The 129,713-nt window shown below is 38.6% G+C and overlaps 1 protein-coding gene across 2 annotated transcripts; it reads left to right on the forward strand.

Moving 5' to 3' along the window:
• The first annotated feature begins 5,313 nt into the window (after window positions 1-5,313).
• On the forward strand, window positions 5,314-119,206 carry PPP1R12A (protein phosphatase 1 regulatory subunit 12A). 2 transcript variants are annotated; one of them, XM_063154980.1, is made up of 25 exons: window positions 5,314-5,613; window positions 50,068-50,198; window positions 68,780-68,898; window positions 75,010-75,169; window positions 76,970-77,114; window positions 79,287-79,361; window positions 79,810-79,898; window positions 80,026-80,183; window positions 84,876-84,997; window positions 87,486-87,701; window positions 88,488-88,582; window positions 89,557-89,679; window positions 91,060-91,221; window positions 91,663-91,839; window positions 95,464-95,554; window positions 96,987-97,184; window positions 97,361-97,529; window positions 99,509-99,627; window positions 100,284-100,349; window positions 103,528-103,544; window positions 104,305-104,446; window positions 105,104-105,208; window positions 106,098-106,145; window positions 110,569-110,619; window positions 117,070-119,206. In XM_063154980.1, the coding sequence occupies exons 1-25, from the start codon at window positions 5,377-5,379 to the stop codon at window positions 117,154-117,156; spliced, it is 3,102 nt and encodes a 1,033-aa protein (XP_063011050.1). In that variant the 5' UTR covers window positions 5,314-5,376; the 3' UTR covers window positions 117,157-119,206. The 2 variants fall into 2 exon arrangements, with proteins under 2 accessions (XP_063011050.1, XP_063011049.1); XM_063154979.1 differs by lacking the exons at window positions 91,663-91,839; window positions 103,528-103,544; window positions 104,305-104,446; ... (2 more) ...; window positions 110,569-110,619; window positions 117,070-119,206 and having other exon boundaries at window positions 100,284-100,427.
• Window positions 119,207-129,713: the final 10,507 nt, after the last annotated feature.

Genomic DNA, 129,713 nt, shown 5'->3' on the forward strand with positions numbered 1-129,713 from the left:
TACCTTCTGGTAGCAGAAAGGCAGAAATGTCTAGGATGTCACTAACCCTTGAGTGCATGTACATTTGCACTGCGAGTGAGAAGCTAGAATAGGATGTCTTTCATTTCTATTTGTCCAAAACATTCTCCTGCAGTCCTGGAAGTATGTTTCCCAGCTGTGATATGTTCAGAATGCAGTTCACAGGGAACAACTTGAATGCATTTCAGAGGGATAGGTCATTCCATTCCCCCTCAGTATTTGAATTGTATGTTTCAGCTGCATGCTCCTTGACTCAAGCCACACACAAGTGGGAAAGAAACACTTCACCTTCAGAAAGGTGAACAGGGGTTCATAAAAGCTACTATAAGGTTATGTGGCCTTTAAGACAGCAAAATAAATCAAAGATAATTGTTTTCAATATCAAGAGGACAAAATGGACAACAGTCACAGCAGTGTCAAACACTGTGTCTGCATCCATACATTTGTATAGATTGGATAGAAACAGAGCATCTATATTTCTGTTACACAATGTATGGCTCAGTTCTTTTTTTTTCATGATATGACTAGACAAAACTTAAATTTAATTGAAAGTAAGAATGATTTTATAAAATCAAACTTATAAATAAGTATATTTTCCTATTTTTAAAGGATATGGTGTTACTTTTTACTAGCCAAGAGAACTATTTTTAGCTTAATCCATGCACTGTTGAGATTGTCCATAGAACAAATGCTAGTTTAACAGATGGGCACAGATAAAAATATGTGAAAGCATCTCTATGTGAATCAAGTTTAAATGTCAGCTTGCATTGCCATTCAGGAATACAGAGACACCAATCTGTGTAAAGCTCATGGAAGATGCTGGGAGAATAAACCCCTGCAAACCCAATTCAGAACTGCATAGTTTATAAATCTATGCTCTGGTTGCTATGGTAGTTTTAGTTTTGGTTTTGGTGACTCAGGATTATGCAGCAACAAAAAGTAACCCACCTTGAAATGTGAGGTTTCTGTATAAGAATCTTACTCAGAACTGACTAAGACCAAGAAGTCTAATTCTTATGTAGTTTACTTGAAAATTTTGATAGCAATTTGTGCATAGTCCTCTTACCTCTTTTTTTCTGGATGAGGATTGTACCAGAGATTTCACTGTTATGTGTGTAGGTGTGTCACACAATTAGGGTAGAGAATGCACCAGATTTAAAGACAGAAATTACTATGACTATCAAGTAAAGCAATGAAAGAAATGCCTTATTCTTATGATAGGTATGTCTGTCATGGTGTTTTCATGTGAAAAGATATTTTTATATTTTGTTATCCCTTCTCTCATTTTACCATCCAGAATTCTTTATAATAATCTCTTAAATTTATTAGAAAATTTTGTGTCAATATATATATGCAATATTTGTCACTCTCCTTCAAACTACCCTTTTTTCCCAGAGCTGGAATTAATGGCATTAACTTTGATATATTCGTTTTCCTTCAATGGGGAGACAAAAATGTTAAGACAAAATTTTTAGAAGCCACACTGTGTGTAATGCTGTTCAAAATGAGAGACAAATCAGCAATTAACCAGTTGGAGGTCAGAACAAAATTCTACATCCCAAAAGACGATGATTTTGGGTAGTGCAAAAGCTTCATCTGAGAACATCTGTTGTCTAGGATGAAATAGCTTTGAATAATGGTTGTTATGCTTTTAAGAAAAGATAGAAAACCAGAAAGCACACTGATAGCAATCTCATTGCTAAATCATTGTATTGATCACTTGAAGCCTGTTGTTAAATTAACTGGAAATATGTACACACATAGATGCTATCTCTGTAAAATGTTTACATCATTACCTCTACAGAAAAGTAGCCCTACTGAATTCAGTGCTAATATTTGTATGTGGAAAATTACATACTTAATCACCTTTAGTGTTGTGTATATACATGCAAACAAGGGATTTAACACTACACCTAGTGTGTTGGGCAGTCTGGTAGGAATACATCAAAAAAGCCTGATAAAACTAAGTCTAACTTAGTATGTTCTTAAGTTGCACATATAACGTAGCTCACATGGTTAAGTGTCTCTTGCTAGCATGCTGTGATCATTGTAAACACACATGCACACTTATGCAGTTATCTGATTCACTCTTGTGACTCTTGCAGTACTGACTCTTTCAGAATTAATTTGATACTCACTTTTAATATGGTCTTCAAAGACAGCTTTAATACATGTTTGCTCTAACCCTCTGCACAAATGAATTTAACACTCCATGCTTAGATAATGGGAAAACAATTTCATATTTCTACCAAAATTATTATTGGTATTTACAGATGTTTATCTCAATTAGTATGGAATTAGAAGCTGTAGCCTGTCTCACCTTCTCTCAGCTACACTGAATTTACAATGAAATGGAATGACGTTAGACACGGGGTAGAATGGCATAACAATGGGGTAAAGAATATGGCCCAACATGCCTTTGCTAATGAAATTACAAACATTTATGGGAGATTTGAGATAGGAGAAAATTAGAAATTAAAAATATTATTAGAAGTAGTATTATTATTCCTGTCTTGAAGAGTGAACACTTGCAGAGATTAACTAGTTTACATGAATGACAGCTCTACTTTTTGCTTAAGGAAGACCATATGCTTTCCTAGATTTAAGTGCTATGTATAATTTCCAGCAGAGCACACAACTACCTCCGAAAGACATTTATATTCAATGTATATGGAATATGTGAGTTTCAGCTGACTGTACAAATGAATTATATCTTGCCTGTAGTGTCTGCAAAACCCCTCAAACATAACATAACTCTTAACCATGAGGTGCAATCCAAAAAATTAAAAAGTCAAGGAAAATAATGTCAAGAATGTGGAACATACAAATAGCTGCAGTGCATGGAAAAATATTTGCTGAAGTTCTCTGAAAAGCTGGAGCTGAATCAGGGCAAAAACTTTCCTGGAAAGAAGAATAAAAGGAAAGTATGAGATCTGGTTTTTAAAACCAAACTAACTGCATGATATTTTAGAACAAAACTGAGCTGTAGAACCTCTGCATTTCACTAACAAGCCAAGAGGAGCAAGTTGGAGTTAAAAGAGGATCTGTGACCAGAAAGAAAAAGCTGAGCTGGAAAATGGAAATCAAGCAGAGGGGACTGGAACTAATGAAAACTTAGAAACCTGCTCCATGACATTGAAATTCCTGAGAGAGTGCATTTTGAACATGTGCCTATCAATTTGCCTAGAATTACTTTGTTGCTAATAAAGCACTCTATTTACATATTGTGTGCTGAAATCAAGCATTCTTCGGATATGAGGTTTCTTGAAGACTCAAATTTTCAGACAGCCAGCTGAGAGAGCAGCAGCATGATGGGGAGTGACTTGTAAAATATCTGAGACATTTGGGGCAGGGGAATGCAGCTTTTATCTTGCATTACCTTTTTCCAGGTAATAGTTTCCAAGTTCTTAGGAAATGTCTCTGGGTTGAGTCTGTCCCCAGGGACTTTGCCCACAAGGACAAGACGACAGCAGGAGGCTGGAACCTGCACAAATTCCCTCCTTAGACATGAGTCGGGTGCTGCAGCCAAGCTGCCAGCCATGCTGTCCATGCCATGCTGATGGTACCAGTGCAATGCCAAAGCACAGCTAAACCACTCGTGGCAGTAATAAACAAAGACTGGCTTTGAGCTGTGCTTTGCAGCCAGCCACATTTTCAAACCCAGGAATCGAACATGTACCCCTGGATAGTCACACAGGCTGCCAACGGGAAGGTATAAGTTAGGTGCCAGGTAATCTTTCATCCACCTACTTAGACTGCAAATCTTTCTCTGGCAAATCTTTCATCTTGACTACCAGATGTTGTCTTTTGTTCTCAATCACATTACGCCTGCAAACTGTCAGTGCATGTATCCCATGGACTGCTGTATGAGTAAGTCTGATGGATATTATGCAAATATCTCCAGATGAAAATCTGTTCTGAAAGACATTAAGAACAGCACGTTGCTGCAGATACCTTGCAACTACTACTTCTTGTGAAATGTCAGACATCTTTATCAATATCAATGGAAATAAGAGCCTGAGCTGGCTGCACGATTGCCCACCATAAGAAGGAGAGATTGAGAGATTGCAATTAGAAAAGCACAAATCATGCAAAATTTGAAGTGTATGAGGTTTGGTGACCCTCTCAAACTATACTTTGTTCCCTATAATTAGTTGAAAATAAAACTTATTTTCCAGTAGTTCAAAACCACATTTTATCCCCAGAGATTATTCCATTTAAAGCAAAATACATATTGCTTTTAGCTAAAGAAAACAGGCTGTGCATAGAAAAAACTTTATTATCTGTTATAGCTTGGTTACTAGAAGTTGCAACTCTGAACAAAAACATTTTAGTCTTCGTATCTTCAAATGCTGCGTGGTTTGTAACTATTTGTTTTCTCCCAAGAGAAAGGATGGCTGTGCTACCCCCCGGGTTTTGACATCATGGAATCGAACTGTAAGTGAAACGGACAATAAGCACAGGGCTTTGTCCATTGCCATGTAGAATGACAGAATCATGGAATGTTATGGAGTTGGAATGGATCTTAAAAATCATCTAATCCCAATCCCCTGCCATGGGCAGTGACACTTCCCTCTAGACCAGGTTGGTCAAGGCCTTACCCCAACTGGCTTTGATCACTGCCAGGGCTGGGGCATCCACAACCTCCCTGGGCAGCCTGTTTCAGTGTCTCATCACAATAAAGAATTTTTTGCAAAAATATCTAGTGTAATTTGTACCCATTACTCCTTGTTCAATCACTACAGTTCCTGACAAGGAGTCCCTCTCCAGCTTCCCGGGGGCCTCCTGAAGTGTGGAAGCAAATGGTAGTTGGTGACTGCGTACATCAAGCTGGTCTGAGGTGGTCCTGTCTAACCTCCCAAAACAAAGGACCCTCAAGCAGGTTGCTCCATTTATTTCCTTTTTTCCAGTCAAGTGGCTGCATGTTGGCGAGCGCAGGCGGAAACACCGACCTCGCCGCAGGTGACAGAAGTCGCAGGTGGGAACGGGCAGCGCGTTCGGCGAAGGGGACAGGAGGCGGGGCTGCACTCCCACTCCCACTGCCCCCTCACAACTCCCATTCCCCCCTCACAACGCCCCCTCTCACATCCCAACTCCCACTCTCTCCTCACAACTCCCATTCCCAACTCCCACTCCCCTGTCCGCCCGGCCCGGCCGGGCCCCGCCCCGCTGCCCGCCCCCCGGCAATCTCGCGGGATTATGCTAATGAGCCGCCACCGCCCCGCCTCTCCGCTCCCCGCCCGCCCCGCGCCCTCCCTGGGCGGTGAGCGCGCGCGGCCGCGGTGCGCTGTGGGATAGTGGCGGTATAAAGTGTACGCTCGGCGCGGCCGTGGCTGAGGGGGCCGGCGCGAGCGGGGTATGAAGATGGCGGACGCCAAGCAGAAGCGGAACGAGCAGCTGAAGCGTTGGATCGGCTCCGAGACCGACCTGGAGCCGCCCGTGGTCAAGCGCAAGAAGACCAAGGTGAAGTTCGACGACGGTGCCGTCTTCTTGGCCGCCTGTTCCAGCGGAGACACCGAGGAGGTGCTGCGATTGCTGGAGCGGGGCGCCGACATCAACTACGCCAATGTGGACGGGCTCACCGCTCTCCACCAGGTCGGTGCTGGGCCGATCGAGGGACCCCTAGCCGGACTGGGGCGGAGGGGGGAGGGCGAGGCCGCCCGAGTGCCCCCCCCCAGAGGAGGAGGTGGAGGAGGAAGGGGCCGGAGGCGGCTGCGCTCCCTCCGCTGGGGGGTGTCGGGGCGGGGAGGCGGCGGCAGGGTCAGCCTGGGACCGGCCGGGGGCCGCGGGCCGAGCCCCGGGCCGGCGGGGCTGCAGGGGCGGGGGGCTGCACCCCCTCCCCGCGGGCAGGGCGTCGGAAGGGGCGGATGGGCCTCTCCTGCGGCGGGAAGGAGGTGCCGCTGACCCTCTTTCGCTTTCCCCTTTTGGCAGCGCTTCCCTCGGAGGGCTGGGGGGAGCGGGCGCTGCCCCGTGTGGGCTGGGGGGGCCGGAGGCAGGTGCCCCCGGCGTGGGAGGGTGACCGCAGGTGAGGAGAGCGGGCCGCCCTCGGGGGGCGCTTCTGCCGCTGCCCCTTGCCCGGGATCCCGGTAGTAGTTCCCTGCTTCCTCGGATCCCCGGTTCCGCAGTAGTTTAGCCGATTAAAGCCCGCTCCTGTGTGCGGGCGGCCGTGTTGAGAGAGTGATCATCTATTTCTCTCCGGTTTCTAGGGGAAACCAGTGTTTTCTTCAGTATATAGAAACGCGTATCAGGAAGGGGCTACTTGTTTTCGTTACCGATGGCTCCCGCCGCAGTATGAAAGCTTAACTTCAAGGGGAGCGGGGATCTTATTTTTTTTTTTCGTGCGTTGTAAAGTAGTGAAAAACCCAATCCATATTGCTTTGTTCTGGTGTGGGTATGTGGGAGGGGAGTTGGTGCCGAGGGAGGTAACTTTCACTTGGGCCGGGGGGGGGGGGGAATGGACGGGAAACTGGCTGTGAAGTTTCCTCAAAATGGATGCTTTGTGCATGTTGAACTTCATAGCAGTCTGATTGGAATCTCAAAACGTTAGCCAAATAAGGAAAGGCTGTGGCAATCCGGAGATAATGCGAGTTTGCCTGAATGGTTTTTTTCTCTAGAAGGCCAAAAGCTTCCACACAATATTGGATTCACTGAATATCTGGAAAACAAAAAAATATCTCTGACAGGCTAACTTCTTGCTCTTAAGTTTAGAAGTTGTTCAGTAGTTTAAAAAAATATCTTAATGGTTTTGTGTTGTAGGTTGATCAAGTAGAAATCTTCCCAAAATGGTTATGTGAGGTGGTTTCTTACATTAAAAAAATGAGGTGGTGAATTTGTTTTCTTCATCCTGTATAGGTTTTTCAAGGATGTGAGGCTTTAGAAATTCATAAACTGTCTTGCAGAGCTGGATAGAATCCCCTTTTGAGCATGGGGTATAAAATTTTATGACTGTTAGCTCTGTTTGCTGTGTCTGAGTTGTCACTTGCTCCCCTGTATAGGGTGTTGGTTTACTTTCAGTTGTGAACCGAGCTGGAAGAATGAGTGTGTGTTGTGGTTGAGCCTGTCAGCGTGTCACTGCAGCACGGTTACCTGGCTGCAGGCTAGCCTGTCACTTCGCTGCAAGCTTTTCTGTATTCATCCCCCTCTGCTGAAGTTATGGTCGGGTCGCGCTGCCAGGGAGCTCGGTGTGAGGAGCCATACCTTAACTGGTTAGATCCTTGGCTCTGCAAGTGCTGCGCTCCAGCCATTGGTAGGGCAGGATGACGTTTAGTTGAACTCTATTGTTAGAATGAGAGGTGGCGTTCTTGCCTTCTGATGTCCAGAAGGCATTTTCAAAATGTCTCTGATACTGTACACCAGAAAGCTCTCATCAGGGTAATTCTGAGCATATTCTCCCCCTTTTTGTACATGTGGTCAGCTTTCAGTTTGGAAGGGCAAAGTCTAAAGGAACAGAGGTAAAGATTTACATCACTGCTAAAATTCTTGCTCACACTCCTCCTTCCCCCTCTCCTCCTTTAGTGATACCAAATGACCTTTTCTGATTTTATGATACTGGAAGTAAATAAGATCATTTGTGAAGTTATAATCCTCTTGAGGCTGTAAAGTAAGTGGAGGTTACCTGTTGCTATTAAAAAAGCCATAAAGCAGATCCATGCCTGTGATGACTCTGAAGGGTTTCACTTCATTATTAACACAAACTCATATTTTCTTCTAATATGCCATATAAAAAGTGCAAATCACACATGATGCAGTCTGTAGCATGAATTAATTTCATCAATTTTGGCTGCAGCATGAAAAAAGCTGTATCTGTTCTCAAAGGAAGTTCTTCAAAAACTTGTCATTCTTCCTGACACTTTTGACTGACTGATGGTAGTTGTGTTCAATATTATTGTGTTTGAGATTGCCATGGAGTGCTGTTGCTGTGTGCTTCTTTGGTTTGATGGGGTTTGTTCTGTTTTGTGTTGTCTGTCAGATCCCACTGCTCTTCAGAGAAATAAATTTATCTCAATTTACCTTAAACCAAGGTAAAATTACTGTAGGTTTTTGGGTTGTATCTTTTTTGTCCTCCATCAGTTTATTTTTTCCAGTTACTGACCAAATGCGTATGTCTGAAATAGCGATAGAATTAAATATTTAATGTAATATTTAGCCTTTTTTCTGCTACATGTGGCAGTTATAGGGAGAGACTTCAGCTTTGTTTTATTTTTCGCAGCACAGGTAGTTGGAAATGCTGAGGGGAAGTGCCATCAATTCTGAAATTCTGGTGAACTTCAGATCTGGTCTCTAATGGAGCATCAAGCTTTGTTGCTGAGGCCATTAGCTGAGCTTTTTCTCTGAGTGGGGTAGAGTGCCATCCCCATCAGAGAGCTGCCTGTAGAATTGTTTCTGTTCATGCATACGGGAAGGAAAACAATTACTTGACCTGGTAGCTGAGGGGAGGAAAGCAGGGAGGATATATATATAGGTACTTGCTGCAGCCCTTGACAGTGCCAGTGAGCGGATTTTGTTTTATATCTGCACGTGCACGAGTGAGTGGACTTGGGTGCATCATATCTGAGGACAGATAAATTAAATTCTTTGGTATCTTACAGAAGAGGAAAAATTGTCATTAGGTTATGGTTATTATTCCTCTATGGAATTTTGAGTTCAAAGCTTGTTTTAAGAACTTTTTCTACACAAGTCCTCAGGTTAGGCCTTCAGCACAAAGGACAAAAGTGTTATGTACTGTTTTCCTATCTGAGATATATGTGCAGTGTAGGATATTGCAACAGGATACTGTGTTGTGCTGCATGATATGCATTATATACATATTGTGTGTGTGTATCTGTAAGACCAGAAAACTTCTAAATGAGAACTTTAAATTTACAATCAGATGTCAATGCCATTACTCCAGTGGAGGTGGGAGTTTTGAATGTTGCAGTCTCAGACAGCTGTTATGCAGGATGAGCTCTAATTTGAAGTGCAGCTTTTTAATCTGCCTTAACAATGGAATGTAAGGGGAACTTGAGAAAAGAAAGAAGCTCAAAGGTGAGCTGTGACCTTGCAGATTATTTGGGTCTCTAGAGTGGGGGGGTAGAAGTGACATATTCCAAAATAATCTTGAGAAGAGGCTATATAATATTTTCAATAGAACCTGATCTCATCTTAGGCAGACATACTTCTTCAGAGTGGGATTCAGTTCTCTCGTCCCGAAAGCTTAACGCCTGTCATTCCTCAGAGTTTGGACTCTCTTCTGCTTTCCTTGGCTTTCATGGAAGAGAATTTAGTTCACTAGCTCTGACTGGAATTTATTGCTTAAATGGCTGAAAGTAGTTTGTCTAGAAGTTCCATAGAGCTTTGTACAGGAGAGGGAAGCCCCCCCTTTCTGGACAGCACTACAGAAAGGCTGCATGCAGTGGGGAGGGAGCCTGATGTGGCCGGTTTCCTGGAAGGCTGCATTTCCTGTGCACGTTGCTCCCCTGGGAATATCAGATGTGCAGTGTGCAGTACCTGCACACACCTCAGCACTGGCTGAGATTAGGCTGTGGTTAGGTGTCACAGTTTGTGCAGCCTGCTTTTTGGCTGCCCTTTTTCTCTGAGGCTGCTCAGACTAGGGGATGGCAACCTGGTTTTTGGCCTCGTTCTCTCTGGGTGAGGAAGGTGAGTGCTGTAGCCCAATTCCACCACACAGCATGGCAAGAGCATGTCCTGCTGTGCTGCTCTTACCTGTTCTGGGGAGGGCACTGCTTTTGAGGTAAGATAAGGGGAATTGTCTTGGCTCTTTGTGCCTGGGGATCATCGTGTAACCACAGGGGATGTTGTTGGTGAAGGGCCCAGCTCCTGTTGAAGGATTCATGTTGTCTTTTTTGGTTTTTGTCTGTGACAACTACACTTTAGTCAAACAAAGTTCCTCAAAGGCTATCTCTCTGTTTCAAATTGTGGCTTTTTGCAATTATTTAGGTGCTCATTTGAATGTGAAGCTGAGACTGTTTTACCAACATTATAGTTACATACTAGTTTGCAGATAGAGCAGTATGCGGTAATAAATAGAAATTTTGATTTGCTGCCACTGTTGTAGGACTATGCTGTGTTTATCCCTGAATACTAATTAAGATTGTGTGTTTCACAGAATGTTTGCTTACCCTTTCTGAGTAAGGACAGTTATTGCTGTCATTGCCCATGGGTTCTATGAGATTTCTTAGATAAGAAGTACCTTCCTTTGCAGGGGTTTTTGCAACTGTTTATGTGAAAAATTCTGTCAGGGCTTCGGGTGGCATATTCTCAGTACCTGATATGGTAACAAGTGTGGATACCTTTGGCACCAGCTGTGTTCTTGTTACAACACCCTTTGAAACTGCAGCCAGTGATGCAAAAGGAACATAAAATCTCCCAGCACTGGTCCCTTTGCCTTAGAATTTGATAGAGGGCGTTAGGGCTGCCCTGCCTGTGTTCCCTCTGGTGAGTGGTAGCCCAGGTCATGTGCTTGAGCTGCGGCTGCAGCGCATCAAGCTGTAAGAGCAAAGACCAGGGTGGCAGTCCTAAATATCTAGAGTGTTTGTATCATAGCAGCAGCACCCAACATCCAAGGGTAAGGGAGGTATGGAAATAGCTCAAAGCTGTCCTAGTAACCTCCTGGCTATGACTTCTGCCGTTACTATTTCAGAGAATGAAAATACTGGTGCATATGGTAAACTTGTTAACTTTTCAAAACTGTTGAGTAGGAGGAGTTCATTTCGTACTGAAAGGTTGGTGCTCAGTTACAAAACTGATGTTCAAGTCTCACTGTTTGGATAGGAACCAAGCTGCTAATCACCAAACCTCCTAATGCTCTCATGGGGGATGTTCTACCACTGAGAATTTTGGGGTAATTTGTTCAGCTTCTTTTATTACTCTTTTATCGTGGCTTTTTTTTAATCTATGTTTTAAGATAAACAGAGAAAATGAGTCCAGAAATAAATGTAATGTTGACTTCACTCAATGATCAGACTACAGAGGCATATTTGTTTAAATTCTCTTTTGTGATTGGTTCTTGTGTGGGCCACAGATCTTTCTGTAGTTACAGTAGCTAGGTTCAGATGGTACAGTAAGTACTTGTTAACTTTCTACTGATGTTGTCATCCAAGATTTTAATTTTTTTTTTTACTCTTTGAAAGGGAGGCAAGAAGAGGGGAAAAAAGGTGTGATTTTCCATAACATACTGTGAGTGTAATAGTGGATATTTAAATACTGTATTCAAAAAATTGTGTTCTCTTTGGTGTTTTATGAAAGAAATGAGTAACAATCTCTTTACCTTTTTAGGTTTATTGTTTCTGTCAAATATGAACCTGGGATTTCTATGTATTTCCATTGCTGTGGATATTTCTTGTGCACAAACAGAATAACCCAAGTGAATTCTAGCATATAGAAATTACTTAAAGTATTTAAAGCTAGTTTTCATGTTAGTGTAACTGACAGGTTGCTTAAACTTGCTAGTCATGGAGGAAGAGTTCTGCATTCCAATGTAAGGATGAATTCTTCAGGTAGGAGTTTAGTATTTACTGAAGCTAATGTTCAGGGACAATTTCTGTTGGTCTCTAAATATGAATTTCACTGTAGCATTAATGCTGCTTTTACAGTACAGCTTTGTCTGTGGTTTTCTGTGTGTTCTAGTATGTTTTTGGTATTATTAGAACACTTTCTCACGATAGGTCATCAAAAAGCACCTTGTAAAAGTAGATGAGGTGTGCTTTTATATGTATGAATAAAATGGATATGAACACACTTGATTTAAGGTCTTTTTGATTTTGACATTGTAGTAGCAAGAATGCTGTTTTACTAAATTATTGAATTTCAGTTGTTAGCTATATCTGAGGCTAGGAGACAGAAGCAGTCGGTATAAATCACTAGTAGATTTACCCCTCTGGAGGGATCTGTATTCCAGGCTTAGCAATATATGCTGTGTTGTAGTTGGAACAGATGGTTTGACAGGCTCTTGTGCAGTTCTTTACTTGTTTATCCCTTTGCTCATGCTCTCAGTTGCTCCCTTTCTCAAAGTTATTACTTAGGCTAGTAAGACACTTAGTGCAATCCTCTCAAAAACTGAGAGCCCAGCAAATTGGTTCTCTGTCAGTGTAATTGTGTTTCCTGAGGCTGCACTCCCAGCATGTGGAATTGAGGAACATGGCCTGTCCTAGCACATACTGGTATTTTATCCAAGGATACGTCCAGATGGGTTAGACTTAGATGAACTAATATGCTCTGAACGCAGTGTGGAGGTAGTTTTGAAACGGTGGCATGAGTACACCTTTCTGGGATTCTTGCAGCCAAGAATCTGTAAATTACATCTAAATACTGCTGTATAGTAGTGTAAATCTAGATCATACCAGGTGAGAGATGCAGCATGCGAGGGCATTTGCCTAACAAGTGCTTTGTCAATGCCCAAGAGTATATTTTTCTTCATTGATCTTGACAAGTGTAAAATGCAAACTGGAATGCAGCTGTAAGGCAGGGGAGCCGTCCCTAAGCTGGTCAGCCTCTGATGCTGCTGCCTGGGTGGAGACATTCCGAGCTCCTTTACTTTCCTATATGCATTCCTGAAATGACAGTCCATGGAAAGCACGGCGTAAGAGTAGCAGCATTCCTCAGCTGTTTCCTTTCCAGTCATTGCAAGTCTGTGAGACAGAATACAAAAAGGCAAAAGACGATCGCAGTACTTGGTGGGGGGAAGCATTGTTGAATTTTTTTTTTTCCAATGTATTGTTTTGACAAGACCTGGTACCCAGCTCTTGTTTCAGTTATTGAGCACTCAATCAGCCGCTGTGCTTATCCTGGAAACCGAATCTTTGCTGGCTCATTAACAAAACCAAAATTAGAGCAATATGATGAAGTCCTTGAACGAGACTGTTTCCCATTTATGCCTGAGTGGTGTTAGCACTTACCCCATTAACAATATATTTGTCAGGCTAATGGCTTCTAAAGGTCTGTTAAACGGAGACAAGGGTGGAGTTGGCTTTAAGAAGAGGGTGAACCCTCTGAGAATCAAATGTAGCCGCATTTTGGGCCTACACAGAGAAGTGGGTTTATCTTCAAGATCGCAAATAAATAGTTCCTATACTACTGTAGTTTCTGAATGCTTAAGTTTGGTCTATAACTGGCACATGACCATTGATTCTGATACTAAATTATCTGTAAGCTATTGTTAGAAATGGTTGTAGCCCTAAAACATTCAAAAGGGCCATGTCTCTCACTGATTTTTTTTTTTAAATTATTTTTAGTTCAGTCTGAAATATGCTTTGATTGATTTTCTCATGTTATGATTGTAGTTCAGAGTCTTGAGTTGGGACTGACACCTTGCTTTGGTGTGATCAGTTAGCCAGCCAGTGGTGATTATTAGACAGGTTTTAGTTCTGGGGTGATTATTTAGTTTTGGAATTTGTTTTACTGCCCTGATTGTGAAGCAAGAAGAGTAATGGGAGTCATCTATATTGATCACTTCTTGAGTATTTGAGGTTTCTTGTACATCAGAGAATTACTTGCAAGTGTTAGCTTTGTGTTGTGGATCTGATAGATATATCTATATAGATAGATAGATGTACCTCTTGTTTTTTCAGTTTCCTAGGGTTTTCTTTTTTTTTGTTCTTTCACTGAAGGACTGAGGTGAATGTTAACAGGAAACCTGTTTGTTAGTAATTCTAACAAATCTCCAATCTTATAGGATGAACTTACCTTACTAGTTTTTCTTAAAATTCACACTTGAAGCAAGTATTTATATTGAGCAAAATAATACCTTCATCTGGTAACCAAGGTGAACAATCTGACAGGCATGTACCCTGTATGTGTGTGGTCAGTGCTGCCTTCTGGAGCAGTTCACTTGGATGAAGCTTGCACCGAGGAGCTGCATTCCTCTGCCAAAGCTGGGATCCTTGTGGGCCCCTTTGGAAACTGGAATACCATCTCAGGCTTTGAAACTTTCAGTTTACAAATGTCCTAAAATTTGCTGTAGTGCTCTTGACTGAAAACCTACACTTTTCTTACTGAAGTGGAAAAGTTGTTATTTTAAGGCTGCAAAGCATGTTGTCCCAAGTTTTAACAAAAGTGTTGTTGCTTACAGTGTGTTTGCAAATAGATGCAATTGTGCTTGAATAAGTAAGCTTAATTAAGTGAATAGATTATTTTGATAAAATTATTTTCTAAAAGGGTATCTCCTCACCCCAGAGATGAAACAATGTGAAACTACTTGTGTTATTTCCTCAATCAGTGTGAATTATAGCTACTTGTCCTGTATTCTAGAAAATGTAAGTAACCCTGCTTATTGTTGTTGCAGCATTAAGTTATTTTTTATTTTTATTTGTATTTTTATGAAAAGTCAATGCTCTTTTACTTGTTTTTCTAGTCTGTTACTTGGAGATGTTTTTAAACATGGTGCTTGAACCTTCTGAAACTTTGGGCAAAATGAATTACCTTAGGTTTTATCCAAAATGAAGACTGAAAATTGGGGTGCAAACGTTGTGTCTGCAGGCCAAATGTGGACTCCTGATAAGTAGTAATCTCATTTTTATCCACTCATATAAAACAATGTCTCCAGAAAGCTTGCCAAACTTCACAATTTCCCACCACTTTTTATTCAGCTACTGTAGCAAATTGAATTAAGTCCTGTGTTTTTGAGGAGCCTGCACTTGATCTCCTCAGTAGAAAATAAGTTTAGTGCTTACCTCTGAAAGAAGAATTTGTGTAATGTCAGTTTCTTGGTTTCTGAGTGTAACAGAGCAGAGGGGGCGAGCTGTGCTAGCACTGGCACTGTCAGTGGGTTTTTGTTCATGAACCTCCCTGGACGTGGCTTTTGGTCACTCGTTGTCTGCTTCCCTGCTGGCACCTGCCTGCTTGGCTCTCTGGGCCTGTGTGTGTGCGTGTTTAATAGCCATAGTGAGTGCTAATGCTGGATGCCACGGTGCTTATCAGGTTTTTGTGCACTTGGGAAGAGAAACGCTTTCCTGCATCCCTGCAGAGGAGTAACTTAACAGGTCTGGTGTCTCTTGTGCTTAGCACTTCTAATAGACTTATTCAGTATTGAAGGTGGACTGCGGCCGGATCTGTCAAATGTGACTCCTAAGAAAGCTCATGAAGTTACTGTAGAAACCAGTCTTATCTATAGCTCTAGGTAAATACAGCACTGGTGATTCAAAGGCTACCAGTTTTAAGGAAAATGGGCAACAACTTGATGTGAATTATATATTATAAAGTGTTTTATTGCTTACTCATGTGGGATCTGGGGGTGGGAGAGCTCTTTCTCAGTTGTTTTCTCAGCAATTGAGGAGGTTGCTGTACTCTGTAATATTGAGGAGGTTGCTGTACTCTGTAATAGTAAAAAACATGTCAATTGTATTATATTAAATAGCATTTTTAAGCTCAAGTAGCTGTTAAGATGTGACTGCTGGAGATGAGCACTATTAGAATTTTTTCTGCAAGAAGCCTAATTTTGTGAGAATCGCTGTAACTTTCTGGAGCCTAATCGTTAGTAGGTTCTATGGACGAGGAGCAGGGAGACAAGAATTTTTCTGGATGTGTATGGAGCAGTTTCCAAGGGAAGATAACAGCTTCAGTTTGAATTACAAAGACTTTGCAAGAACTAGGAAAGCCTACTTGTGATTATTAAGATGTCGGGTTTCAAAAGCTGTTGCTGCAGTTATGGTTAGGCATCCAATTTTAGGCTAAGCCACCTGCTGTGTTAGGTGCATATCCTGAATAAAAACATAAAACCAAGAAAGCTCTGGCATAGAGAAGCTTGCATTATAGCAGTCCTATTAAAAATACTTTTCCTTCAAGTTTGTTTTTAAGATTTTTGTTACGGCATCTTGTGTGTGTTGTGGATTTTTTTTTTTTTCCAAAATACAATATATAAATAAAAGCACCACTGAAAGTTGAAGGCAGGCAAACTGTGGAGATTCAAATAAAAGACCAAATAGGACTTAAAAGTAACTTTCTGTTAAGAAACCTTGGCATCAGAGCCATGTCTTCTTCAGTGACATCATTTATCATCAACTACACAGAGATATGACTGCAGTGTTTGCTTTAAGAGCTGATATGTAATTTCTCCCTTTTGGGAGATCCTCCAAGGGCTTTGTATCTCAATAGTTTCTAACCTGCACATATTTTAACCAGTACTTTGTCTTTTCAGGACAAGCTCTCATGACAACATTTGAAAGACGTTGTTCTTTCATTTCTTGTAAGAGTTTGGGCCCTTTTGATTTTTTTCTCTGTAATTATCTAATTTTATTTTATATTGCCAAGTTAAATGACTTAAATATGGGAGAATTTTTGTGGTGCTTTTTTCTCCTGTTCATTTTGCCTTGTCATTTTTTGCTGCTGATAATGTATTTGATAACATTCTTTGAATTCTGTTATTACTTGAAGGGTGCTTATGCAGAATTTAAACAATTGCCAGCTTAAGTCAACTGATTGGACTGCTTCATTGCAGCTTAGCTGCAAATATTACTTGGGTTTTAAACTTAAGTCAGAATCCTCACTTTTTAAAACAAAAATGGCTTCAGCTGTTCTGCTGATGAACTCATAGTAGGCTGTAAAGCTGAGGAGTGTCCCTTAACTAGGAGTGACATCACTAACTGTTTATCAATACACTTCTGTACTTATCTTTTTGTAGCTGTGATTCATGAGACCCATATTACTCCATGCAATTGCATAAGTTTCTCTTTTTAAGAAGTTCTGTGACCTAGTTCGAAATGGGCATTGGGAAACTCAGGGTAAAAAACAAAACAATCTTCTGATCCTAAGATAGAACAGTGATGGAGATAGGAATTTTTTAAATCCAGGTAAATTGCCCCTCTTTCTCTTTTTATGTCCTCCTGTCTCCTTGGTCTACTCATGTTACAGAACCTGGATTTTTGACAATCAAATCCATCTGCCTTGTAGCTTTTATTAAATAAGAAGCGTTGGTTGGTTATTGGTGCTTTTAGATTTATAAAAGCAGTCTCCAAATTCAGGTCTTACTCTGTAGAGACCTTAACAAGGTGCTGGTGTTTACAGAAATCCAGTCTGGGCCCTGCTTTGATTTCTTTCTCCAAGAAAGGTCTGATGATGGTTGGTTCCTTTAGTGCTATCAGCAACCACTGAGACACATGATGTGTACATGTCTGCTTTTTCTCTTCCTTGTGAGGTTACCTAAGATGACTCTCCATACACCCAGACCCATGAGTGCACTATACATTTCTCTCTCTGGAATGTTTTAACTTTGCTTAATTGCAGAATACATGGAATTGTTCCTGTAAAGCCAAATGTGTAAATCAAGGGTTTCCATATACTTTGGCTTTTTGGCCTCAGAGTGTAGATTGTGAAATGCTTCTGGCACTTCTGATGAGTCTTGATTGACTGAGAATATTATGACTCTGTTAAGGTATTTATCTCCTTAATCCCAATTATTTTTCGTATAATCATAGAGTATTAAGGGTTGGAAAGGACCTTAAAGGTTATCTAATCCCAGCCAAACCTGTGCCATGGGCAGTGACACCTCCTGCTAGATCAGGTTGGTCAAAGCCTTACTAGAACTGGCTTTGAACACAGTCAGGGCTGGGTCATCCACAACCTCCCTGGGTAGCCTGTTCCAGTGTCTCACTGCACTCACAGTAAAAAAAATTCTTTAAACATCTAGTCTAAATTGCCCATCTTTCTATTTGTACCATTACTCCTATTTCTAGCACTACAGTTCCTGACACAAAGTCCTTTTCCAGCTTCCCAGTAAGCCCACTTCAGGTACTGGCAGGTTGCTGTCGGGTCTCCATGCAGCCTTTCCTTCTCTGGGCTTAACAGCCCTGGTTCTTGCAGCCTGGTCTGCCAGGGACGTGCTCCAGACCTCTTACCAACTTTGTGGTTCTCCTCTGGGCTTGCTCCAACACTTCCATGTCCTTGCTTTGAGAGCATCAAAACTGTACACACCACTCCAGGTGGGGTCTCACAAGAGCAGAGGAGAGGGGGAGAATCTCCTCCCTTGACCTGCTGACCACACTCCTTTTGACACAGCCCAGGGTATGGTTTGCCTTCTGGGCTGTGATCTCGTGCTGACAACTCATGCTGAGTTTTTCATCAAACATCACCCCAATTCCATTTCCACAGAGCTGCTCTCAATCATCTCTCTGCCCAACCTGTAGGTGTGTCAGGGTGAAGTCCAGTTTTAGTAATGCTCTGGCTTTAGAAGTGGCATATGAGAATCTTTCTTAAAGTCTTAGGTTGAGATGCAGATAGTACATGGAGTTTAAGCACAGTGAGGTGGTGGGGGGTTCTGCAGTCTTCTTGCTTTCTGCATGTAGGACTTCAAGTTCTAGACAGTGCAGTGGTTTGAATTTTATCAATTGGTGTGTGGGAACTCAGCACATCATTCCTGATGTGCAGAGTCACCGAGACAACCCTTGGGGGGGCTCGGATGTCCTGGAACGTTGCCTGAAGTGTGTGGTGGCTGGACTTTGATCCTGCACAGGACACTACACCTGTATGAGGATGGGAGGATCACACGGGGATAAATGGTGAAGGGATAGATTAATTATAGAGTGAAACACAGGTTTTGGAATCTCGGTACAGGGAGGTTCTAGGAGACAAGATGAAGGAATTAGGGCATGTCCTGTCCTTCTTCTTCTTGTCATCCATCTTCGGTGGTGATGGTGGCACTTTGGTTCTTACTGAATGAATGTGCACTTGTCAATAAGGGTGAAAGGTATTGGGGAGAAAAGGTAAATATCTTACACGTAGTTTTTGGTATAAAAATAAGCGGCTGCCCCAAGGGAGTCAGAGTGTGCTCATGGCTGGCTTGCTGTGTGGGCCTCTGTCGGGCCGGGAGAAAATATTGTAGATAAGAATTAATAAACAACGCTGAAGAATTGAAAAACCTGAAGACTCCTTTCATCCTTTAGGGCGCGGGCTGCCTCGAGGCCATCCAGAGCCTTACCAGGCCATTAGAACAGCCGAGACGGGACACTGGTGGAACCTGACTCTATGATAACAAATGCTTGGGAAGAAGTTATTAGTCATTGTAGTCAATATTGCAGGAAGTTGTCAATTTCTTAGAGGATAAATATGATTCTCTCCTTGCCCAAAACACTGTATGCATACAAATGCAATAGTGTTGCCAGTTTAGCAGAGAATGAGGAGTGAAGTTCTTCCTAATATATGATCACAACTAGGTTGGAATCAACTTGGTTGGAAAAGACCTTTGAGGTCCAGTCCATCCTATGACCTTAAGCCACCTTGTCAGCTAGACCATGGCACAGAATGCCACATCCAGTTGTTTCTTAAACACCTCCAGAGACTGTGACTCCACCACCTCCCTGGGCAGCCCATTCCAATGCCCAGTGACCCTTTCTGTGAGCAATTTCTTCTTAGTGTCCAACCTGAACCTCAGCTGGTGCAGCTTGAGTCTGTGTGCTCTTGCCCTGTAGCTCCTGTCTGGGAGAAGAGACCGACCCCCACCTGGCTACAGCCTCCTTTCAGGGGATGCAGAGTGGCTGGGTCTCCCCCGAGCCTTTTCTCCAGGCTGAACATCCCCAGCTCCTGCAGCTGCTCCTCCCTGGGCTGGTGCTCCTCACCCTTCACCAGCCTCACTGCCCTTCTCTGGACTCGCTCCAGCATCTCAACATCCCTCCTGAGATGAGGAATCCAGCCCTGGGCACGGCACTCGAGGTGCAGCCTCACCGTGCAGAGCACCAGGGACAGTCACTGCCCTGGTCCTGCTGGCCACACTGTCCCTGACACAGGCCAGGGTGCCATGGCCACCTGGGCACGCTGCTGGCTGCTGCTCAGCTGCTGTTGATCAGCACCCCCAGGTCCCCTCCTGCCTGGGCACTGTCCAGCCACCCTGTCCCCAGCCTGCAGTGCCACCTGGGATTGTTGTGGCCAAAGTACAGGACACGGCACTTGGTCTTGCTGAACCTCGAATCATTGGATTCATTCCATGGATCCAGCCTGTCTGGGGCTTCTGCAGAGCCCTCCTACCCTCCAGCAGATCAACACACACCCCCAGCTTGGTGTTGTCTGTGAATTTCCTAATGGCAGACTCAGTTCTCATCAGTAAAGATGCCAAACAGGGCTGTGCCCAAAGCTGCTCATGGGGGATGCCACCAGGGACCATCCAGCAGCTGGGTGCAGCCCCATTCACCACCACTCGCTGGGCCCAGCCATCCAGCCAGCTCTGACCCCAGTAAAGGGTGCACTGGCCAAGCCATGGGCTGCCAGCTTTTCCAGGAGTGTGCTGTGGGAGATGGTGTAGCAGACAAGTAGCAGAGTGATGGGGTCTTCTGGAATAACTAGGGAAAGGTAATGTGTCTGCCCCGATCTCTGCAAGGGGGATGGAGGGAATGAAGGCAGCCTTTAATTTGCAAATTACACTGGGCACAGTGTCTAAACTGAAAAATACAGCAGGGCTGTAATGTACTGGCTGAGTGGACTGGTCTCTCTTGATAAGAGACTCTTCCCTTTAGCCAGCAAGGGGTGAATTTTACAATTGAGTCAGTGGTGTGGCTGCTTTGCTGTGTTGGATTTGAATGTGTACTCTGAGGCTTGTTTAATGTGAGACTTTTGACTTGCCTTCAAGTGTACCCCTTTGTCTCTGGTAATGTCCAGAAAAGCAAGAATCAAGGGGAAGTGCTGCATCTCATCAAAACAGTGCAAAAGATCCAATTGAACTGGTTATAGTAAAGGCTGTAGGACTTGCAGTATTGAGGAAAGCTTCCTGGAAACCTCTTGCTGGCGATGCTAGTTACAAGCAGCTGTGGTCAAAAAAGCTGCATTTTTGCTACAGGAATAGCTGTTATTTATGGGCAAGTATCAGAAGGTTATAGATTAGAGCAATCTCATAAGGGCTTTGTTTGTCTACTTAGCTTTGGAAGTATTGAGATCTCAGACTTTTGTATCTGTTTCACTTAAACAGGTTTTCATTTCTACCCCAAGGAGTGGTAGCCTGTTTTTAAACCAGGCTGCTGTGATGGCTGCTGTCTAACTCTATATACTTTTCTCCCCTGCCATTTCAAGTGTAATTTATATTTTATGGTTAATAATTCTTAACATTGAGTGGCTTTTCTTTGCAGCTATTAAGAGATGTCTTCATGTCACATAGTTTCTGTTGATTGTTTTGATGTCCCCTGTGTTCAGGATTGAATAGACAGGTGTGCTCTAGAACCTTCATATGTATAGAAGTGGTGCACTTAATCTGCAATATCACCATGTCTTCATACTGTTTTTAGAGTTACTACAGTTGCTTAGCTGATTGACACTGCTCTTCAGCCATAAAACAACAAGCTACAATTTTGGCTTTAAATCTCTGAATCCTTGATGCAATGAACTTTTACAGCATTCTTTTTGAGCTTGGGAATTGAAGCCAATGTCAGTAACTTTTTTTCTTTGCTTTTCGAAGAATGTTCAAATTGACAAGCTTTAACTTTCGAGTGTCTACTTTAGTCTTAGTGTTGGGTTTGACCTGTGATTTCAGTGTAAGTGTCACATACAATTAAATAATTCTGGATTTTCTGTATTGCCATAATCCTTTCCTATATTTTGCCAGTAGTTGTAACTACTTGTACTTCCACTAAGCACCATAAATCACTGATCCTTTCTTTCCCCTGATTTCCTGCAAAGGACTCTGGGGAAGGAGAAGAATGGATGTTGTGCGTTTGCTAATTGGTAAATGTACGAGTTGTTTGTGCCGCTGAATTAGGAGATAGAGAAATCTTTGAATGCATGAAGCCAAAATCCTGGCTCTCCATCACTGTGGTATGTGCTTATTTAGTTTGTAATTTCATCCAGCATTTGAGCGAAAACTGCTAGTAGATATTAAATTCTCCACCAGCATTTGAATCTCAGGAGTAAAGTTCAGGGCAACTTTTGCCTCAGTTGATGAAGTTCTAGTAACCTTGCTTTGATGAACTTAGATTTTATTTTGTGCATGTACTGGCACAGGCGGCTCCTTCAGCTTGTAACCAACTGTGATGTGTAATCAAGTATAGCCAGATTGCTCTGACCTCCTGCAAGCTGGTCTCCTAAAATGGAAATTATCCATTTTGCAGATGGAAATTGGAGCCAAGCAGCTGTGAATTCCAGTAGACAAACACTGAAGCAAACTCATAACTTTGGTCTTCTGTTCAAAAACCAAGTGACAGTTGAGCCTTGCATTTGCCACTTGCTTTCAGTCTTTTCCCAGGAAGTTGGGGAGTATTTGTATGAAGGCACTGCTTAATAGACAAAGTTTTTTGTTTCTTTTTTCACATAAGTCTTTTCTTTATAATACTTACTTTCCCTCACTTCCTCTCCTAAAACAACAAACTCTTGCTATTCCCCAACCTTTACTTCCATGACTGCTGTTTTAGGGAGTTGGTGATTATTTGCACTGAATCAGCTTTTACCGATTGAATGGCTGGAAACCAGGCTAGGTTGACAAATTTGTACATTTTCATGCAGCAGTGCTGCTGATCACCCGCAGTTGTAGAGGTTGGTGTGGAATTGCTTAGCTATAAAGCCTACTGAATGTAGAAATGACAAATTATATGGTTATAAGGACACTTCCATGAATCTGTGGCTCAGAATAAAATGTACTGCCTAGATGAAAGATCTACCGTTTCATCCTTAGTTTAGCTTTGGAAATTGAAGACAAAAACTGGGTGAAATTGTAATAATTGCTAGTGTTCTGTGCTGTTCCCAGGGGGCTACTTATTTAAACCTATAAAACCATCATTTAACTGTTGTAGAAATTTTTAGTCTGTGTGAAAGCTTGCTGCATATTTTAGGTTTTTGTGGAGGCTTGCAACTAGCACTACTACAGGTTCAGTTTTTGACAAAAATCTGACTTGTAGGCAGAAGCAAAGCTGGCATTTAATATATGCAGGCAAACCACAAACAGTTCTGCTAACATGTTCCCAAGGGTCCTACATAAACTGGAAGAAAAATTATGCAGCCTCCTTAATCTGTGTTCCTGGTAGCCATACTGAAGCTTTGTCTTTAAAGAAGAAAGGCTTTTGTGGTTATGCCCTAAGGGTGCAAAGAACCCAACTAATGCATTGAAAGGTGCAAAATCATAAGGATCTTTCCCAATAGCCAGATCACAGTAAGAATTTTTTTTGTGGTAAGTGCATTTTGGGTGATCATTAAGAAGGTGAAAGACAAAGTAGAGCGGTGGTTTGTTAAAAATGATGTAAAAGAGAAAGAAACACAAAACACAACCAAAAAACTTCTGCTGGTCCTTGAAGACAAAAAACTGCTGTTGCAGTTTTACAGCCTTTCTGATTTAGCTCTCAAGTGGTAGATGCAGTGGGCATGGTACTGCTTTCTGTTGTGAGGTGGGCTGTATTTAAAGTATATAAAGTGTCTTTAGATGCTGGTTGTTGAGTGTCTGGTGGAAGGGGTAGATACTTCTGCCACTGAAGTATCTGGGGGACATTTGCTTAGCCTTTGCTTACTTTTAGGTGAAATAAAAATGAGGGATTTTCTTCTACTTTAAAGACTCTTTAATCTGAGTTATGAGGTTTTGATTTTTATGGTCTAAGGAATTCTGACTTCCTCAAATCCTTGGCCGTTGAAATCAGGTACATAACTAGAGATTGTTCAGTAGATAACTACAGTAAGCATCCTATCTTCTGTTTCTTGCTGTATTCTCATGCCTTACTTTTTTTCTGTTCCCAAGGTTACCAGAAGGAGTAAAATTATTTTTGCTTTACACATCTTTTTCCTATGTGCACTTAGCCAGCAGTTTCAGAATGCTGTTTGATAGCATGTAGTGTGGTCTTTCCTGGTTTAGTCAGTCCAAGCAAGGAGTTTCTCTCCAGTCTAAATGCAAGCATACAGGCTTGAGTCTGCTGAACAGGGATGTCTTTGCTCAATCTATTCCTGGATCTCAGAGCTTACTTTTTTTGGCAAGTAGGTAGGCATGTGTTGTAATCTTTCCACCTACTGCAAAGTTAGTCTGGACAGAAGTGTGGTCTTAATTCCTGAAAAGCATGGCATAGGAAGCAGAGAAATGAGTGGAAAAGAGAAATTGTTGCAGCATACCAAGCAGAAAAGGTTTGTTGCAAAAAGAGAGTAACAAGTTCTTTTAATTGCAGGATGTTCTTTGTTCCACAAAGCAGAAATGTTTGTTGTTATGCAGTTGTTAACTTTAGTGCTGTGTAAGCAAGCAAATGTTTATTTAATACATGGGTTATCTTAGATTCCTAGAGTTTGCCTTATGTTGTCTTTTGACCTTTTTTTTTTAATGACATGTGAAGAGGTGACTGAGAGGTGCCAGAGTGTACTGGCTTGATGAGAAATAAGTTTCAACAGAAGGTATTTTGGGGTGTGGCTTTGTTTGTTTGTTTGTTTAAATGAAAATATGATTTAGATTGTCTGCTTTGAATAATGATTCTCTTAATTGGATACAGAAACATAGATGCCCAATATAGTTCTTCGGGAGTATTGTCTGGGGAGATCAGGACTTTTGTTAGTGTCCTAACTAGTGCTTGTCTGTCTGGTTTTCTTGTTTTGGGATTTCTTTTTTCCCCTTTTTGGAGACACTGCTGGCTTTTTCTACACTCCAGTAGCTTTTTGGCTACTGAAGCAGAAATCTCTTGCAGAAAACCTGAATTACTCCACAGATGTGGATGTAGATCTTTCTCGAGATCCTGGTCTGATTAGAGCTCTTAGTTGCTACAGAAATGAGAATTTATGTGGCAGCTGCTGTATTCCATGGCTTTTCTCTCATGATGGGCCTGACCCAGAGCCACAGCAGAAGTTCCTCGTGAAGCAGTGGCTTCACTCGTGCTGGGCCCTGCGTGGGCTTCTGAAGACATCTTTGCTGCTCTGCAGTGCATCAGAAGGGAAGATGTGTGTGAAGTTTGGGGAGGAAGAGCACCATCAAATACACAAAATATGCTTGCTTGCATTTTAATATTTGATTCTTTTTGAAGAAAATTTTTAACTTACTACACCATTCTGTCAAACATAGATTGTACTATATTTGTATCTGTAACTGATCAATCAGTAATTGAGGGGCCCTATAGTAGAACTGGGGGGATTCTTGACATTTCCTGGGCTGTTTGGTGTTTGCTTTGTGGTGTTTTGGGTTTTTTTTCAAACTTACCTTATTTAGTTGGGTAGACATAATTTTTCAGTTTCCTTAGGGTAACCTTACTTCAACTTGTAAACATTTTGGCATTTTTTGGAAACAGGAATGCTGTCATGTGAAAATATCTGATCTTGCAAATTGTGTTTTTTTTTTTTTGTAATAGTGTCTTCACACATGTAATGTAATAGCTATTAAATAAAAGAAATGCTGTCTTGCTGTTCAGACACCTTATTTCTAACATGACAGAGAGGATCTTTCAACAGTCTCTGATTTTTATTAAGTTTTCATTTATAGAAAGCAGAGATCCTAAAGTAATAATTTAAAACTGCACAATTGGGTACCTTTTGCATATGAGACGGTATAAGTTTAGATCTCTACTGGTAAAAAGATCTAAAGGTTGGGTCTCTAAAATCAATCCAAGAGGTGATAAAACTGTTGCTATGTACTTGAGGGCAAAGAAGGAATGGGTTAAATTTTGTATACTGATATTAAAGTAGTTGAAAGATTTTTTTTTTAAATAAATGTGCTGTAACTCTTGCTTCAAGCTCATTTGAATTGTTAATTTCAGCAAATTTTATCTTGCTTTAACTGTAGTTCTGTAGTTGTGATGTTCTGAACATGCTTAGACTTAAAGCATCCAACAAAAACAAAGTAGTTTGCTTGCAGTAATGGAAAAAATGACTCAGTCCAAGTTGAGAACAGAAATTAGCTAAAAGGCAAACAGTAATTCTTGAAACAGAAGCTAAGTTTAAGCACTTCATAAACGACGTTTGGGATCATCCTGTACTTCTGGTTTTCCAGTTACACGAGTGCTTCAGCCATCGTGTTCATGTGCCACTTTTACTAAAATTTCCTGGTTTTGCCAAATAGATTTCATACTTTGGTGTGCTAGTATGCTGCTAGCTTAGCTCAAGAACCATGGGACAACACGGTACAGTCATCTGAGATTAAGGTACTGTTTAACTGAGGAAACTCATGCTGCTCTCTTATACATGACACCTGAAGAATAAGGGTGGTATCAGTTTGCTTGAATTCTGCCAATAGCTGTTGGCTTCTTGGGAGTCATGAGGAGGTTGCTGGTGACACAAGGGCCATCAGCTGTTCAGCTTCTCTGGTACTGGTGTGCATGCCAGAGTTCTGAGATGTAGATCCATTCACAAATGAAAGAAATAAGCCATTTCCTTATGAGCAAGACAAATAATGTATTGCAGTTCCACATTTAACCTTCATTTAGACCTCATATCTTCAGTTCAAGACCTTAAGTACAGGGTAATTTTGAATATTAAGCTTTAATAGAGAAGATTGCTGTAATTAGGGAGTCGTTACTTCATAGTTGAATGAGGCTAGCTCAGAGATGTCTCATATAAAGAATGATATTAATCAAAGCAACAGAAAGGTCCTTCTTTCCTTGGATTCTTGTGTAGTTCAAGCTCTTCTAGCTATACATTTGCCCAGGCTAGAACTAGTGAATAGAATATTCTTTCTAAACTGCATAGCCATATTCTGCAGTGTGATATTCTTGCTAGGCCTGTAGTTAGACATGTACCTACTGAAGCAGTACTTGGGACTTGTGTTGTAATGCACATTGCAATTGGGTAGACATTTATTTTAGAGATACTTCTTTTGTTACCTCAGTGCTTTCTGAATAAGTGTATAAATAACATGGCAGGAATTAACTCCTGATTTTATGACTTCCAACTTAGCTCCAAATTACAGAAAACTGGCTTTGTTGTCAGGTTTCTCAGGGGGAAGTGAAAATTAAACACAGAATCACTTCTTTTTCAAGGTGATAATTCTGAGTTTTCCTTTATTTACCTTCCCACATCCAGTCTTTGCTGCTGGCTCTTGCATGAATGCTGTCCCCAGTATGCAGATGGCTTAAGACATGAGCCTGCTGTAAACTTCTTCCCTAGATAGCATTAGCTTCCCAAATAAGAATGGGAAAGTTCTGGAGCAAAGGCTTTGGTGTACCTTTATAGGCACTTACCACATTTCAGTCCAACAGTTTTCTGATCTCGTTAGACTCCACAGACACCTGAACACAGCAGTTTAAAGCATAAGGAAAATTACCACCATGGGCTCCTTTTTTGTTGTTTGTGATATCATCAAGTCACATTACACTTGAGAACTTTTTTGCCAACTATTGTTGATCACTTTTAAGAACATTATGAATCAATGCCTGACACCTTAATCTGAAAACCTCAATTTTCAATGCTTGTGTAAGAAACAATAATTAATTTCTTTATAAGTCTTTATACAGCTCTACTATAGAAGTAGTGAGAAACAGACTCAATAATTGGATCTTGCTTCTATTCCTGGAAACACTTAAGCTTCTGTAGATATCATAACTTCAGCAGAATTATCTGTAAGACTTTCAGATTTGTGGCCAGACTCTACAGCCCTTGGTATACTTGGAGCATCCTTTTTTAGTGCTGAAGTTGAAAATGCTATCTTCTAGGTTCTCCAGAACTATAGCTATAACTGTAACTCATCCTCCTAGATTTTCCCTTCTCTGTAAAAATAAACAACTCTTATCCAAGCACAGGGTTTGCATCTGTTTTAGCTAAATGAGTTACTTAGTAAAAGGAACTATCTATGCTAATACCCAAACCTGTTTTACAGCAGTACTTATCAAAGTACTTTTTCTGGTCTGTTAGATAATTATATGCTCTGCTTTTGGAATAGTGTGGTTAGATGCAAACCCTAGAGCAGCAAGATGGTGTAAGTGTATTTTGTGTCACCATTGTTTTTGCTTGCCATCTTCATGTGGGACAGCTCAGCTCAATTTTATTCAGCTTGGTTAATGACCTTATCCATTCATAAATGTGTGGGTGTCCTGTTGTTTTCATTAAGGCTGTGGGAATAGATTCTCATAACAATCTTAAACCTTTTTCTTCTGAAACTCGATATGTACGTTGATTTTAGTGCAAATATATACATATTTTATTGATGAGTGTATTAATAAAATAATGTTGTACGAAGATACAGAGAACAGCTGCAAAGTTACTGGAAGTTTCTTGACTAGAAAGTGACTTTATTTGGATTCAGGTAGTCTGGATCTGAACTTCTTCACTTTGAATTCAAAAAGTGAGTGTTGCATTCTGCCACATATCTTCTTTCACAACTGTCCTCTGCAGTTGAGATGCAATTTTGTGACTAAAATGAGGGTGAGCATTGCCCCAACATGTGTTCAAGGTCAGCTGTTTGTAGGTTTTCAAAGAATGCTTTACCTTTGTGATCTTACTAGGCTTAAAACTTCAAAATCACGTATTAAAACTTCTGATTTTCCCTGACCTGAATTTCCATTCTTTTCCTAAATGGTTGCGATGACTGGTGGCTGAATTTTGTTGCTCATCAGTTACCACCTCTTCTCACTATTCCTGGGCAGCAGGAGTGGAATGGGGAAATGGGAAGATAGGAACTGATTCTAAAATTTTTAGGTAATGACTGCTAGTGACTGGATGAGAGCCCAGAGCAACTGTGCAGCATCAACTCCTGTTTGTGTAGAGCCCCACATCTTGTGCACTGCAGCTTAAGATGTTTAATTGCAAATTAGGTGACCCTTTTAGCAACTTGTTCTGTCTCAGACATGAGTGATTTCCATGGGAAGAAAGCAAACTATAGCCAAGACTGACATGGAAAGGCAGAAACTCACCCTGTCATTTCCTTCTCCCTCTTGCTCCCTAGCGTGTTACAGAGGAGTGCTTGTGACACTCATGTCTGCAGCATGCTGTAGTTGTGTTGTCTGTTGCCTAACCTAATTCAATCTAATGAGTAAGTCCTCAGCAGAGCAGTAGTAGTAGGCATTTTCTGTGCCATTCCTAAAGCCAGGAGTGTTAATGCTGTATTTATTTATTGCTTCAGTTTTACTCGGTGCTTTATATTGAGTGCAGGACTGATAAGGAGTGAATTTGAATTTAGAAGTGTATCAATACAGTCCTTTCAAACAAAACCTCAGCATCCCAGCTGAGGCATCCCACAGAGGCAGTCTCTGCCCTCAAACATTTCTTCTAAGGAGAGCCCATATATGTGGCTTTTTGAGTCTAAGATCTTGTAAAATGTGCTTTTAGCAAATTGATGCCCTGCAGAGCAAAAGTATACTGGTAGCTACTCTGAAGTTGTCTGAAGTAGCTGGGTATAATGGCACATATTTCTGAACTAAGAATGCATTTACTTTAGATAGGGGTATAGATATTGTGAACTACATGCTGTTGTTATTATAGACTAAATGCCTACTTAGGCACAAGTAGGCAGCTCCTGTGCATTCCCATATCCTGTTGACAGCTCCTGTACATTCCCATACCCACTGACTCTTGTGTAGGGAAGTTCAATTTGTTGACTTGGCAAGTCAGTGTGGTAGATGAGCTTGCAGTTGGACAGCAGTAACTTCTAAAATACTGATACAAGAACCAGTTGAGCAGTCCATTAAATGCTGCTTAGGTCCACCCAGTGGCATGATTGAGAGAACTAGTCTTAGCTCTCCTCTGTGGATAAAATTACATAAATCTACAGCTTCTTATGGAATGTTTTTAATTTGGGGGAATGTTAGCCAAATGAATTCCAAACTTAAGTAGAGATGGCTCCTGATTCACAGTCTGGCGTATAGGCTTCAAATGTCTTTAGCCTCAGGGTCAAATTTAAGATCAGACTAAAGTTTCATCTTTTACACAAAGGTAGTGGTAATTTTTTTTTATTTTTACCATGGTGACATATGTACTCAGTTTCTATAATAAAACTGATTCTGGGTCTTGTTTGGCTACACACTGCTTAGTTTTTCTGCTTTGTTTTTTGTTAGTGTCTTCATTAGACAGAGTGTATTTGCTGAGGTGCAAAAAGGCAGCTAGATCTGGCAGCAGCTAACATTTACTGGAAGGAATAGTTCTGTTCAGATTATATTAATCTAGAAGCACATTTTTTTGTCCTTAGGAGTCAATAGGCTATTGAAGAATTACATTCTAGTCCTACCTAAAGTAGGCACAAAATGTTCTACTTAATTCAACAGATCTGGTAGTCTGGTTTTACTGTGAGGTTTGGATATCTGTTTGAAGAGGAAAACCAGTATTAACTAAACTATGCATTTTATTAGCAAAATTGACCTTTCATAAAGATCAATTGTGAAATTCTTATCTAAAAATATTAATGCAAATATTAAGGGGAGGTAGTATATAAAGAGTATGGCAGAGTTCTCTAGAAATTTTGATCCTGTGTTAGAAGTGTTGCTTCCCAATGTTTAAGTGCTTGATTCCTTCTGAAAAACAAACCTTAGAGCTAAGAAGATAACTGTTGTCATGCTGGCACGTACCTCTAACTGCAGCTTTTTGTATTCTTGTATTTTTATGTCTAATCCTGAAGTTCATACTTGCTTCTTTCAAGCCCCATCTTCTAGGCTGACGTTTCCCTCCGTTGTCTTGAAAAGTCCCTTGCCCTTCTCAAGTGGAAGCCCTGCAGTCCTTTCTATTTTACATCCCTATCTGTTCAAGAATGTTGCTTTCTTCAGTTCTCTCTGTTCTTTCTCTGTAGACTGTGTATTACCATCTCCTTATAAGCACTTGCTCGTTAGAGTTATTCTTGTTGGAATCTAGGCTACAAATAATCTTTCCATGCAGCGAGTTTCTGCCTCTGATAAATGCAGGCTGCAGCCAGTGGCTGACAGTGAGATTCATTTGCTGTCAGACCCCTGAATTAGGCTGTTCTGGTACTTTTCCTTTGCACCAAAATCAAGGATGTTGTGTTTATGAATGCTCCCTGCAGTTTTGAAATTGATCTGTTCTTAATATTATGTAAAGAAGTGCATTCAGTTGAATGTTAAGCTGTAGATTCTTTTGGAAGGCTATTTGCATGAGCTCAGTTAAGGCAAAGTTATGCTATATGTGTAAGATTTAATTCTAAAGTGTCTTAAAAATATACTGCAAATGTTCATCTTAACTGTGATATATAAACTAAATAGACTTCATGGATAGATTTGTGTAAGCATTTTCCATGGGAATCCCAGTGCCTTATATGGTCAACTTGCTTTGTAGTGTTCCAGTGAAATGAAGGCAGCCATCCAAAAACAGGGGGAAAAAAACCAGCCCAGCTGTCTTTAGCTTTGTCTGTAATACCCTCTTTCTTGGCCTCCTTCAGTAGCACAGTAGCTAATTATTAAAACTGAAAATGTGGCAAGAGCCTGTGTAGCTGGTAGAAGAAATTTCTTTTGTGGCAATGACTTTATACGAACGACTAAATTAATTTAATGAAGGGTAGTAGCATATTGATAATACTGCTTTATTGCATAATGCACTTTTGCTGTCATGTAAGCTGTTGTGCCTCTACCCAAGCTTGCTGTAAACTGGTTATCATTCCAGTAGCTGTTACAGCCAGAGCAGGGTAGAGGGGGAGAATCACCCTCCTTGGCCTGCTGGCCATGCTTGTTTTGGCTTTCTGGGCTGTGAACACACACCGATGGCTCATGTTGAGTCTTCATCAACCGTCAGCCCAAGTCCTTCTCCACAGGGCTGCCCTCAATCACTTTTTTGCCCAGCCCTGTGGCTGTTTCTGGGGTTGCTGTGACCCAGATGTAGGACCCAGCAGTTTGCTTTGTTGAACTCCATGAGGTTTGCATTGGCCCATCTCTCCAGCGTGTCCAGGTCCCCTGGATGGCATTGCATCACACGGCGTGCCTGTGAACGTGCTGAGCGTGTGCTTGGTGCCATTGCCAGTGCTGCTGGCAAAGATGTTGAGCAGTGTCTGCCCCAACTGCTGAGGGATTCCACTTGGCACTGGTCTCCATGTGGACAACAGGCATTGACCACAACTCTTACATGCAGCCATTCAGTCATTTCTTTATCCACCAGGTGATACATTCATCAAATCCATTCATCAGATCTTTCCAGCTTACAGGGAAGGATGTCATGTGGGACACTGTAAACCATTTGCATGAGTCCAGGTGGATGGTGTCAGTTGCTCTGCCCCATTGTATGCTGAGAGTTTAAATAAGTGCCTTTTGAGGCTTGCATATTAAGGGATTGCTTCAGAGGGATCTGGTTCAGGTTCCTCTGGAAAGAGCATCTGGGTATAGTAGCACCAGTGAGGTGAGCTACCCTGTAGTTACTCTCAAGTGGTAGGATGCACAGAAGCTTTACTGTAATTCTCTGTGTGGTAATTTATATACCTATACTTTAAAAACCCCTCCTGAATGAGAGGCTACATTGTTAAACTTAGTCATATCTCTTTATTCAGATACACAGAATCTTGCTGAATGCGAGAACAGCATTACCTTTACTTGTAGTCCTAATAAAAAAACCATAATGTATTTTCTATTGCAGAAAAGAGAAAAAAACAAAGCCCTTCATCACTTTCCCATTCTGAGAAGTATCAGCAAAAATGCTGCAGTATTAATTTAAATTGTAGTTAAGAGGGTTTTTTCCTCTATAAGGGTCTGAGGCCTTTATTAGCATTCTTTCAGTTAATCGTACAGTTCCAGTGTCTGATTTGTGTGCAAAGGAGAGGCCAGGCTACTGAGACCAGTTAGAAGTCATCTTTGCTTCTGCTGATACGTAGCATTCCAATCAACTCTCAGAAGAGTAGCTTTTGTTTCTTCATGTCTTTTGGTTGCAGATTCTACTGGCTTCATGTAATGACTTGAAGTCATTGTTTTAGCAGAAATGGCGAACAGATTTCTCTTATTACTGATTTTTAGTCTTGTGACATGGTTGTCAGTGTCATTTTGTTCTAGGCCAAAGATTTCTGCCTATTGAGTTATTTTTCTGAGAGATAGTCCATCCCTTTGACCAGGACTCTGAATCTCTACAATGTTCGTTCTCTTACTGTTTTCAGCTATGAAGCTTTAAAAGAGGATGGATTTTTTTAAATACTGAATTAGATTGCTAGAAGTGAAATCTCCTTGGATGGATCTATGTTTTAATATTCTAGCATTTTGCAGTGAGATAGGATTTTTCAGATGAAAACATTTTTTGAAATATTTTCAGGTTTACCAGAAGAGTGCTTCAGGGAAAAGCTGATATCCAACAGAATATACCAAGACCTAAAAAAACCTACAGTACCATACAGTGATAGATGTATGTTAATTTTGAGTATGATAATTCAGAACACAGCAGCTGTACAGATGTCAGGGTGCTGTGGACTTGTAAAATTCATCTAGACTTGGGCTGGTTCTATCTGTGCTGTGACCTCTTTGCCTCCATTAGCACAGAGGAGGAAGCTGTAAGATTCAAAAATAGAGTAGGGGCGTAGGAGTGAGTCAGAAGAGTGGAGGCAAGAGCAAGCTGTCAGATGTGGGCTGGCTGTCAGGGTGAAACTGAGAATTAGGAAAATTAAGTGATAGTGTGGAAAAGAAAGACTGATATTGGGAGTACTGAAATAAAGGAACTTGGTTGTTGGTATATTATATATGAGGTAATTAACATGAAATCTGTACTTGGACTTAACATGCATTAACCTTTTAATACTGTATTACATCATCATACCTAGATTATGGGGCCTCATAGAGGATTTGCTCTTGGGAAAGCTCAGGACATGTGATAAAAGATGCTGTTGCTCATCGAACTTTTGCTTTATCAGTGAGGGGGGAAAAGAGGAGAATGGTGGATGAGGTAGGAGGGAAATCTGCGGGAAAATCTGTATGCGCTTGTAAGTGTAATCAAAGGAAGCTTTCCTTTAGCCCTGTGAAGTAGTGCATATCCTAAAACCTCAGTTCCATGGCATTTCCAATTGTTGGTTAAGTCGGGGGACACGGCTTATGATGACCTTTTTGTTGGTTTGTTTGTTTTATGATCTCTAAAGCAGTAACTTTGGGATGGAGGTTTTATGAATCCTGCTTATCTACCTAAATGGTTGTCAAGTGGCAAGTAAGAGCACATGAGAGAGTGAGCTCTATTTGGAACAAGATTTAAATAGTACAGGCTGAACACTCAGAGGTAAAGAAAAATCCATAATTTTGAATAGCCACACATTACAAAAGTACTGATCATCTCACAGATTGAATGAAACAAATTCATTTAGCCACAGGGAAGTAGAAATCATGTAGGACTCTACGCAGGTCAGAGGTTTGTTGGGAAAATTGCTTTGGCTTAGGCAGTGTTACTTAAAGCATTTCCTAGGCCTGGAATATTTGGCTGTTCAGCCTTAGTATTGCTTATATATAGGTGCATAAATGAATATTTAATGTCAAAGTAGAGTCCTTAGGAGAAGCATAAAGCTCTAGCACTTTTTTTGCCTAATTTAATAGTGAAAATTATGCTGGCAGAACAGCTTTCCCCTCCAGAAGTTTTTTTGTACAGGTGTGTAGAGTAGGAAGAGCAAGCTCAAGACATCAAAGGTCATCTTCTGGAATGTCAGGAAGTGGGTTTCTCTCTTCTGTACAACATGGAGTCTGTTTCTCCCCAAGTACTCTGAGGCATGTGGAGTATGGTCCCTAGCCTGATGGATAGAGCTTTTGTGAAAATTAATTGAGCACCAGTTTTCAAAACAGTTTGCATTGCAGGAGCTTTTTGTTTACAGCATGAACAGTGGATGATTGAGTAGTAGAGAAAGTCACACAGGCCTTTGTTCATTTGTCTTAAATGTGAAAACTTGGAAGTCTTCCCTGTCAAACCATACCCCTGTCCTTGCTATTGCTCCTCCCCTTCCAGGGACACTGAGTGGGTACCCACCAAAACTCTGCAGTGCTTACACTTCCCCCCTGCTCAGGCAGTGTGTGCTTTTTCCATAATGTTAAAGCAATTTCATTTTTTGTGGGGTTTTTTTTCCCTTGTTTAGCATTTGTTTGTAGGTATTTGTGGGGAAAGGCAGTCAGTAAAGCCAGTGTGCATTTGTATGGCTGACCTTGAAGCCAATGTGCTTTTCTGCCAGGCTTTCATTCTTGTGCTCTTTAATAATAATCACCTTTAACTAGTAATCAGATATACAAGAAGCAAACTTCAGAACATTTGTGATTGATTTTGTGATGACATGCCTACTGGTAAGGTCAGGTAAACAACAGACTTCTGGGCTTTTGTTATTTCTTTCAAGCTGACAGTCCTGGTAAAGAGAAACTTCAGTGTATTTTGTGTCCTGTTGTAATTCAGATATGTCAGCAGCCTCTCAGAAGTTAGAAGTCAATATAAACGAGTTACTGCATAATTAGCAATTTAGGCTTTTGTCCTTTTCTCTAGAATCCCTTTTAGACTGAAACTGAAGTGGCTGCAGCTCCTGCGGGTGCAACTGAGGCAGTACCCTACTTTGCTGCCTTGAGAGGGTGTGCTCTTCCTCCCACCATGCTGTTTTCTTTCCCTCCTCTTTTGTTTGTTTCAGTGGGTGGGGAGGAAGAAAAGGTTGTTTCTGCCGTGCTGGTTAGTGAATTGGCTAATGGAGAGTCTAACAAATGCTTTTGGGAGTGTGCAGTTGAGAATGAGGAGGGAGAGTGGGACCTCCCTGTTTGTCAACAGTGAACTCATGTAGAATCATGCCCTGAGTGATTATGATTAGTGTATGTTAGCTCAAAGGAATTAGGGTTTTCTGGTTTTATAACACTACCTCCTGCAGGGAACAGATTATTGCTTAAAAGTCATCTTGAAACATAGACATATTATTGGATAGGGATGGTGTTTATAAGTACTTTGAAATGTTTTCGTTGTCTGAATGTCATAGAATCTAAAGCAAAATATTCAGATGGGGATCTGTCAACTGGGATATGGTTTTTGTGTAACTGCCTAAAATCAAGTGTAGCAGGAAAAGAAGATCATAAAAGCTCAGTTTAAATGCTTTCTTAAAGTGTCTGTTTTCATCAGCATTCAAGAACTTTTACCAAAGGTATATTCTCCATTATCTCTTAAAAGTGGTACTGTGTGCAGCTACAGTGAAAAAAATACATCACTAGCAAGTTTCTTTAGTGCGTTTTCTCCTTGGAACTCATTTCTGAGCTTCCAAAATTTGGCATGCAGGACTGAGAGGCTGGAGGTGAACTGCTGCAGCAGGTGTATGAAAGTCTGAATTCCTTGTTCTGTGACAGAAGTGCAGAGGACACCATGATTTTGCCACACTGATTTTGGCATGTATGCTGTGGGTGACGGTTGCTCATCTAGTTACAGTATTTTACTCTGGCTTACTTGCATGGATGAAATTGCTCTTAAGAAGGTTAGCAAGAACTACAAAATTCAGCATTGACTAGTTTACAGGTTTGCCTCTACACACAGAGATAACTTGATTTGTGAGGATCAAAGGCTCTGTAGAGGATGGGGAATATACAGGTGTCTCCTTGCCCTGTCTGTAAACTCTTCCCTAGAATTTGTAGACACTTAGGAGATAGCAGGCATGAGGCACTGCAGGTTCTGCCACACAAAATAGGCATGACCAGAGCTGTGACTTGGAGAGTCATTAAGTCCTGCCGTGTGAAATGCTGCAGATCCCCTGTCTTACGTGTTTGATGGCAGTGGTGAAGGTGGTACAGCCTGCATCAGAGCATGCAAACAAATCCAGAGTGAGGCTTGAGATGGTGCTGGTGCTGGAGCGCACACAGCAGTTTGAAGAAAAAGAAGCTGCTTTTTTTGTAAGATACTGACAAAAAGTATAACATTTTTAGTATAACAATGCTTCTAATACAGTGAGGAAAAGTCAACATATATCATTCTTGACCTCTGTATCAGAGTAAGTATCAGAGACTGTGTCAGAGTCTGGTTTGCTTTGTAATGCCATGAAGAGAACAGCAGTAACACTGGTTGCAGATGCAGTGTAGAGAACCGCTTCTCAAAAATGCTCAGTTTGTGCTGGGTTTTCATGCACTGTGTGCTGAAACAGCACACATCAGAGTTAATCTGATACTTCATATGGTGAGGGTATACTGTGACAGAAAAAGAGAAATCTGTTGTAACTCAGGTTTGGGGAGACATACTTCAAGGTGTCCTCTCCTGAGGAAGCCTCTTCAGGCTCTGCACTGAAGGTGTCTCTGCTGGTAAGCTTTCATGAGCATCTATGAACAGTTGTTCTGAGGAGGGTGAGCTTTCATCTGGCAGGGCTGCAAGCTTAAAGAGCCTCGTTGGACCCATGCTGATTCAGAACTGTTTGCTCGTGCCCCAGATCACAGGAGTGAGTGTCAGCTGCATTCTGGGCCCATCAGGTCATCAGGCTCCGTGGTGCAGAAAAAGCAGTGCTGCTGGTGGTGAAGCTAAGCAAAGCTTTTGGGACAGTATAACTGTGTTGATATGGTATAGCCTTCTAGCTGATAAACCTAATGAACCTCGGTTATCTTAGAATCTTTCACGTGGATTATTTTTTGTTTTTTAGTTAATTTTTTATTTATTTTATCCAGTATGGCTGACAAGCTAACACATTCAGGCATTCCTGTTGCTGCTTTGCGGTGCCGGTACGGTGTTATCAGTCCTTTGCTGTTTTCCATGTATTTCACAATCTGTTTAGAAGACAAACGTTGGCAACCTTAAAGCTACATTAGTTCTTGAATAGTGCCTAGGGAGCTACCCAAGCACACTTGTGACCAAGATCTACTAAGTTAAAATAGTGATCCATGGGGTTTTAATATTCTTCCTTATTACTAGTAGAATAGAATGTATATCAGCCTCATTATGCAAGATAAAACTTTCTGATTCTTTCAAAACACAAAATAGAAGTATTTGTTGACCAATTTTCTATATTTATTTATTTATGCCCTATATACTGTTTGTGGGGTTTCTTCCACTCTTAACATATCTAAAACATGCTTTAGTATTCCTGCCCATGACAGCTGTGTTTTTCATTGATGTTTCTAACTTTTCCTTCCAAATCTCTGCTCTGTTACTGAAAGTTTATACTATCCATACCCATTTTTACTTCAGATTTTATCTTGATTGTCTCAGTTTTATTTGTTAAAAATTATTTTTAATTGCTACCATAATTTTGCTTTATTTCCTTACTACTGTAGCTTCCTAATAAAATTGCCTTTTAGAAAATGGCTTCTGGTCCATGTGACACCCATTCAGAGGATTAAAAAAAAGACTTGAAAATTGGCTCTTTTAAAATGCCATGTATCGTGTATATATAGTGATGCATACTGTTGTGGGTGGGTCTAAGTAAGCTCAGATTATTTTACTTGTTGGCTGTTGTCTTCCTGACCATTTTTCACTGTAATTGGGATGTAAGTAGTTTCTTAGGAACTTGTGATTACTTGCAGTTTCGTTAATCTGTCATAATGAGTTTCTAATAGGACAACTGTACCAAAGAATTTCCTGTTTATATAGACCAGAGGGAATCTGATGTCACAGCTGGTACTTCTGTCCTGCTCTTTTGGGAGAGAGAGAGAGGGTTCCAAAGTGGATGTTGTTAATTTTGTAGCTCAAGAGAAATCCTGGATGGCCTTCCCTGTTAGGAAGTACTCAGGGCTGTTTTCTCGTGCTAGTGAAAAATTTGGATAGAATCCAAGGCCGGTTGTTGAGGTGGGGCTGGGGTTGCTGCTGGGGCAGAGGAAGCGCCCACACGGGAGCGCGCCCATCTTCCTGCACCCAGGGAGGAAGCTCAGCGAGCTCGCAGCGTGGCCAGCCTATTGAGGACAGTGTTAAGTTACACTGTGGCAAAAACGCCTTTTTTAGAAGTTGCAAACTCTGCGTGCGCAGTTGAACAGCTGCATAGCTGGCCTTTGAGAGAGAGGGAGTTTGGTCTTGAATATTTCTTTTTATTCTTTATAATTGACAGAGGCTTGTGGTGTGTTTGATTATTATCTCTTTATTTGTTTGAACAAGCAATTTTGTTAAATATTCTGAAGCGCATACAAATTATTTTAGAGGATTGCTTAGCAATGGGACACCATGAAAACACTTTTTTTTAACTTCCAAAGGTTTCTTTAAGTTACTTGTCTGACTTGAATTTTGGCTTTAGGTATATCCTGATGTCATTCATCTTATAATTGCAGAGAATTTGAGTCTTGGTGACCCTTGTCTGTTGTAAGTACCTTAACTTTTGGAGACCACAGGGACATTTTTTTGTGCAGATTAAATGAGAAAAAAGGCTTTGGACAGGCTCTTCCAAATGATGCTCTGTGTGTTCCTACAATGTGGAATATGAAAATGTATATGGAAATTACCTGACACCAAAGTTTTTAGCATTGTCTATACCTTATGCACTCCCCTGAGTAATTCCTTCAAACTTTCAACAGAACAGAAAGCAAAGCAGGTCCCAGTTTCTTCTGGTTTTGTTCTGCATGTATTTCTGAAAGCAGAAATTAAATGAGTGATTGTAAAATGAAGTTATGTATATATGTGTGTTCCACAGCCATTGCAGAAAATTGGAGAGCTGCTTCTTGGGGTTTTTAGAGGTTTTCTTTTTTTTGTTGAAAAATTAAGTTAAAATGCATAGACACCACTGTTATGTGTAAAACACACCGTACTACAAAGATTGTTCTGGAGGTTTCTCAACACTTCTGTGTTGGCCTGCCTCAGAGCAAGGCCTGTCCTGAGGAGCATTGAGGTGTTACTGCTAAAACACCTGGCACAGGTGTTGTCTGACACCTGCAGAGTTGCAGGGACTGGAAGCTGCAGGTTTCTCACCTTATTACCATCTGAATAGAAAAAAATCTACATTAAAAATACAGTTTTGAGAAAAAGAAGCTGTTTGATATTTACTGTAACAAGTTTGGCTGATTTGCTTTTGGATAATTTCACCTAAACTCTGTTTAATTGGTTTTTTCAGAAAAACCCTGGTTTTCTGCTTACATTTGGGTGAGCCTGTCAGAATACTTTACCTTCATCCTGAACCTGCTGATTTGCAACCTAAGTCATCTCCAAGACAGTAGCATTTTTGAAAAGCTGAAAATGATTTCCAATTTATCTAGTCAATTCAGTGAATCATAAATTTGATCGCAAATTGAAGAATTTTCTGGGATTTACATGAGAGAAGAATAGCTTTTCTTTTCCCAGTATAGGAACAGAAAGTAGCAGGGGCAAGATATTCTTTCTTTAGAAATGGAAAATTGAGAAACTATTAATTTCCATGTGTATATGTAGTCCTACTTTTTTAAAGTGGCTTTGTGCACAGAATGCAGTTTTGATAAACAAATATATTTATCATATCTAACATTATCTGATTAATGTTTAAGCAATTTGAAATGCCAGTGTTGGTTCTCATTTTATTTTTGGTTCCATCCGTGTATGAGTTTTTTCATTCAATTGGATGATATTCACTTTTTACAGGTAAAATGCATAAAAATCTAACTGATTTATTATTCATCCTTCACACGTACTTTTTATTCTATGTTAAATTGAGTTATACAAATGAGTCATTTATTTGCATAGATTCCCTTGCTTAGGGATTAAAAGAGACCTGACTGATACCACCCCTATCAGCTTACTAGATCTGCTTTTACTACTCATATACTCTATAATGCTAAGGAGAAAACTGCACATGGCAAGTGCTAATTGAATGAGTGTCTTACTGCCTTTTTGTACCTGTAATCTTGGGGTTTTTTCTGTTAAAGGCCCTTTTTATTGTCAGCAATAAGGTGCAGTAGGATTACAGCACAGAAAGTCTGTCTTGATTACTCTGGGATGCTCAATCAGCATGTAAATTATCCCCCCTTGATGGTGTGAAGGGTTATTATTGTTTTTCTTAAATTCAATGTTATTTCTTTTATTCTGGTCAGTTCTGCCACTTCACTTAGCTAAAATTAGAAAGCAGGGAACACTTCCCCTAGATCCTGCTAATACAGAAGATTAAACGTCAGCTGATGACTGGAGTACAAACAGCCTATGAGTTCAGAGGAAGGCTGATAGATGTGGTTAGGTTTGCTTTCTTCCAAGGCACTGCACTCTTCCACTCTGAAGAACTCAGAACTGTATAGAGGTGATAGTCAGAAGCAGAGGGAAAAAAAGAAAACTTGGCACTTGTTGTTTAAATTTAATAGAAGGAACATAGAAATGAAAAAAAAACCTATTTTTTTATGTAAAGAGGTTCCCCTGCAAAGTTTTCTTGATGCTTTTTTGTTTTGCTAGATTATATTGGTTAAGAAAGTGCATTAGGGGATATCAGGAGGTTAAGTATTTTAAACTGAAAAGCTGTTTTGGCTCAAGAACTTGATTAGACACCCATATGCTAAAAGCAGGTTATGTTTACTCATGGAAAAAAAAACCCTATTTGAAATGCAATTGGCTACTCTTTAATTTGACTGGGACAAAAATACATGTTATTGCACAAAAATATATGACATTGCTTTCTCCTTCTGAAATGTAATATCTACACATTGTGTGACCATGAAAACTAATTGCTATCTGCCAAAGTTGTAGCAATAAATGCTTAGTGAAAGCATTACTGTATAATGGCACTATATTTTTACAGTATGCCAGTTTTGTTTACTCGTGAACCTTGTTTCTTTTCCATACTTGTCAGGAGGTAGATGTGGAGGGTTGTATTGTCTTTGCCCCGCTGAGCGCGGTGCATCAAGCACAGGGCCTGTTCAGCCTTGAGGAAAGGTGAGTGAGAGGGTGCCTGGTCCCTGTCTGTCCGTATCTGAAGGGAGTGTGTCAGAGGAGGTTTCCAGACTCTGCTCAGTGGTGCCAAGCAATAGGACAAGAGGCAATGGGCACAAACTGATGCGCAGGAAGTTCCACCTGAGTATGAGGAGGAACTTCTTTACTGTGCCCTGGAACAGATTTTCCAGAGAGGCTGTGGAGTCTCCCTCACTGGAGATACTTGAGAACCGTCTCAAGCACCTGTGCCATGTGCTCTGAGGATGACCCTGCTTGAGCAGGAGGCTTAGGCTGGATGGCCCACTGTGGTCGCTTCCCACCTGACCCGTTCTGTGATTCTCTGATCTGTTGAAATTGCCTCAGCAGAGGCCAGAAAAAAGAGAAAGCCTTCTGTGGAACAACAGAGCTTGAAATTCAGTTCTGGATGCAACTCCCACATTCACTGATTTTTGGTATGTGCTAAAATGAGGATCTGTCATATGTAATTTATACATACTTACCTGCCTAAGCCTTCCGGGTTCAAGACATCTTGTGAATTTGCACATTGTACCAGCTATAATACCATGGTGTCAGTCAGATCTTCATTTCTCCATTTTGCCTGGTAAACTCCTGTTCTTTCACTTGGCATGTGGTTAAAAAGCTGCCTAAGAAACCTGAAAGTTCATTTTTAAGCTAATTCCACAAAAAGTACTAATGTTCTTTTTAAAGTGAAAGAAATCAGAAGAAAAAGCAGAAGTTGTTTCTCAGACACTTAATACCACAAGTTTAAGAAAAAGCCTCATTTGTGTGAACGTCAGACAGAGATTGCTTCGTAGAGTCCAGTCTCTTACCAACTTTGTCAATATGTTGAGCCAGGACAAAAAAGACCACTCAGGCAGATAGAGCTGCACCGGCATCAGTAACTTAGTCTTTCAATGCCATTTGGTTTGATCTCTTCCAAAATATTTTTTTTTCCATGACATCTCATTTTCCAAGGATTATTTTAGGGGTTTAGGCAGATGTTTTTGGCAGGTTGTCCTGAGATTTTCCTTTGCGTTGAAGTAGATGAATACCATTAAAATTTAATACTACATATTTAGTATGGTGGTTTTAATTAAGAGATAACTTCTGGTATGGGTATTTCAAGTGTTCCTGAAAATAGATTTTCACAGAGCTGAAAATGAAAACAAATATTTATTTGAAGCACATTTGCATGCAATACTAGGTAGCCTGGAATAGTGGGGATTATTTCAGCTAGAAGAGGAGCAGGCATTAGACTGGGTTATTTTGTCCATATAATGTCTGTCAGAATGAGTCTTGATCCATTGCTGGGATTGGTAACACTCAGGGTAGCATCTCTGGTTAGAGTAAATAACGTTGCAGCAGCCAACTCTCCTCCTTTTCTATCTTGGCAGGAGGTTAGAGGGCAAGAATAGTTCTATCTTTACTTGAAGCACTCTGAAACAACTCAAATGTTGCAGTCCTGATTAAGATCTATGGTTAAGCATTCATTAGGATTTAAATAGTGGAAAATCCCTCTGAGATCAGTTTTTTAACATGTAGATTATATCAGTATCAGCAGCGATAGATTTTAGAATTTTTCATTAATTGTGCCCACAATTAAACCTGCCACTTTAACTATAAGTTACAAACTAGCAAAACTTAAAGGCATGTAATTAAATTTGTAATTCAGTGTAGCAAAGAAAACATGACAGAATTGTAGGATGGAAATTACGTTGTGCTCTTACTGCGTATTTGAGCTAAACATTTACTGACTTCATGTAGCACCTGGTTTTATCTTGGAGCTGAAAGAAAATCTTAAGTGAACTTTTGTTGAGATATATTCATGTATATCTTAGAAAACTTTGACAAGCTGTTTACATGAAGTGGAAATAATAGCTAGAGAAGTTTGAGTTCTGGAATGATTTGTCTATTTTTGCCAGTGTTTGACAGTTCCGTGGTATTTCAATTAAGCAAGGATAGTTAATGGGTGCTCAGTTTCAATAGCCTCTGCATGCCTTCCCCATGAGACTTGAACGGACATGAAATGTTGTATTATCTTCAAGTAGTGGTTTTTCCTTAGGAGAAAGTCTCTTTCTTACCTGCTTTTGCAGATGTCTAAAATGATTCTCATTTTCTGCGCTTAAAAGGGAAGTGTTTCCAAGAGATTTCTCTGGAGAAGATTTTGCTGTTGCTTGCAGAAGCCATGAGATACTTTTGAAGTACTTTGGTGGTTTGAATTATCAGATAAAGTAATAATAATTTTAACTATTTCTTATGGGTCAGTTTTCCAGGATTTTAAATAGTAGGCCATTCTTACCAAAACATAACACACAAGTGTATCATAGGCACAATATTTACAGGCAAGCTAAAGAAAGGAACACTAGTCCAGCAAAAGAGTAATATTACTAGTTTAGCAAGGATATTTGCATTGTAGGCCATACCATTTTTGCTAGAAAGCATGCTTTAATAAAGTAAAATATTCAATCCTAAAACTAGATTTTTTCAGTAGGCAAGGTATCCAGTACCAGCTCAGTGAAAAATAGAGGCTGTGACTTGTGGGTTCGCTAAATGAACGCTTAATTTCATAATTGAGCAACATTTGTCATCTGTAATACTAGATTAAGACCTGAAGTTCTGTTACAACACCAAAACTCTTCTGTTTCTTAACATAAACATGCACATCAACAGCAGCCTCTTCACCCTGTATGTACTGTATTAAACAGAATGCTTGGCAAATGTAAAATACCTGCTTTTATAGTGATAGCTTGAATGGTAAATAGGTGTAGTAATCACTAATATTTCATAACCTCATTTGTTGGTCATTCTTATTACCTTTCATCCTGAGACTGTTCCAGAATATTCATTGAGTCTTAGGATGTAGTCATAACAAGTATTAGAACTTTAAGATGTTATACTTGGGATGAAAACATTAATAGCCAAGTAAGAAATTAAGGTGCAAAAAAATTCCTCCTTTGTTCCAGTGGCAGTTAACTCCCAGATTACTTTGACTCCGTAACTTGAAAGTTAGATAAGGCTCATGTTTCATTTCATACACCTTACTGCCACTTCATTTGTTGGTATTGCATTGTTAATTAATGTGCAGCATAAATATGTAAGTTATTGAAAAGTGGAAAGCGTTGCTTGGACCTGGTTTGGTTCTTTTGACCAAATTTCTTTTTAGACCTTCTCCATTAGTGGTTTATTGACAGAAGAAAACGTCTAAGAATTGCAATATGTGAACTTATTCTTTTTTTTCCCAGTGTCAGTGAAGATGAACAGATGTGATTAGTGAACTGCAGTGTCCTCTCTCCTAAGAAAACCTTCCCTCATGAGGGCAAAAATCATTGCAGAGTGAGACCAGCGTTCAAACTGTGGGGGTTATCTCATGGTGCTGTGCTCACTGGGAGGGCAGCACGAGGACTTGGGTGGGAGCAGGAATTGTTGAGTTCACACTGTGAACTGCTCTGTGGCGCCATCATTTCAGAGGATTCATGGTTAACCACCTTCTCATGACAGCTGGTGAATTTAGTTCTCTTCAACCTCTGTTCCTGTCTCAGTTTGAGGTGGAACTGCTGAGGAAGTGTAAGGAAGGGGGGAGGACAGTGAGATAGACAGTGAGTTACGTGATTTCTGTAGGAAGGCTGTCTAAGGCCAGGTTGGATGGGGCTCTCAGCAGCCTGACGTTCCTGCCCATGACAGGCATTTGGATATAGATGTGTCTCTTCCAACCCAAAATATTTTATTTTTCTGTGAAATACTTACAAACAAGAAACTAGGCTTAAATGTGTTGTAAATTCAAAAGTACAAGGGGTAAGAATCAGTTGCTAATTTAGAAATATGTCTTTCAAAAAGTGTCAGTTTGAAACAAGAAGCTTTAACACAGGCTTTATAATGGGTGAAAATTCAAAGTGCAACTAAATTTTGTTTCTTTGATAGTGGAATTAGAACATGAAAATGAATTTCAGAACAATGCTGCTTCTCTGAATACAAAACCCATTTTAATGTAATCCAAGCAAATAATTCTGCTTTAAACATATAAAGATAAGATTATTTTTCTTTCTTTTTCTTATTTATTTCATTTTAAATTCTAGTTGCCTTTCTGATCCAGTTTAGCACAATGTGTCAGCATAGCTGACATAGTAAGGAAGTGTGGTATGTGATGGCAGAGGAGCAAGCAAGGTAAAGCAAAGCAAGGTAAAGAGAACAGGAGCCACTTTTAACTAGCTCTGCTTCTTTAATTTGATTCTCAGGTGCATTAGCGCAGATGTTCATGTCCTGCTAAGTCCCGTTGGACCAACTGGAATTACTTCACTGGAAAAATTGAAAGAGGGGACAAACTATATTCCAGACCCACTGTGTGAGGTCTTCTTCGTGTTTCCAGTATTCACAAGGCAATTCAGAATGGCTGTTGGACTTGTTTTATCCCTTTAATATATTCTTCTGTGTTCATATTCTTGACTCTTTCCTGTAGCAAGAGTAAAAAAGGAAAAAATTAAATGTGATGGCAGAGGTGTCAAACAAAAAACATTTGCTTTCATAATAGATGCAAAATAGTTTATGGACTAGATCAGAATACTGATCTAATCAGTAAAAGGGTAGATTTTAATCTGTTTGTGGAGAATGGAGACAAATTTTACCAAAACTTACTAAAAGAAGTGTAATGTCTGAATGCCTAATTTAGATGGTGTTACCTGTTTAGATGTTAATGAAAATCAGTAAAAATTGTAGCCCCATGTAAGGTGCATGGTGTATGGCTCTGCTTCATGGAAATGGGACAGTGCTCTAACAGACTGATTGCTTCTTTCCCTACGAGATTTCTGATTTTTTCAAAATAGTTACAGGCTTGTTCTTCCTGTCTTTTGGGTGAGAGTGCTGTCTGCTGAATTCTTTGGGTGCTTACTCCCTGAAGAACCAAGCATTTCTGATGTTTCTTTTAAAATTGCTTCATTTTAAGGCTACTGACTAAGTTGTATTTCCCCGTCACCTGCGTTCTTAGCGCGTAGTATCAAGAGCCAGCAACATCACCTGCCACTTGCACTGAAATACAAAGTTGTGGCAGACAGTTTATAGTCTAGCATGTTCAGCAGGTATCTGGTTGTCTCCTTTTGGGTATTTATGGGAAAATGTTAAAATGTTGTTACCAGCACAAGCTAGACCTACCTAGGACTGGTCTGTGTGGGAGCCAGGTGCTGTTGATTTTTGCTGGTCTTTGTAGTCCCAAGTTTCAGGTTGTTGTACAAATGGAAAGTGGTTTTCTTTTCTGGACTTCAGTGTACTTCCTTTTTCTTATCAGAAAAGGTAACCAGACTTTGTATTCTCAACTTTGCTTTGACTTTATGACTGATTAGCCTAATTTCTAAATTGGTTCTCAAAGGAAACAAGGTTTATATGATTGCACTGGCAGCTGTCGTTCTGTTTGAGGCCCGTTTGCTAGGTCAAATCTGGCAGGGTAATGAGTGCTTCATGTGGAAATGCCTTTCTGCAGTTGGTGAGGGGTTGAGGGAGAGAAAGCAGTTCATGGGATGAAGGGTATCTTGTGTGTGAGCTCCCGTGTTCTGCTTGCCCTAGGAGCTGGCTGGTGTATGTGCTCTGCAGATGTGTTTTGCAAGCACTTGGAAAGAGCTTCAGGGTGACCTGTGGTTTCACTGAGTGGTGACCGGTGCTCTAGGTGGGAATGTGGGCCATGGAGGGAGAGACTGGGAATAAGGGCAGAGACTGCGAAGAACTGAGGTGAATCTTGGAAGGGCTGTAAGAGATGTGCAGAAGGAAGACCTGCAGCTGTCTGTGTCCTGTGTTCAGATTCTGCGACAGAAATAAAAGTGAGAATTTATCTTTCTGAGTTACTGCAGCATCAGTGGAATTCTAGTTATTTACATCTTGCATGTACATTCCTTTTTCCTTTGTAATAACCTGCAGGCTGAGATCTAGAAGGGCAGTCTGTTCAGTGACTACTGCTTTAAGTTTATCACGCTGCTCTGACAAGCTTTCCTTTTGTGGTTGAGATGTCAGTCTTTAACAACAGAGGCACTTCTGACACTTGATAAATATTCCTTTTAGAAGCGAACAGTGCAGTAGAAATGGAAAAACATTTAGATAAAATTTCTTTTATAACATTTGTTTCTTGGCTTTCTGTCTTAAGGTACCTGATGATAGTGAGAGTGCCTTGCCTACAGAAAGTGCTGAGAGTGATAGGATCCATCTAACACCTGCCTGTAGTTCTGTTAAGAACAAAAAGGGCACATGGAGACATAGGATGCAATCAATTAATGTTTTTCAGCAATAGAATCAATTGCAATTTGTTGTACTAGACTTAAGATAGGTATTATCTTTTTGGAGACAACAGCAAGTTTTTAATAAAATAGTTTTGGTTATGAATGTACAGTTTCTGATAATATCTGAAAAGTGTATTTGAGCTCTCCTGATTATTGCCATGTATGGCACAATAAACTGCCCAAATTTGGTCAAATATTTTTAGCCACTTAGTCATATGTCTTTTAATGTGCTGCATATGTAAGCTTTTGATTCACTTAGCAACAGCACTTTTATGACTATGTCTTGCCAGGTTTTCTCATGTGTATTTGAAAAATAGGCAAGGATTGTTGAGTTGTGTCACAATTAGATGGTTGGGTTTTTGTTTTGGGGGTTTTTGGTTTTTTGTTGGTTGGTTTTTGGGTTTTTTGGTTAATAGCAGTAATCAGTTTTAAGATAGCTTTTTTCACAGATAATGAAATTTTTTGAATTTTAAGATAAGCATGCATCATATTAAAATTCAGTATTCAAATACCTGTGTTGGAAAAAATGTTTCTGATATAAATTTATTTTTCCTTATACTTATATGGTGAATATTATTATAGATGTAGAATATCAGTGGTTGGACAAATTGAATATCCAGAAAAACTGGATATATGGCTATATATGGTTGATATTTCTGTTAAGTGTAGACATCTGAGTTTCTTGAATTTCTTTTCCTCCTAAACTGATTAACCATATCTTGTGTTTGGACTCTTTATCACTAAGTTACAAAATTAAGTCTTACAAAAAGAGGTGATTCTCTTCTTTCAGAGCTTGTTATAAGTGCATAATCATTGTACACTGTTGATAAGTGGGAGAAATTGAAGACAAATATGGTTGACAAGCTGGTAGTCTTTATTGTTGGAGTATGTTAAGAAATTATTTTATTAGGGATGGATATGACTAAAAAGTTTTCAAGTCAGTTTTCAAGAATACCTGAAAAGGAAGGGAAGATTTCATTTAAGAATAGGGTTTTGTTTTTAACTGAAAAACAAATAATGCAAGCAGTGTATTGCAGTCGAGTTGCAGTCTAGCTGTACCTAACTAAAGCAAATGGAGTTAAAGAAGGATGATTTGTGGCTGGTTTTCTTTGGCTCCTTACACTGGGCAGCAACATTCTCCTCATGGTGTGGCTGTTGCCTCAGCATTGCAGAATGGAGGAAAGCTTCAGGATTAATCTTTGAGCATGCAGTTGCTTAAATAGTGATATCTGAGTTGTTTTCTTTCTGTAGTGAAACATTATGTGATTTGGGGGATTTTTCAGAAGTATTCTGAAAAGTAAAATTTATACCTTAGTTACATTTCATTAGAGGCATAATTCCCTAGTAGGATTTAGGAGCTCAAGAGTAGAGGTTCTCATTTCAGCCATGTGGCTATGTAGCATTGCTGATTTATTAAGCTGAAAAATTAATACCAGTCTTGTGGGGTCTAGCTGCTTGGAGTTCTTGCTGCCCTGAAATGCAGAGGGACTTTTCTCTCAGTTGCTCTGCCCTTTTAAGGGCAGCAGGATAGAAGTTGGCAGGAAAACTCACTGAGCACCCTGTGAGAAAAATACTGGAACACAGAGAAGAAAGGCAAAACAGGAGTCAGCCAAGATGGAGTTCTGCAGAATGGCAGCAGTTCTGCATCTGAGCAACGCTGTTTGCTTGGTAATTAACAGATGTGGGCAGATGATAAGATTTTTGCAACTGCCTAAATGATACTCAAATAAGTTTATAAACAGGAGTGATTAATAGACTGTTATAAGATTTATGGTGGTATGGAATATACTGCAGTAGAAAACAGTAGGGTGATGTTAAAATGTTATGCAGCATCCCCATTGTACCCCACAGTTTCATGTACGTTACAGGTAAAATCACATTATGGTATTGTTTTCAAAGTGCTTCCCTTGCTCTTAGTCACAATTCTGCTTCATGGTGTAGCTGTTTATTCAATTTTAATATCCACTCAAGTGGCTGAGCTGGGCCTGGGATGAAGGGAGGGCCTGAGGAACCATTTTATACTGGACAATAAGGATTCAGTGGGGTTTGTAAAGGGCTTATCAGAAAACCAGAATGCATTTACCTGAGAAAATAATATTTTTTTGCTTTTTTAAACTATTTAAACTCATTTATTTAAAAAGTTTTATAGATCTGGAACACCTGTTGTTTATCTCTCAAATTCTTCCTGTTTTGCTGTCAGACCCCAACAAAGAAACCCTACTTCCTCCTCAGAACTGAAAATACTTACGTTTTCTCCCAAAGATTTTGCTTAAAGATGTCCATTGTAGAACAGCTTTGATATGAACTTACTTCTTAACTCTTTCTTTCTTTGTAGGCTTGTATAGATGATAACGTAGATATGGTGAAATTTCTGGTGGAAAATGGAGCAAATATTAATCAACCAGATAATGAAGGCTGGATACCTCTACATGCAGCTGCTTCCTGTGGATATCTTGATATAGCAGAGTAAGACTTTTTCCTCTATTTTTAAATCTGTGTATTTTGTTCATACATTGCTAGAGAGACAATAGAAGCAGATGGTATTCATAAGTTGTGTTTTTAGTTGCCTCTGGGATGTGTAGTGAGGAAGAATGCTTTGATACTGTGTGTTGATTGTGAAGTGTGCTACGTCTATAACTTTGTGTGTTGCATTTTCTATTTCTAGTTTTTTTACATTGCATACTAGGTAGATACAAACAAACATAAGACTGCTTATGACTGGCAGATTATTTCTTTATATTATTTTTTTTTCTGTAGAAAGGCTTTCTGGGGGAAGGCACAGGGACAATGTTCCAAATTACATTTATTAATAGTCTGAAATACTATCCTCAGATAAGTCTGTATGTAGGAGATAAGTTTTACAGTTGTATTTGCAGTCTTGAAACGTTTGTTTTTCAGCAATGGTATAGAACAATTGGCTAGTTCTTTTGCCTGTGGAGCAAAAGCCTACAATAAAAGCTGGATGCCTGTTTCAGTGTTAGTTAAAGCTTACTCACTACTGAGTTCCAGGAGTGGTTTTACTATTTTTGAAGTCTTTTGAGGGCCACTGAAGGTGTGCTAAAATTAAAATTTTTGATAGCAGTTAATAAAGTCTTTTTAAAAACCCTTTGGGTAAACACAAAATTCATTAATTTTACCAAACTCATTGTGACATCTGATCCAATGTAAGATTTGGATAAAATAGAAAGCGGTATTTTATCATATAATTATGTACTAATTGCAGTGATGAAGAATGAAAATTGTGAATTTGTTCTGTGAGTTTGAGAGTTTTACTTGCTGCAGTCTAGAGAGAAGTGAAAAATTCTGGAGACTCTAGTATATAATTTTCCCTGGAATTTTTTTTGAGATGTTCACAGAGGGACATCCTTTGTATATCCTTTGTATAACCTGGGGCACTGTGTGGCCACTAACTTTGTAATCTGCCTTTCTACGCCATGCTGATGTTTGATGCTGTTGTCCCCCTTGCATGAATACTGGAAGTGTTTACTTCTTGGCTATACTATTATACTGTACTTGGCTAAAGAATTTCCCTGCAAATTGAGATAATATAGGCCTTTCTGCAGTTTAGTGGAAGTAAAACACCTGCCTTTGTTCTACAATAGGAAAAAGTTTAGTTAAATGGTCTTGATTTGGCATTGCTGCCGAACACAGGCACTTAGTTGGGAAAGAGTGAGCAGTGTCCCTTGTCCACTGAACAGTTTTTCACTATTGACTTGAATATCTGAGATCTGTCTGGTTCTCGTTCTCTCAGATTGGAGCAGAACCACTCTGCATATTTTCTATAGATAGCCTTTAGATATTATCTATAGATAGCCTTTAGCCTTATTGAACTGTAGTCCTTTGGGATGTGAGAATCTAAGATGTTGGAAGAGCAGTGATTCTGAGGTGCGTGGAGTTTCGAAGATAAGCCGTTGAAACAAATTTCCATATACAGCTGAGAAGGGGAACCTGATGTGAATGGAGCAGTATTTATAGCTGATGATGCCCATAGAGTTTAGATCTTCTTCAGACTGCTTCTCCACAATCTCATCTTCAAATAATTTACAAAAATGAATTCTAGAAACCACAATTTACAGCTGAAGCAAAACTGAGTGCTGTGTCCAGTTCTGGGCCCCTCAGTTTGGGAAGGACATTGAGACGCTTGAGCGCGTCCAGAGGAGGCAATGAGGCTGGTGAGGGGCTTGGAACACAAACCCTGTGAGGAACAACTGAGGGAACTGGGCTTGTTTAGCCTGGAGAAAAGGGGTGACCTTATCACTCTCTACAGCTTCCTGAAAGGTGGCTGTAGTCAGGTGGGGATTGGTCTCTTTCACCAGGCAGCAGTTGACAGTATGAGAGAACACAGTCTCAAGCTACGTCAAGGGGAATACAGGTTGGATATTAGGAAGAAGTTTTTTACAGAAAGGGTGATAAAGTTCTGGAATGGTCTGCCCAGAGAGGTGGTGGAGTCACCATGCCTGGATGTGTTTAAGAAAAGATTGGATGTGACACTCAGTGCCATGGTTTACTTGAGGTTAGGGCATGGGTTGGACTCAATGATCTTTAGGGTCTCTTCCCACTGAGTGATTCTGTGAATTCTGTGGGGGAAGGTGAAAGGATGATACAATAAAATACCAGAGATTAGAAATTTTGTTTTTATTTAGTCCATAGTATGTGTTGGATGCAGCATCTCCTTTAGTGAGGATGCATTCCTGGGAGGCATGAGAATGTGTGTGTGCATGTTTGTGACTGAATCTGATGTATTGTACTTTTAGCACCTATTTTTGTGTGAGAGAGAAGACACTGAGGGAATGAGTTCTGTTGTTTTCTACCTTTGTTAATAAAGGGCTGGGGAAAGTCTGACCTGTGCTTCCCTTTCTCATCCTCCCGTGGAATCGCCTGTTGCACAGCTTTGTAGTGCTTCTCAAACTGGGGACTTGGCAATCTTGTTTCTGCTTCTTCCGCTGCCATCTAAAGTTTTCTTAGGCCTTCCTTCCTTCCTTCCTTCCTTCCTTCCTTCCTTCCTTCCTTCCTTCCTTCCTTCCTTCCTTCCTTCCTTCCTTCCTTCCTTCCTTCCTTCCTTCCTTCCTTCCTTCCTTCCTTCCTTCCTTCCTTCCTTCCTTCCTTCCTTCCTTCCTTCCTTCCTTCCTTCCTTCCTTCCTTCCTTCCTTCCTTCCTTCCTTCCTTCCTTCCTTCCTTCCTTCCTTCCTTCCTTCCTTCCTTCCTTCCTTCCTTCCTTCCTTCCTTCCTTCCTTCCTTCCTTCCTTCCTTCCTTCCTTCCGACACTTCCTTCCTTCCGACACTTCCTTCCTTCCGACACTTCCTTCCTTCCTTCCGACACTTCCTTCCTTCCTTCCGACACTTCCTTCCTTCCTTCCGACACTTCCTTCCTTCCTTCCGACACTTCCTTCCTTCCTTCCGACACTTCCTTCCTTCCTTCCGACACTTCCTTCCGACACTTCCGACCCTTCCTTCCTTCCTTCCTTCCGACCCTTCCTTCCTTCTTCCCTTCCCTTCCCCTCCCTTCCCTGTCTTAGTTGAAATTTACTTATTGAGATAGCGCAACTCTTTTAAATCATCCAAATATGGGAAAGATTATTTCATGCTTGCATGTCTCAAAATCTAAAATGATATTCAAGAAAGCAACTGAACTAGGGGATTTTAATTCTAATTCTAGAATTACAGAGTATTTGAGCTGGCAGAGACCTTTCATAGGTCAACTAGTCCAACCCCTCTGCAGTGAGCAGGGACGTCTGCAACTAGACCAGGTTATCCAGAGCCGTGTTCAACTTGGCCTTGAACAATTCCAGGAATGGGGGATCTATGACTTCTCTGGGCAGACTGTTCTGGTGTTTCACCATAAAATCATTTGTGTTGGAAAACACTTCCAAGATCACTGAGTCCAGCCTTTGACTGAACACCACCATGACCATAAAGCTGTCCTGTCCAGTTGTTTCTTGAATGCTTCCAGTGATGGTGACTCCACAGCCTCTCTGGGCAGCCTGTTCCAATGCTTAACTGCCCTTTTCAGCGAGGAAATTCTTCCTCATGTCCAACCTGAACCTCCCTGGCTCAGCTTGAAGCCATTTCCTTTTATCCAGTCCCTGTTAGCAGGGAGAAGAGACCAACCCCCACCTGGCTACAGCCTCCTTTCAGGGAGGTGGAGAGAGGTCTCTCCTGAGCCTCCCTTTCTCCAGGCTAAACAACCCCAGCTCCCTCAGCCACTCCTCACAGGACTTGTGCTCCAGACCCTTCCCCAGCCTTGTTGCCCTTCTCTGGGCATTCTCCAGCACCTCAACGTCCTTCTTGCAGTGAAGGGCCCAGAACCAGACACAGGACTCAAGGTGTGGCCTCACCAGTGCCAAGTACAGGGACACAATCCCTGCCCTGCTCCTGCTGGCCACACTATTGCTGATCCAGGCCAGGATGCCATTGGCCTTCTCGGCCACCTGGGCACAGCTGGCTCATGTTCAGCCACTGTCACCAGCATTCCCAGCTGCTTTATCCCTTGGGCAGTTCCCAGCCACTGTCCCCAGCCTGTAGCACTGCATGGGGTTGTTGGGAGCAAGTGTAGGACCCAGTACTTGGCCTTATTGAACCTCATCCAGTTGGCCTTGGCCTACTGATCCAGCCTGCCCAGAGCCCTCTGCAGAGCCTTCCTGCCCTCCAGCAGATCAACACTCCTGCTGAACTTACTGACTGAGGGTGTCCTAGATCCCCTTGTCCATATCATCCATAAAGATAATAAACAGGACTGGCCCCGTGCAGAGCCCTGGGGAACACCACCTCCCAGCTGGATGTAACTTGTTCATCAGCACTCTCTGGGTGCGTCTGTCAAGACAGTTTTTTATCCAGCAAAGAGTGTGCCTGACCAGGCCATGAGAAGCCAGTTTCTCCAGGAGACTGCTGAGAGAGAGTGTCAAAAGCTTTTCTGAAATCTCAGTGGACAACATCCACAGCTTTTCTCATCCAGTTGATGGGTCATCTGGTCACAGAAGGGAGATCAGGTTGGTCAGGTAGGACCTGCCTTTCCTAAACCCATGCTGTGTGCACCTAATCCCTTGCTTGTCCTGTAGATGTGAAGATTTTCTTCTTAATATCTAATCAAAACCTTCCCTCTTTCAGTTTGAAGCAATTTTCCCTTTTCCTGTCCCTGCATGCTCTTGTTAAAAGTTCCTCTTCAGCTCTCCTATAGGCCCCTTTAGGTACAAGAAGGCTGCTATAAGGTCTATATGTGACCTGTAATATACACTTTACTTTTAAGTAGTCCCTGCTGCTACTCAGATGTTCCCCAGTGAGTGCTCTCCATGTGCTGGAGATCTGTGAGAAGTACAGAACATGGAGGTGGTAGGAAGCTTCTCTGAAAAAAACCTCTGGATATCTCAGGGAGCCATCACTTCAGCAATATTTTTGCCTTGGTCCCATGCTAATTGCTAGTGAGCTGAGTGAATATGTGACATGGCCTCCCACTTGCTGGGATTTTATTTTGCTCTGTACTGTCTGGTCAGTGGGTTTGTCATTGCAGGTGTATTCCCTGTCCCTGTTATCCTCCCCTGGGCTCACCACTCCTGTGACAGCTTCTCCCAGCAGTATCTCCTGTGCCATTTCAGTTTCCTGCTCCTTCAGAACTGCCATTTTGTCTTGACTATGTTTCCTGTCTCTTCTAAAAAAATGCGTCTTCCACTTTGAGAAATGTTTGTCTTACAGAAGGCCACTTCAATCGAAATACAGCAAAGAACATGGTTTAGTGTGTAACAGTGTGTCAGCTGCTTGCAAAGGGGGAGTCCTGCTGTAAAAGTAAAATTTCTGGTATGGAAGGCAACTGCTTCTGTTGTTTCTGACATTTGTAAATATTGAGTGTTTCAGCTTACTGGAAATTCTTTGAATACTTTAATTTTAGAATTGTCTATTTAGATTGCTGTTCATCTAGTTTAAGATTATGGAAATCACCTTGCAAGCAATTGTAATATGAACATGTTTTAAATCAAAATTCTTCAACATTTCCATTATAGGTGGATTTTGTATAGCATGTTCTCTTTTCTGTTCTCCTTTTTTTTTTTGTACACAGAAAGCTTTACCCAAGCAAGCTTTTTTTTTCACTAATGTATTAGTTTAAATTAAGAAGTCAACATGAAATGCTTTGTAAAATTATAGTTACGTGAAAAGAAACTAACTTGAATACAGGACTTAAACAGAAATTTTGTGTGCATTCTTTAAGATGCTATTTAATGGGTAGGACTCTTGAATTTGCCTTTATACAATTGTTTCCTTGTGTATAAGGAATTATTTTGTCTGATAGAGCTTTTCTGTGGTTGAAAAATTTGTATATTATTTCAGTATCAGGGAATAAACAACTTTTTTTGAATGCAAAATAAGTAATGGGGGAGGGCAAAAGTGGCATTTAAGAAACAATTTTAAAATGCTTACTTTTTTATTTTTCTGCTGTGTATTGCACCAGATAAAGAAAAATCTGAAGTAGCAGAAATTTCTCTTTTGTTCAATAATTAGTCTGTGTTAAAAATTACTGTCTTGTGGGGTTTGTAGGTTGCCTAGTTGTGAGTTTGTAGTTGATGTATTTTGAACCTTGTTTGCAACTGTTCAGAGGCTACTATGCAGTTTTACTACTTAAATAAGAATGCTTTTTCATTTTACCCAGAATGAAAGGTGCATCTTCAAAGTAGTATAAGAAAAATGTTTTTCAAAACTAACATAAAGTCAGTGGCAGTTACAGTTTTGTTGCAAAAAACCACCCAAAAACTGAAGGGGGAGAGAGATGTCTGCTGAAGGAAGAATAGCATTTTCATACCTTCATGCAGTAGGTATTACAAGCAGTTTGATAAATGTTGCTGGAGATACTGAAATTCCTCATGGGTTCAAGGGGTGACAAATCTATGGAGGGTGGATATGTTAAAAAATATTAAGGCAGGATACATACATACAAATGAAATCTGATTGAGGAAGTCTATAGCAGTAGTTGGAAAGGTATTATATGAAAAGTAGCATGTATTTGCTCTGCTTTAGTTCTCCTTGGAGATCTTATGTTTGGAGATGGGCTTGATGTTAACTGGATATTTGCACTGACTCTTTTAGGTAGCTTTTATGTTTGAGAAGCATGTTTGATACCTGTAGTTTGATGCCCATACTAATACTAAGACTTAGCCCAGTTTCAAAATATACCTTCTTTATTTAAGAGGTTTTGAAGGCTGGAGCATATGATTACAGTCAGAAACAGAAAAACATCTCAAGTTCAGAGTATCCTCAGCTTATTTAGGAAGAGAATAGTAGCTTGACCAACTCTGTTGCTGTAAAATCCCGACTTTTCCTTTCTGCCCAAAGTTTCCTATGTTATATATCCCTTCCTTCCCCTAATATTTAAAGCAGATTTTAACAGGCTTGTGTGTAACCACAGGCTTGCTGCTGACGCCCATCTGTTCTTCCAGACTCCAGACACCTGAAAGTGAACCCAGCCAAACTTGTTTGCTGAAGCCTTTGCAAACCATTGTCCCAGGATCTCCCTATTTTGGTAACAGTCCATTAAGACTAAATGAGTGATCCTTGTCTGATAGACACAGGACTTCCAGACAGTCCTGCACACCTGTAGTTGGATATCTGTGTGTTCAGTGATAGGTGGTTTTCTTACAGCTTTAATTGCCGTGGGGGGACTGCTGTGGGTGCTGCCTGGTAGTCAAGAGAATTCAGTGAGTTTGGCAACATGATTAGAGTGATCTAACTTGAGACTATTGCAGAAACAGGCAGATACTCACTTCCTCCCTTGGTTTTGCCTCCTCCACCTTCCCTCGTGTTATCTAATGATCACACACCAATGTGGGAGCTATATGCATAAGAATAGCCTTCAGGGGCTTTGGAGGCTTATTCTCTTCTGGATCACTGAGCTGACCTGGCTTGCCAGCAGCACTTGGCATAGATATGCAGGTTAAAAAAAAAAAGTCTAAGCTGCTTTTCAGACATGTCTTCTACTTCTGATTGGAAGCCTGGCTGAGTAGAGCTGCCTGTTCAGTGGTGGAGTCCCATGGTTCATCTTCCAGCTCATGAGCCTGAACCAGTTGGTACTGTACAATGTTCTTTCATGATATCTGAGGGTGTTAGTGCCAGAAAGTATGTTTCAAAGCAGTTGTTTTTAATCCATCTTCTCCCAAAGTCTTAATAACTTGATCATCTGCAGCTATTTCTTACTTATTAGTGAGTTTTTCATCTAAACTCTTTTGCTGTAACCTATTTTAATACTAAAGAGCAAAACATTACTTAGGCAAAGCACACTAATAAAAATGTCAGGGATGGCTCCTATCTCCTTCAGCTTGGTTACAAGTTATGGTTTTAATTGAGTAGGAAGTGATATTACTAGTGATACATTCAGATATGGATCTTTGGAGAATAATTGGAAATTTGGATTTTTGAACAACAAGGTAAAGCTTGTGGTCTGAGGTAAACCACATGCAAACTGATGATGCAAACTGGTATGGGGTTTGATCTTACAGAGAGGCGATAAGGTGAAAGGATGTTTTTGTCAGGATCCAAAGTGTTTATTTAAATAGTAGGAAATGCTGACTGGAGGTGTAGAATTAAAAGTAAAAGGAAGCAAAGATGAAACATCATACAGCCCACTCAAGAAAATGAGAAGAGGACTTCAGAAGGATAAAACAAGTCATGTGATAAAATAAAAACAGGGAAAGAAGATATATTCCCAGCCAAGGAAAAACATCTCTTCTAGAAGAATGACTGACTCTTACAAGTTGATATTGGTAAAGCTGCAAGTGTTTGTTTTGAGAGCTGGGAAAAAGTCGCTGCAGGCTTTAGAAGATTGTTACAGTTAATTTCCATTTGTTGCCTTCTTTGTGAAAAAACAGATTGGGGAAAAAACGTGTCCCCTACTCTCCGCCCCCAGTCAAATTGTGATGCTCTGTGCAACATAAAAATTCCTTCTTCTCCAAACTTGCATTAATTATCTACAATGATAAAGCTAAATTCTGTTAGATAAAATAGTGGACAGACTGGGAGAAGATCACTGAGGTAGTATCAGTTGGCATTTTCTTTTATGAAGATGTACTGTGGTAGTGTCCTGTTTCCAGCATGTTTTTGCTGCATGTAAGTATGTCCTAAGAATAATGAAATGCTAATGAGATTGTTAAGGTTGGTGGTGAAGTTCCCTTTTTGAAATCATGTCATTATGTGGTAGAGTGTAATCTTTTCTACTGTGTAGCTGTGATCTGATGTGTGGATAAAACCCAGCTGACGGAAATACACAGTAAAATATGGTTGATGGGTTAGAGGAAACTATAGCACTTAAGTGATTTTCATACATGTTTGTTCAGGTGAGGGAGTCAAGGAGAGCTGGTCACTGTAGTATGTACAAAGTGTGTGCTCTATAGCTGCCTTTCTTCAGATTGGCTTACTGTGTGCATCTCTGTTTGTGACCCTAAACATTTTTAGTTAATGTATTAGTATTTTGTAAGTGTTCCTGTTCTTCTAAGGGTAAATGTAATAGAAATTAGGTTCAGAGATATCTTCCTCAGGAACACAATTTAATGGGAAATATCTTTTTTTTAATACAGTTTAGCAGTTCTTTCAATCTAATGAAAGTCAAGGAACTGATGCCCATTGTAATGCTCTCTTAGTATTTGGCTGAAAAAGAATTTGAAAATGGAGCTGATGTCTAAAAAACCATTATGCATTGAGAAGTGAAATAGGAGAGATCTTACTTATTTCTCAGAAAACATTGGTTTTATTGGTATTCTGAGAACAATTCAAAGTAGATGCCTTACATCTAATTCTGAAGCTGAAGGTGGTACATAAGGAAAAGAACATGGAAACCCGAGAGATTGTATAGACTCACAAGAAACAGCACTCAGATCCTTCCCAGCTGATAGATTGGACCTGCCCATTGCACCAGTAAACTCCTGTTTTCTAGGTAGGACTAGAACATGGGAGAACAGCTCTAGATATATTATATTCATGGGCAACCAAGTTCTGAATTGCACAAAGGCTTGGTGAGTGTGGTGTACTGTCACGTGTGAGGGGCCTCATCAACCAGTTCAAAATTGCTGTATGACAGAGGCGATGATAGATCCTCTGTACACTGTGGAATCTATGGAATTATTAGTGCTGTTGACCACTGAATATAGTATTTATTGAGTCATCTGATATAAAAATAATTTAACTTGCAACAAAGTTGGTTTTGAGGATTGTATTCTAGGAGAAAACAAGGTTGTGGTATAGATTGCCACTTCTCTGCATCTCAGTCTTGATTTTCTTGCAGCTTTCACTTGAGGGGTTTATCTGTTGTGAGTTTGACCCTATTCTGTCACAATACAGAGACTTTCTAGTGACACCAAAACAATTTATGACCTACCTATCCTGTCTTAAAGCCACGTCTTTTGTTGGCTATCCTAAACTGTGTCATTTCAGTGCAAATGACCATAATCTGTGTGTGGTTTTCTAGTCTTACCCCTGACTGAGGCAGGGTAAAAGATGTTTGAGTTCTCCTAAAATGCATGTAGATGTAGCCATGGTGTCTCTAGACCCATAAGGGCTGCTGTGCATTGATGAAAGTGGGTTATTTGGGTACAATTCAGACGCTAAGACACAGAAGTATGAGGGTTTTCTATAAACAGTGGATTTGACAAGAAGAAGGTATAGAAAAGTAATTATTTGAAACCTCTTTATTACAGACAAGATACTGCTCATCAAATTATTGAGACATTTGAATTAAGAGTAGGACTTTCTTTTGGAAAAAGATTTGATTTCAAGGAAATTCAAAGCAGACTGAACATGTAAACAATTGCCATGAAGTGCAGATTGCTGGTATCTAAATGGGGGTCAGACTAAGTTCAGTACTACTGAGTGATGCTAGAAACTGCAACTGTGATAGTAGTGTTGCTTTACAGAGGGGTCTGCTTACTATATTGTTATGTAATATAATTACAAGTAAGATAAGTTCTGTGATGTAGTAGTTATGTATATACTAAGATCTTTTTTAACACAGGAAATGAATTGATCTTGGTTTAAATTTTTCTGATATAAATGCAATCATGTGGCTGTTGGAGAAAAACAAGCCTGTTAAGTCCATACTCATAACTTCTGCTGAAATAGAAGTCAACAGATAAAATCATTATTTTTGATGCTGCCATACCCAAATGTAGCAATGCTGCTTTTGGCAGTAAGGCTGGAGGGATGGTGAGCTCCTGGTGGGATCACCTCTTCTTAGCTGAGGAAAGTGGGAAGCAGCATGGTCTTCCTTCTCCCTCCTCGTCTTCTGCCTCCATGCTGCTGTTACCTCTTCTTCTCAACCCCTGGAACTCAATCCCAGTTGTTCACCTTGATGATGGTTAGGTAAATCACCACAAATGCTTGGAGACTTGCTATGGGAAAGCATTCCAAGCACGGTGTTTTCAGCTGGAGTTACAGTATGACCTCTGCAGCTGCAGTGAGGCATTTTTCATACTCAGCCTTCACTTTTGCACAATATGCTGCAAGCTTCAAAATTAATGCTCGTTCATGCAGTGCATCATGAAAATAACATTTGATATGCACTTTTAAAATACTTCTTGTTTTGCTTCATGTCATTCCTGCTGAAATTTTTGCCCTTTATTCCTCCTGGCAATGTCAGGCTCCACTTCAGTTTTTTCTTGGGTGCTGCTTCATTTGCAGGTTTTTTTGTGGTAGGTTGGCTTTTGGTTTGTTCTTTTTTTGGAATAGGCCATATGTTTCCCTATATGGCTTTCTTCGTGTTTTTGACTTTACTTGATTCGCTCACTGTTTATTTTCACCTAAACATTGCTCTGCCACCTCTCAAATGTCTTTCCCTCTATATGGATAAGGCATATGTGAAGGCTCAGTTGCCTTTCAGATGCTGCAAGTAGGAATTTTTCCTTTTCCATCTTTGCGTTTTAAGTTTAGCTGGCCGCCTACGTACAAATATTTCTAGAGCTGGCTTCTTTCAGAGGTTTCTTGCAGCACAAGAGGACTAAAACTAACCAGATACTGTTATCTACACTGTTTCTTTTATGCTCCTGCATACCAAAAAGGAAGACTGATGAGATTCTACTTAATGTAGAATGTGCTTCCTTGGGCATACAAGTAGCAGCGGAGGCTGGGAACAGCCAGCTATGTGCAAAATTCAGGGGTGTGTTGGTATGTTATGGAATGTTGGCTTCCCAATCATAAATGTATTTTTTCTGTAGGTACAATATTTAGGAGTGATAGAAAGTGATGTTTACATAGGAAGATTTTTTTTTTTTGTTTGACTACTTTGATAGCTTTGGGAGTGCTTGACAATTTTGAAGCAAAGATATGTGTCAGTCCAAGATGCTTTTCATAAGAGCTTCGTGGGAGAGAATCAGAAGCTGGATTTGATGCTATCTGCAAGAGCTATTGCATATTGAAGGACATAAAAATTGTCTTTGAAAACTGGCTAATTATTTAGAAAAAAAATACATGCTTTAGTCTGGATTATCCTGATGAAAATTGAAAATAAATGTCTCCCTTCTATTTGCTTAAAATCTTTTGGCCATTTGTTTCTCACCTATTTTTTGTTGTTATTTTTTAAAGCATCTCTAGCTATCAGAAATTCCTGGGGTTTGTGTTCTGCAAGAGAAAAATCAGAAACTTACCTCGGGTGTCTTGTTGATATTAGCTGTCTTAAAATCATCATGTATTTCAGAGTAAATAATTGTCTAGTTATGCTAAATAACCCTAATTGGTCTCATTTAACTTTGTGTTTTGCATTGCTACTAGCTGATGGTATGCTTATGGGGGGAGCATTCCTTTTTAAAAAGTGCTGCAGCACTCTTTTTTCAGAAGAGGAAGATGTGAGTGAAAGTCTTCTGGATTTTGCAAAGCAGCATAACCTTAGAAGTGCATGAGTTTTTTCATTATTTGATTTAAATTTAACTGCCATCACAGAAGCCTGTCTTTCTTGTGCCAGTCTCTATTCAGTTTTAAATGCTCAGAGGCAGAATGTTGAGGCGCAGCAGTGAGTGACAGTGTGGAATGGCATTTTGCAGAGTGCCTGAATAAGACACCCCTGCGAGTTTGACTTTGTTTTTCAAGTCATTTGATTTGATCTCCTTTGGTCTTAAAATCATGCAGGAGAAAGGATTCTAGGCCCACTGGAATTTCTGCAGTTTTGGTTCCAATGCTGAATTTGGAACCTTCGTGTTCTTTTATAAATGCTAGATTCAGAAGAGAGAGCTGCAGTGGTAGCTCAGCCGCGGAGAAGGGGCTTGAGGGCAGGGAGCGGTTGGGTGTCTCTGCCGGGGCTGAGGAGAGGCCCCGGGGGGGCGGAGCGGGGGCGCTGTGGGAGGGGCCCTGCCCGGGCAGGCCGCGCTGCGCCGCGCCTGCGCAGACCCGCTGGTGCCTGCCCCACACTGCGCACGTTTGAACCCTCTCCACCAAACGCTTGTAGGGAATACAACAGAGGCTTCCAAAACTGGGAAGTTGTGGCTTTTTGTCATTACATTTATCTGGGGTTTGAATTACGTGTTCAAAAGTGAGTGTAACATTGTGAGGGTGCATGAGGGAGTGATTGAGGGGTAGCTGTACCCAGGCTGTTCATACCTGTTCAGCCAACTGCATGTTTTCCGTGGGGCTTGCCCGCTGACACAGGGCATATTTATACTGTGTACCACAACAGAATTTAGCATAATGTTACTCTCGTGCTACTGGATTTGCTTCAGGTTTGTATTATTTTAAGACATTCAAGAAAAATAAAAATACCAGGACTTTCTGAAATATTTTATTTTGAGAAGTACATCCTTATAATTCAAGAATCACATAGAAGTTATAATCCTATCTCTCAATATGTTATCCTACAGGTATGTATACCATTTCTTACCTGGCCTATAAGTGTTATTTTTGCTGAAAGTTAAATACCAAATAAAACTCCAAACTGATAAAGCCAGACCAAAACAAAACTACATTTGGAAATGACGAGTAATCTTGAGTTAGCATTTCTACCATGTCTGAGTTAAAAGAACATTGTTAGGAGATCAGAGTGGAACTATTTTACAGTTAGAAAATATTTTAAGAAATATTCCCTGACATTTAGAGCAATAGAAGGTCTGAGAAGGATCAGGTTTTACAGTTTCACTATACTTCAACTTTTAAAAAAACTGAAAATAGTAATGTTAAAATTTTATATTTTTATTTGTTAGGTGTCTCTTGGAGGCCTAATTGTTTTCCCAGAGTTATTGTAAAAGTATTTCTACCAGTAATAGGGATATTTTACAGAGATGTGCTTTTATAAGTGCATTGATACTTTATATTTTAAAAAAATAAACAGTGAAACAATTCTTAAAGGCACTTAAAAAAAAACCAAATTAAAATACATATTCCAAAATTGTCAGTTTTTAATTTTTTTGCTTGTTTGTTTCTTCAAATGAGGGTTTACACAGCTGCATGTATACAGGTGATACTTTTTCAGTCTCTGGCCCCTTTTTGTCATTCAGTTAAGATACTCATAGAATTAATTTGAACTCCAACATGTATGGATTTTTTTAAAACCAGCTGGGCTTAGCTGAAATCTTAAATGTTAGCTAATGAGTTGAAAGTTCTTGGCAGTGGTGCTGTTAGTTGGGCCGCCCACTGGCAATTAGGCCTTGTTTCACGGGAGGGACACACTGAGCATGTTTATTTAAGATGTATATGTAACATTGTTTTAGACAGGTCCCTCTCATCCCATTTTAGGAGTCAGGATTAGCTGTCAGTCTTCTGAACAGTCTGAAGGGACCCCTTGTTTGCAGCAGCGAGTCTCCAGTGATCTCAGTGAGCAGTTTGTAATGGCCACTTGTGCTCTGCCCTTCCCTGTGCCTTCCGCCCTTCTGGTGACCTTCAGGTTCAGCCAGTACTTCAAGTTAATTACATCGGTAATGCCTTTGCAAACTTGTTTCCAGATACTGTGAACTGGGCCAAGGTTCCAATGTAAACATATGCCCCTCTTTCTGGTGCTGAGATAAATAATATGAAAATGCTATCTGCAGTGTATGCTGCTAGCCAAGTTTGAGCATCTTCCAGATTCTTGAGTTCTAAATTCAGAGATATGACTCAACTTTGTATACAAAGTGTCTTCAGAGAGAGGTTTTCCTCTCTTTTTGTCTATATATGCATTTTGTTAACAGATGTACAGACACACAATGTTCAGTTGTAAGGGCTTTTTATTGGTTTGGGATTATTTTTTTTTAATTCAGAATGTAGGCCGCATTGCTAGTTAAACTTTTTTTATTTCCAGTCCCTGGGACTGGTTTTGGTGTGGACTGTTTGGCTTTTGTACAGTGACCTCAGGGTTGGTTTTTATTGTCTCAGATATACTAAGATTCCAGCCCTTTATTTGTTACATAAAAATATATTTTTCACTAAAGGATGTGAGAGTATATGGGTTTCATAATAATTCTAGAAAAATAAATGTTTGCTGCTTTTTTTTTTTCAAAGTAGTTAATTTCAGTTTTCAGTAGCTATTGAGGAGTATACATCAGTGACTCCTAGAAGAAAAAATTCAGTTAGAAGTATATTTGCCCTCATAAAACAATGGTATTGCAAAGCAAACTACTTCTTCTGCATAATCCTTGTCATGGAAATATCAGGACAAATTATTTTCTTTTCTTTTGCTGCTTTTATCTCTCCTAGTATTCCTGGGATACTTACAGTTCTGTATATTTAGATCCCAAGAGACTAAAAGTGATACCTTTAGCTTGTGTTAACATTTGAAAGTTTTAACTCGATAAAACAGGATGGTATGAATCAAGCTACTGTTTCTTTGTCATCCAATTAAATTTAGAATGAAAATTTTCCAATACATTGTACAGTTTATCACTGAATTTTTGGAATTTTTCTTCTGTAGTTGTCTGTTTAACATTACCATTTTTGAACTCAAAACTTCAAAATTTCAAAAGAGACAAATTCAAGTGCTATACCAAAAAAGTTTAGTAGGTGATGGCGGAAATCTTACATGGTTTTACTTTTTCACTGCTTCCAAGTTTACATAAAGCACATTTTATAGACATGGTGTCAAAATGCATGGGTCTGGACTTTTTATTATACAGCTTCAATTTCCTTTTCACTGTATACATGTAGCTGTATAAATTATCTGTCAAGGAAATGAAGTTATATTATGTTTGCTTGCATAGGAAGGATGAAATTTTAAGATGAAGGTATCATCTACTTTAAAAAGGTAAAATTCATCCTGTTGTTTGTATACATTGTTTGGGTTTTTTTCCCAAAACATGGAAGTTTTATATATGCATACATACCTACATACAATAATACATGGTAGCATGTGAAGATTTTAGTATATGGCACCAGGGTAACTAAAATGTCAAATAAACTTTGTTTGAAGTCATACTATATAAGTTTTGGTTAACATTTAGTTTGAAATACAGTTCATTCGAGAAATATTTTTCTTATGTAAACAGCAAAATCTTTGCATTCTTAGGATTGTTCTGGTACTGTCTTCTGCTCAGTGATGCCCTACAAAGTCAGGGCATCATTCACCTGGTCTTGTTTACCAAATCTGTTTCCTTTGTGTATGCAATGTAGAGTCAAATTATCTCCACATGGAAAATGATTGCTTTCCTTTCCACTGGTAGCACTAAGTTCCTAATAAAATTATTGATTCTGTAGGTAGCAGGTTGACTTCATGTACCATGTGAACCCTGTCATTGCTTGCTGAAAGTAGCTGTACTCTAAGTAAACAAATGCATCATACACTTTTACAGGACGAGGTAATTGAATGATATGGAAAACAGAACAAATGTAGATTTCATTATCGGGTGAAAAAAGGTTACACATTAAAAGGTGTCTTTAAAATAGTTGGAACTTGAGTTACTTGGATTATCATAAATAATGTTCTTTCATTTAATTTTCCTGAGAGGATCACTGTTAATTTTTTGAGAGGGATAGCAGTGGAGGAGCCTGGTTGGGGTGGCTGAAGGAAGGCTGGAAAAAGTGTGTTCTGTTCTCACTTCTGTGGCAAGAAGTGTGCTGCCTTTCACCTTTGTTGTGTTTCTTCCATTCCTTTAAATCCTGTGAACTCGGAGCAAGTTCACCTATGCTTGCTTTGCTGACCCAAGAAAACCAAAGCCCTGTAAGCACCTGCAAAAGGAAAATCAGATAACTGTACTTCTCCAACCCTACTAATCCCCTAGCATTGCTGATCTGATTTTGATATGTAAGCAGCTTCATTTTGAAGTCTGCTTTAAAGGATCAATTGATGGTGAAATTGTCCATCTATAAAAATAATAGCTTTAAAATGCTATACTAGCCTTTTATTCATTCCCTTCACTTTTTTATGCATTCCTTCTTTTGTCATATCTACATTGACCCAGTGACCAAATACAACTGCTTCAATGAGATAAGTATTTTCTTTGGAGAAGTGATTTAATTTTCTGCTAGAGGTATTCTGTGGAAATACGTAAAAATGGTCTTTTCCTGTCTATAATAGAACGTAAACATTGAAAGAACGTTAATATTCACTTGGATTTTTAAAGAAAGATATTTTTGTAAGTGGTTGACTTTATTTTGACTTTGTAAGAGAGTTGATTTCCCCAGTGCTGTTTTTGCCAGTTTAGCAACCCCTTGCATAGCGATTACCTGATCTGTGACCTGGGAGGCTGTTTCACTGTTAATACAGCTAGTATTGTTGAGAAACATCATTCCTCTGTATTATTTTTTCATTCCTGCAGAAGTTCAATCTCTTAAAAGGAGGGAGGTCAGAGTTAGAGCACAGCACTCTTTCAAGAAGGACAGTATAAAAACAGCATGGTTTACCAGCATCAAAGTTGTTGGTAGCAACTGATGATGGATATGTCAGGAGATAATAGTTGCCTTTCTGGGAATTCGTTTTCATTTTGTGATCTACTGGTTCTTAGCACTTCTTGGCGTAATTACAGAGATTTAGTAACAAGTGCTAGTTAAGTCATACATTAAAAAATACAAAGATATGAGAGTATTAAGATTCTGAGTTATTGATTAAAGATAACAGATTCCAGCTATCTAGGATGATAATTAATTGGCAGAAGTTAAGGCAGCAATAAAGTACTTCAAAGCATTTGTATTAGTGTTGGATTAATTTTGTGATTGTCTCCTGCATAATTTGGCATTCTGTAATAGTGAAGGTAGGAAAGCACTCTTTATTTTGTACACCTTTTATGACAGATGATTGATTCTTTGGTATATTCTGAATTTTTTTTTCTCAAATATGTGGAATATATGAATTAAGCTGTGCAAGACAGGTGGATTTGCAGCTTTTTCTTGTCTTGACACCTGTCATGGCTCAAAGTATCGAATTTTTTAGGTTAATGGAAATATTATGATCAGAAGCTGCAAGATTATTGATCAATTTTAATTGCTCATTAACTGTAGCTTTTCAATAACTTGGTAAGCTTATGGTTTAACACAAATAATACAATACTTTTGTATTATATTGACCTATTGTTGGAATTGGTACTGTGACGTAATTGGAATTTTGGGTTCTTGACTCCTGAGACAGTAACATATTAAATAAGAAAACATAATGGGATTGAAATGCGTAAAGTACTGTTTTCTTTCTCCCCCTTTCCTTCTTCCCCACCAAAAGCTGACCTTATGAATACTTAGAAGGAGATGTAGTTCTGTTTTTATTGACTTTAAGAATCTGCCGGAGGGATCAGGGATCATCATCATTTTGGCAAATTGTATGTGCCACAGGAAAAGTGGTTTAATTAGAGGAGGTCACAGGAATTGGTGGTTCCATCCCTGTTCAACTTGTCATCACTTTTGGTCATTATCTAGCCATTTTCTTCTTTCAGTTCTTCAGGTATGTATGAAAGGTGTCAGGAGTCTTTGTGGCAAACTAACACCAGAAGGCTCTTTGTATTAATGGGTGTTAGGATGAAGAGACATGCCAGTATTCGTAGGCTGCAGACAGTCTAAAGGGTTTGTATTTACACCCAATGTAAATGTTTCTATTAATTGTTTGTGTGCATATGATAGCCTAGTGGCTGTTATGTTGGTTTTTTGGGTTTTTTTTTCATCAGTTTTGCTGTGTTATTTACGGGCTTTTTTTCTTTGTCTGTTGGCAGGTATTTAATTAGTCAAGGAGCACATGTAGGAGCTGTAAATAGTGAAGGAGACACTCCATTAGATATTGCTGAAGAAGAGGCAATGGAAGAGCTGCTTCAGAATGAAGTAAATAGACAAGGTAATTTTGAATACAGAAGGGTGGTTGTATTTATGGACACTAAATGTATTTTTGAAAACTTGGGCTAAATTGTGACTGTTGAAGTCAATTTATTTTCTAAAGAGAGTTGGTCACTATAGAATGTATGGTGTTTAGGTGTCTGTCTCTTAAAACAGATTTACATAATTTAACAGTAAACTACTAATTGTCTCTCAGGCTTTGCCCAGTTTTAATTTATATGCTTAAACCCATTTAAAGCCCAAAGCAAATGGTGAAAAGAAACTGGAAGACATGATCTGCAGGGAAATCAGAGATACACAGAAGTAGAGTGGATTTGCAAAGGCTTTGATTCCGTTAATTGGTAGTGTTAACAGAAATTTGATTAGCCGTTTTTACAGTTAACACACAACGAACATCAGATTAGACAGTTGTATTTTTTGTCAGTATTACCATTTCTCTATTTTAATTGGTTGTTCTCTTTTCTAACAATACTATCAGTCCTGCTTGAGAGTTGTTTCTAGAATTCACCTCAGCCTAGATTTTTTAAGGTTGTTCTTGAAATGCTTGGCTTTACTGATGTGTGATACTAAATGACTGCGGTAGCTCTTTGTCAAATTGGAATTGTTTGGGGAATGAGCTCCTCCAAAATCTCTTTTATATGTTACTGCATTTTTTAAAGACATATTTTGTTATATAGGATTTTACATACATTTTTATAATGTGGATATTCAACATTACAAATTACAACAACACTAATTTTTATTCTTTTGCAAGTTTAATTATTTTGAACATCCCAATTGTAAAATCAGCATAATGCCACAGTACTGAAAATCTCAGTGAGGTTTACATATTTCACAGTTGAAGCTTACTGTAAACTGTGTAAGGTACTGTCTTTATAAATCTGAGAAGAAGGTATGTGTTCCCACACCATAGCTATTAGCTTCTAAAGGAATAATGTAGGTTGTTTTAAAACACTAAATTTCACTTAGTATGGACAACCTACTTTTCTTCCTCTTGCATTTTTATGGCAGCTGGTTTGCTTGCTTGTTTCACAGAAGCAGGGAGAAAGGCATTATCCCTCCTTCTAAACTTGTGTGTGAAGAAATAAGAATTGAGGGCTTTTATGTGCAGAGATAAAATCAAAGGAATTATTTCATCAATGTGGGTGAGAGTGGACTAGGAGGAGTATGAATCTGGATGTGAACTTACAGTGGATATCTTACTAAATCATGAGACTGTTATCTCAGCAATGATATTTTAATTATGCACCTTTGATGGCATCCTAGCTTGCATATAGATATTACATAAATTTGTGTATTAATGTTACATTAAAAAAGGATTATTTGGTCATTATCAGAATCACTTAAAAAGTGCATAATTGTGTTTGTTGTGGCTAGAGAAGTTAATAGCTATAAAATAGGAACCTAATTGTTTCTCTTAATGGGCAGTTAATAGTGAGGCATTGTGACAGTTTCATCTTTGGCTATTCAGCTATGTGTAGCTGAGTATAATTATCCCTCTAGCAGTGAGATAATTCCATATGATGCACTCCTTCATATTAAATAAAACATTGCCACAGTTTGGATAATGCAAGTTAACAGTGGGGTCTGTGGAATGATCAGCCCTGGCTCAGGGTTAAGGGTGATGGAAGACTAGCCTATTTATTTTGAAAATAAACAAGCATGGGTGACAAAATATCATATCTCTGTGTAGATAAAATATGCAGTGTGAAAATTAAATAGGCACTTTCCATAACATTTTTGCCTTGCAACCCTTTCATGTATTCATTCCTGCATTCATGGTAGCTTCATTTTTGTGTTGTGTGTTAATGCTGTAAATTTGGCTTCCTACAGATTAGCAGAGTTGTTCGGTGGCAAAAAATTGCTTGGAAAGATCGGTCAGGTTCACTGTGATTTCAGATTTAAATGATGATATTTGATGTTTATTCCTGTTAGAAATCCAAGAAGAATCATTGGTTATGTCTTCTTTTTTGCTGCTTTTGCAGGCCTTTTGTATTTATAAGAAGTGTCAAAACAGACTACCCAGCTACTCAGCATTCTGTTAATCATCAATTTGTACTTGGGCCCATTTTTTAGCAGCTATCAAGCTGTATTTTAAGGACATATCTTATTACAGGACAAAAAGTGGAAGCCTCTAGAGACACTAAATGCACAAAAATAAATCATAGAATACAATACAGTTCAGTTCTGTGTTACATTACAGGCTTAATAAAAGGAAGGATCTTCAATGTTTCCTCATCCTATTTTAGTATTCCGGCTCCAAGGTCTGATCTGACTAGAGAGGAGATGGTCACTGATACAAAATAATCTTGTTATACAGGTTCTATTGTTATGAGTGTTGGCCATTAAAGAATGAAGATTTTCTAGTATTATTATCCATTGGCTGCTTTTCTTTAGTCATTCAGATCCCCACATGCTACAGCTCTAAATTGCACCAAGGGTTAGGTGCCTTTTCTGTGCCTGTGTCTTCTTGTGTCCTGCTGAGCAAATAGAATGACTTGACATAATGGACTGTGCAGGAATTGTGAACTAAGGAAATAGCTATCCTGTAACTGAAGCTGTATCACTCTGATAATTAGGAAAATGTTTTTCTACCCTAATCTTCAGTGGAGAATTATTAGCTTAATTATTTTTAAGCTTAAAACCTTCCTTAGTTTTGTAAATTATGTGAAGGGAAATTACATGCTCAAGTAAGGTGTAAAGATTTTTTTGACCCAGTTACAAACACTTCACAGATAACAAAATCAGGTGTTTAATGGAAATTATTCCAGAGTAGTGCTGAACAACTGTTCTGTTTGCACTCCATATGGTTAAACTGTGTGTTAAATTTTGTGTGTTATAAAAGCTCTTTTATCAAGGACTTTTGTTGGTCCTCCATATGACTAATACCTTTTGCATTGGTCAGTCCCATGTATATATAAAGGGCCACTCCAATTCTCAAAATCATTTAGCTTCATCAAAAATATTATTAAGTTTCTCGTTGTGACCTGTCATGTTTCTACTCTGCAGTGTTTCAACACAGAGTTGTGGAAGTTGTCTTTTACCAATAAAGTTTTCATTTGCACTGGTGAAAATCAGCAGACTTGGAAGAGATGTGGTTTTAGTCCCGGCCAGCCCTGGCCAGTTTTAAATGTTGTCTCTCCTCAGGGCTCGAGTGGGGTTACATGTAATGATTTGAAGTGACTTTTTTAGCTATTGATCGTCAGATGGCCTCTTAAAATTATTTTAACTGCTTAAGCAGTTATTTTGAATTATAGGAAACATTCTCACGAGGTGAGTTAGTGGGGAGAGGTGATGTGAGGTGAATCAGGGGTTCAGTGTAGTAGCTATTTATTCAGTAACTATCAGAATGGTCACTCCTGTCCCAAGGAGAAAAACATGTTCCTCATTCTTAATTATAGGTGATGTAAAAAGACTGTCCCAGATGTATTGCTTAACTCAGATTTGTTTATATGGATAAAATGCGAACTATTACATTTGTATATAAACATTCACTTCATGAAGTAAAAAGTGGGTTGATCTTCCCTGCAGTATCTATAAAACATGCCTTTATATGGCTGAGTCGTCCTGAAATAATGATTCAGCAGTTACATTTATGCTGAATTTTCATTAAATGCTCACTGAATGGCACACTGTTTTCAAACCTGATTTGGGCTGTTGAGTAAAACTTGTTGATCAGGAAAAAGTGGAAGTATTTAGCAATAAATTATTAATGCTATAAGTTGTTAGGCTGCCAGAGAGGTTAAGCGCACTGGTGGTGTGAGCGAGTGCTGTGGCTGAGGCTGAGCTGGGAGGCAGCACATTGCCATCTATGGGCCGTCGGGAGAAAGGGTTGGAAACAGATGATGAGCATTTTCTTTTCCCCTGGTCTGGAAAACAAAAGGAACGAGAAAAGCCCATACAAGGTATAATAAAGGCTGTTTACATTCCATTTTCTGTTGTTAATAATGGGAATTGTATTTATCTCAGAACACAACTTTTTTCTGTGCCACAAAGTTTAATTCCCATTTTCACTCCAGTTATTAATGTGGAATGTTTTATTTAGATTGACAAGATTCTGGTACTTTCTTCTGTTGAAATATGACCAGAAATTAACTGTCTTGTAAAATAATGTATTGATACAGCCATTACTCGTCTGTAACCATTATGTTTTGTTTGGGCTTCAGAAACGCAGTAGTTTTTGATATTAATGGAAGTCTGTATTGAGTATTAGTTACTTTATCTGCAAAGCATTGCTGTTTTGACATAATAATCTGGGTTGTTAGGGCTGTCTGGAAAGTAAACTTAGATGTGACCCCTTAGAAGCTCACAAGATCAGGATCTGGAATGAGTTTTTACTCTGCTCTTCCTTTATACCAAAGCTCCTCAGCACAAACAGCTGTGTAAATAACAGTTTTACACTGATAGGAGTTTGTTCAGATTCTTCAGGTGGAGAAGGTTACTCATGCTGATAAGGATTCACAGTTGGACTTTGAGCATACAAAAAAGGGAATGGACATAAATGTGACTAAGAGATGATCAAACATACACTATTATGTAGTAGTATTTTGCAGGCAACACTGACATGTAAATGACTGTATTCTAGAGTATTGTGCCAGGATCTGCTGGTAGTGCTGTGTCATTCTGAAAGGAAAGCAGATGCTCATGCCCATGAAGTTAGTAGTTCACCTATCAATATGTAGGAGCTTCCTGAGGAATGAGAATGTGTGACTATCAGTGTATTATAGATTCAGAGTTCCTGGTCTTCACTCTTCATATTTGTCATACTTGGAAAGTTTTTTAGCTTTTTCCTCTGCTGAGTCCTTCAACAGCCTTGTATGTCTTCCTGCATCTTGGAGACTCAACATCCAGATTATGGTTTTTTGTCAGTTTCTGATAAAATGTAATTCTATTAATTTTTTACCTAAATTGTCAAGATTAAAATGGTTTTGACGGGCAATTTATTGAATGAGTCTAGGGGTTTGGTCAAGTCCTCAGAACACTGACTGTTTAACTTCCTTCAATTACTTTATGGTACTTAGTGAAGTTTTATCTTTTGATTGTCTTTAGCATTAAGTTTTACAGTATATATCTCTTAAGTCCCTGCATACCAGTGTGTAAGATTAGAGAAATCATACACATGAAAACATTTTGTTGAAGGTTGGGCCACTGATTTTCTGATAGAGGTCAACCCAGATACAGTTTGTGCTCTTGATGATCACAGTTTCTAAATTGCTTTTCCTTATGAGTTGTCACCTTTCAGCCATCATTGTTAGAATTATGCTCCTGCATAGTTCAAGATCTCTTTCCTGCTATGTTTTTAAGTAGTACTTACAAAAATGCATGCAAATAATGTGTTTGTATTGCCCTTTCAGGGTCTGGAATTTATTTCCATTTGTTTAACCTGATGCATATACTTGCAGGTATTATGATGATAGACTGTGTTTCTCCCTTTCCATCGGTGTATAATTTAATTTCTTTTTTGTGAGACATACTGTAAAAAGTTTTCAGTGTTTTGGGTGTTTTTTTAGTAGTGCTATGAAAGTGCAATATCCAAAGTGTTGTCTATTTGTGTCAAAGGTTTGTGATTCATGCTTTAGAAAGTATAGAAGGTATAGCTCCATTTTGTCACCACTGTTAAGAAGCAAGGTTGTTTCTCTTCCCATAGAGATCTGTTTGTAAAACAACTTCAGCTGTTTTCTACTGTGTACAGCTACATCAACACAGACTTGGTTTTTGGTGCTTAGAAAATTAAAATATAATTTTTCTCTTTTTTTATCAGGTCGCTTCAGTAGTTATTAGTGTGATGGTAGACATTCTTAGAAGAATGAGTTTGAAGAGTTTTACTAGATTGATTTTATTATCATTTATTTCTAATACTTTGTCCACTCATCCCCTCCTTTTGTTAAAAAAGGCATTATGCAAGCTGTCCCACAGTGTTGGATGTTTCCATAGCCTTGGAATTCATCTTCCAAAAAATACACATATCTAACTCTGAACATTATTCAGGTTTAGGGGCTTTTTACTGTATCATATAATGTGGCATAAAATTTGTTATATAATTGAAATGAATTATTTGAACTAAAATATTTTGTGTCTTCTCTTCCCCTCTCCCCCTCCCTGTCTGAATTAGGGGTTGATATAGAATCAGCTCGCAAAGAAGAAGAACGAATAATGCTAAGAGATGCCAGACAGTGGCTCAACAGTGGCCATATAAGTGATGTCAGGCATGCAAAATCTGGTGGTACAGCACTTCATGTAGCTGCTGCTAAGGGCTATACAGAAGTCTTAAAGTAAGTGTGGTTTAGCTTTTTATATTTTATTGTCTTGATGTAATGCTGCTTGGAATTGGGCACTTCTAACATTTCAGGAGTGTATCTTGAAAATCCCAGTCTCTAGAACAATCTGTGCTCAATGCTTGATTTGATGTTTTCAAGCACTCATAAGTCATGATGTGCTTAGCTTACTATTCTAAGTCATTCAAAATATGAATATAGTATACATGTTGAACCTAAATACTTACTTGTAAGCGAAGAAAGTTGATTAAAAACTTCCCTGTTTCTAAAGACAGCTATGTAAACAAGCTTAAGAGCTTTTTCTAATGCCAGTTAGCATCCTGTTTGGTGCATATTTTTAGGACACCATATTTGTTTCCATACATAAAGCAGAGTTTGTAATTCAGGCTAAAAGTTTTTACACTTAAAAACCAGATAATTTAACTTTGCGTTGTGATGATGTTTTTAAAATTCAATTCAATGACTCTTGAAATCTTCCCTGGAAAGCTTTAGGCTTCAGATGTTCCCTAATTCACTGCTTTTCATTAATCTAATATAAGTATATATCGTAACATATTTAATTTCTTTTTCATCAAAGCTTTACTTTATTTGTAGTAAAGCATAATTAGTAATACATTGCTTTAATGTGATTGTAAATTTAATTGACTGCTTTAGCAGTGCTAGAAGTTCTTACAAACTGTAACATAAGTGAAAATGAGCACGCATCCTGACTGTGAGTATTGGTGCATTTAAGGTCTGCAGAGCAATTTCTTGAATGGGAGTTCTGTTCAAAAAACCCTGATGCTTCAACACGATGAAGACAAATTATTCTGTTGAAAAAAAGGAATTTTTGTTTTAGAGTGGCAGGTGTCTGTAAGGGAGTTGTATCTATAACTGTTTGGATATTTTTTAGCACCCTAAGTTACTGTGTTTTTTTGCAGTCCAGTCTGTATATTTCTCCTAGGAGAGGCAAAGCCTATGTGCAGGCAGTTTTTGTGATTGCTGTAATTATCAAAAATGTGTGCTCTGTATTGGATGCAAGACTGCAGGATTTGCAGCTCAGCACGTGTGGAAGTTGACTCATTGGAGGATATCACTATAAGTATATTGGCTCTTGAGAAACTTGAGAGAATTTTTTTGGAAAAAAATTCTGTTCTTACATGATTTCTAGCAATTATGACCAGTGGTTCAGACAGCTCTTTACATAAAAATACTTGTTGGGTTAAGTGTCCTCTGTCACTTTGATGCTTACCTGAGAACCATGATGAATGTGAGTCCTGAATGCAGGCAGAACAGCAGGTCCTCTCTTTGAGGAACTCTGCTCCCTCTCAGAGAACAGCTGAAGCATGTAAACGCTAGATTTTTGCAAAAAGTTAATGACAGGAAGTGAAAGTTTCAAACAGCTATTTTTGGAATGGAAGGAGGTTTTAATAGTTTACTAATAAGAACACTGTATCTAACAATTTTTTACATTTTACAACTCTTTTCCTTAAAAATAGCCTTTCGCCTATTACCACATGTACAAAGAATATCTAACTGTAGAGACAATGGTCTTTGGAGAGGAAGTGAATAGAGTAGAAAATGGAAAAGGCCGTTTTTCTTGAATTTTCCTTAAAATATGTATACACACCTGCTAAACAATGAAAAGGCAGATGTTTCTGTGAGAAGTGAAATTAATCAAATTAAGTCAGTAGCCCAATGAAAATATCTATGAGAAAAAAAGAGAAATATATTACCGTAAAGCAGTTTTACAATTTTTACGAAAATTTATTTATCCCTGTCAGCAGTGTCAAGATCTATTTCTTTTAATTTCTTCAGGCTTTTAATACAGGCTCACTACGATGTAAATATTAAAGATTATGATGGCTGGACACCACTTCATGCTGCTGCTCACTGGGGTAAAGAAGAAGCATGTCGCATTTTAGTGGAAAACCTATGTGATATGGAGGCTGTCAACAAAGTGGTAGGATTTTTATGTAATCCTTGTCAAGATACAAAGTTCTGGTCTCTAAAGTGACTTTAGAAGCCAGGGTAAGAAAAGTGATGATAAACTGCTGTTTACTGTCCGTGGAGCTTTATATAATGCATGTGTTGTCAAAACAGCATGGTTGTGTTCAGAACTAAATTCTCTGATTGTCTAAATTAATTTAAAGGCCAACTTTATGCTTAGCTCTGTATTAAATGATCCATTCAATCTTTGACATGGAAATTAACAATTGAAAGAGTTTGTTGGCATTTCAGAGGTGCAAAATTAGTGACTTGATGGATTGCATTTCAGGCTTTTATTTGATCTCTGGAGATGATGATGATGGTGCCTTTGGGTAGTGATTTAACTCTTAAAATCAGTTTGTGTTGGTATATTGAAGAGTTGTCACTATATTATGCTGATTTGGGTGTGATGGAAGAAAGCTGTAGGCAGCTCTGCACCCCCTGGACATAACCTGAATGCTTCCTAAGCTCTATTTTTTTGACTTTCATGCAATGGCCTGTGTGGCTTGCTGATCTTGCTCCCAGTAGACATAAATATGTTCATGAGTTCACATAGCCATTGAAAGGATCCAAACCTTTTCTTTCAGCCAGTGCTGAGCTCTCATTCTTCTCTTCGTAGTGTGTTTTACAGATAGATTCTGTTCTCCTTCCAATTTATGTGTTAGATTTTTTGCTGGGGTTATGCACTAGAGAGCACTCTCTAGTACGTTCAAATCCACTGGAGAAGAATAAGCAAAAAGGAGGCATAGAGACCTATCAGCTTTTTTTCATATGGAGTTGTTTCTGCAAGCTAGGAAAGATTTGCCTGTTTCTAAGTAAGCTAGTAAGCATTTTGCTTTCAGAGATAGGGGGATTGAAAGCTCTGGATTTCGTTTCAGTTGTATGTGCTTAGCATCTCAGAGAACTCAGCCATTATTGTTTAGGCACCTGACTTCAGCTATCAGCTGTTGCAGATTTGATTTTAGATGTAACCTTCCAACTGCAACGGTTTCCTGCAAAGTGACTTTTTGTGGTCATAGTAGGTCTAACTACCACCTAACAGCTACCTGAAAGTAGAAGGTCACATTAAAAACTGTAGTTATAATGGAAATATAAACTTGTGCTAATAGTTCACGTGGTAGAAGACCTCAAGCTGTTTTTGCTAATTCTTGTTGAAAGGTGCACGTGCTTCTGCTGTGTGATCAGAATTAGTAGTTTAAAGGTTCATCCTTTCTAACCAGTTAAGATAGTCTTCACAGTGTAATTAGGAATAATTTGCCTTTAGTTAACATCTTGAGAAACTGAAATAAGCACAGACAAACAGGAGCACCTTTCATTATTTTTATAAGCTGCTGAGGCCACATTTAAATGACTGCGCTGTTTTTATTACTGGCTATTGTACAGAAGTACAATATGTACTTCTTTACATATGAAGTACAGTGATCTTGTCATGATCCCCCCCAACATCTCAGTAAGCCCACCCAGCATGTTGATGCGGCTGCATTTATGCCAGTGAATACAGGACTTTGCCTAGATTCCAGCCTTCAAGTATATGGCCCATGGAAATCATACCCTAAAGAGAAGTAACAAGTGGTTGTAGCAGATTTTTATAAAGTAGAATGTAAATTGTAAAATAGAGTTTTGCTGTAAACTGTGAATGCATGACTGCTTAAATTTAGTGCAACTCCTTTAAATCATTAAAACTTCAAAAATCAAGCTATATGTAATAGTCTAAGATGGGCAGGATACCAAACTGCTCAGGATCCATCGATTCAACTGCCATTGTGAACATTTGTTTGGCACTAATACTGTGAGATGATATTCATCAATCTACTTTTCATTCGTGGTGTTCTTTTTTTCCTTCAAACAGTAGTAAAATTTTATTGTCATGTCTTTTACCACTTAAAAATGTGTTTACTCATCAGGTATAAGTGTTTTTTTTGAATTTCTCCCCCCCCACCCCACCCAAAAAAAAGTGAATATTGCAAAACTGTTTTCAAGTACTGACAGACTAACAGTTTGCAGTAGAGCTTGATTCATATTTTCCAATTTCTCTCTCTAAATGTTCTCCTTAACCTGCATCATCATGTGATGAGAAGACATCGTAGTCCCATACATTTAAAGTCTGTTGTACAATTATGGTGTTTTACTTCTTCCCTTTCTCCAGGGCCAGACAGCATTTGATGTGGCAGATGAAGATATTCTAGGATATTTAGAAGAGTTACAAAAGAAGCAGAATCTGGTAGGTCTTGTGCATATATATATATGTGTGTGTGTGTGTATGTATGTTGCATTTTACTATACATATGATTATGGTATCCTCCTCAGGGCAGGATAAAAATTAAAACTAAAGTTTTAAATTCAGGGCTTCAATTCAGGTGAAGCCACAGTCATCTCAAAAGGTCTTTTATGCCTTTACTTGTCACCTATGGTGACCAAAAAAGCCTTGGAAGAAAAAAGGCAATCTGCAACTTGCCTTGTCCAGTGGGCATTTGATGATCCAAGGTATCAACAATGAGCATTTTACTTGGAATAACAGTTTCTAAGATTTTTAGAGCTTTGAACATTCATACTTTTTGAAATTTTTGCACATTCTAGTGTTTGTAGTAATTAGAAATTCCCCTCCATTTGTTATTTTGTCGCACTGATGCCATTGTAACAACTAAACTGCATCATTTTCTGTTTTGAAGCTTCATAGTGAAAAACGTGAAAAGAAATCTCCCCTAATTGAATCCACAGCCAACTTGGATAATAATCAGACACAGAAAACATTTAAAAAGTAAGTAAAAATAAAAAAAAATATGAAGTCTTTAAAAAAGATGGCTTTACAACTGTCACAAAGTCCTACTTAACAGGCTTTAGTAAATTTTTCAGTACTTAGTAAATACTTTTCTTTACAAACTCAGTAAGGAGACGCTGATTATGGAGCAAGAAAAGAATGCATCTAGTATAGAGTCTCTGGAGCAAGAGAAAGCAGATGAAGAAGAAGAAGGAAAGAAGGATGAATCCAGTTGTTCTAGTGAAGAGGAAGAGGATGATGACTCAGAATCTGAAGCAGAGACAGGTGTGTTATTTGGAGCATTGCATTTCATTAAATATTTACTTTATAAATTTACTTGTTTAATATCCACATGATAGAGAGTTAAGTATCTTACGTTTCTCTTATTCTTCTGTGTTTCACTAAGTTTCCAGTTATTTGAAAGTAAGTTTGTATATGTCTAAAGTTGAGTTGTAACAGATGTATCCAATGGATGTCTGCACTGGTAGCTACTTAGGTTAAAGCTATTTGCCAGCTTACTTGATTGGCTGCTTAACAAATAGATGCTGTTAATTAGATAGATAAAACAATATAAGCCTGAAGTAGCATGTCAGAAACATTGAAAAAGTTAGAAGGTCAAATTAGAGAGGAAGAATTCTTAGCAGTATTTGCTTGTGGAACTGGTGCAGAGATTGAATCAGAAGAAGTGCAAACATTCTCATTTGTTCTTACAATCTTGAAGTAATTACTACTTAATCTGGCTCAGGTATTCATAAAGTAGTAGTGCATATATTTTCAGTGTGTTCTGAGATAAACTTTTAAATGTATTATTTTAATTTTGACTGTTAATTCATATATAACTTCAAGAGGAATGTTCTTTGAAAAATTTTGCATTTGTATTTTTCTCCTAAGAAATAGAATTAGTGGGTTGTTTTTTTCCTGAACAATTATCAGAGCAGTAAGTACTAATTAAAGAGCAAAATGTGTATTTTCCGTTCAAACCAGGAAACAAGTGTCTGACAATAAGTGTTTAAAGCTATATGTTTAATCCTAATAAAGAATATAAGAATTGCAGTGCAGCAGTACCTTACAGAGGCATGGATGTCATTAGAAACAGCCTGTTAATATTTTATACATTAACTTTTAAAAATAACCGGGTTTGGTGAGCTGTCAGTTTTTATTTTAATATATTCTAATTTCTACACCTGAAAAGGCAAGACTAATAGTGTATTTCAGAGCTAGCCAATTTATCATAAGTATTTAATGTAGATAGAAGTAAAAATAACTTGTGAAACCAAACTTTCTGTTGTGGGTTTGTTTTTTTTTTTTTTTTTTGGTTTGAAATAATCCAGCATTTCAATATTAAGCTGAAAAAAAATGTCTGGCAGACTTTGTAATTACTTTTTTACCTTAGTGTACTTGCGTCCATTATTTACTGAGCTTTGCTAAACTCATACTACTTATAATATATAACATGTAGTAATTTCTCTGTCACTGAGCTGACTGTAATGTCTGCTGAACTTTATGACTCTGGTAACTGTGTTCTCTTCATTGCCAGTAGTTCGTGCCAGGAAAATTTGACTGTGACACAAGAATTAATTTATGTAAACTTCAGGGGTTTTAATATCAACAAGGCTTTATCATACTTTATTTGGCAAGATACACTTGAAGCTTTTCCCTGTAGAGCTACATCTCTTCAGTTCCAAGATTTTACTTTCCCTTTTTTTTACCATTATTCAGCTTAAGGTAGTGAAAGATTTTTCAAGTGAAAAATATTATTATTATAAGGAGCATTCTGGTTGTGGAATATTTTAACAGTGTTCTGTATTCTAAAGCTGTAGAAATGGTGATTTCAAATCTTTTGGGATAATTAAAAGTTTTTCCTGTGTTTTTGTTTCATTGGTTATGTGAGAATATAGTTTAAATATAAATGCACTTCTGTCTGTAAGACCAAGAAGGAAAACATGAATATGAAAATAGCTTATTGCAAAGGACAGGGAAACAAGATAAAAAATAAAATTTTCCTAAGTTCAGGTTTTGTAACTTACTCTTTTTGATGTACTCTATTTTTTTTAATTAGTCCATATCAGCTTAGTCATGCATACAACTGTGCTCTTGCTGCTCTATTAATAATTTCAGAATACAGTTGTGAAAAATCCATTTTTTCCTTCCATGCTTTCACTCCTGATAACTTTTTCTGATGCCTTGAGAGGCCACCTAGAACAGAGGCTAGACAGAGTTAAAGGAATAAAGTAGGTATTTATTAAAAGGCCTTCAAAGGATTGTGGGATCTCAGCACCTCAGGACTGAGGTGCAGAGTGGCCGAGAACACCCTTGGGGGGCTCGGGAGTCCTGGAACGTTGCCAGAAGTGTCTGGTGGCTGGACTTTGATCCTACACGGGAGACGACACCTGTATGAGGACTGGGAGGATTTCACTGGGGTGAATGGTGAAGGGATAAGTTAATTAGAGTGTAGAACACAGGGTTTAAGATTTCTGTACAAGGGCGTCTAGAGAAGTAAGATGGAGGAATTGGGGCGTGTCCTGTCCTTCTTCTTCTTCTTCTTGGCCTCCATCTTCTGTGGTGATGGTGGCACTTTGGGATTGGTCTTTACTAGAAGTGCACCGGTTAATAAGGATAGAAGGTATTGGGGAAAAATTATAAACATTGTATATGTAACTTCGGGTATAAAGATAAGTGACCGCCCCGGGGGCTCTCAGTGTGCCCATGGCTGGCTTGCTGTGCAGACCTCTGTTGGGCTGAAAGAAAATCTTTTAGATAAACAATTAATAAACACCGAGACCGAGAAAAGATCAGAAGTCTCTCCTCGTCCTTTGAAGCGCCGGGCTGTCCAAGGCCACTCTGGGCCTTTCCAGGCCACCTAAACACCTGAGAAACCGTCAAAGGATGAACCTTGGGCAGTACAAGAGCCAGGCCCAGGCTACACCCAAGATGGACAACAGATCACAAATTTTTAGACTTTTGTAACTTTTGGTCCATTTACATATTAGGGTTAAATGTCCAATTACAGCTTCAGGTTATGAAGTCCCATTCTCCCAGATTGCTCTTCTCAATTCACTGTTTATAACTTTTGGGCCTGAAACTTCAACGGTGTTCTTGGTTCTCGGCTTGGAAAAGGATTGTTTTGTCTGACTAAACTGTTAGGAGAAGGTGCTAACACTGTATGTGAAGTTCAGAGTTATGTACTGCTGCAGTACAGAACCTGGAAAACTGAAAGCTAAAATTTAAGGAATCATTTTTGTGTATTTTAAAGATGTATTACTTACAAATTTCTATCAGATCTGCCTGTGTATCATCTCGAATCATACTGTAAGTCCACATTGCCTTGTTCAGCTTTTTATAACCTAGAATTTTACCAGCCATTTTTTTCACTTGTGTTTAAAAAGTACTTTCCATATAGGGCTGTTGGTCATGTAAGCTATTTATATTTGTATTTGTTTACTGCTTAACTAACATTCAAAACATCTGTTCAACTATGTCCATAACTAAAACAAGTGTGTAACACCAATACTGTGAATTACACAACTTGTAATTGTATATCAGTACTTTATTGAATTTAAATGGTAGTTGTAAGAACACTGCATGAAAACCTTGTATACTTTCTAAATTAATTGCTCCCAGGCTGTATGGGTCACATAGATGGAAAGATGTGTCTCTAGTAGGCCAAAACCATTGGAGATTGAACCCCCATGTTGCTTCATACTGCACTAACAAATAGGAGGCAACATCCAAGCATGAAGAAAGTGCAGTTCAAATACACGAAACAGAAGTGAGGTGTAACATTATGAAGCTCAAGCAAAAGCAGTGACAGCAGTTGTTGTATCTCAATCATGACATTTTCTGTGAGTTTGTGTAAGAAGGGTTAAGGTTTATGAACCATGGGCAGAGGAAGGAATTTGGAGAAAGCAGAAGAGACTAGGTAGATAGACAGTGAAATGTGGGTAAGAAAAGCAAGGGACAAAGAAGGAACGAAGCAAATGGTAAATAGGTGCTCTGGAAGGCAAGTCCCTGTCTCAGGTCATTCTGGTGACCAGAATTCCTGATGTGCTCTGTACAGTTAATTATTTCTTTGAACTCAAACATGCATAATTAGCAGAGAATAAAGGTTTCGTTTTAAATTGGCCCCTGCCTTCTGTGCTTAATTAACTGTTACAGAGTCACAGAATCAAAGGATAGGGTAGGAAGGGAGCTCTGGAAATCAAGTCCAACTTTCCCTGCCAAGGCAGGGTGACCCTAGAGCAGGTTACACACAAAAGCAGCCAGGTGGGTTTTGAATGTCTCCAGAGAGGGAGATTCCACAACCTCCCTGGACAACCTCTTTCAGAACTCTTCCACCCTCAATGTTCTTCCTCATGTTGAGGTGGAACTCCGTGTATTTTAGTTTATGGCTATTGCTCCTTGTCCTGTCACTGGACAGCACCAAGAAGAGTCTGGCACCATCCTGGACACCTGCCTTTAAGATACTTATATGCATGAATGAGATCAGATGAGATGCTAACAGATCTCCCACTGTTTCAGTTTTTATGGTCATTAGCCAGATACTGAAATACAGGCTGTTTGGGGAGACTGAAATCTCTGTCTCCAGAGGTTTCCAAGATGTGACTCATCAAAGCCTTTAGCAACCTAATTCATAAGCAGTATTGACCCTCTCTTTGAGCAGAAGGGTGAGTTAGGTGATCTCCTGAGTCACTTTGAACCTGAATGATTCTGTACCTCTGCCTCTGCATCTCTGAGTGGTAACACTTGATGAATACAAAAACATTGTTGCATGCTGTGTGCTCAACTGTTTAGGAAAACAAGGTGGACCTAGCTAAGATGTAAAGTAAGAGTGAGAGAGAAAACACTGAGGAATAAATAATAAAATGCTGGTCATAAAGTTAACTGTGAAATTTCTTGGATGAAAATTCAGTTAGGTGTTGTAAAGGTGATGAAATTGTGAATGAAGAATGAAGATTAAATCTTGTCAATATTTTGCAGATAAGACCAAAACCTTGGCAGCTAATAATGCAAATACCACAAGTACACAATCAGCATCAGTCGCTGCGACGGCGCCCTCAGTAGCTGGTGGCCAAGGGGCACCTACATCCCCTGTTAAGAAGGTAAAAGAAAATACCTTTTTATTTTATATTATATTGTAATCCCATGATTTTCTCTTTCTTTTTTCTGTGTAAGTATATATTTTTGATTCTAGTGTAAATAGTTGATTTGATTGACCGGTGAATTGAGAAGAGTATGCACAGATTCCTAAAATACTTTATGTTCTTCCCCAGATGCTGTTAATTTTAATTTTGAATGACTTCAATTCTGCACAGGGACCTAAAATACAGAGCTATTAAATAGCTGAATGTAAAATCATTCTGAAAAAGAAAATGCTGTTGCATAGTGAGTGGAGTTCTTGTATTTTCTGAAACTAAACTTCATCTTTTGGAAGTCTTTTCTATGTCAAACTCCTCCAGAATTTCTAGAACCTACAGTTCTTGTGTTTCTCAGTACCTGTATTTCTGATGCACTTAATTCAAGGGAGGCAGGCATGACCATGTGACTTTTGGGAGTCCCTTGGAGTATTCAGCTAGTACTTCGGCAGAGAAGTTGAAAATTATACCTGAAATAAGAAGTAGAAAATTGTGTGGGTCTCATCCTTGTTTTAATATGGTTAGGACCTCGTGGAAGAGCTAGGTAACAGGGACACATGATTTATTCAATGCATAGCTCAAAGCCACACCTAGCAAAGCCATATTGCTTGCTGGAAGCTTTTACAGCTTGTAACTTTACAGGAAAAATTAATTTGGATGAACTTTGGTTTTACTTGGTAAGGGGAAGATAGGTATCTTGGGTAAAAAAATTACAGTAGATAAGAAAGCATAGTCAGAAGTCCAACTTTTAGAATATCAGAGCAAGCTGGGTAGTAAGCCAGTACATCTTCATTTGTCATTCCTTACAACTTTCCTGTACACATCATCATCAAAGTGTAGCCCTGTACTAGTGCATCTGAAATGCATGTTCAGGAGAAGTGGTAACCATGATATACTGCAGCCACAGTAGAAGGAAAAGACATACTACTAGGACATACTACTCTGAATTGTATTTTGCTCCTGGGAGCTTACTGGGGTTATACTTCCATATTCACAGTAGAATCTAATAGTGGTTCATTTTACAAAGTATACTTTAGGTGCAGGTATGTGATTGAATGCTATGGGGGAGTATTTTCATAAGAGAGGAAATAAGCTTGATTTTAAGCTAAATTACAAGCTTTTATAAATCATCAATACACTTCTGATTCTGTTATGCAGAAATTAATGGTTTATATTTTGGTCTTCTGGGTAAAAGGTACAGGCTAACAATAAACTGCACTTATCTTCCTATTACTAGGAAAGCTCAGGGCCTTCTGTAGCTATAAAATAAATGCACTTCATATCAAAAATATTATCTTGTAACATAGCAGGTACATGTGATCTAAAGGAGCAGTTACAGCTCCTGTCAATAAACAAAAATGCTTTAAACTGTTTTTACCAGTGAAGGTAAAGCAGCGCTCTGTGTGTGATCTTGCACCTGCCTTTTTGGGTCTGCACCATCTGATCTGCTGTAGCGGCAGTTCTGCTTTTACATCACAGATGGCCAAACCAAGAGGTGCAGATGCAGTATACTAAGCTTAAGTCAGGTTTCCTTCAGTCTGCTGCTCTGTGACTGCAGGTACTGAAGGTAAGGCAAGTCTGGGAGGATAGCCACGCTAGCTGTTGGCATGTGGAATGTGATTCAGGGATACGAATGATACATGGTAAGAAGATGAGGGATATGTTAGTGTGAATCTTCCAGTACTCTCAACAGTGTGAAGATTTAGGCCACAGACCTTGTTAGGTCACAGGCTTTGTTGTTCTTTTCTATGCAAGCTGTAATTCTGTCTCTGAATGAGGTAAACATGCTGTGTTACATTTAGTTGTTATCTGTTACTATGGTTTTAAGTCTCTAACTGCTTTTTTGGTGTTTTTGTGTTATAATGAAGAGTTACTTACTATAAACCTAGGAACAAGCTATATGGTGTTAAAACAACCTTTGGTTTCTCTTTTCCTTCCTTTCAATCTTCATCTTTGTCTTGTCTGAATTGGCTTTAGTATGATTTCATTCCTCCTATCATGCCTGTCATGGAGTCAGTAGATCCTGCATCATGGAGGCAGGGCTTGCGCAAAACTGGCATTGTTCTTGTGCCCAGTAAGGGTGAAAAATCTATGGTGAGGTTCTTGTGTGCACAGGTTTATGTACAGGTTGCAAAATAACATATTTAATCAAAATGTTAATACCAGATTTGCATGTTTCTAAGTTTTTATCTCAAGTTCACAGCGTGTATTACAAAGTGTGAGTTTTTGTAAGCTAACTTTTATAAGAGTGGTATTCCTTGACCGGTCTTACATTTCTCATCCCATTGACTAATTCAAGAGAAAAGTGCATAGGTTGCCTCTCACTACAATTTCCCTACAAGTTCAGCACTTGTGATTATTAAAAACAGTTGTGTTCTTGAATCTTTGCAAGGAGCCTGAATTACCACAGATAAGATAAATTAATAATGTAAATTCATTTTCCTGTGTTTTATAGTTTCCAACATCTACAACCAAGGTTTCTCCCAAAGATGAAGAGAGGAAAGATGAATCTCCTGCTTCATGGAGGTTGGGTCTTAGAAAAACAGGTAGTTATGGTGCACTTGCAGAGATTACTGCTTCCAAAGAAGCTCAGAAAGAAAAGGACTCTGCAGGTGTTATGCGTTCTGCATCAAGCCCTAAACTTTCCTCTTCGCTGGACAACAAAGAAAAGGTAATAATTTTCAGGATAAAACAACATTTTTGAGGACTTCTTATACCTTTCTTAATATAGATGTTAATGATATATTATAGAAGTAAGATTGTATTACACATCCGTTCTTCCCTAAAATTCCAAAAAGTTAAATTACACAGCTTCTTTATAGTATCTCTCAAAGTGTAATATGCTCCTTCAGTGTCTGGTGACCTGGTACATAGGTCTGGCATTTTATTCCTCATTAGGACTTGCAAAGCTAGTAGTCATTTTTGCAATTCGGGGACATGGGAGATTTGATAGCATTTGCATCACTTGGAGAATTATGCTAAAATAATCTTACAAATGAAAGAAGTCTCTTTTGTATTAAATTTCATTTTGTAGTGATTTTTTATCTTCAAAAATTGGTTCTGTAACTAAACATGGATACGCTAAACCAAGTGTTGTTCCGGTACCTGAACAAAATAAAACTTGTGCTTCTGTTTTAAATACAAATGTTTATATGATTTAAAGATTAAGAATAGTAATGTACTGTGCTATATAAAAATACTGAACCAGTTGCTTTCAGGAATCACTGATGGAAGTGTACTGCAGCAAAGTAGAAAAAAAAAGTCATTAGCATTACTAGAATGGAAACATTAGCAGTTTCATTTTCTTGTTGTAGTCTTTTATGATATTTAACTAAAGCTTTGAACTCATTTGTATAATCAGGCTACAGTCAACATGGTCAGAGTTGGCATAATGATCCTTTTCCAGACAAGATAATCAATAATAGTAACAATTAACAAAAAAACTGATGTCTTTCAGGAGAAAGATGGAAAAGGAACTCGACTTGCATATGTTGCACCTACAATACCAAGACGGCTGGCCAGTACCTCTGACATTGATGAAAAAGAAAACAGGTGACTATGAAGTTATATATCATTTAATATGAAATTAAATAAGATTTTAGAATGACTGACAAACTTTGATGTTTTAAAACTGTGCTAATTTATAGCATTGTCTGACTGTATAGGTTATGCAGAAAACCAACTGTTTGCAACTGCAGAAGTGCTAACATACATTATCATGCAAAAAGAGGTACATCTGAACATAGAATACATCTTTTCAAAGTTTTGTTTTATTTTGCCTCCTACACCTGATTGCCTTATATATAATTTTGTGAAAGACATGTTTTATTCTTCCTATTGTCTGAGCTTCAAATTTTGAGCTGGTATTTTTGTTAGAAATTCAGTTTTTGTATGTCAGTTTTTGGGATAGTTTTTCTAAGTAGCTTTTTGCAAGGTCATTCCTTGCTGCTGTAAAACGCAACAACAGCCTGGAAATTCCTTATGACTGAAGTCATGTCAGCTAGTGATACATGTCAGACCCCTCAGGAATGGCTACTGCAGGCCTTCTTAGGCTGGTCTTAGAGTATCATGAGTTCTAAAGGCTTGCCAGCTTTTAAACTTCTTATAACATCAAAGAATGTAAAATGCCATCAAATCAGCTATTAAAAAAGCCAAGTAGATTTCCCTTATTGCACTGGATAATCTCAGGAGCAAACAGAAAAACATCTTGTTCCTTTTTGGAGAAAAACAAAGCTAGCAATGCCCACAGATAAAAAGCAGCAATTGATTTAATGTTGATTAGGTCCTCTTTAGCAGTTTTCTTTTGATGCTACTTTCTTCTTATATTTCTAATTGTGTTACTATGAATGTAGTATTTTTTCACACAGGCTTGAAAACGATTGTCCATAAAAGCAATTTTATTCCTTATTCAGTTATGTTTATTTTAAGTGTGTTATCCAGGATTTTAATTCAAAGTTCCTGTTCAACTCACATCCAAGAACAGCCTTCTTTAATGTGAGTTCGCTAAACTAAAATCTCTTTTACAGGGATTCATCTGCTAGTTCAATACGTGGTGGCAGTTCCTACACCAGGAGAAAATGGGAGGAAGATGTCAAGAAAAACAATTTGAATGAAGGTCCTGCATCATTAAACACAAGTTATCAAAAAAGGTGTGGGATTTTCTCTTTTTTTTTTTTTAATCAAAATAGGCTTAAAAGTTAACAAGCACTGAATCATTTTGTAAGGACAGTTTAAAACTGAATGGTGACATATTGCCATGTTCATAATAATTGCAAAGTGCATATTGCAATAGTTGTGCTGGTTTTAAACATGCAGTTGTATGCTGATGGAGTGCTTGTGCTGATTTTAATCTATATAATTAAAGTTAGATGCTTGCTTTTTCCTGTGGTTTATTTCAGTTTGGGGTTCATTTGACGCTTTCCAGATTAGTTCAGTAGTCAAAGACAATTTTTCAAAATGTTGCAATAGGTATAATTCTGCTTGCTATATGAAAAGGGGGAAGACACTGTCTCTGTTGAATTCTGGTTATGGCATGATAGTCTTGGAGGTATTGGACTGCTGTCCTTAATTGTAAATTATAGCCATACCTATGTTGAGTATCAGCATCATAAAATACCTAAAATTCACTTGAATGCAAAGTAAATTATGAAAATACGAGAATAGTTCTCAGGTGCGCTGGTTCCTAACTTGCAGAATTTTCTTAGGAGGAATCATATGCTGCACATATACTACATTATTAACTTTGCTGCATTGTGTAGTTTCAGTGTAGTTATGTGAGTCAAATTCTTCATTGTAATTAGTGGGGCAATAAATAGCTAAAATGAATAGATCAAGGAAAAAAGAGTCGAATAACTAAGCTGCATATTGGTACCTGCTGCTGATGTACACGGTACATACTTAGCATTTTTTTGAGTCTTGACATTGATGTTATCAGTAACCAGGCTGTCTCATACAGCATAATGCATATTTATTTCTTGTAAACCATTGGGTCTGCTTTATAGCTTGAAGAGCGAGGGAAAAACCTGAGTGGGAGGTTATTCTTCCTGGGAATGATTAAAGATTTTTTTTTTAAATGGGGCAGTATATTTAATTGCTTTCAAATTATAAGAGGAGTGATATTGATGACATTTTCTTTCCTGACAAGCTGTGCAGTAAGGTTCTGCATTTTCTGAGGTATTCAGTGTGGGTGAAACAGCAGTTTAAAAATGGGACATTGGGGGCCCTATATGAATGCTTTAGTAGATCTGATCAAGACATTCTTATATAAATGAGTGAGATTCCATTCTTTATCCTCTTTGGTGAAGAAATGATTGGGACTAGGGGACACTTCTGCTGCCCTCAAATCATAAATTAAAAGTCCTAGCCAAGGAAAAACTGGAAAAAAGCTTCTTTTGCACCAGAAGTTTCCAAGACTTAACTGAGGCACAGAATACATGGGCAGAAGTTTAGTAGATTATTCACAGCTTGGTGATATTTTAATGAGTAAATATCAGTAATAAATGCCATCATTGTACATGTCTCTCCTTCAGTGGCTCCTTTGGTAGAAGACAAGATGATTTGATAAGTTCTAATGTTCCAAGTACTGCATCAACAGTTACCTCTTCTGCTGGTCCTCAGAAAACGCTGCCTGCCAGCACAAACACTACTACGAAGAGTACAACGGGTTCTACTTCAGCAGGTGTACAAAGCAGGTAATGGCACCAGCACATTTTGTTCCTTTTTTTTGTCAGGTCTACTGTGTGCTTATGTATGTGCATGCGTTCTTGTTTAGTACATCCTGGGGCTCTGGATTTTTTCACTTTACTGTTAAATTTGTTTTGATTTTATTCAATTTGGCTCAAAAATTTTGAATGGCTTTCTACTGTAGCATGAAAGCCATGTCGGTATAAAAGAATAAATCAAATGTTAGAAGGGTCTGGAGAATAAAAAATCAATTATTTTGAACTGGTAATTCTTAATTTATTCAATTTAATAGCTCAAGCTGAGCTTTCATAGTAGAGACCTTTCTCACTTTGTTTCTTAAAAAAAAATCCATCCCTCATTTTACATGTTATTAGTTGTTTAGTAAAGTGCTTTCATTGTTTAGCTGTTTCCTTTTCTCTTTTTTTGTGTTGCTACTTGTTATGCTGTAGTACCTCAAATCGTTTGTGGGCTGAGGATAGTACTGAGAAAGAAAAGGACAGTGTTCCTACAGCAGTGACCGTTCCTGTTGCACCATCAGTTGTAAATGCTGCAGCCACTACTACAGCCATGACTACAGCTACTTCTGGCACTGTGTCCTCAACATCAGAGGTCAGGGAGAGACGGAGGTGTGTAAAGGTCCTAAGAGTAATGTTGCTCTTACCCAAAAGTTATACTTTTTATTTATTATTTAAAGGAATGTGTTGGTTACCACAGATTTGAACGGTATGGGGTGTAAAGCAATGTTGTTTTCTTGCTGTGCATTGAAACAACTGGTACCTCAGTTTATCTAAGAGCTTAGTACTAATAGAGACCATTAATGAAATTTAAACTGTGATATTGTATGTTTTTGACTGGTCTTGGTTACTCATATGGTATATGGTATTTTCAGATTTTATTTATCTTAACAGATTAAATGGGTCCTCTTAGAAGTACCAGTAATGCAACTCTCTAAAAACACCGAATTAAAAATAATTAAATTATCAATTAATTAATTAATTACTACAATTACATGCTGCAGACTGAGGTAGTGTGCAATTGGCAGTATGCTAATAAGTCACAGCATAGTGGTTTTTCAATCATTTTGTATGCTGGACATTATTGAGAAGAGAGTATTAAACCCAACACATTCTGTTTATTTCATTGCATGATTTAGGGTCTCTTCTACTTGAAAGATAGTCATACAATTTTAAATGCAATGCTTTAAGAGATATTCAGTATGAAGAATGAGTAAGAAGCTGATGTAAATCTTATTTTAAGAATATGGTGGGTTTTTCTGTTTACAGTTCTATGAAGGATGAATAAGATTGGTGCGTATTTGTTTCCATAAAGAGTTGTTTCCTTCTATTTATGGAAGCAAAAATAAGATTTCAAAAGACTGGTAATTCATGTTAGCTTTCCTTTGTTCTTCTTTTTCTGGGTACTTATAAATGTTTATCCTTTAACCCTCCTGCTGCAAGTTCAGATTTGTGTGTTGCTCCTGTAGTAGGTTCAAAATGTACTTTCTGTATCAGTGCCAGATATGTGTATCTGTGTATGTTCAAGGAGGTAATGAAGCTGTTCTTTATTACAGGAGAAAATTGTATTCTTTTGGTTCACTTAAGGCAGCAGCATTTAAAGATTCCTTATAGAGGCCTAATTAGGGTAGTCTGTTTTCTGTAGTCTGCCTTCCTACCCAAAACTGAGATGAAAAATCTTCTATGATAAGTGGATTATGTTTTTATTATTCCCCACCGTGATTCAGGAAGGGTCCGCATGTGCTAACAATCAATTTCAATAGCTACAGTAGTCAGAACCTGCATTTTCCATAGTGAAATTTGAACCAAACCCAACAAATTGAAAGCATAATCAACAAAATGTGTGTTTTCTTGAGAGTAATTCAGAGTAGTTCAAATTCTAGAATTCAAATGCTCTTTCAGTCTTATATCTAGATAGATAGCTATATCTCTCTTACATAGCTAGAAAGGCAAGGAAAATTAGAATTAGGCTTTTGCTGTCTCGTTTGCTCTAACCGGTGTATGTGTAGTAATGTGCATAAAGTACATATGTTTTAGATACCTTTTTTAAGATAGTTGGCCTGAAATGCTGTGATTTTCTCTGACTGGGCTGATTGTGTAATATACTGTTGCAGATGCATTCTTGATGGCATATTAGTATATCCATGAATCTTAGAAATCAAAATTGGAATAATTGCTGCATGCATTTGAGAATGTTGTGCTCTAAATATGAGCACAGGCATATCTATCTGTATATATACAGACAGATTTATTTTTGTGTGTATCTACATATGTTTCTATGCACATGAAAAAATAAATCTATATTAAATATTACATGCTATATATTAAGTAATGAAGTCAGTTAATCTGTGTTTATTGACTGAAATTGTATATTTAGAAAGTATGTTTGCAAGACTTATTTCAAAGATAGTTGAAAGTGAGGAATAAAGTACTTTATTGATGAAGCACATAATGGTGCATTCTTTTGGAACAGCTGAAGAAGCTATATTCTTCATTTGACTTTTAGGATTGGTTTAGAGAATCAGGGAAGGAAATTACAAACTTGAGTCTCTAAGTCTTTGTATTGTGAATAATGCAGCGTAGGTAGCTGTGTGTGACACATGCAAGGGATACTAGGGAAGAGCACTTTCTACTCTTGACTGTAGCTGCAATGTGCACCTGAAAAGCTGAGACTTTTCATTTTTTCTCAGTGCAGTTTAAAGTATTTCAGATTTGTTGGAAGGTAGGTGCAGGTACAGCAGTTAGTAAAAAGAAAGTTATGGAAAACAGTTTTGTAGCAATTTTAAGCCCTAAAGATGATACCTGCTCTGCAGTCAAGCCCTCCTAGGTAGGTGGTGGTTCAGGTCAGGTTAACTAAAGCAGCCTAATGGCCTAGAGTTTTTGGGAAGTAGAAAGTCAATCAAAAATGCTGCTTGCAAGAGACCCAATAAGAAAATCAAATTTACATAGTGTAGATTTTTTAAGATGCACCATAAGATGGGATTTGTTTCAACATTTTTAAGTATAGCAGTAAGTTGTAAGTATTTTAATGGGGTAGAGCATAGGTTGTAATCCATAGGTCTGTGTAAATGTAGTTTTTTAAATCTTATGATTGTTTCAGAACTCTTTTTAGTATGTGCTAAGGCTACTAAATATATTATTAGGTGAGCAAACTGCTCTTTCCATACATACTTAGGTGTTAATAACTGATGGCATAATCACTAGCAAATTATTGAAACTTTATCCAGTGACTCTTAACTATTCTTAACTAATTATATATAAAGAGAGACAATCAGAAAATATTATAGAATCTGAGCTAAAGACGCCTCAGAGAGGTTTTAAACAGCCTTTAGGCAACCTTTTGATTTCGCTTTTTTCAAATTTTTTTTTCACTTTTTTTCTAATTTTAGCCAATTTAAGGATTTAAAAGCTATGTGAAATTATAGCAGCTTCCCAGAGTATTCTGCCATAGAAAATCAACAAATGCATTAAAATATTTTAAGTTCTTTAATTATGGGTTTACATACATACAAATTTATGCATTTGTGCATGTATCTATGTCCTGTTGGATTTTTACTTGTTATCTGGATTAGAGAATTTCTTAAAAAGAATCCAGACTTTGTATCCACCCTAGTAGCCTTTTATCTTTGATTACACTTACCTGCTTATTCTGCAGGACTGCTGTGGGTTTCATGAGGATTTATTTTTAAGCTCATTTTTTTCAAAGGGATTTGGATTACTCAAAGCATGGATGATTAATGTGAAAGTATGGTAACCACCTCCTCAGGGATTCTTAATTTCTAGTGAAATGGATGGTACAATTAGATTTTCTGCATTAACAGTAGATTTGGCTTTTTCTGAAACCTTATAAGTTATGTTAAAAGGTGATGCATACACATATTTGATTATATAAATGTCTAACTGGCTGAATCTCTGAGGTCTTCTACCCCTGTGTTAGTAGACCAGTGATATACCAAATGAGCTGAAGTTAAATTTATAGAAAATGGTAAAAAGAAATCTAAATTAAGTAGGAAAACTGTGTTATTTAATTGAGTTCTAAAGCTACTGTCTTGATGAATAAATAGATCAGTATGATGAATGAAATGTCTAAAATGTAATCTATCCCATAAAGTTAAATATTTTCTTATGACTGCCTTTGTTTTCAGTCTGCATTGTTGGGGGGGGGGGGGTTTGACCATTTAATAAATTTGTGCAGAAATTATCATGTGCCAATTTTGTTTGTAATTAACTCTTTAGATCATACCTCACTCCAGTACGGGATGAAGAGTCCGAGTCCCAAAGAAAAGCTAGATCCAGGCAAGCAAGACAGTCTAGAAGATCTACACAGGTATAGTATTACTAAAGCTTCTACATGTTTGAAAACATACCTATAACATCATTCTTGAGAAACAGGCATAGCATACTGCATTTGCATCCATTTCTAACCTTTTTTTTCTGTGCAGGAGCTATTGTAGATAATATGATTGAGTTGATCAACATGGATAGCTAATAAGATTCATAACATTAAAAAATACTTTTAATCTTATTTCTCTGGAGAAGGAAACACACTAAAAGAGAGGTTTTTATTATGTGCTAATAATCTAGTATCTAACTGCATATCTCCTTGCAGCATTTCTCTCTCTGAGTTTACGTACTGATATATTTGGAATTTCTTGCCAGTTTTTATCCGTATCTATCAGCAACTAGCACAGTCCTGTCACAGGGAGCAATGTGGCAGGAGCGAAATAGGGTATCTCTAATGGTACTTGAATGCTCTTTGGGCAGTGGAGCAATTGCCAACCACTGTCTGCCGGCAAACTGAGAATTATCAGCAAACAGTCCCTGGATAAAACAGCACAAAGTACTGTAACCATTTTCCTTTCCTGTTTTTAGGCTGAGTCCATAGCTACATTGCTTACTGATGTTGCTTTCTAATCTTTGCAGTTTTAAACCCCTCATATACTTCTGGTTAGCTTTCCAAATGAGAGATCTGTACTGCTTGATACAACTTCATTGTATAGGACATATTTTTACTTTGTAGTACTAATTCAGAGCCCTGAATGATGGTCAGGCTACAGGCTAACTATTGCTGAATCCTTACAGTGAAGAAGCTACCAGGAATTACTGGATTAAACTTTATCAACACTCAAAGCAATTCAGTAACTCATAAGATGCAAAGTTGGCTTTGAAGAGTAGATTACAAAGTGTTTTGAGCAATGTCTCAGTAAGGCATCAGCTGAAAAGTACAGTAGAAAAAAACTGTCTTCATAAAATTGTTTGCTTTCTAAACTTATTTCAAAACTAGCTTATAGCCTAAAAATAACAAGAGACTTTTTAGTGTTGCTGACCTAAAAATCCAGTTGGAAGAAATTAATTTGTAAAGTATTAACCTTTCTGAAAATATGAGTATTATATTTTTAGGGTACTTTCAGAAATATTTACTATGCTCTTGATCGTATTAAAAGCATCTATTGGATTCTTAAATTATTTCTATAGGATCTTCTATGCAATCTCTACTAGTTCAGCTAAAAATTGGCTTGCTGGACAGTCTGTGGTGGATTGCATTACAGCAAACACTTGCCACATATCAGAGGGATGTTTGGTTCCAAGATTCAAGAGGAAAGCTTATAGGTAGAATATGTAGGTAAAATTTATTTCTTAATAGATAGATTTAATTTTCTTAAGTTGAATATTTTCTTTAAAATATTTATGTAATGTGATCATCTCCATTAATGTTAACGTTATATTTGAGTGGTGTTTCCTGACTGCTGTTTTCACAGGGCGTAACACTGACAGATCTTCAAGAAGCTGAAAAAACTATAGGAAGAAGTCGTCCCTCACGAACCAGAGAGCAGGAAAATGAAGAAAAAGAAAAGGAGGAGAAAGAAAAGCAAGACAAAGAAAAACAAGAAGAAAAGAAAGAATCTGAAACTAAAGATGATGACTATAAACAAAGATACTCCCGAACTGCTGAAGAGGTATTTTCATGATGAGTCTCTTTAGGTATAGAAATTATATGAATCTTTACTCCAACTATATTATATTAATTTTGATAGTACTGTAAGAGTAATTGATATGGTTAAATGTTTTCATATCCCGTGGTTTGTATTTGTTAATCTTGGTAAATTAATTCTGACATTTTTCTGTTGAATAGCCGTATCATCGCTACAGACCAAGTTCCACTTCGACTTCCTCATCATCCACCTCTTCGCTCTCCACGTCCACTAGCTCTTTATCCAGTTCAAGTCAGCTAAACAGACCAAACAGCCTTATAGGTATAACTTCTGCCTATTCTCGGAGTGGAACAAAGGAAAGTGAGAGAGGTAGGAGTACTGTTTAGGAAGGAGTTTTTGTTATTTTGTTGACAAAGGACAGTTTACATTCCTATAGGTATGTCAGAATGCGGTGAGATACATAAGACCACTGGGAATGTACCTTGCTCAAATCTTCTGTAAGAAATTTCAAAACTTTCAGAGAGGAAAAAAGATTTTCTGTATTTGGTGGTGTTTTGCGGCCGTGTGATTTTTTTCCATTTTTGGGTCACAGAAATTTCAAATATACTCCCATAAATACGCACATAATGCTGTAATTTCTACTTTAACACAGTCCCTGTAATAAAATGCTATATTTCAGGGTCTAAATACTTTCAGGTATTAAGAAGGAATTTTACTTTATTAAATAATTGCTAAATAACTAGGGGTTTGTTTCAGTCCTTCCACACTGAAGGACTGAAATGATGCTTTATTTCTTTAAGGACCTCTCAGGGTTGTACCAGCAGCTGGAAAAGGAAAGGGGATGTTTCCCTTTGCGGTTCAAATGTAACCATACTTCTGTATGCTTTAACTGGTTTATGTAATCTTAAACTGAGGATTAGATGCATGATACAGAGATCACAAAATGTTCTCTGATGTCACAGAGATTTTGCCTTCATTTCAAATGTGAGTCCCCTGATATAATTTTGAGAGATGTGCCTGATTCTTTGCCTGTCAAATGAGGAGCCTGTTAACAGTGTGATCTCCTGTTCTTGGACTTGACACTGTTGACTTGAGAGAAATACTTTAATTCAAGTTATTGATCAGTAACTTCAGTGGGGTTTAGTGATTGAAATTGATCATTTTGTTCTACAGAGGGTCAGATAAAATGATCCACTGACGAAATCTCCATGAACTATATAGCAGTATTGCCATAGTTACTGGGGCTGGATATACTTTCTGATTTTTTTTCCCTTTGTCCTAAAGTGAACTGAAACTTGGATTATGATTCTTTTGTAATGCATGCTTACTCTAGGAAACTCATGCTAGATTTTTCTATGGAAAATATTTTCATTTGGTAAATATTAGCTACCACAGGTTCTGGTTTTTTTCAAGTTATGACATTTGGAGGAGAAATACACTATCATTTGAAATCCCAGAGGTAAAATCCTAGTTTATTACATGTGGAAAGGTGTATGTTCACCACAGATATATTTCCCTTCTTTCCTATTTAATTTTTGCTTCACTCTAAAGTGTTTATTTACCTCTGGAGACTAGTGATGATAGTTATTAATGATTAGTGATTCTTCTCTCTGGACTCAATTCTGTGATTTCATTATTTAATAAAAGAACATCAGGCTGAACAAACTGCATGATAATAAGCAAAGAACTTTGGTTTGGGCAGGTTTTTTTAATGGTTTTTTTTCCACAAGTTGCTTGTGAACACATAGGGTAGCAAACACCATCCTGAGTTATTACATCTATTTTCAATTGCCATTATGTTAGTTTTAAAGAAAAAGGATATCTGTAATACAGTAATAATCTAATCTAGGAGGTCCCAATTTATTCTTCCTTACAGCAAAAATGGAGGGGACTGTGGTGAAAAGGAGGCATCTAAGAAGGATTGGTAAAAGCTGGGGTTTTTTTAATACTGCATCCTTGATGTATGGGAAAAAAAAGCTTGTTTGAGGAAGAGTGGAAAAGGGTTACCTTCTCTTTTTGTGTACTTCTATACATCTGCTGATACAGATGCTTCAATTATTATATGACAGTTTTGAAAACTGAATTGTAAATCCAAGTTGTGTTGTATTACTGTTACATTAAGACATTCTGTTTAGGTTATTGATGTGAAATTAGTATTTACAGTATTGTAGAGCTATGTGTTTTGGGGAGTGTATGTTACAGCAAACCCTGTATGTGGTAAGAAGCTCTTCAGTGAATTTATTTCAGGTAAAAAGAATTTATTGTGGGCATTTTAAAGACTGAGAAGAAGTATTTTAGAAAATTAGGTTGTGTTATAATTCAGTGAATGAGAAAGTCGTTCTTAACAGAAGGGGGCAAAAAAGAAGAAGAAAAGGAAGAAGATAAGTCACAGCCTAAGTCTATAAGGGAAAGACGGAGACCAAGAGAAAAACGACGATCTACAGGAGTTTCGTATTGGACTCAGGATGTAAGTAAACTTCACTTGCAACAAAATGAAATGTGTATAGTGTACTCTGAAAATAGAGAATTGTTTAGAGTAATTCAATATGTAACTCACTGTTCTAGAAAAAATTTAAATATTCTTTGGTTTTGGTTTGATGCTTTCAGGAGCAAAATCAAAATTAAGTTTTTTCAGTTGATACTGCTAACCAGAATTATAGAACACTGTAGTAACCATAACTTAATAGGAATTAATCACAATCTAAGGAAAAGAAATAAATTATTGAACAAATCTTTTCTGTTGTATGCGTACCAGAGATGTAAAAATGAGATTCTTGATTTGGCACATTGCAAGTAATTATGTATTTAACAACTTGAAGAACTGCTGTCAGATTAGAAAGGTTATATTTGATGTTTCTGACTATTCCTTTTCCCTTTTCTTTGTCACGGGATCCATATGTAATGTAAAAGCCAGATTTTCATGTGTCAAATGCAAAATTGTTTCATCTCCTTCTAGTACTGAAAACATGTACCTGTTTGAGAATTTTCTTCATATATCCTGTATATTCTTTGTGGAGTATTCTTCTGCTCTTATATTTTCATATTCAAAGTGTAGAATGCATTAAAATTTTACTAAGTTTTCAACAGTTTTAATTATTTTTCCTCTCCTACCTCTTTCACCAGAGTGATGAAAATGAACAGGATCACCAATCTGATTCAGAAGAAGGAACAAATAAGAAAGAAACTCAGGTAATTTAAGAAAGAGAATTTATTAATTACCTTTTAAGACATACATTTTGTTGTAAAATTTTTGTTACAGTTTAATTTACACATCAACAGTGGCCATAAGTGACCATTTTGACTTCCATTCTGATTGTGTAGAAGTAGCATCCAGAAAATGGAGATTCGATTTTTGACACACAGGTCAGGGACATGATGCAGCAGGTTACTGGAGCAAGCATTCAGTTTCTGCCCAGCAAAATTTTTATTTCACCTACATTGTTATTTTCAGATAAATTATGACAAATTACATACACACACACAAATTAAAAGCTTAGAAAATTAATCCCAGTGCTGTCATTATTATAATTAAAAAATAATATGCAAAGTTAATTTAAGGAAACACAGAAAATTGAGGAGCTCAATGTATGTAATTTCTTCAGTGAACATAATGGTTTTCTAAATATCCTAAACAAGTATTATTGGTCTTGATAAAAAGTCAGTGGAAATCTGTATAATAGGCTTGATTTGATGGGAAAAGTTCTTGAAAACAGAAAGGTATTTGGCAGAGGGATGAAGAGGTGTTGAAAGGGATTAGTTATATAAGCTGAACTATAAGAAGAATGTATTTCTTTTGACCTAAACCCTGGAGTAGCACACTACAGAATCATGTTCATTACTTAGGAATAAACCTCAAGTGATATTTCTTTCTTTTTTTTTGTAAAAGCTTCCATTACACATCTGTTAAATATTTTAGTTAAGAGACTCATTCTATGCCATTTTGGTTTGCTGTCTTTTTTATTTCTGTGCCACATTAACATAACTACATAGTCCTGTTTCCTTCCCTTCCAGTGGTACATATCATTATCCTAACGTCTGTAATTACTTCACATTCTTTTCTATAGACATTAATTTTGGTAGAGCATTCTGTGTGGTGCTTCTGATAGAATTAAAAACATTACAGTGAAATACTGCTAAATCAGTCCCAAAATCATGAATATTTTTGAAAGGGTGAATGTGTTGGGCTGGAATGGTGAAATATACAATTGACTGACCAAGAGTTCTTGGACATGTGCACTTTTTGCTATGTGCCTAGGGCAAGAGAGTGGTGGTGAATGGAATTCCGTCCAGCTGGCACCTGATCATGAGTGGAATTCTGCAGGGTTCAGTGTTGAGGCCAGTCTTGTTCAATACTTTCCCATATGACCTGGCTGAGGGGATCTAGCACACCCTCAGTCAGTTTGCAGATAACACAAGTTTGGCAGGAGTGTTGATCTGCTGGAGGGCAGGAAGGCTCTGCAGAGGGCTCTGGGCAGGCTGGATCAGTAGGCCAAGGCCAACTGGATGAGGTTCAATAAGGCCAAGTACTGGGTCCTACACTTGCTCCCAACAACCCCATGCAGTGCTACAGGCTGGGGACAGTGGCTGGGAACTGCCCAAGGGATAAAGCAGCTGGGAATGCTGGTGACAGTGGCTGAACATGAGCCAGCTGTGCCCAGGTGGCCGAGAAGGCCAATGGCATCCTGGCCTGGATCAGCAATAGTGTGGCCAGCAGGAGCAGGGCAGGGATTGTGTCCCTGTACTTGGCACTGGTGAGGCCACACCTTGAGTCCTGTGTCTGGTTCTGGGCCCTTCACTGCAAGAAGGACGTTGAGGTGCTGGAGAATGCCCAGAGAAGGGCAACAAGGCTGGGGAAGGGTCTGGAGCACAAGTCCTGTGAGGAGTGGCTGAGGGAGCTGGGGTTGTTTAGCCTGGAGAAAAGGAGGCTCAGGAGAGACCTCTCTCCACCTCCCTGAAAGGAGGCTGTAGCCAGGTGGGGGTTGGTCTCTTCTCCCTGCTAACAGGGACTGGATAAAAGGAAATGGCTTCAAGCTGAGCCAGGGAGGTTCAGGTTGGACATGAGGAAGAATTTCCTCGCTGAAAAGGGCAGTTAAGCATTGGAACAGGCTGCCCAGAGAGGCTGTGGAGTCACCATCACTGGAAGCATTCAAGAAACAACTGGACAGGACAGCTTTATGGTCATGGTGGTGTTCAGTCAAAGGCTGGACTCAGTGATCTTGGAAGTGTTTTCCAATACAAATGATTTTATGGTGAAACACCAGAACAGTTTGCCCAGTTTTCTACAAAATCTCTTCATTCTCAGCATTATTATGGTCTTGACAGAAAATAGTGTTTTGTTAGAAGTGGTTAGGCTATAGCATCTGTAAATAGCATCTGATATCTTTGATATCCTCTGTGCAGTAAATACACTTCAAGATGTCAAAGGGGAAATTGAGTGTATTGTGGAGAATGTGCCTGTTTACCTATGTACATTGGAAAAATACAGTTTCCTTCTATAAAGGGAAACCAAGCAAAGCCCATCAGCCCCCGTAGAAAACCACCTGTGGGGAAGGTTTCAGCCACTGCTAGGAGAATAACATTGGAGGACATCCAGGTGATGATATGTCAGTAGAGTTTCTTGACTGAAATGTCTTCACTTAAGATTAGAATAATAATTGGAAAAAAAATGAATTTGTAATGACCACTCAGAGGGGCAAAAGGTTTGTATGACTGATGTAATACTCAGAGGACACTCCCTCACTCTTAAGTCATTACTTTTAATTAAGTTTTGCTTGACAACTAAAAGGAGTTATTTTTTTATATTGCTTTCATTAATTCGTTCGTTCATTCATTCCAGGTGAATCCACAGGGACAAAATTTACTGTAATTAAGTCTAATAAGTACTTCCTTACGTTGTTGGTGTAGTAACTTGTTTCCAGTCACACTGTGTTGAAACAGCGATCCTGTATCTTAATATATTGTTTTGGGCTGAAGTCCTTATTTTCAAAACATTGTAGCTGATGTTAAAGAAGAGAAAGAAGGAACAGTGACTTTGAGGAACACTATTCTGAAGCCTTTGATAACAAGGAAGCAAACCCAGAATGCACCAAGTGCTGAAATAACTCCACTGTTTAGGACACTCCAGACTTTTAGAGTGTTAACGTCCTTGTAAATCATATTTTGTCAAGTGCATTCTAGCACATATTTATTTTATTTTCCAGACATAACAAAATTGAAGCTTGACACAGTTCAGATAATACATACTGGTGGATAGCATGCACATTTGACCTAACTGATTAGTTGTGTTTGTTCACAGATTGTTATATATTTTAATTAAATTATTCACCAATCCATTCTTTTTCTCTCTTTTTACCTCTCCCCACCTCAGAGTGAGAGCCTTTCAAGGTATGTGCAATTTAAACAAATTAGAATTGTTACACTTTCTGTCATTTCAAGTTGTTTATGTACAAATTCAGCTTTAATCCAGTGGTTTGATTGAGCTTTCAAAGGCTGTGATTTTAATATTTTATTATGTTTTGATTGGTGAAAATCTGTTATATAAAACTGCTCTAACACATGATTAGTGAAGAGTGAACAATGTGAAATTGCTCTTAACTTTATTAATACAGGGTTTTATTGAGTTATTAGGATAAAGACTGCTAAAGATTTGTTTCATCAGCTGTTTCTGTTGAAATACTAGAATTCACAACACATAGTTTTGAAATCCTGGCTGCTGTAACAAAACTTAAAATTCATCTAGGCCATTCCTAGTGTTTTTTAAAAGACTAATATTAAACTAATATACTTTTTTTAAAAATGTTCTTTATAAATAAAGAAGAATTAAGCTATCTAAGCCAGTTTTAAAGTATTTTAAGACATGTAAATATTTGCTTGCATTAAATAATTTAATTACATTTAAAATATTTCTCTGCATGCATTACTCTGCAGACTGAGCAGTTTGAAAACATTTTCATCCAGAATCTTGAAGTACTGGAGAATGTAAAAATGAAATTTGCATCAAATTAGGAAGTGGTAGTCTAACAAAAATACCTAATTGCATTTGGTTGTTTACAGCTGGGTAGCAGCAAACTTAAAACATTTGATACAGTCAGGGGTCTCAGTTTGGCTGCAAAGGCAAAGAAAAACCAGAACTTTTCTTTTACAGATATGACTCGGGATCTCTCAGCATGTCTGCAGGTGATCGCTACGATTCAGCGCAGGGGCGATCAGGGTCACAGAGTTACCTTGAAGATCGAAAACCATACTGCAGTAGACTAGAAAAAGATGATAGCCCTGATTTTAAGAAGGTATTTGATTCAATAAGTTTGGTGCAAAAATAGGATTTCATTACTGCTTTTCTTAAATTGTGTGAAAGTAGTCTCACATTGCATTCAAAATGCTGCCTGAAGTAACTTAGCAGAATGGAGAAGCACAGCAACCACTGCAGTGGGGAAAAATATACATTATGAAGCAGCTTCTGGCTTTTGTACTTTTCAAGGCAAGGGAGAAATCGGAAGAGCTGAGATAGAGTCAAATTTTAAAAAATAATATGATAATATTTATCATAAGAAGGTATTATTAAAACTGATGTATGTATATGTGAAGACTTTATTAAGTGTTTGCCAGCTTACATAGATATGAGGTAAAAATATGTTTAGATCTTGTTTTAAAATAGAGGAGGAGTTTGTTGAAAAGTTTACTGTGGTGGGGTAATCTGTGGAGTCAGAAGAAAAAAGGATGCCTTAATTATGTGTAAGGTAAGTTGTGTGCTCCCTATACAAAGCTGTTTGTTTCTAGAAATATTTAGTAACAGTTCCTTACCATGCTTGCTGATTTTAAATTTCATTATTTTACTTCTTAGACTGTTAATGTATTTTTAATTTTACATGTGCTTCAATCATACTTCTGAAGTTTTTTGGCAAATCTCACCATTATCTGAATTTTTAACAAATATTTTCTCTTAGCTTTATGAACAGATTCTAGCTGAAAATGAAAAGCTGAAAGCACAGTTACATGACACCAACATGGAACTTACAGATCTTAAGCTACAGTTGGAGAAGACCACTCAGGTTTGTAGAAAACAAAAAAGCATGTACTTAACCAACAATGTAGATAATAAACCAGACATAACAAAGTTGAAGGGACAAACCCCAGCCTATGGGCTGCTCTTCACTAGGCATCAGCTTTGGTTTTTATCCAAAGATGGGAATGGACAATTTCTCTTTCTAAACAGAAAGGAGTGCAGGATTCTGGTCTTCAGCTGTGAACAAAACATGTGAGACTGCTTCCTGCCTACTTAAGTAGTAGTGATTCTTGCCAGCATGTATCTGCATGCAGCTTTTTTGCAGGGTAGGAGTAAACATTTTCTACACTGTCAAGCTCATGTTCAAACTGACAAGTGGGACTGAGGGCAAATTGGCATAACCTGCCAGTTCTTCCTGGCTGGTTAGGTAGCTTTATTTTGGAAAAGAAGAGCAAATAATGCATTCCTGTTACCAATAACTGCTGTCAGATAACAGTGCTGCATACAGTTTTACAAGACACATATACTGGAGTTAGATTTGTCTAAATTTGTCTGCTCTTGCTGTAGAATGTTTCATATTGTCAGATCACATTTATCACAATTTACGTGTACTTAATTGTCTTTGATGCATACCCTGCAAATGTTAGTGAAGAACATTTAAAAGATGCCAGTTTTGTAATGCTTTTAGATAGAAATACTGTGTTTTTCCTGTTAGCCAAAGGCTGTGTAGTGATTAAATAACAGGGATGGTCACAAAAGAAGTGCATGATAAATCCAGCTTATTCTTTATTTCAGTGTTACTTCCCTGAACATACTTTAAAATGGTTTTGATTGCATACTACAGACAGAATATTAAAATGTCTAATTGATTTTTTTCATCAGTTCTGTGTTATGTCAAAGCACATGTCAATGTCTTCATCAATTTTGTGTTTCAGAGACAAGAAAGATTTGCTGACAGATCACTCTTGGAAATGGAGAAAAGGGTGAGTTTCTTCCAAAGAGCTTTTAAATACTCCAAGCTTTGTTTTAGCTTGTTTTGCAACCCCTGGTTTGGATAGATTTTAGTAGGAATAGAAGCCTTTCTTATAGTTTGCATTTTTTAGAGGATTTGGGGATTTTAGGTTTCAGAGTGGCAATGAATGTGAGGTGGGAATTGCCTTTAGTTTGCCTGTTCGTTCATGATAACCAGTTTCTAAACTCTGCTGCCCTCCAGGGATCTGCCATTTGTTCCATCTCATCCAAAACAATGTTGGCATCCCAGAGGATTAAACAGATTCATTGTGTCTCATCTTTTAACGCATTTCCAAGATTCAGAGAAGTTAATTTCCTTAGAGCTTTCCAGAGGCACCAATTATTGTTGGTAATGAGATAGCTGTTTCTGCCTCAGAAACATGGGACCTTAAACCTTCTAATGATATAAAATTATCTTTATCTGCCTCTTTCCTTGCACTGTAGCTGTTTCCAGAGGAATATGATAGTGGGGTAGGAGGAGAAAGTGGAAGAATGAGTAAGCAGTGCAGGAAGAGGGGCATCAGAGTCAGAGACAATCCTAAACTGAATGGGAAAGAAGTCATGCAGTGAATTCGTATGTGAGATAGACTGAAGGAATTATTTCAGAAGTTGGACACCTGATAATTTTAGGCTGCAATTTCATGCTAATTAAAATCCAGCCCTATAAAAGTTTAGTTTATGGCAGTGTAAAGCAAACTACATTGATTTTGTGGTGGTTTTGGCTTCCTTCATGACTCTGAACACCATGTGTTCTTTTCTTCTCCCTTGATCCCGGAATGACACATGACACAGACAAACTGGAAAAAAAAGTTAGACTTTGACAATAAGAAGTGGTGTGGTAAACATTTATTAATCCCTGGTAAATTTAATATTTACTAGCCTTTTGTATTGATTTTCCAATATTTTAGGTTTTAGTTATACAAAACAAGTTTTAGTTACACAAAACTGTCCAGTATATAAACAGACTTTACAGAAGCACATGGAGATGTAGAAATGCTCTCAAGCACTTCCTGAAGATTCATTATTTTTATCTTAATAGTCTCTTCACTTTATTGCTGCCATTTAGCACATATTTCTCTCTTTAATTTTTTTGGCATCCTAGTGTGGACAGTGATTTCATCAGTAGAAGGGTTTCAGCAGCAGTTAATTGGTTTCTTGCTTGCTAGCATGGCCACACAAGTGGACATTTATAATTTAATAGATGGAGCTGTATCCATTACTGTGGGGGTTCGTAGGTAATGCACGGAGTGCTGCATAGATAGACATTATTTCAGTGTTGAGTTACTGCTTGGCTTTCTCCCAAAACAGGCCATTGCATTATGACAACTGGCTTTTCTAGAAAGTCTTGCACTTTTTTTAAGGCATTCAGTCCAACAGCAAAATATCTTTCAGAAATATTATTTTCCCTAAATGTATTAGTATTAAATCTAGTGGATAAAATAATTAACTTAGTGATGTATGTTTGTAACTTAGGTGCTGTATGGCTGAAACAGGGTTTACACAAAATTTGTACATCTGAATCTTGTTTATAATTACCCACTTTTTTTCAGATAGGAATTTAAATGAGGAATATATTTATGATTTTTTTTTGTTATTATTGTTTAAATCTGAAGCTTCACTTTGAATGTGACTGAAGCAGGATTCTCAGCTGCTAGTCATCAATAGCTGATCTCTAAAAATAAGCTTATTGAATTCAGCATTAAAAATAATTTTTAAAACAGCTTTTTAGTGTGTAATGTAACAATAAAAATGTAAAAATTAAGAGAGATTGTAGACCTTTTCTACGTATACTTCTCCATGTATATGACTTCACTAAAATAAAATATAAACCTAAAGACTTTTTATATAAATTACATAGAGAAGAGGAGAGGGGAAAAGTAAAGTAGTGAGGAAAAATTGTAAGGAAAAAAAAAGCCAACAGAGAAAGAGCTGAAAGCATCTTTGGACTGTGATATTTTCCAGCTGAAACCTACCTTTTCAGTGAAGAAAATGAGAGTATATATTAGGCCTAGATTTGCACAGTAGTAAAATTCAGAAAATACTGACTTTTAATTTTATTTAAATTCACCCTTCAGAAGTGGGTTTCCATGATGTGACTTTGTGATACATTGTGAATATTGTTCATTTGAAAACTGTTTACCAGAAAGGGCTATTTCCATGGGATTAGGGGTAGAGATGAGAGCACATGTGCAAGGTCCTAGCAATACATGAGCAAAAATGAGGATTTCTTTAACAACCTGTCACTCTGCCAAATATGCAAGCAGCCCTTTGCAAAATTCTGTATGACATGATAAAAAGACTTGAAACCAAAACTCAAACTTAGAGGTTTCAGTCTGGATGAGAAAGCAGTAAAATAAACAATTTCTTTCCCAAGAAATTGTTCCCTTAAACAATTTCTTTCTTCAGCTGGAAATTTGAATTGTGGAGAGGTATATTTCTTTGTATTATTGATTATGCAAGTATATGTAGGCATATACATCTGATTTTGCTTCTTAAAAATTGTATAGTGCTGGAGGGGTCAGTTTTTCATATGTGTATATCTGTGTATGTCTGATTTTTTTTTTTTTTTTTTGTGAGTTACAAATGTTCCTTGACAGACCTTACAGAGTTGAGGAGTTATATAATACAATTTTAGTCCTCATAGATTTCAAATGCTTTCTTTGAGTCCAGGAAATAATCAAATAAAACTGGCAAATTTTCTCAGTGGCACTGCAGTGCATTATTTCATTGGCATCCCTCAAACCAGTTCCTAAAAGAGTAAGCAGTTCAAGTGAAAGAGGAGCATAGCTTCAAATAATAGGGACAAAACAGTTCTACAAAGACTCTTATTCCTATACCAGTCTATTTGTATATTTTGTATAATGTGAAGTATAAAAAGACAGTTAAAGATTTTACTGAATAGGTTTCTATTGCTAATAGACAAGTTCAACATGCTAGTTAAGCAAATGCTTTCAAAGTATTAAGAATTTCTAGACATCTGAAATTTTGAAATTTGTTTGATCATTCATCTCTTGGTAATAGAAAAAATTGTTGAATATTGCTTAATATAAGAACACATCATATATGTTATTTTGTAAAACTAGTAGGTAACAGATTAAATTCTAAGTATTGTAAGACAGTGTGGTATTTTTGTTAGTTAATTGCAACCCGTTAACTCACTGGTACTTATGTTCATTACAGTCATTATAAAAAAGTCTTATTTTGAAAGAGTTAAATACATTAAGTAGTAACAACTGCAGTAATATATTTATTACTTTGATAAAAATTAAAGTTGTTTGCTATAATGGGAAAATGTTGGGGTATAACTGCACTGTGATTAAACTAAATTCAAATGATTTATATCTGAAAGGTGTCCGGCAAGAGTCAGTATCTACTGGGCGGTATGATCTAACCAAAGTTTTACACACTCAGTCAATGCTGCTTGCTGTTTGCATAACACCATTGGATGCAGATGCATATGTCCACTTCGCAATAATCTGTTGCTTTTGCCTCTCACCCTCTGGAAAAAAATCTGAATGTAGAGTACTGATAACTGCAGCTGCTTTTAAATGAGATACACTGCATCGTCTGACACAGGAAAGCAAGCAATCAAGCTGTAAACCCCAGAGTCTATTGCTCATCTGTTAGATGTGTTGAAAAATAGGTTTAAACAAAATAAAAATGTATCTGCACTGCAGACTGCAGTGTAGTATAGAAAACCCTAAGCTAAATTTCCATAAGCTGGCTTGTTATATAGTCAGTGTAATCAAGTTCTTATACAAAGGATAATTTCTCCTCCTTCTCAAGTAAAAAGGGAAATAAAAGAAAAATTAAACTATACGAGAAATGCAGAAAATATTCAAGAAACATTTTCTCAAGAAGCAGCTGATCTCATGTAACTAGATTTCTTTGGTACTGAGCTAAGTCCTATAGTGTCAGTTGTATCAACTGTTGCAGTTTGGAGTGTGGACAGATCCCACTGAGCTGAGACAGATGTTTCAGCTACCTTTGTTTGCCTGTGAAAGCTTATGCTTTTGTGCTTATATCTTTTAATATTCTTGTTTGTTTCTGATAATTTTCTGCATTTCTTGGATATTAAGGTCTTACAAAAGCCTAGCTCATGAAAAATAAATCCAAACAAGTTGTATACTTAAAACCTTTCTAAATTAGTGAAAAGGAAGGAGTATTTTTTGTAGGACTTCATATGAATTTCTCTATCTCTTCCTCTTTGGATATTAAAATTCCATATTGACCAAATTTCTATGTATCACTGCCATCACAAGTTTTCTGTCCACACTATGCTTTTGGTTGTATCATCTTTGAAACTTGAAGTATTTCACTGTTACCACAGTATTTACAAGCTGTAATTTTTAAAACATTGTATTGTTCAGCATTAACACACATCTTCTGATTTAGGAAAGAAGGGCGCTAGAAAGAAGGATATCTGAAATGGAAGAAGAACTGAAAGTAAGTAAATTAGTACACTATTAGTTACAAAGTGTGTTACTATGTCAGTAAGACATGTAGTCTTACTGGTATTTATTATTATTATTATTATTATTGTTATTATTATAAATTACCAGTATTACTGGTTTCTGTAATTTCACCAGAGAATAACTAAGTTACAGCTGCATGTCAGAGTCACTCCTGTCACACAGCTTGTAGCAAAGCTGTGGTCTGGCATAGGCAGCTGTACGGGTACGATTGCGAAGAAGGTGCTGAGTTCATGGCTAACAAGAAACATTCAGAGGTGCTTAGGGTGAAACATATCTTAAGCTAATCAAGACGGAATAGCAGTCTACAATTTTGATGTGATGCTTACTCCTTAGTTTTATTTATAATTACTATTATTAAAATCCATTATTATTAAATAGTGGTAGCATATACTTGTATAGATATTTAAGCATTAAATGTTGTTTCAGTCTTTATCTCATGCTCTTTATTAGTTAGATGGCATGTTACAATGTTGATAGAAAATCTCTTGTTTGTGTAGTGTGAATCAGGTTTTACTTAGAAAATGCAGTAGGTAGATTTGAGCTGTTGATGAGTGATACTTACCATATTGATTTCTGCTTTTTTCACCTATGTATAAAGTGAATCTCAGAAGCAATATTCTTTTTAAAATAAATTACATTTCTGTTTGTTTGCATTTTTTAACCAGTCTTTATCAATGTTAAACCCTCTGATATCATTAAGAAGGGTGAGAATTTGGGTAGGTTTATTTTCTATTATGTCCTTTCGTATAAACATTGCATATGGCCTACAAAATTCATAGAATTTTGGTGGAATGTGAAAATACCATTATTTTGACATTTGATATTTGTTAAATTTGTACTGCTTAATAAGAAGTTTCCTTTTAAGCTCATTTTTGAGCTCCCTCTGGTGCTTGGAAATGGCATAAACTTCCAAATACTTTCCATTAAAATACATGCACCAGGTTCTGTTGAAGTAATTGAAGCTGACAGGCAGAACAGCAACTCTGATGCCTCTGGCTCCCTTGGATTCAGGCCAAAATAGTTTGCTGTGAGGCAGGACACAACGTCCATGATTCCTTGAAGGGTCTTCAGAAGTGAAATACAGAAAAAACAAACTATGATAGAGGAAAATAATGGTCTGCCTAAGAATAGAAGACAGGATGTGAGCTTCTAGGGAAAGCAGGGCTTCTGATAAAAATAGAGAATACAGATATATTCCCTTTTCCTAAAGTTTGCTTTCAATAAGCAAGAAGTGAAAGTTTTGAATTAAAGATTAAATATTCTTCCCATAGTTTGTTGCATAGTTGTTTAAAAGTGTCTGTTAAATGTGTTATTATGTACAGGGTTTTGAATAGGAGATTCAGTTTGTGCAATTAGGATGTTAAGTGAAGAATTCCAGGAATAGCTCTCATTGTTAATGCATCCTGAACTGTTTTGGAAAGCTGTGACTAATCACTACTGGTACTTAGATTGCTTTTCAAGAATGTGCCACTTGTTTGATGCTTTCCTTTCACAGCAGCTTATTTACTTCAAACAGGACTGTTTCTTCTAAGTTTTCTTTCAGTTCTGCTCATCTAATATACATGTGGGGTTTTTTCTCATTTTCACTCCTATTTCTTTGATTCCTGCAGAAGCTGCAACAAATAAAGCAGATTGAATCTTTGAAACACATAAATGAGCGACTGGTGACTGAGAATAGGGCCTTGACCCGAGTGCTTGCCAAGTTGTCAGGGTCCTGTAGGCAACTGCGCTCTGTGGACTTGTAATTTCTTCCTTCTCCTTTGTTTAGCCAGGCAGGTGTTGACATTCAGTTTGTGCTTGGGCAGAGTTTTACTATTAACACTTGTGTGTCAGAAACTGACTCAGTGTTGCTCGGTTCTTGAGGTGTGGCTACAGCTAAAGCATGGTGCCCAGTGTACAAGCTGGAGGTGTTGCAGATGTGCTGGAGTGGTGTGGTATTGTCCCTGCTAGCACTGAAGCTTGTCCTTGAAAATAAATTGGCAAGGATCTAGGAGACCTTTGACATGTTAAAATCTTGGCAACAACCAAAAGGATTTGGGTTTGCATGAGGATACACTAAAGTCAGTCTCTTGTTTTGATGTTTGTGTAAATGCTCAAATAGATTTGCCTCTAGTTTCTAACAAATTGAAATTCAGATTTGAGCTTTGTTTCTGCAGTTTGGTTTAAGTGCATAGAGTTGATAAAAGTTTAGTCTCAACAAAAAGAGTGTTTGAGAACCGGTTTCAATACTGTGCATTCATGAATGGCTACATTAGCAACCATTTTTCTTACATTTGTGTATTTCAGTGTTTCAGTGGGGACTAAAGTATTGTTTTTTCAGAAATGTATTGGAATTTCAAGGTGATTACTGTTTTCACTTGAACTTCCCATTTGAGTCTTGCCAATCCTTATTTTTACATAGACAATTTAAAACAAGCAGTTCTAGCACAGAGTTAAGATCATTGATTTATATTGCTGTACATATAGGCATCCCAGTGTGGATGAGAGTCCTACAGTGCATGGACTGTAAAATCACAGACACCAAACAAACTCTGCCTAGTGTGTCAGATTGGTTCAGATCCCTTCTGATAAGAGTATGAACTGCTTTGAGTTTCATCTTGGAAAACAATGCTGGTCTGTTATTCTTAGTGTTATTTCAGGGATGTTACAGAAAGCCATTGAAGGTTCAAAACTTACATAAGGATGAAATGTGGTTTCATTCTAAACCAAATCTATATGCCTTTTTTCCTCTTAAGTATAACAATTGTCTAGGCTGGAGTTTACAGTGAGCTTTTAAGATGTGTAGTTGAAAAAAACAAACCAGCCTTCTGCACAGTGACTCTTGCTAAACTGCTTCTTTTCATCTACCCCGCTTCCCACTTGGAAAGGAACACGATGAGCATGCATTCTGCTCAGAATCTGATCTCGGGTTTTCCCCACTAAGAGGCCTGAAATGAAGAGGTTTATCCTTTTGCTTGGTGTCTTTCTGGAATTGGACTAACATTAGGATGTGGTGTTCCTCATCCAGGCCCTGCATTCCACAATGCTCCCTTGTGTTAACCCTTCTGAGGAAGTGAAGTCAGCTCGCTGACCTGGCTGAAAACAAATCCCTTTGTTCATAATAGTACTTGATCCATCTCACCCCAGTATTGTTGGATCACTACATTAACTGTGCAGAAAGCAGCAGGAGCACCCTGCTGCATGAGGAGGCAGAGCAGTCCCTTTAGGGCTGTCCATCTTACACCTGCCTCAGCAAACAATGTGGTTTTTCAACACAGCTGAGTTAATCTAATGGCTGCTGTCCACATCTACATATCCATACTGTCTTTTTTTTTTTGCTAGCAGTGGCATTCCTTTAACCATGGTAAGCCATTTTGGGGTGTTAACCAGAGAAAACCATTCAGTATTCCTCTCCATAGCAGGAGTTTGCAATGGCAGGTGGTTGTGGAGCTTGAGTAGCCTGACCAGCAGAAGAGAAGCAGTGGACACACATCAGAAGCCTTGACAGTATGGTGCTAGGTTAACAATAGCAGTGTGCCTGAATAATCTGAGCAGTTCTTTTGTAATCGTTATTAATCAAGTTGTTTTGTATGTACAAACTGGTAAATCCTCCAGCAAACACAGACATGATTATTACTTTACAGATCTGAGATGGCTCCACATATATCAGATGATTATTGAATCATGATTTGCTAAATTATAATACTGCAAAGTTATAATACTGCTAAATTATAATACTGCAAAGCTAGTCATGATACAGACAGACAAAATAGTGCATTTTTAATCGAATCTTATCACAGGAAGATACTTTGCTATTTTAGTGAGAAGCAAATTGGAATTCAAAGTGCAGTGTGTTACTGTAATTTTATTGAATTTGCTACAAAGGCCCTTTTTCCTCCCTCTTGACATTAAAGGTGTATGGTGTCACCTCACGAGAAGTTTGAGTACCCATAGAAATGCACTGCTCCAAGAGATTTGTTTAAAGTATGTGGGGATTAGTATTGATGAGAAGTGTAAGTATTTTAGGTTACATGTGCTTATCCTTCCTTATGAATCTCCTGATATTGACAGAACTGTAGAATTATTTAGATAGGAAAAGACCTCCAAAATCATCAAGTCCAACCAGTGCCCCAGTCCAATGACCCCTAAACCATGCCCTGCGTGCCACATCTACACATCTTTTAAATGCTGTCAGGGATAGTGACTCCACCACTTCCCTGAGCAGTTTTGCTTGACAGCCATCTTGGTGAAGAAATTTTTCCTACTATGCAGTATAAACCTCTCCTAGTGCAACTCAATGCCATTTTATCTTGTCATATAACCCTTTTGTCTCTTACAAGTCTTCCCCTATGCTCTAGTAGACTCACAATAAAAGAGAATATTTCCTTAAGACCTATTCTACCTAGTAATTGAATCAAGATTAAAATCTACCTACAGAGATTTGCAGATATATAATGTTACTGGATTATGTTAAAGTTCTAATTTTGAACAGTGGATTTTGTTAAAGTAGTTCACCAGAAAATCTGCCTCTCTGTAGGTCTGTCTCTATGTAATTAACCATTCTGGGCTGCAGCTCTCTCGCTGCTCAGTAAGTTGAAAGAGGACTGTGTCATTCCTGGGTTTACTTTGAGGTTTCATTGGAATGCACACACAATGCTACTCAAGGTGCCTATTTAACCAGTACAAAACCAGACTGCCTTGATTCCGTGTGCATGGCTAGATGAGGGTTGTTGTGGTTTCACCCAGTACCTTTGGTATGAAATCTGCAGCAGAATGGAAAGGAGGAAGAAAAGCTTTTGGTTGGTCTGCCTGAAGAAATGTCTGTTCCATTTTTTGCAGACACATGCATGTTGTCTGGATATGACCCCTGTCTTGGACAACAGTTATTTTTTACAGCTTAGACTTGAACAATAATGCTCGACAGTTGCAAAAAGATCACTCATGTTGCCCAATTTCAAACATATTTACATAGTTTTTGAAAGTAATCAGCATTTTACAGCTCTTTTTGTTCAGAACACAGCTCTCACTTGGCTGTAACGAAAGCTTCCCTGTGACTCTGAAGAGCTCAACTTCGGTGGCTTTCCCTTGGCTCATCCATAAAACAGAGTTGGAATCAAGGATACCTGAATGATTTTTGACTACTCTAATTGTAGAAACCACCTTTTTTTCTTCTTATCATCTCCTGTCAACTTCCTTTCACATACTTTAGTATTTGCAGGGAAATAAACTACAGGGAGATCTACAAGCTCAGTAGATTCACTTTGAAAGAGTCTGCAGTTCAGTGAAGTGAGTGTGGACAGGAAATGTAGAAATGAAACCTCTAGTGCACAGTTAACTGACCCTGCATTTTTAAACTTCTTAGTTCTTTCTATTCCATTATAATGTTCTGAATATAATGGGATTGAAAGTATAATTTTGCTTAAATAAAATGAAAATAAATAGTGCCAAAAAAATAATGAAGAGGAAGGTAACAGGTGTCAGGTAGGTTGGTGGCTGAACTTCCTGCATACACTTGCACTTGAGGTTACTGAGTAACCACTGTGCAGGAATAGGTGTTACCTCCTGTGTGAAACCCCTGCTAGAATCCATAGGTGTGATTTAGCTGTGAGTGTGATAGGTCCTTTGTAATCAGGGTGTGAATGTAGATACAGAGAACTGCTGAGATAATTTCTGGTTTCTCTGGAAGCTGAATTCTCCCAGTACCAACTTCTGTGCCCTGACTTGTCTTCCTTTCCTATCTGATCCTGTCCAACTCTCACCTCATTTGGCTTCTGCCTTGCAGCTTTTGTGCTTGTGTGTCACCTATCTCTTTTGGCAGCCATAACTTGCCGATCCCTAACCTGTCTGCCTGAGTGTGTAGCCTGGTGTTGCTCTGATCTGATCTTGTGTGAACTATGCTATTCAGGGACATGATCTCAAATTACAGGATGTGTGCTTCAACATGACTTTGGAAGTGGTTGGAGGATTAATGCTATGAGCTAACAAGCTGAATCACACTGTATCTGATCAGGATGAAATCATCCAAGGGCACAGTGGTAGAGATGCTTAGCCACAGCATGTTTTTTTGAAACTCTGCAAGTGCAGTATAGACAAGCCTCTTTAAATTGTTGGTAGTTAATTTCCCTCTGCCCCCCTTCCTCCCCCCTGGAATTTGAAGTATTTCATTACTTTCCTCATGCTACTATAAATGCTTTTGTCAGAGGCTGGTCATCTGCACCACTGAGTTTTAGTGCATCTAGTTGAAGCAAATGAAAACTTCTAATCTCTAACCCTTAAATGTATCATGCTAAAAGGGGAGATTTTTCTGAACTGCTGATATGAAGTGTGAGAACTGCCAAGATAATTAAGCTGAATAAAGATTTTTACTCACAGTCCTTGTCTAGTCTTGCTGCTTTTTCTTGGGTTGTAACAGCAAATAACCACCCTGTTTCATTTTTCATAGATGCTACCAGACCTGAAGGCAGACAACCAGAGGCTAAAAGATGAAAATGGGGCCTTGATCAGAGTTATAAGCAAACTTTCCAAATAAAAGGTTTACTACAGCAGCAAGTAATGGTATTGCACATCACTAATAACTCCAGTGGACCATGGTATGGCAGTCACTGGAAGTGTGGGAAGATCCTTCGGAGACTGTCATTTTCAGATATCCTGCCAAACACCCTCTTACCTGTGTGTTTTTTTGTATCAAGATCATTGTTTTGTTAAAATGCAGCTGCTGAGAAGATAAAATGACTGAGAAATCTTGTTTACAGCCACAGCATAATAAGGAAAGTATTCAAGGCCAGATACGCCTCAGATATTTAACCAGTAAGCCTTAGTTGTACATAAACACTTTACATCAACAAAAGCTTTCAGCTCTCACAGACGACAGTTACTCAATAACATTTTTGTTGTGCCACAATTCCCATTTTTTTCCTATACTCAGTTTTTCTTTAAGATTTAAGTTTGGATTTTTTTTCCCTTCTAATTTTTCGTGTACCAGATTTTCTTGTACAGTGTTTTCACAGCTTTACCATTTGCAGAGACCACACACCCTTTTAAATTACATAATTTGTGTAGCTAACTAGAATTGTGTTGTCCAACCACCTGGAACAGAGATGTTTGGTGGAACATTTGCTTTCACTGTTTGTGCAATATGCATTTACTTCCTATACAAAATGCTTTAAAAGTCAGTTGAAACTAGAAATATTTTAAGAGTCCTGTTTTCTGCCTTTATTGGTCACTTTAAAAAAAAAAGAAAAAAAAAGAAGTTTGTAGTGAAAGACGTTAGATCCTGTAATCGTCACATTCATTTGAGCAGGTACTGAGTGATGCTGTATATATAAATGTGTACTGGTTTGATTTTTCAGACCACCACGTGGCATGCTTGAATATATTTCCCTATTGCAAATGTCTGTTAATGCAAATTAGGCTATCCAGAATAGTGTGTTTAACAAAGTTCGTTAATTTTTATGGTATAAAGAATTTAGACATTGTACATTGTATGGAGCCCTATCTTTACAAAAGGTCTAAACTATATAAAAACTTTATTATCTTTTTGTCCCATTTTTTTTCATTTGATAGTGTTCACCATAATAAAAAAATGCATAAATATAACTGCTTCACTACATTTCACATACCTATATTTATCTGAGTGCTGTCCAAAACTGTTGTGCTAGCCAAAGTAATGTACTAAATCATTTGAAAAGCATAACCCATTACACTCACAATAATGTTTATATGCACTGTTGTTGCCATGTGAGAAGGCATCCAATTTGATAACACCGTGTCAGACCATTTTATACATTTCAGTGGCCTTTAAAAACAAAAAAGTACTTAAGTGAAGATCATTTTTGTTAGGAACAGCTTTTATATTTTCACTAAACCATTCAAAATATGACATCCTATTGGCACATAGTTTATTGCCTAAAACCACTGAACAGATCAGCCATTAAAACAAATTGTACATTGTAAAGCTTGTAGTAGCTATTGTATTATGGATTATATTGTATACTATATTAAATGTGAATTTGTACCCCTTCATTTAAAAAGGTTGTGTCCTACTGCCTACTTGGGGGGGAGGGAGGGTTAGCTTTACAGGGGTGGGATATGTTTTGGTAAGGAAGACATGATGTCCTCTCTCTGTTGATTGGTTTTTTGAAGATGTAAGGTTATGCTCTTACTACCAAGCTCAGGATTTTTGATTTTAAAGGTACACGGATAGTTTGAGATATCTTATTGTAGTTGATCTGTATGAGAGGTGGGTCTGAACCATAGGGACTTCCATTGTCTTATGCTAACATAAAGAATTGAATGGCTGCAACATATTGAGTTCTGTTACAAGACAGTTAGGCATATTCTGGATTATATTTGGTAAAGTTTGGGTGCCTGTGAATGATTAAATACGTGTTTCTAATATTTTAGTGTTTTATATTTAGGTTATTTATTCTTTATATCTAAAAAATGAATGGCTACTGTGCTATATTGATTTTATTGGTAGTACTGAGCAGACCTTGTATCTGCATGAAACTAGTTGCAAAACCCACTATTTTGGAAAAAAAATGTATTTTGACATATACAAATAAACTGAATACAAAATATTTTAAATGTGTGAAAGTTTTACTGATAAGACATTGAAATTTGTTATGAATTTAAACCATGTTATAAGTTTGCTATTTAAATTCTTTGGTGGGCATTTTTCATTCATTGCGTTACTTGGATGCAAGGTTCAAGTACCTTTCAAAGATTGTAATCAGATTGTGATTATTTGCACATCATTGTACATGCACATCTGTAAATGCAACAGTAAAAATGCCATATTTATGCAATCTGTAACAACTTGGACAAATGTTTATATATTTTACATAAACCTGTCTGTGTGCAGAATATGAGAACCATTTTTTATGTGATATTAACCTAATCTCACAAAGCAATTGCTAAACTTGTGTCATTGTCTTATTGATCCTGATTGTGTTCAATCCTCAGAAAATCCAGCTACAACAGAGAGAAAAATGGGTCATGGAAGACTATTTTTTTATTTAGGAGACTGTTTGCATTTAAGAAGCATATTATTGCTGTCTGGTGATCCTGACAAGCTTCCTTAAATGACTAATGCCTTAAATGGTAATTCAGACCAGCAACTTAGATTTTCAGGGGACTTGTCTCAGTATGGAGAGGGATCTCTGTGTCCAGAATTAATGTCAAACACAGAGGCATGGAAGTAGCTGATGTGGAGAGTGAAGAGGCAAAGGGCCTGCCCAGAACCAGCTCCAACCCTGGAGGGAGCCATAACCTGGGGAGGAGGAATGAGTGCAGGACGCTTGAGTGGGAGGAGAGTGCAGGAAGCATGGCTGCATGAGGACTGCCTGACCTTTATGGCTCCAAACAGTAGCAGTTATCTAGAAGAAAAAACTCAGGAGCTGGAATTTCATTTCTTGTCCACCTTGTCTCCCTTGTAAACAATTTCCCCTCTGAGCCTTCCTAATTCCTACTTCATACTGTTACTGCTGTTTCCTGGCCAGATCACCAAAAGCACAGTTACAGTTCATAGCATGCAGGTCAATGCATTTGTTTACTCAGCACCAAGTACAAAATGTGAATCTCAGGATTCACTCATTTAGAAATACTGTCCTAGCTAAACTTGGATTGTGCTCACATGAACATTGAACTGGTGATAACCTTACCTGTCCCGTATTCCTAGCCACTGTTCATCTGCTGCCGTAAGAGCAATTGGGTTGCTATACAAGGGTCCTCTCATTTCTATTTTAGGAAGAGTAGTTACTTATGTATGTTTTAGACAAGGAAAAAGACATGCTTTTGGGTTTCTGAAGATACCTGCCTTAAGAGATGTTGCTGAGGGAGAAATTTTAATTATTTCACTTCTATCAGACACAAATGGACTCCATCTGAGAAGGCTCCTGCCCCTGTTAGCTGGCATAACCGGGAGGTTTATAGTCAAGAGTGATGATATAATGCCAAAATATTTTGGTAGAAAGGAAATCTACACCAAAAAAAAGGGCAGGGAGTGAGTAAAAAGTATGCTATGATGTCAGACTAGGAAAGGCAGGACCATGTCAGAAAATGAATGGTTTGCATGGTGACATTAGAACAAAATTGGCCCCAAGTCAAGAGTTCAAGGCCAGGCTCCATCTCATCCAAATTCCAACAGTATGAGTTGTGGCTCACTGCTGGCTCATAATACTGTTCAAAGGAGGTATTAATTTATTTCTAAATTAAGTATGAAATCATCATTACATTGACTTGATCTGGTGATCCTGGAAGTGTCTTGACTTCCCGCAGCTGGCACTTTACTGTTCTTTTATGATCACCTTGAGGTATTACTCATCTCAGTAGCACACCAGCTCCTCAAGAAAGGAACGTGCACCCTTTTGTCTCTGCCCTGTTGCTTGTGGTCTTGTGACAGAAGTGTAAATGGAGGCGGCCAAATCTGCCATGCTGAAATGTGCTGCAGCTGTGGATCCTGGGAAGCTCCAGGCTGGGCCTCCCTAGAAAGAAGAGTGGGCAAAGGCTCTTGGCAGCTGAGGCCTCAAGCCTGTGCAGCATGGAAAGTGTAAGCAACTCATTTTTAGTTACACTTGAAGTCACTCTTCACCTTTTCGTGGTAGCTTCAGCTTCTCTAACTTGACATGGTACAGTGTGGCCAGTAGTTAATGACGGCGCTTTAATTGTGCAACTGGGGGATTAATAATGTTTTATAGATGAAATTTATTGGCAGTTACAATCCAGAGGACTGTTAAAGCAAAGCATGACACAAATTCACTATACAATATACATTTTAAAAACCCAACAAAACAAACCACAGCCATTACACAGTTTTTGGGGGAGGGTACTTTGAAAGAGACAGAAGAAACACATCAGTGCATTGTAGGGGGTTGCTTTCCCACTTGCTTTAAAGGTTCTTTTGAACAGTTCTGTTGCAGCTCTGCTGGTCACCTCTGTGAAGTTACAGTTTTTCCCACATAGGGATAGCCAGTCTTTCTGCTAGGGAACAGAAGAAATGCTCTTAAGTTTTTCACAAGAAGCTCTTGCTATTCATGGTTATGTACACACTGTTACATTTAGCTGTGGTGATTCAGCTTCCTTAAGTTCTTAAATCAAAGCCACATGAGTGAAAAAATGCTGGCAACTGGAGTTACTTGCTTTACATTTGTTTTGATTGCAGGAACAGCAGTGGAGCTGGTTAGAGACTAGTAGCAAATAATATTTTGCTCGGCCTCAATGTAGATGTAAAATAAGACTAGAATGTACGTGACAGGTGACTGCAGGTTCCTGCACTGAAGACAGAATTAAAAAGCAAAACAAAACCTCCCAAACTCACAATTAATTGCTCACTTTAAAGGGAGACCTGCTGCCATACTGATGAGGTAATCGGCTATTCCTGCTTGTGTCAGCACCTCCCCATTTTGTATCACTGATTAGATAGGAAAAGTATGTAGCCTTTAGAGAAAGGAGGAACTGTTCAGTTCTTTCATCTGAAAACATCACCTGTTGGATGTCTAATGTTTCTCATCTGGCCCAGGGACAATTACAGCAGGGACAAAAGCCCCACATTCCAACTCTAATTATTTCGCCCTTCTTGCTTGGGTTCTACATGTCTGTTTTGCAAACCTATTCAAGCTTAGCAGGAATAGTTAGCCAAGACAGTGCGATTCATCTTCTGGTGTGGTCTCTTCCCTTTGCTTTATTTGCTGGAGAAGAAAGAAAAAAAAACACAATCAAGTATGGTGGATGATGGGAAAGAAGCTATTTATTTATTTGGTACCATCTTCCTATGCTCCCCCCATTGCTCTATAGAGTCCTTGGAGCAGAGACTCACTGGGCTGAATTGCTCTTTGAGCAAAGCAGTGCCTGCTGCACTGCCTGGGGTGGGACCCCAGCAGGGCTGGCTGCTGCACCTCCCCCTGCCTTCATCTCTCCCCAGACAGAAAACAGTCCTTGCCCTTGTTTGTGGCTGCTCAGATACACGTTTTAATGATGTCTCTAATTCCGCAAAAGATAGACCTGCTCTGAGGGAATTGCTACATTGCAGCTAAAATGAAGCTTCTGCTTCCTGTATGCGGTTACTTGGGCCTATACCCCAAGTTTGACAAAAACCTGAGTTTTTACATCAGCTGGTACAAAATACACATTTATGCAAAACTACACAACATACACATCTTGCCACACAGTCTAGTCACTGCCCAGAAAGATTTAATGAAAAGGTTTGTTTAAAAATAAAAATCCACATTTACATCAACTGCAGATAGTGGGGGTGATTCTTCAGCTGTTAGCAGCTCAGCTCTAATTTCAGCTGTATGAAAAGCACCAAATTAGCCTAAGTTCTTTCCTCCCACTTAACCCGTGGCTATTTGCGATGCATTATGTTAAGTAATTGCCCAGTAGTGCAGCCACAGCCACTCTCTGCACTTTATGAAAATAAGAGAGCTTTCACTACAGGATTCTATGATCCTTCTTTATGTGCATTAAAAAGGCACAACTCAGAAGTATAAGGGGGAAGGAGCAGAAACGATACTTCTGGGGCGCTAATATTACTTTACCAGTTTCTGCCTAGAAATAATGACCCCGAGATCAGTGTCAGCCCGTGGAGGAGCTCCGAGCGCGGCTGGGCCGGCGTAGCCGGGAGGTGGCACCAGACGGCTTCGCTTCCCCCGGGCTGCTCCGGGGCTCCCTCGGGGCTCCCGCGGGACAGCGGCCGCCGTGCCGGGCAGCTGCGGCCCCGCAGCGGGGCTCGGGCAGAGCCTGAGCCCGCTCCCCGTCGGTCTGGGAGCGCAGCGCGGCTTCTGCACCTGTCCCTCCCGCTCTGCCCTCGACATCCGTGCTTAGGAATGGCTCAAACGACAGTGCCTGGAGGAAACTCTGCCTCTGATGTAAACTGAGCCTGGTCCAGTATGACCGATGAAGCGTGGCAGAGAGCCGCAATCTCAAATTCATCGATACCAGGAACGCACTAGGTTAGGCAAGGACTTCTTTTAAATATCTTATACTGAAAGCCTGCGAAAGGAGCTTGACACCCTGGGAACGGCAAAGTGGCTTGGCTCGGCCGGTGAGCTGAAATCCATCCCTCAGGAGGCAGAAGCTGTAACCCAAGGAGGGCTGCCCCGTGGCTCTGGCGGGAGGGATCCGTGTGAGCGCGGGCAGGCGCCCCTGCACAGTGAGCGCTCCCGCACCGAGTGGAGAGACCGGCTGGGAATGGACACCGGGCACCACGGGACAGCTCTGCTACAGAGAAGAGGGACAGCAAAAAAAGTAATCCTCCAGATCAAAAGCTGTCAAATCAGCGGTTCATAGCAGCACTGCCCTTGGCTGAAATGCAGAAACACTGGTTAACTCCTTCTTGCTCAGCCCCCTTTGAGTATCATCTGTGTGCTGCTTGGCTGAGTGACCAGAGAGCTCTGTACGCTGTGAGGTCCTTGTAGTTCTCCCTTCAGTCCCTTCTCTGGTGCAGTACACCGTGGGCACTTGCATCTTTCTGACCTCCTCAGCGTTTTCTCCTCAGTTCTGCATGGATGGGGTTCTGCCCTATTTCCAAGCCACCATCTAAAATTATTTTCTGTGCAAGAGAGGGCTTTGAAGTCTAATTACATTTCCTGTTATCCCTGGAGATAGCCATAAAAGACCCCCGAAGTCACTTCCCCCGGGACTTTGAGCACTGTCTAAATTTCCCTTTGTATGGGGAGTGGCACTCAGGATTGCTACATGCAGGCGCTGAGTGCAAGAACTCCTTCATATTTTACCAACAAGTCACTACAAGCATACCAACATGCCACAGCTGCTGGAAAGAGCAGCCTCTCCTCCATGTCCTCACCTCAGCTGTCAGTTTTCTCAGTTGCTCCTCAGTGCCACCCCGAGCATGGAAACTCCCCTTTGGACATTCAGATCCCAGCACCCTCATTCAGTCCTTGTTGTACTTGCTGCCTATTTGTGGCCCCTCAGCCACCTCCCATCCTCCTGCTTGCTTTGTGCACTTTCTGCCCATTTGCCACTTTTCTCCTGTTTCTCTCCCCTGCAGACCTCATCACTGGTTACACCTTCCAGAGCTCATTGCTCCCCAGTTCTGTCTTCAGCTGAATTTTCTGCTGTCCACAATTCCTCACTCCACAAGTGCAGCAGCCCCAACACTGCATGCTCTCCCTCAGCCTCTGTTCCTCACCTCCCACTCCCCTTTCCTCACACTGCCTTATCCTGAGCTTCTTAGATCCCTAATGGTTTCAAAGACCCCATTAATCTTTTCCTGACCACTGGATCTTTTTTTTTTTTTTCCACTGATAATCTAATCTTTGCCCAGCAGGAATGTCTCTACCCAACCAATGAGTTCCCACCTACACTTGGTTATCTGTAATGCAAGGGGGTGGTTTTACCATAAACTAAGCCCACTCCTAAAAGTCACCTGTTCCCACTCAATCCTGTTATTCCCTCCTCAGGAATCAGCACTATTTTTCATAGGCTCCATACCTCAAAACAGTTTCCAGAGTGAAAGGTCTTACATTTTTCTCTTATTTTCAACCCATCAAGGTGTTTGCAGGCATAATTCACTATTTCCTACTTTTCCTTCATCTCATTTTGAGTGTCTTACAATAAAGCAAACCCATAAGGGGATGCCTGTTGGGCCCTAATGCTAGGCAATACATAAATTGAGCATTGGCTGTGGGTTTGCTGAAGCATGCAGCTTGTCTTCTCTCAAGTAACTTTTGAACATAAAACTTCTTTTTAATATGTACTTAAAGCTTGTCATCTTGAAACAGCAAATCCTGTATTATAAGCAAATCACAACATTTGTTTTTAAGCACATCCACATTTGTTTATATAAAATCATTACAATGGCACATATATTTTGTTCCAATTTTCACAGTCTCAAACTTTTATCCTAAATGTTTATAGCATGGCCATGTAGCATTGAAATAAAAATTGTAATATAAAATATCAACATAATGTTAACAATAGGATGCATATTTTATTTATGTTCTTTAAGCTATTTGCTTCCTTTGTAGTCTGGTTTCATACACAGTCACTCTAAACTCTTCCAAGTGCTTCCCCCTCCTCTGCTTACACTCACTGACACGTCACTGCCACTGATTGATTGTTGTTTGTGTTTGCTTTGGATACTTCCAGATGATCGCTACTAATAACTAGTACTAAATTCCTGAAATATCTGCCTGATTCTTTTTCCAAGGCAACTACATTATGGTCTCATATGAAGCACAGTAGGCCCTAGAAATACTGTGCTGCAGGAGAAAAATAATCTCCAAATGAAGGGATAGCTCAAACAAAGCATTGTAAAAAGCCATCACACTAAATTCTGCATGCATCATCTACTGCATTTCAGCAAAGGCCAAGCTTCTTAGTCAGCTCTCTGAGGAGATCCCTCAGCCTTAACTATGATTCTTTTGGGGCATAGTTTTGTGCTCAATGCACTTTGCTACTGTGTGCAACTCATCACCTGAACGAGGTTAGATCAAAAGGATGAGGTATAATCAAGTTCAATCAAGAAGTAGACAGTGACAATCAACAGGCCTAATTAATTTTTACTGTAAATTTGTATTGGTTTGTCAAAAAATCAAAATAGTTCTTGAGAGTTAGAGTGTTGTTAATTAAAAAACAAAAAACCCCAAGCCGCAATACAACAGCCCTGAAGGATTATGAATTGTAACCAGTACCAACAAGACACAGACTGACAGTGAGCCAGGAACCACTGGATTTGGTTTCTAATTATTCATTTGCCTGCTTACATTTGGAGATACAGAAAGACAGCAACAGAATTCTCTTTGGTTCAGACCAAAAATCTGTTTAACAATGTTTTAAACTTATGAGCTAGCTGCATAGAGGTCACAGAAGTACCTTGAAGGGACCCACAGGATCATTGCATCCAACTCCCTGTTTCTGCAGAACTACCTAAAACTAAAGCAGGCATATTGTCAGAGGGTGCTGTCTTTGAAAAGAATGAGTAGGCTCCATAGGTGCTGGAAACATCATAAAAAGGAGCAAAGGTGGTGTTACTCAGATAAGGCTATCTTATAAGGTAGCTTACACCTATGATATTATTTCTGTCACATGGAGAGGTACAGTCACCTCTTTATCACCAAGGTGATGGGTAATATCTTACATGGCACAGCAGTGGGGTAACCTGGCAGCCTCTCCACTAATGAAGATGGTGGCAGGCCAGCTGCACATTTAGGGTATTCCAAATAACTCAGGACTCTAGAGGACAATGTGGCACAAAGACAGGCCCTAGAAAACACCCAAGCCTGGCTTACATCCTTTAAGACTAGAGAGCTCTCTCTTGTGAAGGAATACAAAGAGAGCAAAGCATCTCTGTTTGTTCCCAAAGGGGCAAGTCTGGAGCTGGGCTAATAAACCAGCAAATGGCTAAATCCAATGGCTCTGTGTTATGCTCCATGGTATTCTTATGGCAAGGAAGCACAGGAATTCTGAAGGAGCATTTTAGTTCAACAGACTCTGTGCTGCTCAGCTATCTCCAGGTGGTATTGTGCACTAGAAACCTGTCCCAACACAAGTCACTTTATGTCTACCTACACTGAATTCCATCTGCTGCTTTATCACTGCCATTCACTTTGTCAATTTGTTGTTTTTCACTTTCTCAATTTGTTGTGTTTCTTTCAAATTCTTTGATTTTGATGGATCTGTCATAGTAAAGAGCTCTGCTGCAAGATGCTCCCTAGGCTCCTTCATAGTAGGGAAAAGCTTTTTTAAAAAGTGCTCCTTTTGTATGGTGATCATATTCTGGCCCTACTGATCTGCCATCAGGGGAATTGCCTTTGGCAAACTGGTCCCCAGTCACACTTCCAGGCTGCCTTTCAGCATCCACCTTTTCCCCTCCTTTCCCAAGCACTGTGAGGCTCATCAGCATCAGCTTTTTCTCTACCTCCTCATACCTCACTGTTTAACATTTTGACTCTGTGTCCGTTTTTCCCTATTCCTTAACAAGTTGCTCTAGGGCATACTCACCTGGTTCACTGCTCAAATCTGACCCTCCAAGTACCTGTTTGGATGAAAAAAAGAGGTACCACAGTTGCTCAATAAACTCTGTCAAAACTATGCTGGCTGAACCTCACCACAAGTAGCAAGACAAACCAAGTCACTGCTCTATACCCTCCTGTGCAGGACATGAGCAGCAGCAACAGAATTCTGTCAGAGTCAGACTGGGAACTGTGGCAGAAAACATTCTCATCACACTTTTGAAGTCATCTGCACAGACACCGAATCCATGCCCATCCCCACTGTCATTCTTATCCAACAACTGCCAGCTGGAGACAGATGGCAATCTCTGCATTAATTTTTCATCCTGTAAGATGAAATACTTTTTAAAAAAAATCAAACAAACTTCTGTTAGTTTGTTTTTTTGCCTTTCGACACTGCATCCTTCCATCAGACAGATGAATAAACTTTGCTGCAAGAAACAATCCTAGTTTGTCTGTGAAACCAAACTAGTTCAAAGAAACTATATAGCTTTTCTGGTCAAATGATAGCAGAGTTCAAGACTGGTAAAACACATACAGAAACGAGACTAGAGGATGCACTCTAGGACTGATCTTGAATGCAGATGCCTCCTGATAAATCCATCTATTTCACAAAGCTCTGTTTTATTTACACACACTCTGTTTTATTTAAAGATTTCAAATCAGACCCTAGCACTTAAAGGGTTTAAGCATCCACCTCAGTAGCACAGCAAATAGGATAAAACTGGCATTTCATTAAAAGCAGGCTTGTCAGATTTCTACAAGTTTGCAGAGACAAACTGTAAGAAAGCAATCCATTTAAACCACTCACTACAGCAACTAGAACATAATGTGTTGTTAGAACCTTAGAGAGGAAAACCTAGCCAGAAGGTTAGCACTATGGCCGCAATCTGTAGTGAGGGGGAAAAAGAATGATTTAATCAATTTCTGCAAGAAAAGTTGAGGAAATGGAGAATCCCTGAGGATAGGCTAAGCCTCTCAGAACAGTGTGCATAGCTCAGGGGTAGCAGAAGGTGGTATTAAATTGAAAGGGATAGCAGCTCACCTGCCTTTAGACAAAAACACCCAAGACCATTAGGAATAAAAGGAATATACTCCTCCTGAAAAAGAGGAGTATATACTTGAGGACTATTTTACTTTCAGGTGGGATTTGACATTAGAAATGTCATGGAACATATGCAGGGAATTTACAGGAAGATTAGAAAGAAGTTACAGCCAGAGATTTAATGTGAAAATTTGAAAGAGGTTTTTGAAATTTTATGGATAAAAAAGAAGAGATGTTGCTACAAAAAGAGGGCTGTAAGATTTCAGAGTCACAGCAATTTTAAGCAACAGCATTTCTGGACAGATAGTGCAGAAATAAGCAGGTAGATGTGTTAGTTAGGGTACAGTAAGTGAGGGTTATCCAGCCAGTAAAACTGAAAGCAACAGAGAGGGAAAGTTTAGTGGAACAGCACCAGAGCAGGCTAAAAAATAACAATTACATGGTTAATAAGGTGTGAGCAATAAAGCAGGTAGAGCAAGTGTGTGACTGTAAAAGTTTGGACTGGGAGAAGAAAAGATGAAGAATGCTGAGTGAATGAACTTCAAAGGGGATCCAGTATGGGAAGCAGTAGACAGGTGCACTAAGTGGAAGGGTTTCATGGAAATTCAGGTAACAGGAGAGGCACAGTAAAGTCTGGAGCAGAAGGAAGAGTGTGTTTGAGAATCAGGCAGGTGAACACAGTAAACTCAACAGAGACTTTGGGGAGAGATGCTGAGGAGGGTGAGATGGAGGGAATGTTTCACTGCAGAACAAGAGTGTATATAACAAATGTTTTCCAAGCTCAGAGCATGATGGTAACAAGTAAACAGACATTGGGAAGGAATTTGGATGTTATCCTTAATTTTCTCAGCCATTAATATGTTATTATGTTTTCTATTTTATTTTCCAGCCCTTGAAAATTGCCACTTCAGAAAAGATTATGGCTCAGATAAATCTGAACTCAGAATGTTAACAAGGTTGGATAATTTGGTTTAATCTCTGGAAGAAATTATGAAAATCTCAAGCAGTTTGCAACCCTTCACAAAGAAGGCAGCTTTGAAGTGCCCAACCCCAAAAGGCACTTCATTT

Source organism: Melospiza melodia, chromosome 4, assembly GCF_035770615.1.
Source record: "Melospiza melodia melodia isolate bMelMel2 chromosome 4, bMelMel2.pri, whole genome shotgun sequence".
In the NCBI taxonomy this organism is placed as follows: Eukaryota; Metazoa; Chordata; class Aves; order Passeriformes; family Passerellidae; genus Melospiza; species Melospiza melodia.

What these genes read in the sequence shown, in the direction of transcription:
- PPP1R12A (XM_063154980.1), top strand. Translation starts at nt 5,377, where the DNA reads ATGAAGATGGCGGACGCCAAGCAGAAGCGGAACGAGCAGCTGAAGCGT. An exon ending in GGATATCTTGATATAGCAGA is followed by an intron (nt 50,199 to 68,779) that starts GTAAGACTTTTT and finishes GTCTGTTGGCAG; the next exon opens with GTATTTAATTAGTCAAGGAG. An exon ending in ATTGATGAAAAAGAAAACAG is followed by an intron (nt 88,583 to 89,556) that starts GTGACTATGAAG and finishes TCTCTTTTACAG; the next exon opens with GGATTCATCTGCTAGTTCAA.